Source organism: Papio anubis, chromosome 9, assembly GCF_008728515.1.
Source record: "Papio anubis isolate 15944 chromosome 9, Panubis1.0, whole genome shotgun sequence".
Lineage (NCBI taxonomy): Eukaryota > Metazoa > Chordata > Mammalia > Primates > Cercopithecidae > Papio > Papio anubis.
Window position 1 is genome coordinate 457,043 of NC_044984.1, and position 135,813 is coordinate 592,855.

Genomic DNA, 135,813 nt, shown 5'->3' on the forward strand with positions numbered 1-135,813 from the left:
GCCTGAAAGCAGAGGACTGGAATACTGATTTTTTTTATTTTTGTTTTTTATTTTTGAGACAGGGTCTTGTTCTGTGGCCCAGGCTGGAGTGCAATGAGGCAATCACGGCTCACTGCAGCCTTGACCTCCGGAGACCAAGAGATCCTCAGCCTCCCAAAGTGCTGGGACTGCAGCCGGGAGCCACGGTGCCTGGCTTATCTTGCGGATCTTTTCAACTCTAAGACTGAATACCTTTCTTTTCCTTTTAAAATTCTTTTTCGGAACCCTCAAACACCCACTCTCTTCAAACAGCCATTCCAGCCGGGTCCGGGGACAGCTGCGCGCTGGGGTTCGCCGCGGGGGCTGCACGGCCTCCCCGGGGCCTCGGAGACGTGGCTCAGGCGGGGAACAAAGGTCTGCAAACCTCACCCGGAAAACGAAGCTGTGTCTGAGATAAGCGTCCAGCGGCTCCCCACTAACATCGCCAAGTAGGAGTCGGGTCGTTGCTGTGGGCGACGAGAGGCTCTGAGCTAAAGCCTCGGGCGTGGCCCGAACCAGCCTCCCCTTCGCTTCTGCTGAAAACCGCCAGGCGTCGGGGCGGGGACCACGTCTCCCTAGGTCACCGAGTCCAGACCAGCGCTCGCCCCTGCTCATCCCACCCGTGCCCCGTCCGCGGAGGCACCGGCACCAGTTCTCCGGCACCCCCCCACCTCGCTCCCCTCGGGAAGCCACAGCGGCCTCGGCGTCCCCGGCTCTCGGGGGCGGAGCCCACCTGGGCCCGGGGCGGGGCGGGGCGGGGCGGGGCGGGGGCGGGCCAGGTGCGGCGAGCTGGAGAGTCCGGAGCCCGGGCCGGGGCGGGGGAGGCGGGGGCGGGGGCGGGGGCGGGGGCAGGGGCGGGGGCGGGCGCCGGGGAAGCCTCCTCCGGGCGGCGAGGGAGGGCGGCGCGCAGGGAGGGAGAGGGCGGGCGGCCGCGAGCCCGCGACGGGAGCGGCGTGGGGAGGAGAGCCCGGCGCGGAACACGCGCGCGGAGGAGGAGCCGGCCCCGCTCCCGGAGAGACCCCTGGCGCCCGGAGCATGAGCCCGCGCCCCGCCGCAGAGCGCCCGGGGGAGACGGCCTCGGCGCAGCCCTGAGACGCTGGGCCGGGACGCGGGGCGCGGGGCCCGGCCGGGGGGCGGCGGCCGCCTCGGTCAGCGCCATGGGGAGCCCCCGGGCCGCGCGGCTCCAGCTGCTCCTGCGCCCGGTGAGGCTGCTGCGGAGGCGCTTCCGGCTGCTGCTGGCGCTCGCCGCGGTGTCCGTGGGGCTCTGGACTCTGTATCTGGAGCTGGTGGCGTCGGCCCAGGGCGGCGGGAACCCCTTGAACCGGAGTAAGTAGCGCCGAGGGCAGGCGAGGGGCGCGGAGCGGGGCGGCTGCTGCGTCGGGGGACCCGCCTCACCCTGTCCCCGGACCCGCTTCCCGCCCCAGGTGCCCGGCGTCGCCCCGCGCGGACTCGGGGGAAGCCGCGGGGCCGAGCGCTGAATCCCCGAGCCGGGCCTGCCCGCCGGCCGTGTGGGTCCGGGGCATCCTCGGGGCATCCTCGCGGCTCCCCGCGGAGAGCGACCGGGACGGAGGCTCCCCCTCTCCGCCGAGACGCTGGCGGAGTCCGGGCCCCTCCAGCCGCTCCGGGCTTGCGGCTCCCGGGGAGGAGGTCCGTGGGGTCCACGCGCGAGCTGGGGATTCGGGTGCGGGATGCCCTCGGCCGTCCACGCCCGGGCGCGCGCTCCAGTCCGCGCAGCCCGAACTTTGCCCCCCGCCTGCTCTTTGGCTCACTGTTTCCTCTCCCGCTGCATCTTCCAGCGGGTTCTTTTTTTTCCATACCTCGGAGAGTCCCCTCTCCTCCCCGCTTCCCCTGCGTCACTCCTCTCCCGGCCCCGTCCTCGGTTCCTGAGTCTCCCACCTCCTCGCTGCGCCCTCCCGCTCCTGTTCTGGCCGCCCCTTCTGCTACTTTTCTGACCCCTGAGCGATCTAGCAAACTCCCCAGTTTAAGGAGATGATGGACAGCACCGTGGACCGGGCAGCAGGTAGATTCCTACTTCCGTTTCTAACTTAGCCAAGGCCACTTAATATTTCCGTGCCTCAGTTTCCTCCTAGGAAAACAGGAGAGCATGGTCTCTTTGCCTTTTTACATCAGTAGGTATGGCTGTGCGAGGCGGTTTTCAACGTACTGTGGATGGGCCTAACAAAGTAAAACTCAGTGTCAGGGGCTGTAAAAGATCCTGGACTAGTTGGGAAAAGAAATGGAGAAACGCCCATTACTACCAGGTGCCCAACCCAAACCGGAGGAGCTGAGGTTCAAAGTTCTGACACCTGGCCTCCCATGCCTTCACTTCCCTCCCGCCTCGGGGAAGCTCGGACAGAGTGGCTGAGCAAGTTGCGGAGAAGATACTCTGACTCTGACCTATCGTCAGCTTTCTACCCAGAGTTGGGTGTGGTGCTGTGCCTTCTCTTGTGGCCAGACAGACAGAATTACTAGGGACAGTCGCTGAGCTGGTTCAGGTTGGAAATGTGTATTTATGGCCTAACCTTTCTGTGGTGATGGAAATAATTCCGGCTGTGAGTTGGAGGAGACTGGCTCTGCTACTAACTAGCGGGGGAGTCAAGGGAAAAAGGACAGCTTCTCAGGTGAAAATGAGAACTTTGGTCTAAATGGTCTCCAAAGGTGTCTTTCAGTCTGGATACGAAGACTGATGTGCGCGCAAGCATTTGCAGGGCCAGAGAGCTCCGCACATCACCTGGAAGCCACAGCTTCCACCCCGGGGCCACGGCTCCACACAGCAGTGCTTTCCTCTGATGACCACAGCCTGCCTGCCCGTAGCGAATTCTTCCCTCCTCTGGGCCCTGTTCTTCCTTCTGAAAGACAGAGAGTGAGTCTGTTCTCCCCCCGCCATGGCCACTCAGGCCCAAATGGATGAGCTCCTTTAGAGTGTGTGTGGGTGGGGGCCTGGGAGGCGACACCTGTTCCCAATGTAGCCATCATTTTGTTTAACCGGTGGGATCTTGTGCACAAATTAAAAGCAGAGAGGAAAGCAGTTGCTTTGTGACCTTGGAATCAGTGACCTCCCTTTCTCCCTCTCCTCACTTTTCTTTTACCTCACGTGTGTTTTCTTCTCAAACCTGGATCTCGTTTGCCACAGTCATAATCTTACACTCTGGCCCTCGACCTCTGCCTCTGTCTCCTGTTGGCTGTCTCATTCCGAGCCATCAGTTCTTGAGTCTGTTGGGTTCCCCTCCCAGATGAATCTTAACTCTCTGACTGCGTTTCCTTATTTTTTGTTTTCTTTTCCAAACCAATTATCCAGAAAGCTCTTCCCAGCCTTCTATTCCAGAATCGACTGTTTCCTTACTCATGGTTTTTAACAGGAGGCTAAGCTTGCACACTGATGCACCTTGTGTCCTCTCTCCTCTTAGAACCCTGAAATTCGTCTATTGTGCAGGGTGTCTTTTTGTCCTGGGCTGTCCCCTTATATTCTACTCTCGATTTCCCTGTGGAATGAGAGTTAGACAGGAGCTGTGGTTTCTGCCTCCTTGTCTCCCATCCTTTTGTTGTTAAGAAGCCCAGACATCTTGTATCAAAGTTCCCTCTTTTCCTGTAGGTTTCATTCCCAGCTCAGAGCTTTTCCTTTGGAGGGAGAGCCGGGAGGAGGCATTAGGAAAGGAGAGGTGGAAAGGGGGTTGCTAGCATTCCCAGCTCCACACTCTTGGATACCATCAGGAACCAGGGTAGTAAAACTGCACCTCCCAGGCCTGCACCCCTGGCCTCAACCACAGCAACCAGAACCAGCTTGTTGGCTCTGCTTTCCAGCAAACCACCCTGCCTCCCCTCTCTAGCAATCCCTGCCAACTCAGTCCACCACCCACAGCTCCCTGTCAGCTGTAAGGCCAGCCCCCATTACCAGCAACCTTTCATTTGCCTGTCCCTGTGCTGGATCTGGTGCTGGAAGAAGAGTATGGAGAGATGGCAGTCACAAACTCCAGGGTTACCAGTAATGACAGGGGAGCATACTTCCTTCTTTATCTTCATGAAATAACCCAGTAGTTTAAGACGTGAAAGATGTACAATTTGGCTCCATGTGCAGAAGGAGATACAACCACAACTGGAGTGGCTTCAGAGAAAAACAAGCAAAATCCTTAACAAATAGAAAGTGGACAAAAGAATTAGGACTGTTCATTCATTCATGTACACAAATATTTACTTAGCGCATACCTTGAGCCAGGGATTGTGCCAAGCCATGTAGGTGTGATGACCAGGACGTGGTTTTTAGCATCTACAGCTTTATCTAGGGGGAAAGTTAAGGTGCCTGTATCAAAATAGTTGTAATATAAAGCAGTCATTGAGTTTTGCAAACATAGGACCCATATGTTTCTGTGACACCTCTCGAAATGGGGGCACAGCTCTCCCAACTAATATTTCGTGGAAATGGTGACATTTGGGGACATTTTGAAGAGTTGGTTAGATTTTGGTGGATACAGAAAGGCTATTCCAGACAGAAAGAGTAATGTCAACAAAGACCCAGCGTCGGGGAAAGTTTGCGTTTGAGAATATTGAGCAGCTGAGTTTGGCGAAACAGAGGGTACAAGGAGAACAGAGGATGATGCTATGTGTGGAAGGCTGAATAGAAACCTTGAAGAGTGGTATTTATTCAGTAGCTGGTAGAAAGTGGTTGAAAGTTTTAGAATACGGTAGCATCGTAGAATGGGACAGGTAAGGGTAACAATGCTTTTGGTGTGGCATGGTGGTTCTGGGACAGGGTCCTGAACCAGTTAATGTTGGGCTCCCCTTGTTGGGCCCAACATTAACTCTTTAGCTGCTGGATCATGGAGCTGTCCTGGGGAGGGGTCCAGGTGGCAGTGGGACACTCAGAGGGCCTGGGGCAGCCACTGTTCTAACACATGCATAAGGATTTCAGTGTTTTGGTAAGTGGTGCGGCTATCCTGGTATGTACTGGCTGAAAAGCAGCCCTGGGAACAAATTGTTGTTGGGAGTTAAAGATTCTCCGATTAGGCAGGTTTTAACAAGTTATATACCCATTTGTTTGTATTGGATCAGCAAAGATTCGATCTGAAGGCAGAGTTCTGGCCTAGAGGCCAGGGGTGGTGGCTCACACCTGTAATCCCAGAACTTTGGGAGGCCGAGGCGGGCGGATCATTTGAGGTCAGGAGTTCGAGACCAGCCTGGCCAACATGGCAAAACCCCATCTCTACTAAAAAAGATTTAAAAAAACACCCAGGCGTGGTGGTGCACACTGTAATCCCAGCTACTAGGGAGGCTGAGGCAGGAGAATTGCTTAATTCGGCAGGCAGAGGTTGCAGTGAGCTGAGATTGCACCACTGCACTCCAGTCTGAGTGACAGAGCGAGACTCCACTTAAAAAAAAATGGGTTTCTAGAGATGAAATATCTCAGAGCCAAGGGATGATATTTGGGCTCAAATCCAAGACAGAAGGATGGCATGTACTGGCCTCTTTTAGATCTCCCATTTAAGGGCCAGGATTACTTGCTGGATCCCAAAGTATTCTTAAGCTCAGGAAGTCACTGGTTTTCATTGCCCTGCCTCTGTCTGTACCACATCTCTCTGGCTGGCCTTTGTGACTTCTGGCTGACTTGAGTGGGCTGAGGGAGGCACATCCACAGTGAGAGGCAGTCACTGCAGCTCTGGCCACCACAGCCATTCGGATCTGGAAAGGATACAAACCCTCCAGTAACAGAGGTAATACAGGGCAGAGCAGTAATCTGAGACGCAGGCAGGGAGAGAGGGAGAAGCACATGAGACAGATGTGTGGGCAGAGGAGGGATAGTGTGGCGTGGAGTTGAAACCCAGTGAAGCAACAAGCACAACTGCCTTGTGTGCTCCTGTGGGCAGGGACTGTGTCTCATGCAGCTCTGGCTGGGCTGCCTCTCTGTCCCAGGGAACCTCTAGCTCCTTTTGACGTGTCCTGTTTTACCTCTCTCTATGCTGATATTCCAGTCACCAGGCTACTATGTGTGTCTTCAAATCAGCATTCAATTCTGGGCACACACTAGGCGCTCAGATAAGCACCTTCTGGTTATGAACGTGTCAGCTCTGAATTTCCAAGCACCTGATATTTTCCACTGGCAGATACTGTGTTTATCAGGGACTGATCCAATAATAGAACCTAGGAATTCTTGTTCCCTGTACCATAATACGTATACACAGCAATAGCCTTTGAATACAAATACAGAAGATAAGCGATAAGACATCAATGGTTTTCTTTTTTTTTTTTAATCGTAAGCGTGTTTTCTTTGGGCATCGCCTATACGAGGAATGCAGTTTTTGACAATAGGTGACCTTACCCATGTTTAGAGTCTCTCTTTTCCCTGGTCTCTCAGTCCCTGTGCTGACGTGGCCGGTGGAACCTCAGCAATGCGTCTGCCATCTTTACCCTGCCTACTACCCAGGGACCCTCAATCTGAGTTGAGTCCCATTCCCCTGCTGGGTGTGCTGGGGCCGTCTGCCACCCCCTGTCCTGGGAGTTGTTCGGATGCTGTGCATGGTGATAACTGCTTTGTAGCACAAGGTCTTCTGAAAGTGCTTCCGTGCCGGTTTCTGGTAACTGCGCTGCAGTAATTTTCCAGGCCATGGAGCCTGGTCTTGCCCTCTAGTGCTGAGCTTTATGGAGCAGAGCAGAGTAGCCGACATAGCAGAGTTTGCTTTGGAAGGGGTCCTAGAGGCTGTTCCTGGAGTTGGCCACTCACCGTGTAGTTCTCCTCTGCAGCGTTCCACCAGTCTCAAGAACTACGCTTTTATTTTCCACAAGCGCTTTTCGTGATATGTAAAGATTATGTGGTCTCAACTAGGCCAACCAGACATTGGAGTTTACAGACGATTCTTTGACCTCGCGATTCATAGAATTAAGAGATTTACATGTTAACCGATATACAAAAATGCGAGTGGAAGAGGTGAGAATAGTTGGATAGTGGTTCCAAAGGGCACTGGGCTGCATGTATTATATATTCTGAGCAAAGTATGACAGATCTTTCCATTTTTACAGACTCAAGTTAACAAGTGCTACTTTGAATGTTAGAAGTATCCATTGGATAGGCAAAAATGAATATTCTTTGTATTCTTGTAATATATATATATATATATATATATATATATATTTTTTTTTTTTTTTAGACAGAGTCTCGCTCTGTGGCCCAGGCTGGAGTGCAGTGGCCAGATCTCAGCTCACTGCAAGCTCCGCCTCCCAGGTTCACGCCATTCTCCTGCCTCAGCCTCCCGAGTAGCTGGGACTACAGGCACCCACCGCCATGCCCGGCTAGTTTTTTGTATTTTTTAGTAGAGACGGGGTTTCACCATGTTAGCCAGGATGGTCTCGATCTCCTGACCTCGTGATCAGCCCGTCTCGGCCTCCCAAAGTGCTGGGATTACAGGCTTGAGCCACCGCACCTGGCCTCTTGTAATATTTTAGTATATAAGTTATTTTTATGTTCAACATGTTCTTTATTTCATAACTACAAAAGGCCTGATACTGACCAACTTTTAAGAAAATAAACATGCAAATCGTCGCTATGGTCCCTCTTTTTATTCAAGTATGTGTACAGAAAGCTGGATGAGCGTTTTTCACAAACTGAAAATACCTGTGTTATGGGCACCGTGATGAAGAAACAGAATATCACCAGCACCCCAGTGCCCCCATGGGGGGACGGTATGAATCACTGCCGTCAGCATAGATTAATTTAGCATATTTTAATCTTTTATGTAAGTGGAATAATACAGATTGTGGTTCTCTTTTTAGTAACCATTTTTAAAATTAAATTAATGAAAGTGTTTTTTGAGACTGAGTCTTACTGTCTCTCAAGCCAGAGTGCCATGGTGTGACCTTAGCTTATTGCAGCCTGGAACTCCTGGGCTCAATTACAGGAGTGAGCCACTGTGCTCGGCCTCATTTTAAAATGACATTCTTTATGATTATAAAAATAATGCAGCCAGGTGTGGTGGCTCACACCTGTAATCCCAGCACTTTGGGAGGCCAAAGGTGGGCAGATCACTTGAGGTCAGGAGTTCGAGAGCAGCCTGGCCAACATGATGAAAGCCCATCTCTGCTACAACTGCAAAAATTAACTGGGTGTGGTGGCGGCGCCTGTAGTCCCAGCTGTTCGGGAGGCCGAGGCACAAGAATCGCTTGAACCTGGGAAGCAGAGGTTGCAGTGAGCCAAGATTGCGCCAGTGCACTCCAGCCTGGGTGACAGCAAGACGGTCTTAAATAAGTAAATAAATAAATAAAATAAGGATAAAAATAATCCGTGCTCATTATACTAGACAACAGCTGTGTATCTGGACTACATTAACCCCCGTGGAAGTACTTGTTTGCCTTTAGGCACCATAGCATCAGGAATAAAATAACCTAAGGCCAAGGAACACCAGGGGCCTCAAGGCTGTAGGATACCTAGTCTCTGAAATCCTCCAGCAGCGCTCTGCCAGGGTGGAATTGAGAACTGCTGCTCATCCACATATAAGAACCCTTTAGACATGTTTCTTCGGGTCTTGATCTTAGAAATAGCTGTGCTTCTATTGAGTGGTTTGTTTTAATTTTTATTGGTCACGCAAGTTGCATAATCACTCTGATTGTTCCCTTCGTGTTGGTTACTAGGAAGCTTTAGGATTCAGTTTTGTCTTCACCTGGGAAAAGGGGTAAAGGATTTTATGATCTGTATTTTTCTACTAATTTTATGACTGTACCTTTATTTTATTTATTTATTTATTTTCTTTTTTGAGACGGAGTCTTGCTCAGTCACCCAGGCTGGAGTGCAGTGGTGCGATCTCAGCTCACTGTGAGCTCCGCCTCCTGGGTTCACACCATTCTCCTGCCTCAGCCTCCCGAGTAGCTGGGACTACAGGCGCCCGCCACTACGCCCGGCTAGTTTTTTGTATTTTTTAGTAGAGACGAGGTTTCACCGTGTTAGCCAGGATGGTCTCGATCTCCTGACCTCGTGATCTACCCACCTTGGCCTCCCAAAGTGCTGGGATTACAGGCGTGAGCCACCGCGTCCGGCCGACTGTACCTTTGTTTTATCTCCCCACCCCCACAACCAACTACTTCCAATTTATGTCATCTTGTATTCTGTGGTCATTGTAAGCTACTTTAGTTTTTCCTGGACCAAATCAAGGCATAAAATCAATCAACAAAAGTGCTATAGTATACATACAAGTATGAAGAAGAAATGAACAATCACCTAAAATGTCACCACTCTGACCTAGACAGTGTTGAAAAAATGAAGTGTGATAAGCAGACGTTGGATTCCAGGATGCCTTAGACAAAAAGTCTGGATTTAAAAACTTAAAAAAGGCCGGGCGCGGTGGCTCACGCCTGTAATCCCAGCACTTTGGGAGGCTGAGGCGGGTGGATCACAAGGTCAGGAGATCGAGACCATGGTGAAACCCTGTCTCTACTAAAAATACAAAAAACTAGCCAGGCGTGGTGGCGGGCGCCTGTGGTCCCAGCTACTCGGGAGGCTGAGGCAGGAGAATGGCGCGAACCCGAGAAGCGGAGCTTGCAGTGAGCCGAGATCGCGCCACTGCACTCCAGCCTGGGGGACAGAGCGAGACTCCGTCTCAAAAAAATAATAATAATAAATAAATAAATGAAAATAAAAAATAAAAACTTAAAAAGCCAAAAAAAGTATTGCCCTGACCTTTTTGGGGGTCTTTATTTAGGTACTGAAAAGTTGAATCACATCCACAAATAAATTATCTTTCCGTATAAGATGACTACCAAAAGCTTAGAATTTACTGACGGGTGTTGGGGCCTGAGCCACTTTTGTTGAAAACAGTGACACCGTACAAGGCAAGTTCAATAAAACTGGGCTCATCCTTGACATTACCGAGAGAACAACTGAGAGACTGGCTAGGAAGGCCAGAAACCCGGTTTATCATGTGGGCACCCGTCCCTGCAAAGGTCTGGGAGGAAGCGTCTCGCACCAGCAAGGACACCTCAGTGTGAAGATCTGTGGCCGCTGCCAGTCTGTGGCTTTTGGATGCATAAAGTCACAAACTAGAGATCCAGCTCCTCTATTAGCAGCTGGGAATCCCTGCCCAGGGAATAGACTTGGTCTGTCTCTTCCACCCATTTCTTCTTTGAAACTGTGTTCTTGTGGTCCCTAGCAGAGGCTATGTGTGTGTCTCAGTCTGCACAGCTAACATTCCGTGACCCAGGAAGAGGGCCCAGAAATGGAAGAGAATAGAGAGAGGTGGGAGTGGAAATAGAGAAATGACATTCCAGGCCGACCAAGGATTTTAGGTATCAATGTTCAGGAAATTGAGTGTGGTGTATTTTGCAATCTTTATTTATTTTGCAAACCTTGAATGGCTGCAGAAGTGATTCATTCTAAACTTAAAGCAAAATGTTTACGGAGCATTCACTTTGTATGGCAGACTGAGTGGACTGAAAAGCGTCGATAATTCCTGGAAACTGGAGTTTGAAGACAGGGCAAGGTTCAAGTTCAAGCTCTATGACTCACCAATGGTGAGACCTTGCAGAAGGTACTTATTCCTTTCTAAGTCTCAGGAGCCTTATCTGGGTAGTGGAGCCGTAATGCTCTTCCTGTAGAGCTTTCTTTATGACTAAATGAGATTTATGAGCATAGCACACATTAGGAGCTCAGTGGATATTGGTTCTCATCTCTTCCCTCTCAGTCTGATAGGAATTAGAGAACGGCTGGGCAGGAGGGGGCAAATAGGCACATTCCTCAACTGGCCCTTTGGCCAGTGCTTCTTTTTTTTTTTTTTTTTGAGACGGAGTCTCGCTCTGTCGCCCAGGCTGGAGTGCAGTGGCGCGATCTCGGCTCACTGCAAGCTCCGCCCCCCGGGTTCACACCATTCTCCTGCCTCAGCCTCCCGAGTAGCTGGGATTACAGGCGCCGCCACCTCGCCCGGCTAGTTTTTTGTATTTTTTTTAGTAGAGACGGGGTTTCACCATGTTAGCCAGGATGGTCTCAATCTCCTGACCTCGTGATCCGCCCGTCTTGGCCTCCCAAAGTGCTGGGATTACAGGCTTGAGCCACCGCACCTGGCCCCCGCCAATACTTCTTAAACTTCCCAGCCCGTGACACAGCTGTGTCCAGTACCCCAGCATCACTGTGCCATCCATACCCAGCACCTGCCACCAAATACACATTCTTCAATCACGTTTTTCCTCCATGATGTTCAGCAATGCCTGCATCTTTCCATCCCAGGCAGAGATTTTTATTAGGGGTGGAGGCCCGGTTGGGAGTCAAGGATTTTGCTGAGAATGAGAGCTATCTGGGGGGCCGTACCAGGGCACAGAAGCACAGCAATTGGGAAGCGATAACCTCTCATTCTGCTGCGTGCCCCTGAGTACACACTGAGATTTCTGGGACTAAAAGGCAGGAACACCTGGCAGTTATCTCATTATTTCTTTATTAAAAAAATTTTTTTTTTTTTTTTAGAGATGGAGTCTCACTATGTTGCTCAGGCTGGTCCTGAACTCCTAGGCTCAAAAGATCCTCCTACCTCAGCCTCCCAAAGTGCTGAGATTACAGGCATGAGCCACCGTGCCTGGCCAGTTATCTCCTTGTACATCCTAGCTTTGTAACTGATTTGCCTGGTTTCCTGTTTCCAGGAAATCAGTTTACCTGTCACTAATTTCCTGTCCTTTTGGGGGCTTCGGTTCCATCGTCTTTGGAGTGAGATGCTTGCCTGCGGGAGTAGATTTGGAACTTGCCTGTGTCGCGAAGGGGTGAAAGGGACAGTCAGAAAGGAGTATCTTTGACATTCTGGCGCTGGCCTTTCAAGGCTCAGTTGCCTGAACCAAGAGATGGCAGCTCTCCCAGTAGTTCTGACCGCTTTGGCCTCCAAGGTCATCTCTGACACCATGGTCTCCATACAAGCAGTTGCCTCAAAGATTAAAGGCCTCCCTGCTGAGATCTTCTTACAAATCCTCTGATCCGCTCCTTTCCACCCTGCCTGCCAAGCCCAGGTTCAAACGAATGTGTGCGGCGTGTACTCACGCACACCTCCCTCACCAGCCAGCTGGTCCCGACTGCTCACCAGCACCTCTTAGCAAAGGTGGGCAGGAGGACTGCGGACGTGGAGGATCCCCTCGTGGACCAGGCACACAGTGCAGTACACTCTCTCTGTCCCGGGTCTCCTTTCTTTCCGTTTCAGCTGAGTAGAGGGCCTGGGACAGGGCGATGGAGATGGGGAGCACATCCCAGGTAAAGGCTTCCAACAGCAGAAGGCAGGGGACATTGCACAGGCACAGAAAATGGGCAGAGAAATGGGGAGAGACCCCTACCCCATTTTTTCATTTTAGTGACTGTTTTGTTTTGAGACAGAGTCTCGCTCTGTCACTCAGGCTGAAGTGCAGTGGTGTGATCTCGGCTCACTCTAACCTGTGTCCCCCAGGTTCAAGCAATTCTCCTGCCTCAGCCTCCCGAGTAGCTGGGATTACAGGCATGTGCCACCATGCCCAGCTAAGTTTTGTATTTTTAGTAGAGATGGGGTTTTGCCATGTTGGTCAGGCTGGTCTTGAACTCCTGACTTCAGGTGATGTGCCCGCCTTGGCCTCCCAAAGTGCTGGGATTACAGGCGTGAGCCACCGCACCCAGTGTAGTGACTGTATTTTTCATATCTGTAAGTTTTATTTTGTTCTGTTTCAAATTTGTTGGGTTTTTAAACACTACATTGTGGCTGGGTGAGGTGGCTCACGCCTGTAATCACAGCACTTTGGGAGGCCAAGGCGGGCAGAGTTCGAGGTCAGTAGTTCGAGACCAACCTGGCCAACATGGCAAAACCCTGTCTCTACTAAAAATACAAAAATTAGCTGGACGTGGTGGCGCATGCCTGTAATCCGAGCTACTTGGGAGGCTGAGGCAGGAGAATCGCTTGAACCAGGAGGCGGAGGTTGCAGTGAGCTGATTTTGTGCCACTGCACTCCAACCTGGGTGACAGAGTGAGACTCTGACTTAACAAATAAATAAATAAGTAAATAAGTAAATAAATGAATAAATAGGCTGGGCATGGTGGCTCATGCCTGTAATCCTGGCACTTTGGGAGGCTGAGGTGGGTGGATCACCTGAGGTCATAAGTTCAAGACCAGCTTGGCCAACATGGTGAAATCCCAACTCTACTAAAAATACAAAAATTAGCCAGGCATGGTGGCACATGCCTGTAATCTCAGCTACTTGGGAGGCTAAGGCAGGAGAATTGCTTGAACCTGGGAGGCAGAGGTTGCCATGAGCCGAGATTACACCACTACACTACAGCCTGGGCAACAGAGCAAGACTGTCTCAAAATAATAATGATAATAATAATAATAAATAAAAATAAACTCCATCGTTCTTCTGCATTTACAAATTTAAAACAAATTTATTTAATTATCTAAAATTGTTGGTTGCAAGAGGCTGCCAAGATGTTAGCATCTGCTTACTGCTCTGATTTTTACATCCTCGTATTTTGGCTGCTGGAGATTTCCCTTACCTTATGGAGGGCTTTACTATGTAAATAAAACAGCAGTTTGTCGTACTTCATCTAGCGTTTTTAATATTTTGCTGTGGGTATTTTCCAAAAGGAAGTCCTCTGGCTTGAATTTCTAATACCTCCTCCAGCGACAGCAGGCTGTTATTATGCGGGTGTGTGTGTCTAAGCAAAGGTGAATATTTCCATGTGAGGAATATAGCGTAAGCTAAGTGGAAAGTCTGGGGAATACAACTTTTGTAGGGAACACAAGTTCTGTAGTGCAGAGGCTTGAAGGAGATGAAGATGAAATGGTAGTTGCAACCTAACTGTGGACTCACCTGCGGGCCAGGTTGTTGAGTTTGGACTTGGTAGGGAGCAACGTAAATTTATTTTATTGATTAACTGATGTTTTTTAGTTTTAGAGATAATGCCTCAGTCTGTTGCCCAGTCTAGAGTTTGGTGGCATGATCAGGGCTCACTGCAGTCTCAAACTCTTGGACTCAAACAATCGCCCCACCTCAGCCTCCCACGTAGGCAGGACTGCTGGTGCATGTCACCGTGCCTGCTGATTTTATTTATTTATTTATTTATTTATTTATTATTTACTGAGACGGAGTCTCGCTGTCTTGCCCAGGCTGGAGTGCAGTGATGCATCTCGGCTCACTGCAAGCTCCGCCTCCCGGGTTCACGCCATTCTCCTGCCTTAGCCTCCCGAGTAGCTGGGACTACAGGCGCCCGCCACCATGCCCAGCTAATTTTTTGTGTTTTTTTTTTTAGTAGAGACGGAGTTTCACCATGTTAGCCAGGATGGTCTCGATCTCTTGACCTGGTGATCCGCTCACCTCGGCCTCCCAAAGTGCTGGGACTATAGGTGTGAGCCACCGCGCCCGGCCCATGCCTGCTAATTTTAACATTTTCTTTGTAGAGACAGGGTCTCACTATGTTGCCTAGGCTGGTTCAAACTCCTGCACTCAAGCAACATTTTTGCCTCTGTCTCCAAAACCACTGGGATTACAGGCACGAGCCCCTGTGACTGTGTCCAGCCAACGTAAATTGTTTAAAACCACTGGGATTACAGGCACGAGCCCCTGTGACTGTGTCCAGCCAACGTAAATTGTTTAAAGCAGGAATTTATTATGGAGGGAGTGTTTTCTGCTTTTCATCCACTGATTTGTACTTTAATTGTTCAAACACTTTTTTTTTTTTTTTTTTTATACAGGATCTTGCTTTTTCACCCAGGCTGGAGTCCAGTGGTTCACTGCAGCCTCGACTTCTTCAGCTCAAGCAATCCTCCTGCCTTGGCCTCCCACGTAGCTAGGACCACAGGCATACACCACTACGCCCAGCTAATTTTTAAACTTTTTGTACAGATGGGCCTCACTGTGTTGCCCAGACTGGTCTTGAACTCCTGGGCTCAAGCAATCCTCTTTCCTCAGCCTCCCAAAGTGCTGGGATTACAGGCGTGAGCCACCCCACTGCCTTTAAATACTTACCAGCCCCTTCTGCATCCCGGGAACTTGTGTCTGTAGGTTGATTAGGCTGTTGGAAGTTTGCAGGATGGCTGGGATGAAGTGAGGCTGCTGCAGGATGGCCAGGACGTAGTGAGGTGGTTACCGCAGTGACCCAGCGGGTGGGTGGTGAGTGCCTAGCTGGAAGGAGTGGCAGATGACAGCTGAGACCTGTCAAGGCAGGACGTGACAGAGTTTGGCAGTGGGGTTGATGGAGAAGGTGATAGAATACCAAAGTTATGGGTTTCATACATGGTTCTCTGTACTCTGCCACGATCATTTAAATAAGGGTTGTCTTGTGTACCCAGCATCTCAGAAATGGTCTCCTGAGAAAAACATGCCTTTATTTGTCCTTGTACTTTCTTCTCTGGAACCATGGTGGGCCTACAGAAGAATGCAAAGGGTGGGGAGGCAGACACTCATTCATTCAGAGGGTGTTCACTGAGCCCTTGTTATTTGCCAGGCTATGCTCTGGGTGTTAGGGAGATCATGGGGAAGAAGAAGTCGAAAGAGCTTGCCATCACAGAGCATGCGTTTCTGGTGAGGAAGAGACAGGATAATCATGTAAACAAACAGATCGGGATTTGAGATGGTGATGCTATCTGGGAAGAAAAAGAAGCAATAATCGCACTGGCTTGGAGGCTGAGGGGGATCTCCCAGACAGATAGCTCCTAAGACAGATAACTGAGGGCTGGAGGACATGACACCAAAAGGGTGTCAGGATTACAAAGACCTCAGGAATTTGGAGAATGGGAGCTGGGTAGAAGAGGAAAAAATTGTAGAGCAGAGTTGTTGCTGGTTTTCAGGATAAGCGCCTCCTTCCTAATCCTGTTGTCCTGAAAACATGTCCTCCTTCACCTCGCTGGCAGGAATAGAGTCAGCCTCAGACTTAGAGTTTTCCACCAGGAGCGCTTGAGAAAGAAGCACTGGCTAAAGACTGTCTGGGCTGGGCAGAAAATGATCGCGGCTGTTTCTTCATCACAAACCCAGATCCCAAACCAGCATGGGGGGATGGGGGATGTCCTATTGAAAGCCAGACTGGAATTAACCCCGTCCCCTCCCTCACAACATTTTTTCCACGCCTCCATTAGTGCACTTACCAAAGTCAGCCTTGCATCAGAGTTATTTTTGTCTGTGTTTGTCTTCCCCCGTGAGATTGGGAATTTCTAGAGTACTGGACCTGGGCATTTCCCCCTCTTTGTGGAGAGATTTGTAACCTTTTGTGGATCACATACATCTGTAAGAATCTGATGAAGAGGCCAGGCACGGTGGCTCACGCCTGTAATCCCAGCACTTTGAGAGATTAAGGTAGGAGGATGGCTTGAGCCCAGGAGTTTGAGACCAGCATAGGCAACATAGCAAGACCCTATCTCTACATAAAGTTTAAAAATTAGCCCCGGCCAAGCATGGTGGCACACACCTGTAATCCCAGCATTTTGGGAGGCCGAGGTGGGAGGATCACTTGAGCCCAGGAGTTTGAGGCTGCAGTGAGCTATGATCTCGCCACTGTACTCCAGCCTGGGTGACAGAGTGAGATCCTATCTAAAAAGAAAGAAAAAAGAAGGAAGAGAAGAGAGAAAAGAAAAAAAGGAATCTGATGAAGAAACGTGTACCCTGTCCTCAGAAGTCTGCCCATATCCTGTATATTTTGCATGCTATTTTGGGAGGAGGTACACAGGCCTCTGACCCCTATCCGTGGATCCCTAGTTAAGAACTCTGTCTGAAGCTTTGCCCAGTGCCTGGTATGTGGTAAGTTCTTGGAGTCTGATGACTTGGGAATATTCTCCTGATTAAATCTCCTTCCTCTAGTTGCAGGGGACAGATGTTAGGTGGGAGAAGGAGAGCCAGGAAGAGCCCCGCTGCTGGGAGATGCAGAAAAGTGTTTAAATCATCCATCTGGAAGCAGCCATCCAGAGAGCAGTAGCTTCACCTCACTTCCTGTCTGGGAGAACCGGAGGTGGGGTCTCCTCCCTGGGCTTGGTCTTCCCTTGGGCTCTGCCGTGCCTCCCCTTCGCCCTGTGCCTGCTGTTCTCCAGTCTCATGACATCCCTCTGCTTGCCTTTCAAAACTCCGCTTATCCCTTTCTCTCATCTCTTCCCTGAAGCCTTCCTCAACTATTTTAGAACCAGCTGACCTCGTTCTTTTTGGAACTTCTGTTGCACCTCACTTTTCTGAAACTTACAATTGAGCACTGACTTTCTTTCATTCCTACTTCATCTGGGTTGGTCTTGTGTGTCCCAGCTGGGTTGTTAGAGAAGCCAAAGGTGGCTCCAGAGTATCTGGTTAGGACGGTTTGCTTCACTCCCTCCACAGCGTGGATGGAATGCTTGGAAGAGGCAGGCAGTGCACTTAGAATCGAGTCGGCGCAGGCTTCGCTGTGCCCGTGTTTCCTCCATGTGAACATGGCCATCCTTGCCGCCTTAACTTCTGGCGTTGCTGTTGTGCCCTCCAGGCCATCTGCTGCTGTCTTGGCTCCTCCATTCCTTCCTTCCTTTATCGTGGCAGAGTGGTGAGAAGCTTTGAAGTCAGACTACCTGACTTTGAACCGTGGCTCCTGTCCTTGGTAAGCTGTGCCTCAGTGAGCATATTATTGAGCCTCAATATGCCCCCGTTTCTTCTCTGTAAAATGGGACTATTAATGGTACCTGTCTCATTGTGTTTTTGTTGTGACGATTAAGTGAAATAATAAAGTACTTAGAACAGTTTCTAATACATAGTGTTTGATAAGTGTTAGCTGGTGGCTGGGCACAATGGCTCACATCTGTAATCCCAGCGCTTTTAGAGGCCGAGGTAAGAGAATGCCTTGAGGCCGGAAGTTCAAGACCAGCCTGGGCAACATAGCAAGACCCCCATCTCTACCAAAAAATAAAATAAAGAAAAATTAGCTGGGCGTGGTGGTATGTGCACCTGTAATCCTAGTTATTAATACTCGGGAGGCTGAGGCAGGTGGATTGCTTGAGCATAGGAGTTGGAGGCTGTAGTGAGCTATGATCACACCACTGCACCCCAGCCTGGGTGACAGAGCAAGGCTCTGCCTCATAAAAAAAAAAAATAATAGGCCGGGCGCGGTGGCTCAAGCCTGTAATCCCAGCACTTTGGGAGGCCGAGACGGGCGGATCACGAGGTCACAAGATCAAGACCATCCTAGCTAACATGGTGAAACCCCGTCTCTACTAAAAAAATACAAAAAACTAGCCGGGCGAGGTGGCGGGCGCCTGTAGTCCCAGCTACTCGGGAGGCTGAGGCAGGAGAATGGCGTGAACCCAGGAGGCGGAGCTTGCAGTGAGCTGAGATCTGGCCACTGCACTCCAGCTCGGGCGACAGAGCAAGACTCCATCTCAAAAAAAAAAAATAAATAAATAAATAAATACATAAATAAATGCTTATCTGAGCGCCTAGTATGTGCCCAGAATTGAATGTTGATTTGAAGATGCATGCAGTACATGTTAGGTGCTATTGTTTATTATAACTTAGCTTTTAAAGACCCTTTGTCTCTGTTTTGATTGGTTTTAGCATGCTGACTTTCACATATCAAAGAATCCTAGGACAGGGTGGACCCCGTGGGTGCAGAATGGAAGAAAACCAAAAGCAAAGCAGAAGCCCAGAGATTTAAAATTCTGAGACGGATTATACCTGCGTTTCGTATTCTAGGCCCATGGCAGACATCTCCAATAGAACATGAAGTTCTTTTACTGAGCTCAGGTGCAGTCTCAGCATCATCTCAACATTGCTCACCAGGCAGTCACTACAGATTGACTTGAGCTGCCCCTTAAAATGTTATCTATGTATCCAGCTCCTGATTTTACCAGTGAAGAATTTAAAGCCTGGAGAGCTTTAATCAACCTGCTCATATAGCAGTTTGTAGGACTCCTGGTGCCTAGACGATTGTTTTCACCACACCATGCCACCCACCCTCTGCCTTCGCTCGTTCCCTTTTTGTTTGCTGAGGTTGCCTCCTTTTAACGTCTGCGTTTCACGAGGTCGGGGAAGCTCCTTTCTTTTTCTAACCGCCCTAGCAATCTGATAGTATATTATGACGCGTATAGACCAACCTCAGGTCTGTTGATCTAGTTTTTTCTTACCAGTGAGCTCGCTGAAGTTATTGCCACTCGGTTGGGGGTGGGTCATGCATGTTCCCAACTCAGCTGCCTTTAGGGGTGATCCATGCATTGACACCCTGCACTGGCATTGATGGTGGAGAGTAACCTGCAGAGAAGCTATTGCTGATGTTGAATTGAATTCTCACATTGCTAGAGAAAGGCCAAGGCTTGACATTCTTCATCCAACAGGTTCCTTTGTTGCACACTCCCATCCTGAGAAACAGAGCCCATTCCGGTGTACAGCTTCTTAAATAACAGGCAAATGGAGTCATGACTTCCTATCTCACTTTCTTGAATTGAGGGATGGGAAATAATGAATAGATGAAGTTGATTTTAAATCAAAAGAATCCTGGAACACACGAATGATGAAGCCCTTTGGTAGACAGATTCATGATGTATTTATTTATTTATTTATTTTATTTATTTATTTTTTTTGAGACTGAGTCTGGCTCTGTCGCCCAGGCTGGAGTGCAGTGGCCGGATCTCAGCTCACTGCAAGCTCCGCCTCCCGGGTTTACGCCATTCTCCTGCCTCAGCCTCCGGAGTAGCTGGGACCACAAGCGGAGTAGTTGGGACCACAGGCGCCCGCCACCTCGCCCGGCTAGTTTTTTTTTTGTATTTTTTAGTAGAGACGGGGTTTCACTGTGTTAGCCAGGATGGTCTCGATCTCCTGACCTTGTGATCCGCCCGTCTCAGCCTCCCAAAGTGCTGGGATTACAGGCTTGAGCCACCGCGCCCGGCCTCATGATGTATTTAAAACATTGTTGTCTTCTCCGTTATTCGTCTCTCTGTGTAGAAATATACAAGTTGACGAGGACAGATATTTTCGTAATCCTAGTTCTGCTTAGCAAATGGAAGTCCATTGTTGGCAATGTGAGGGTAAAAAGTGAAATGGGTGACAGATTAAAGAAAACTTGCAGAGAGGTAGCAACAAATAGGTTCAGAACATGTTTGGAAGATTACAGAGTGCGCACAGTGGTTCACGCCTGCAATCCCAGCACTTTCAGAGGCCGCTGTGGGCATATTGCTTGCACCTAGGAGTTTTAGAGCAGCCTGGGCAACATGGCAAGACCCCATCTCTACAAAAAATTTAAAAGTTACCCGGGCATGGTGGCTCAAGCTTGTGATCCCAGCTACTTGGGAGGCTGAGGTGGGAAGATTGCATGAGCCCAGGAGATCAAGGCTGCAGTGAACCGTGTTCGCACCACTGCACTCCAGCCTGGGTGGCAGAGTGACACGCTGTCTTTAAAAAAAAAAAAAAAGAAGATTACACAGAGGAGGTTAAAAAAACAATAATATTCAAGCTTGATTTAGCTTGTTGAATAGGAATTCAATTTTGCTTTGATGCATGAAAATTGAAAAAAAGATTTGCATGAAGAAAATTCTACAGTAGTAAAGCTTTAATTAGGTTGCTTAGGAAATGCCACCTGTCTGTTTTGGGGAAGTATTTATTGATTGAAGCAAGAGCTATCAAATTGGAAGTCAACATTTACCATTTTGAGAAAAAGAAATGGGTATAAACTACCCAAGGTACTTGTTTTTTTTTTTTTTTTTGAGACGGAGCCTCTCTCTGCCGCCCAGGCTGGAGTGCAGTGGCCGGATCTCGGCTCACTGCAAGCTCTGCCTCCCGGGTTCCCGCCATTCTCCTGCCTCAACCTCCCGAGTAGCTGGGACTACAGGCGCCCGCCACCTCGCCCGGCTAGTTTTTTGTATTTTTTAGTAGAGACGGGGTTTCACCGTGTTAGCCAGGATGGTCTCGATCTCCTGACCTCGTGATCTGCCCGTCTCGGCCTCCCAAAGTGCTGGGATTACAGGCGTGAGCCACCGCGCCCGGCCGTACCCAAGGTACTTGTTAATACAAAAAAGAAGAGGGAAGTTCAGTTTCTGGGATATAGACATTTATTGTGATTTTTCAGTGGTGATTCTTCTAGCAGCTTTTTCAAAGGGAAAAAAATCCTCAAGAGAGAGTTTTTCTATCTTTTTCTGATTCTTTGTATCTCTGAGAAGGTTTGGAAAGTTCCGGGGTGGTGAGCACCTTCTCCAGCTGGCAGGGTTTTCATGAACCAATCTTGCGAAGGAAGGGGTGGAAGGGCAGGTGAACAATAGCACCTTGTTTTTGCGTAGAACTTTTCTCCTGGGAAGTCACAGCTGTGGTTACCTTTAGGCTCAGAGGTTGCTACCGCTCTTCTCCTTGAAAGAAGTTTGTCCTTTTCCACCCATCCGGAAAGGTGTCCTTATGGACAACGGAAGTGGAAAATGACACCACCCAAGCATGATGAATCCTGGAATTCACTGGGAAGACAGAGGTTACAGCCTCGTTTATAAAGAGGGGAAACGAAGGCAGGAGGGAGCTGGCACGGACAAACCTATTAAGTCCTGAAGGAATCAAAGCTTCTGACTCAGCTCCAGGTCAGGGATGTCGCAGCGTTCAGAAGCTCAGCAGGTCACAGGAGACCACTTAGAGTCTCTCTGGGGTGACTTAACTGTTGCTGAAGGTGTTTTGTTTCATGGCTGTGGCTTTTTTTTTTTTTTTTTTTTTTTAAATGAAACAGGGTCTCACCATGTTGCCCAGGCTGGTGTCAAACTCCCGGGCTCAAGCCATCATCCGACCTCAGCCGCCAGAGTAGCTGGGTTACAAGCACGTGCCACCATGTTCGGTGATGGCTGTGGCTTTGATGGTGTCACCGCCCCACTCTGCCCGGATCCCTTCCCTGAACTGCTGTTCTTGGACGGCCAAACGGGGTAGGGGCAGTGGGACTTTGAATCTGGTCATCGGCAGGAAAAGGGGATATACTTAGGGGACCTTTGGTCCCCTACAGTTAGCCAAGAAGAGAAACAGTGAAGTTAGGGAAATATGGGGCAGGGGATGTTACTTCTAAGGATGCGTGATAAGGGGGAAGTTGACCAACCGTGTCAGGTGCAGGTAAAAAGTCCAGAAGAACGACACCCGGGAAGAAACCAGCACGTGTGGCCAAGGAACAGGGAGAGTCACTGGTGAACTGTGATAACTGAGACCTGTCGTAGCAGGAGGAAGGCAGAAGCCGTGTTGTAGAATCATGGAGTATTTAGGCTGGAGGGGAACACCATGTTCAGCTGAGGCCTTTCGTGGTGGGGCGATTTGTCTCTCGTGTTTGCTCATGTCCAAGTGCAGTGGATCCTGGAGTTTGTTACCAGCAGCAACCGGGATGGGGAGTTCTATTCAGAACTGACCGATTAAAAAAAGAAGTCAGTCCTTTTCCTCTTAAGCATATGGTTAGGGTAAGAATACTCTTGTGGGATTCAGGCTGTGTGGGGTTCAGTCTTGGCTCTGTGTGAACTGGCTCTGTGACTTTGAGCAGGCCAGCTCTGCCCCCCCGGACCTCAGTTTCCTTTTCCATAAACACAGAAGGCTTGACAGCATGGTTCTTGAGGTCCCTCTGACTCTGACATTATTCTCAAAGAAAATGGCATTTGCCTCAGCACTGGGGGTTCTGAGTTGGCCGTGGCTGGAGAAAGACTATGGAAAGGATCCCTGGGGAGATGCCTGGTTCCTACTGGTGACCTCTCCTTCTCGTTCAAGCAGGACGGGGAGTGGGACCCAGGCCCAGCCTTATCCCTGGGACCGCGACTCTTCCTCACCCTTCCTCCTCTCACCTGAGAATCAAAGGGTAGGCTCCATAGGTGGAGGTGCGAGGAGGGGTGCAGTTGCATGGGTCATGGATGATGGTCCTTAGACATCTCTGGGGAGCCTTTGGCTGGAGAGGCGCAGGGACTTGGGGGCCCTTCCCCAGGCCCTGGTGACCGTGGTCATCTTTGTCACAGCCGCCTCCTCTGCCCTTCCGGGCCAAGGACTGCACCAGTCCCACTCAGCCTTGCCTCGATCTCTCCCTGCCCGCTCGGCAACCAACACAGAAACCCTGCTGTGTGCTTAGCCAGGGGTGGGAGGGATTTCTGCCCAGGGATTGGCCATGGAATTGGCTGCTTATTTTGGCAGCTCCCACAAAGACCATCCGAAGCTGAGGGAAGGAGAGGTGGGAGTTAGTGAGTCACGGCCATGCCTCAGGGAGGCAGAGAGCTCACGCTAGAGGTGCCCCTCGAGGAAGCAGGCTTCCCCTCCAAAGAAGAGTGGTGGAACTCCGGGTTCTTCCTCCCAGGGTCACTGTCTTAGGTCGGCTAAGGTGACGAGCATCCCCGTGGCGTTCTGTGTAGTGGGAAGAATGGCCCTGACCTCACAATGCTGTGGCAGCAAGTTGAAAAGCACATCAAGCTGTCCGCAAAGGTTTGCTTTCCTTGGTGTGCCTTAGGGTCTGGCCGGGTGGACGCCAGGGATGCAGACATGGAGGAAAACCAGAGGCAAAGCAGAAGTCCAGCTGTCCACACCCAGTCACTCGTGCTTCTCGTGGCTTCTCCAGTGCCCAGCCGAGGATGGCTGCGGTGGGAAAGTGGGAAATGCTCTGTACTGCTTCTCCTAACCCTGTGTTGTCCTGAGGCTGGGCAGACAGGCCCCAGTCATTACCTCACCGCAGGGCCCCTGTCTGCCAGAGTGCATGATGGAGCTGCCTGGGTGGAGAGCGGAGCTAATTTTAGACCTGGAGACTCCTTGCCAACAGCTGTGGCCGGGCCCAGGCAGCTGGGCTGGATGGCTGGGGGGAGTCTCAGCCACCCTGCAGGGAGCCCTGGACACAGCCCTCCAGGTCCGCTCTTGGGGGCATATTCCTGCCTCAGCCTCAGCTGTGGGGAAGCCTGGATGAGGGTTCCTCTGCACAGAGGATGGGGCAAGGCTTCCAAAGAAAAATACAAGGCTTCCTTCCTCCCTCTTGCATCAAGATACTTCTGTCCTCCATCTCCTCTTTCTAGGTGACTTTGTAGACCAGAAAACACTGTTATGGCATCTTAGACGGTAGGTCAGTGGGCTTCTGAAATGGGGCAGGTAGAGGCAACAGGGAGAAAAGGGTGTCCACAAATTGTTGTGGGTTTATAGGCTAAATCCAGCCTCCCACTCAACCCCGAGCCAATAATCTAATTGAGTGCTTCTCAACCTCCTTCCTGTCAGTACGCAGAGAAAATGACAGGAAAAGATACTTGTAACACACATGGGGTATAAAGAGGTTTGTGGTTGGATGTAGCCAACCCTCAGATTCTGCTGCCCCAAGCACTGAGGGTTGATACTTTGGAACACATTACCATTTGGATCCCACCAGCAGCCACAGCACACCAGTGGGGAAGCTCTGATACCGTCCATCAGTGGCTTGCTACGGTCCGTGTACGCCAAGTCCAAGCTTCAGGAAACATCTTGGCTAATCGTAGACCTGTGCTGGGAGGGAACCCAGAGAGCATTGGATCTGTGCCCTCTTTTTACAGATGAGGAAACTGAGGCTGAAAAAGGCTTGTCCAAGGTTAAACAGCTAGTAAGTCAAAATCCCAGTTTTGATTCAAGTTCTGTTAGGACAGTCATTCCTTCATTTATCCAACATTTATTGAGTTCCTATAAAGATCAATCTTTGGAGGATACAATGGCGAAGAATAGCTGTGGGGATTCATCTGTATTTGGTAAAAAGAAAATCCAGGAAACTTCAGGAAGGGAATTATTTCTGGAGAGAGAGATGGGGATGGGATTGGAGAGAGGCACAAAGGGCTTCAAAACATGTCTATTTCTTAAGCGTATGCAGCCAGGCACCGTGGCACACACCTACAGTTCCAGCTACTCAGGAGGCTGAGGCGAGAGGTTCACTTGAGCCCTCGAGTTTGAGGCTGAAGTGATGTATGATAGAGCCTGTAAATTGCAACCACATTCCAGCCTGGGCAACATAGCGAGACCCCATTTCAGAAGGAAAGAAAGTGTACACAGGCGTTCTTCTTTTCTCTCTTTTTTTTTCTTCTCGAGACGGGGTCTCACTCTGTCACCCAGGCTGGAGTGCAGTGGCATGATCATAGCTCACTGCAGCCTTAACCCCCTGGCCTCAAGTGATTCTTCCACTCCAGCCTCCCGAGTAGCCAGGGCTACAGGCGGATGTCACCTCATCCAGCTAATTTTTGTTTTTCCCTTTGGAGAGATAGGGTCTTACCGTGTTGCCCAGGCTGGTCTTGAACTCCTGGGTTGAAGCAGTCTTACCGCCTCAGGCTCCCAAAGTGCTGGGATTATGGACGTAAGCCAGGATGCCCGGTTGTAGGTGTTATTCTTTAAACCATCCTATATATTCCTTTAGATGTATATTTCTTTTAAATAGCAATGGATAAATATAGAAAGAAAAGTGAGAAAACTAGAGAAAGTGCCCTGGGGAGTTAGGAGTTAGGGAAGGAGAAAGACAAGTAGCTTTGCTGTTACAAGGCAGGGTGATTAGAACCATGGCAAAGCTACTATAGTAACAGCCCAGCCTGGCTGGACACAGTGGTTCATACCTGTAATCCCAGAACTTCGGGAGGCCAAGGCAGATGAATCATTGAGCTCAGGAGTTTGACACCAGCCTGAGCAACATGGTGAAACCCCATCTCTACCAAAAATACAAAAAATGCACTGGGTGTAGTGGTGTGCGCCTGTGGTCCCAGCCACTCAGGAGGCTGAGGTGGGAGGATCGTTTGAGCCCAGGAGGCAGAGGTTGCAGTGAGCTGAGATCGCGCCACTGCACTCCAGCCTGAGCAACATAGTGAGACCCTGTCCCCCACAAAAAAATAATAGCCCAGTTAGGTGCACTTGGCACATATGATCTCATTTAATCCTCACAATGCACGCGTTCTGTTGTTTCCATTTTACAGGTGAGAAAATTGAAGTTCAGAGGTACTTACCTTGTTCAAAGTTTCATGGTGAATCTTCTTTGCAGTCAGATACAAGTGCTCACATCTTAGCCATTACACTACAATGGTAGAGGAGCGAGTTGACTTGCACAGTAAGCTGGCCTTGGGGTGGGATAGGGGAGGAAAAAACAGGACAGTTACTAAATCTCTCTAATTTGTTTCCCAGTTTATAAAATGGAACTAATTTTACTTGCTGCTCCTTCTTGTCCAAATAATTTGAATATGAAAGCACTATATCAGCATAAAAGCGGGCATTTATGAGGAACTAATCCTGTACCAGCTACTTTTCAGGTATCACCCTCTCTAATCGTTTCTTGACCCCATCAGGAGGGCACGATCCCTGTTTCACAGGCAGACTGCCTCCCTGCTCTTAGCATCCTCTAGTTACACAACTCTTTCCACCCTGCCTTCCCTGAGGTGCTGGCTTTCGCTTGTCAGTGATGGTCATTCTGAGGCTGAGATGTAAGAGATACAAAGTACCCGTCCTTACCCCACCGCTAATGCAAGCAGTGCCATCCTGTTGGCACATGGAGGTTCCACGGTTATCTCTGGGGCCATCACCCTCTGCTGAGAAGGCTGAGGCTTTGAAATCCTTGAGCTTTCACAGTGGTTCTCGGCCTGGCGTTCACACTTCTTTGTATCTCCTGAAGCCCACACACACCACAGGATGGACCTGAGCTCAGAACACACTGGAATTCACACAACACATGCCACTGGAAAGGTCTGGGACCATTATTGGGAGCAATATAGCATCCTCCAAACCAAAACTAGTGTTTTTGTTGTTTGGTTTTTGTTTTTTTATCCTCTTTCCTTTTTTTAAACTATGATTAATATATTAAAATTTTTTATGAAAAAAGTAGACAACATGCAAGAACAGATGGATAATGTAAGCAGAAAGATTGGAATTCTAAGAATGAATCAAAAGAAACCGTAGAGATCAAAACCCCTGTAACAAATGAAGAATGTCTTTGATGGACTCATCAGTAGATGGGACACAGCTAAGAAAAGGATCTCTGAGCTTGAGGATACGACAGTATAAACTTTCAAAACTGAAAAGCACAGAGAAAAAAGACAAAAAATAATAGAATATCCAAGAACTGTGGAACAATCACAAAAGGTGAAATATACATAATGGAATATCAGAAAAGAGAGAAACAGAAGCAATATTTGAAACGATAATGACAGAATTTTCCCCAAATTAATGATGAACACCAAACCACATGTCCAAGAAGCTCAGAAATCATCAAGTAGGATAAACTCCAAAATGAAACAATAAACAATACCTAGACAGACCATATTCAAACTAAGGAAAGTCAAAGATTAAAAAAAAAATCTTGCTGGGTGTGGTAGCTTACATCTGTAATCCTAGCACTTTGGGAGGCTGAGGTGGGCAGCTCACTTGAGGCCAGGAGTTCAAGACCAGCCTGGCCAACTTGGTGAAACCTGGTTTCTACTAAAAATACAAAAACTAGCCAGGTGTGGTGGTGCATGCCGGTAGTCCCAGCTACTTGGGAGGCTGAGGTAGGAGAATCACTTGAACCCAGGAGGCAGAGGTTGCAGTGAGCCGAGATCACACCACTGCACTCCAGCCTGGGCAACAGAGTGAGACTCTATCAAAAAAAAGAAAAAAGACCACCAGGCTGGGAAACATAGTAAAACTTTGTCTCTACCAAAAAAAGTTTAAAAGTTAGCCAGGCATGGTGGCATACTCCCAGCTACTTTGGGAGGCTGAGGAGGGAGGATCACTAGAGCCCAGGAGGTTGAGGTGCAGTGAGCTGTGATTACATCACTGCACTCCAGCTTGGGTGACAGAGCAAGGCCCTGTCTCCAAAACAAACAAACGAAAAACCCAAAACTTGGAAGTAGCCAGATGGGGGGAAACACCGATCGAGAAGCAAAGGTAAGAATTACATCTGACTTCTCAGAAACCATGCAAGCAAGCAGAGAGTCGAGTGAAATATTTAAACAGTTGACAGGAAAAAAAAAAAAAAAAACCCCATCAACCTAGAATTCTGAACCCTGTGAGATTATTCTTCAAAAGTGAAGTAGAAATAAATACTTTCTCAGACAAACAAAAATTGAGGGAATTTGTTGCCAGTAGACCTGCCGTGCAAGAAATGTTAAAAGTAGTTCTTTAAAGAGAAGGAAAATGATAGGTCAGAAACTTGGATCTACATAAAGAAAAGAAGAATGTTGGAGAATGAATAGCTGAAGGTAAAATAAAAATTTTAATTCTTCTTCATAGATCTAACAGATAGGTGTATTCAAAATTATAACAATGTATATAATTACATATGCTCATATATATACTGATGTATGCTTATATATAAGTGAAATGAATTGCAGCATTAATGCAAGAGATGAATAGGCAGAATTAGGAATATTTTGTTATTATAAAGTACTTGCACTTTATAATATAATATATATAATAACAATTATAATATATTTATATTTTATATTTATATTTAACATATTTATATTTAATATATTTATATTATATATTCTATTTATAATATATTATATATAATATATATAATATATTTATAATATAATATATATTATATAATATATAACTGTCTTCCACAATGGTTGAACTAGTTTAGAGTCCCACCAACAGTGTAAAAGTGTTCCTATTTCTCCACATCCTCTCCAGCACCTGTTGTTTCCTGATTTTATATTATAAAGTACTTGCACTTTATAATAGTGTGGAGTGTTGTTTGAAAGTGGATGTCCCAGCCTGGGCAACATAGCAAGACCCCATTTCTACAAAAAAAATTTAAACATTAGCTGGACATAATGGCACATGCATGTAGCTCCAGCTACTTGGGAGGCAGAGGCGGGAGGATTGCTTGAGCCCAGGAGCCCAAGGTTGCAGTGAGCTATGATTGCATGTCTTTACTCCTGACTAGGGAACAGAGTGAAACCGTGTGAAAAGAAAAGAAAAGGAAAAAAAGAAAAGAAAAAAGAAAACAGATGTGGATTATTTGTAAATGTATGTTGCAAACTCTAGGGCTCCACTGGAAAAAGTAAAAAAAAAAAAAAAAGTATAACTGATATGCTAACAAAGGAGAGAAAGAATGGAATCATTAAAATGCTCACTTAAAACCACAAAAGACTGCAACTATAAAAAAGAATGAGTTCATGTCTTTTGCAGGGACATGGATGAAGCTGGAAACCATCATTTTCAGCAAACTAACACAGGAACAGAAAACCAAATACCACATGTTCTCACTCATAAATGGGAGTTGAACAGTGAGAACACATGGACACAGGGAGGGGAACATCACACACTGGGGCCTGTCAGGGGATGAGGGGGGGCAGGGGGAGGGAGAACATTAGGACAAATACCTAATGCATGCAGGGCTTAAAACCTAGATGATGGGTTGATAAGGGAAGCAAACCATCATGGCACGTATATACCTGTGGAACAAATCTGCACATTCTGCACATGTGTCCCAGAACTTAAAAAAAAAAAAAACCCACAAAATACAAAAAAAGAAAGGAAGACAAAAATCAGAAGAGAGCATAAGGGCAATACGTAGACAATAGTAACAAATATGGTAGATATTGTTAACCCAGGTATTTTAATAATCATTTTAACTGTGAATGGTCAAAATAAACCAATTAAAAGAGATTGTCAGAGTGCATCTAAAAACAAAACCCAACTGTATATTTTCTACAAGATACCCACTTTAAATATGAAGACTCATATAGATTAAATGTAAAGGAATAGAGGAAAATACACCATGCTAACACTAATAAAAAGAAAGCAGAAGAATAGATGAATCCACTGTTAGAGTTGAAGATTTCAACATCTCTCTTTCAGAAATTGACAGATGCAGCAGCCAGAAAATTGGTAAAGATATAATTGAACTCAACAGCACCATCCATCAACTGGATGTAATTGACATCTATAAACTACTTCATCCAGCAATAGCAGATTACTAATTCTTCTCAAGCTCACATGGAACATTTACCAAGATTGACCATATTCTGGGTGGTAAAACACACCTTAACAAATATAAAAGAATAGAGTTATACAATGTCTGATCTTAGACCACAATGGAATTAAACTAGAAATCATTAACAGAAAGATAACTGGAGAGTCCTCAAATATATAGATACTTAAAAACATGCTTTTGAATAACACATATATCAAAGAAGAAATCTCAAAAGAAATATAAAAATCTTGAACTAAATGAAAATATAACCTAAAATTTGTGAGATGCAGTGATAGCAGTGCTTAGAAGGAAATTTATAACACTGAATGCTTATATTAGAAGAGAAGAAAGATGTAACATCAGTGACCTAAGCTTCTACCTTAGAAAACTATGAAAAAAGAGTGAATTAAATTTCAAAAACAGAAGAAAACAAATAATGAAAATTGGAACAGAAATCAATGAAATTGAAAATAGAAAACCAATACAGAAAGTTAATGAGACCAAAAGCTGTTTCTTTAAAAAGATAAATAAGATTGATAAGCCTCTAAGCCATGCTAACTAAGAAAAAAAAAAAAAATTACTAATACCACAAGTGAAAAAGGAGACATCACTACAGATCTCATGGACATTAAAAGGATAATAAAATAATTTTATGGGCCGGGTATGGTGACTCATGCATGTAATCCTAGCACTTGGGGAAGCAGAAGTGGGCAGATCGCTTTAAGCTCAATAGTTCAAGACCAGCCTGGGTGAAACCCCATCTCTGCAAAAAAAAAAACAAAAATTATCTGGGCATGGTGGCTTGTGCCTATATTCCCAGCTACTCAGGAGGCTGAGGCTGGAGGATCATTTGAGCTGGGAAGCAGAGGTTGCAGTGAGCCAAGATCGTGCCCTGCACTCCAGCCCGGGCGGCAGAGCGAGACACTGTCCCCCCCCCACAAAAAAAAATTATGAACAACTGTACACCCCAAAATTTGATAACCTAGATGAAATGGACCAATTCTTTGAGAGACACAATCTGCCAAAACTCACACAAGAAGAAATAAACCATCTGAATAGTCATATCTACTAAGGAATTTGAAACAGTAATTAATAACCTTTCAAAACAGAAAGCCCCAGGCCCAGATGGGTCTGCAGATGAATTCTACTAAACATTTAAGGAGGAAATTATGCCATTTCTCTGCAATCTCTTCTAGAAGATAGAAGCAGAGGGAATAGTACCTAACTCATTCTATGAGGCCAGCATTACCCTAATACCAGACCCAGACATTACAATAAAGAAAATTACAGATTAATATCTCTTATGAACATAGATGCAAAAATCTTCAACAAAATATTAGCAAATTGAATCCAACATGTGTAAAAAGATTACACATCATGGCCATTTTTTTAGGTATGTAAGAGTGGTTCAACACTTAAAAATCATGTAATCACATTTATAGGCAAAAGAAGAAAAATTACATGATCATATCAATAGATGCAGAAAAGATATTTGACAAAATCTGCCATCTATTCATGATAAAAATTCCTTTTTTTTTTTTTTTAAGACAGTTTCACTTTGTCGCCCAGGCTGGAGTGCAGCGGTGCCATCTTGGCTCACTGCAGCCTCGACCTTCTGGGATCAAGCCATCCTTGCACCTTAGCCTTCTGAGTAGCTGAGATTATAGGTGTGCACCACCATACCCAGCTAATTTTTGCATTTTTGTAGAGACAGTGTTTTGCCATGTTGCCCAGGCTAGTCTTGAACTCCTGAGCTCAAGCAATATGCCTTCCTCGGCCTCTCAAAGTGCTGGGATTATAGGCATGAGCCACCACACCCAACCTGATTCATGATACAAATTCTTAATAAACTAGGAACAGAGGGGAACTTCCTCAACTTGACAAGCAATATTGACAACCTACAACTAACATTATACTGAATAGTAAGAAACGCAAAGCTTTCCCATTGAAATCAGGAACAAGGCAACAGGCCGGGCTCGGTGGCTCACACCTGTAATCCCAGCACTCTGGGAGGCCAAGGCAGGCGGATCACAAGGTCAGGAGTTCGAGACCAGTCTGGCCAACATAGTGAAACCCCGTCTCTATTAAAAATACAAAAAAAATTAGCCAGGTGTGCTGGCAGGCGCCTGTAGTCCCAGCTGCCCGGATTGGGTGGGACCATAGCTTAAGGTGTTGAGGTCAGCACCCAGGTATAACTTGTATGGCTTCAGAGAATTTCCTGAGCGTAGGGTTTTCCCCATCTCGGAGACCCATGTGGTACTGGAAGCTGGGACATTGGAACAGGAATGTAGGAGAAGACCCACAGATTGGCCCCTTGTCACCAGTCCTGTCATTGCACACCAAACATGGGAGCAGCAGGCTCCTGAGGCAGTGATGGGGGAGTAAGCCGGAAAGGCTGCCTGGGGCGTGATGTGTGTGGGGGAATCTTTATTCTTTAGTAACAGAATCAGTGAGAGCATTGTCAGGATTTAGTCTCAGGTTTCACTTGTTAAGCTGAAAATGTGAAAAGCCCCTACCCCTTTAGCTACAAGTGAGGAAACGTGGGGTATGAAAAGGAGGTCTGGAGTGTATTACTATTAAATAATAAGAACGTGTGGAGCACCCTCTGTGTTCCTGGCACAATGGCTGCCCTTTGTGTGTGGTAGCTCGTTTTCATCTTCAGAGCTTCCTTTTCTTTTACAGATTAAATAAACAGAAGCTCAGAAAGGTTAAATAACTTGTCTCAAGTTACACAGTCACACTGTAACAGCCAGGATTTGAAACCCGGTCTATCTTAACTTCGGAACTCATGCTCCTAGTCACCTCAGGTACTGCCCCCTAAAAGGGTTTGCTTTAGGGGTTCAGTTTCCTGGGGAGGGCTTTCCAGGTGCCCTCTTTGAGATTTCTCATTTCCTCTTGAATTCTTGGGACCTTCTTTTTCCCCCTTAGTTCCCCTAACTTTCTTTGTAAACCTCAGTTCAGCTGATCAGTGTACCCTCCGCCAAATGTACCCTAAGAAACAAAAGGCTCATCTAGACCTCAGGCATGCAGTAGGTGAGATAAGATCACCTCTAAGGCCGCCTCCTATTTTCAGCACTTGGAAGTAGCTGCTGTATTTCTAGGCCTATGCTTAGGGCTGTTGTGTACAGCTGTGCAGGTTGTTCACTGCAAAGATGCTCCCTTCTTAGGGGGTGAGTGCGGACCACAATCTAGCATGAGCTGCACTTGCCAAACTGCATGCCTGGGGGGAAGGCAGAAGGACACTGGATGGGTTAGTGGTAACCCTGACTCTGCTGGGCTCAGGGGTAAGTCTGGCCCTTGGGTAACTTTCTTATCTTTATTTAGAAAAGTATCCTCATGAAGTAATGGAAGCAGGGGTCTGCAGCTGTGCCGTGTTGCAGTTAGTGTGAGGAGTGCAGCCAGTGCCCAGCTACCAAGAATTACAAGATCAGTGTTCCTGAATGATACACATTTGGAACGTTGACATTTATTAAACTTTATTGATAGTATCCTGTGTTTATATATGCACATCTATAAATAGAAAAGTTGACTCACATCATTCTCCTCCCTTGTATTCAAATACACTTTCTTGAAGGGGACATAAAAGGTTGGACTTTGTTACCTCCTTGGGAGTTGCCGAGAACCCTAAATATGCCCATATATGTGGCATGCCATGTCCCCTGTCCAGGATCATGGCAGAAAAAAGATCCAGAGCTGTGGAATTAGCGAACAAATGGTAGCAATGTAGTCCCTTGTCCATCTCTAGCTCTCGCTTTTTTATTCTGGTATCCAGCAGCCCTGTTGCCTGGGCTCCCTGGGTGTCTTCATTTACTCTTAAAAAAAAAAAAAATTGGCCGGGCGCGGTGGCTCAAGCCTGTAATCCCAGCACTTTGGGAGGCCGAGGCGGGTGGATCACGAGGTCAGGAGATCGAGACCATCCTGGCTAACATGGTGAAACCCCGTCTCTACTAAAAATACAAAAAACTAGCCGGGCGTGGTGGCGGGCGCCTGTAGTCCCAGCTACTCGGAGGCTGAGGTGGGAGAATGGCGTGAACCCGGGAGGTGGAGCTTGCAGTGAGCCGAGATCGCGCCACTGCACTCCAGCCTGGGTGACAGAGCGAGACTCCGTCTCAACAAAAAAAAAAAAAAAAAAAATTGAACTGGATTTCATGGAACATTAACCTTTTAAAGGGTGCAGTTCAGTGGTGGCTCACGCATGTAATCCCAGCACTTTGGGAGGCAAGGCAGGTGGATTGCTTGAGGTCAGGAGTTCAAGACCAGCCTGGCCAACGTGGTGAAACCCTGTATCTATTAAGAATACAAAAATTGGCCAGGCGTGGTGGCGCACACCTGTGATCCCAGCTACCTGGCAGGCTGAGGCAGGAGAATTGCTTGAACCTGGGAGGCAGAGGTTGCAGTGAGCCAATATTACACTCTGCACTCCAGCCTGGGCGACTGAGCAAGACTCCATCTCAAAAAATAAAAATAAAAATAAAAAAATAAAGAGTATAATTCAGCAGCATTTAGTGCATATACAATATTGTACCACCGTCACCTCTGCCTAGTTCCAAAATATTTCCATCACCCCCAAAGGAGACTCTGCCCATGCCCATTAAGCAGTCACTCCTTCCCCTTTCCTTAGACCCTGGCAACCTCTATTCTGCCTTCTGTGCCTGTGGATTTACCTAGTCTTACGTGTGGCTTCTTTCGCTTAGCATGGTGTTTTCGAAATTCATCCATGTGTAGCATGTTAGTACTTCATTCATTTATTCATTTTATTTATTTAGACACAGGGTCTTGCTCTGTCGCCCAGGCTGGAGTGCAGTACGGATCACGGCTCACTGCAGCCTCCAATTCCTGGGCTGAAGGGATCCTCCCAGCTCAGCCTCCCTCACTTTAAATTTTTTGTAGAGACGGGCTCTTGCTGTGTTTCTCAGGCTGGTCTCAAACTCCTGGCCTCAAGCGATCCTCCCACCTCAGCTGCTGAGAGTACTGGGATTACAGGCGTGGGCCACCACTCCTGGCTTTCATTTATTATTTTTTTTTATTTTTATTTTTTGAGACAGAGTTTCACTCTTGTTGCCCAGGCTGGAGTGCAATGCCGTGATCTCGGCTCACTGCAACCTCCGCCTCCCAGGTTCAAGCGATTCTCCCGCCTCAGCCTCCCAAGTAGCTAGGATTACAGATGTGCGCCACCACGCCCAGCTAATTTTGTATTTTTAGTAGAGACGGGGTTTCTCCATGTTCGTCAGGCTGTTCTCAAACTCCTGACCTCAGGTGATCCACCCACCTCGGCCTCCCAAAGTGCTGGGATTACAGGCGTGAGCCACCACGCCTGGCCCCTTCATATATTTTTAAGGCCGAATCATATTCCATTGTATGGATATACCACGTTTTGTTCATCCATTCGTCTGTCAATGGACATTTAGGAATTGTGAATAATGCTGCCATAAAGACTGGTGTACAAATATTTGTTTGAATATCTGTTTTCATTTCTTTTGGGTGTAGACCCAGGAGCGGAATTCCTGGGTCCTATGGTAACTCTGTTTAACTTTCTGGAACACCGGCTTTGTTCGTTGTTGCTGAGCACTGAGCCAGGTGGTCACTCTTCCTCATGCTTCACCTCCCGCTCTTCTCGTGTAAGTCAGGAGGCCGTCACTTTGTCTGTCTTGTTTTCAGCACCAGCATTGCCAAGCCCTGATCCCTGGGCTGCTTTTGCTAAGGCCTGCTGGCCGTCCCCTTGTTGCTGTCTTGTTCAGTAGCACAGACACTCTACAAAGTGTTTTGACTCTTTCACCACTTCCTAGCCTGTTTACAGCCACCGTGGCCCTAAAGTCTCCTCCTGGATGTGATACACACTGGATTTCTTAGTCTCTTCTGATGCCTCCTCACCCGCAACTTCCAAACCCACCCCCGATTTCCCATTCAGTGAGTAAACAACAAACCTTCCTCTACTCTTCTCGTTTTATACACACACACCCCTTCACTGCCCTGTCGGTTGCCAAGCTCTTCGTGCTGTCTCCTGGGCTTACTAGTGCCTTGGCAGTGCCCCACAGTGCCCCACAGTTGCCCCTGAAGAGAGACTGTTTTTCTCTTTCCATTCGATGCTGTTTCTGATTGCGTATCATGAAGCCAGCCCTGTCACTGGCTCTCCCTACCGCTGATGCTCTCCCTCCCCAGCTACCTCTCCACCGTGTCCACCCACGTCCAGTTGTCACCCAGAGCCCAGACACTTCAGAAGCAGCTCACTGAGAGGCCACTGTGTGCTGGCTTTGGATGCTCCAAACCCTCTACCGTGTGCTAGAATGATGCCCTCTGGACCATGGTTAATTTAAATAACTCCATCTGTGGCCCCATCTCTAGCTGACTTCTTGATTTTGTTTTGTTCTGATTCCTGTGTGTGTGTCCACACCCACATTGCTAGTTTTTTATTAGCTTCAGGAGACAAGGGTCCCTGCGTGTGTGAGATAATGGCCTTGGGGCAGGAGGGACAGGCACCATAGAAGGAAGAAAAGTTCCAGATTGGAATGACAAGCTGAGAAAAAGCAATATGTGGGGTTACCTTAGCTGGGAGAAGACCTGGAAAACGAAGGTGGAGGAATTTACCTTGATAAAACCGCATTTGTAACTTTGTCATTTTGGATGCTCCCGCGTCTGTCTTTAAGAGGTTCCTTCCAGCACGCTGGACAGCCAGGGTTTTACCCTGGGTCAGAGAGCACCGATTCTAGTGCATGGGAGAGGGCTGGGCACGTCCAAAGCCGGCAGGCTGTGGCCTCCCAGTTTCCACTGCCCTACCCTGGAAAGAATCTCCATGATGGTGTCAGCTGGGCAGTAGAATTGGGAAATCCAGTGATGAATGGCAAGTTGGTGGATCTGGGGACAGGACAGTGGAGCTTTGGCACACAGAGAGGACACAAAGTCTGGTGGGGTGTTCCAGAGCAGGGCCCAGAGCCCTTCATCGTGTCTAATTTCAGATGAGAGTTTTGGGGGAGGACGGGGGGCGTTTAGGGGTTGGTGCTGTCCCTTCAGGAAGTTTGAGGTGGTGAGTGGGTAGAATCGTGGAAATTGCTTGCCTGGCTGTGGCCACTCTTCTCTTTGTGTATTTAATTTAGGGCAGTCAAAAACTTAAGATCCATGCAGGCAACTTCAATAAAAGAAGCAGATATAAGTGCAAACACGTAGTCTGTGAGGTGTGAGGACTGTGGTGCAGGCGGAGCCTGTGCTGTCACTATCTAGAACAGTACTAGCCCGTGGTAGGCACTCAAAAAAAAAAAAAATTTGTTAAGTGAATGAATACAGGAGCGGTCACTTTATTGGCTCCAGCCCTTACTTTCCATTTGGTTACAGGCCCTGTTTTGCCCATTTGCCCTACTTTTCAAGAGAAACAAGAAATTGAGAGTTTTACGTGACATTTTCCAAGTTTTAAAATGTTGGCTCTAATTTATCTAAAATACAGCGAGCTAAAGTCAGGAGGTAGCCGTTTTATTTTTCTTGTTTTCACCACCAGCATTTCCCAGCCCTGCATCCCTGGGCTGTTCTTGCTGAGGCTTGCTGGCCTTTCTCTTGTTTGATAGCACAGCATCCTCTAACGTTAGGATTTTGCAACTTCTAACGTAAGGCTTTCATCTCCAGCAGATGCACAAACTCTTAGGAGAAGCAGATTTTATTTTTTTATTTCTAATTTTTTTAAGTGTTGGGGTGTTGCTCTGTCACCCAGGCTGGAGTGCCGTGGAGCAGTCATACCTCACTGCTGCCTCAAACTCCTGGGCTCAAGCGATCCTCCCGCCTTGGCCTCCCAAAGTGTTGAGATGACAGGCATGAGCCACCACGCCCAGCCAGAAGCCACTCTTTAAAATGTTATCCTTCACTTATCAACCTGAATAAAGGTCCTGAAAACAAGTTTCAATAGGAGGTTCATGAGAGGGTGAAATATAAGATTCTGATGCCTTAAATTGTGGCTGTGGCTTGGTTTCTCTAATGGCTTTCTGCTGAATCTAGTGCTGCATGTAACAAAGCTCCAGGGGCAGGTGGTGGGAGCCAGCTCACCGTTCTGAGCTGGGCAGAACGGTGTAGTGGCAGAACCTTGGCTTTACAGGATGGACATTGAGCTGGTACACACTTTCCAGTCATTCCACTCGTGCTGAAATACTGAAATATTTCTGTATTGGAAGGTAAATAGCTACTACCCTGAATCCCCTGGGTGCCCCAATCGAGGACCCTCCAGGCCTTCATACTATCCAGCAATAAGTGGGGCCATGCCTGGCTATCATGTTTCTCTAGGACTCTGCTCCAGGGCCAGGGCTGCCATCCATTCTCAATGGTCAATTCCCGTATTATGGTGCTGTAAGCATTTTGAACTCACCCCTGGATAAATCTGAATTTGAATCCTGGCTCCACTTCTTTCTTTTTATTTATTTATTTATTTTTTGCTACAGAGGCTCGCTCTGTCACCCAGGCTGGAGTGTAGTGGCGAGATCTCGGCTCACTACAACCTCCGCCTCCCGGGTTCAAGCCATTCTCCTGGCTCAGCCTCAGCCTCCTGGGTAGCTGGGATTACAGGCACACCCAGCCACGCCCAGCTAATTTTTGTACTTTTAGTAGACACGGGGTTTCACCATATTGGCCAGGCTGGTCTCGAACTCCGGACCTCAGGCGATCCACCCGCCTTGGCCTCCCAAAGTGCTGGGATTACAGGCGTGAGCCACCGTGCTGGCTCCACTTCTTACTTGGCTAAGTATTCACTGACAAATTACTTAATCACTGTCTTTCAGCTTATTTTCCTTCCTCCATAAAAGAGGGTCTTTCCTCCATGAAAGAGGAATTCTACTACTGAAACTAATCTATTTGCAGGGTTGTTGTGAAAAGTAAGTGTGTAGCTGAGATAAGGCTACTGTTATTATATTCTATGCTCTAAACAGGAAAACAGCATCCTTTGTACCTTTATACAAAGGCTTGGAGGAATAGGGATCAGATTAGCCAGGTGTGGTGGCGCACACCTGTTTTCCCAGCTACTCGGGAGGCTGAGGCAGGAAGATGACTTGAGCCCAGGAGTTCGAGGCTGCAGTGAACTATGTTTGTGCCACTGCACTCCAGCCTGGGCAATAGAGTGGGACCCTGTCTCGAAAGAAGAAAGAGAAAAAAGAAATAGGGGTCAGAGAACTAGAGGCTGAGGACTGCGCAGTGACATGACCCCTGGATCCCAAAAGTTGGTGGTGCCCAGTTGGCTACTCACCTAGGGAGGTTGTTAAATATAGAGGCCTCTACATTTAGAATTAGAAATTGTAATTCAGGAGGTCCGGGTGGAGTCCAGGAATCGTTGTTTTTACCAAGTGCCCTGCGATGATCCTGATTAAGTGCTGAATCTGGGAACTGTGCTGTTCTCTTGTTGGGCATCTCTGCCTCTGCTTCTTCACACAGAACCGTGCAGGCCGGTGCTCAGTCCACCGCGGTGACGATGGATTCACGTGAATCCGTGCGTGGGCCTGGGCCAGCTGAGGCAGGGCCTTCCCCTCGCCCTTTATTGCTGCCTCTGTCACAAACCTCATTGCATCTCCGAGGTGGGATCTAGGCCTCTCCTAAGGCTGGGAGTACAGGATAGGGGAGAACACGCCTGAGCCTCTTGCTGGGTTTCAGGATAAACCAGACACACAGAACGAGGATTGGGTTGCCTTCCCAGGAGGTGGAGATCCGAGCTAGGCAGATTAACTTGTTTTTGAGGGTGTTCTCTATTGCATCCCCCCAGGGCATGGACCCAGTTGGCTGACCTTGTGTGGGCCACCTGTTGACAGGGCTTCCTGTGTCCCAGCATCCTGCAGCCCTCGGCGTCAGGTGCTCTGACTTGCAGCAGCTGTCCTGGTTGAGTGCCTCTTCTGTCTGGCAGCTGCACTCATTGCCTCCTCTTTCTACACTCTGGGGCCTCCCTTGAAGGTAAAATACTATATCACAGCCTTAGGGGTCTGCTCCCGGTGTTGCATTAGTTCCAAATGATGAGGACAGGGAAGAGGTGTAGGGACACAGGGCTGAGAGAGATGCTGAGAGACAGATACAAAGGGATTGGAAAGAGGAGAAACAAGCAGGGGTGAGAGATGAAATGTTAGAGAAAGACTGAGGAAGAGGGAGGCCGAGAAAGACGTAAAGCAAGGGAAGTTAAAATCTGGAAGGCAGTGAGTGGTGTTAGCAGAGATTTGCAGAGGGTAGTAACCCTTGCTATTATTTCAGGAGTAGTGACATATGTGAGCACTTTTTCCTTTTTGTTTAAACACGTTCTTTCATTTTGTCTTTTTGAGAGGGTGTCTTGCTCTGCTGCCCAAGCTGGAGTGCAGTGGTGCGATCACAGCTCACTGCAGCCTTAATTCCTGGGCTCAGGTGACCCTGCCACCTCAGCCTCCAGAGTAGCTGGGACTACAGGCGTGACCCGCTACCCTGGCTAACGTTCGTATTTTTATTTTTTGTAGAGATAGATTCTTGTTGTGTTGTCCAGGCTGGTCTTGAAGTCCGAGGCTCAAGCTATTCTCCTGTCTTGGCCTCCCAAAGCGCTGGGATGACAGGCGTGAGCCACTGTGGCCTCCTAAACAAGTTCTTGAGTAGGAACTAGGAGCTGGACAAGATGCAGTGACTCAACAGAGGCAATAATAGGAAGTTTTGGGTTTGCTGCTGCTGGCTGATGTTTTCTACCCTGTTTCCCAGCAAGGAAATCCTGGGGATTGCAGGCACGTGTGCAGTGACTCACATGACCACAGCCTCCCTGGTTTCCAGTCCCAGCCTTGCATACCTGTTCTCTCACCGACACGCCTGTCCGCTCAGTGACCACACCTCACGATCTCGACTGCCCCAGCCACTAAGCCATGGCTGCCACTCACACAGCCTCTGTCTCGCTCTGTTGACAGCCACCTCCCTCCTCAAAGCCCGTGTTTCCTGGGAGCTGTGACTTCTCTGCTATCAGTTGTCAAATCCTCCGCAGGCTCTTGCACAAAGCGTTTTTCCTGTCTGCGTCTCAGATTTCTGACCTGTAAAATGAACCTCAGGCGCACCGCTCACGCCTCCTTGCTGTGTGGAGCAGTGAATTACCATCCTTAAGGAACTTGTTGCTGTTGGATGAAAGATGCCAAAGTCAGCTTTGCTCCTCCACCCCCACCTGCACTCCTAACAGCCAAGCCCTGCTCCTTTCCTACTGTTCATCATACAGATAAGCTCTTGATGACCAGAGCGAGTCATTTAAGGTCTATGAACCTGGGTGGACCTCAGTTCCCCAATGCACTGATCTCTGAACAGCCGCCTGGCAGCATTCGACACTGTTGACCACCTACTGCCTTCTTCTTAAAAGTGTAAAAGTGGCCGGACGCGGTGGGTCACACCTGTAATCCCATTATTTTGGGAGGCCAAGGCAGGTGGATCACCTGAGGTCAGGAGTTCGAGACCAGCCTGACCAACACGGTGAAATCCCGTCTCTACTAAAAATACAAAAATTAGCCAGGTGTGGTGGTGCGCGCCTGTAATCCCAGCTACTCGGGAAGCTGAGGCAGGAGAATTGCTTGAACCTCGGAGACAGAGGTTGCAGTGAGTTGAGATCATGCCAAGGTACTCCAGCCTGGGAGACAGAGTGAGACTCTGTCTCAATTAAAAAAATAAAAAAAAAGTGTAAAAGTAACACATGCTCATTGCTTAAAAAGAAAGAAGGAAAAGTGAAGGCTGACGCAGGAGGATCACTTCAGCCTGGGAAGTCGAGGCTTCAGTGAGCTGAGATTGCATCACTGCATTCCAGCCTGGGCAACAGCGAGACCCTGTCTATAAAGAAAAAAAACCCCACAATTAAAAAAAAAAAAAAGAAATCCAACACTATACACCAGAATTTAAGTAAAATATAAAACCACTAGTCCTCTCACCTCTATACAATCATGAAATGTGGCTCGAATCCAGCCTCCTCTCTCCACCCAACAACCGCCCCCCCACCCCCTTTTTTGTTTTCTGAGACGGAGTCTCACTCTGTTGCCCAGGCTGGAGTGCAGTGGCGTGATCTCAGCTCACTGCAACCTCCGCCTCCCGGGCCCAAGCCGTCCTTCCACCTCAGCCTCCCAAATAGCTGGGACTGTAAGCACCGGCTGCCATGGCTGGCTAAGTTTTAGCCCAGGAATTTGAGTCTGCAGTGAGCTTTAATCGCACCTCAGCGCTCCAGCCTGAGCAACAGAGTGAGATTCTGTCCAAAAAAAAAAAAAAAATCCACATATTGTTACTATCATCACCATGTTGTCAAATCTTCTCTTTCTTAACCCTTCTGCCTTTAATTCCCTTAACCCTTCTGTCTCTTTCTTAACCCTTCTGCCCTCCCCCACAAAAACCCTTATGTGAATATGTAGTCTTAAAAAGAGTTAACCGCAGGTTTTTTTTTTTTTTTTTTTGAGGTGGAGTTTCGCTCTTGTCGCCCAGGCTGGAGTGCAGTGGAGCGATCTCGGCTCACTGCAACCTCTGCCTCTTGGGTTCAAGCGATTCTCCTGCCTCAGCCTCCAGAATAGCTGGGATTACAGGTGCCCACCACCACGCCTAGCTAATTTTTTTTGTATTTTTAGTAGAGACAGGGTTTCACCATGTTGGCCAACATGGTCTCAATCTCCTGACCTTGTGATCCGCCCGCCTTGGCCTCCCAGAGTGCTGGGATTACAGGCGTGAGCCACCGCGCCCAGCCTCACCACAGATTTTCACAGATGTTCTATACTATGTAATGAGTGAATTAATTAGTTATTTGGTAGCTCTGTTTTGAGACAACTTGGGGCTTCACGCTCCTCCTAGAATAACTGACAGCTGGTGAAAGAGCAGAGGGACAGTGACCGCCAGGCCAACCTCGCCCAGAGGACTGACAGCAGTATCAGTGGCCCTTACAGCAGCCCACTTTCCTCTGTTCCCACTGCAGCCTCCAGCCCCGGACTCCCTAAGCCCGGCGGGGAAAGGAAGGGCCGTCTGCCCACCCATTTGAACCCTGATCCTGCTTGGACTGGAGAATTGCTTTGGAGAAACCTGAAATCAAGAATTGGCACCTGCTGAAATTTGCCGGGGGGAAAATCTGCCCCGTGCTTGAGTTTGGACTTGCATTTTCTGGCCTTTCTCATGCTTTCCTGTCCATTTTCAGAATGTTCCCACTGCATGAAGTCTTGTCTCCCTGCCACCCTTCATTGTCATGGGGGAGAGTGTCCTGAAGACCCTTGTTTCATGTTACTGGGGCCCAGGATTGCTATCTGCAGAGAGAGAGGGGTCTGAATAGGTCTGCCTCTCAAATTATCCTGCTTCTGGGGTTGATAGGAGTTGGAGGAGGAGGCCGAGGAGCTGGAGACAAAGCTCTGTGGAGCCCGCCAAGGTTTTTAAACTCTCTCCCATGAAGAGCCCTAGATCAGTGACAAGTGGGAGAGCTGCCATTTGCAACTCCATCCATCTATTTTTGTCTTCTTTCATTTGCATAGATCTGAGCCAGGTAAGCATCAGCTGATACTCTTCTTATAAATCAGAGTGTAACCCAATTTGTCTCTCTCGTGTTTTTAACCTCTTATACAGCACGGGTACAGTATATACCTATAGCTATGTCCCTGAAACATTCTATGCAGTTCAGATTTTTTTTTTTTTTAGGAACTGATATATTTTAAGTTCATTAGGAAGGCTTTATTATTTCAGGCATCCATGATGGATCTGCTAACAACAGGAAAATAGTTCTTTCATTTGTGTGTTTATTATCAAATCATAGAGTGTAACACTTACAATGGTCCCTAAATATCATCATTTTATAACTAAGAAAACCAAGGAGGTCCCTGGGATCACAAAGCTGGTGAAAGAACGTGGACCAAAACCTCAATCTCCAGACTTCTAGCCCACTGCTCTTTCAGTCACAGGAACAGTGAAATATGGCAGAATTTTAAGGTGGTTATCTTCCTATATTTTCATTTCCATCTCTTTTTTCTACTTAAAAACATTTCTATTTTTTAAAATTCAAAGGTATATAATATTAAAAGGTACTTTCCCAGAAGTAAGCACCATAAAAAATGTAATATGCTTTCTAAGTGTTTTCTATGCCTCTGTGATACTTACACAAATACACATGGAAGCCCCGATACTTATAAGTGCATTTTAAAATGAATTTTTAATTTTAGAATAGTTTTACATTTACCCAACATTGCAAAGGTAGTCTGGAGAGCTCTCACTTCGCTCACACCCAGTTTCCTCTATTAGTAGCATCTTGCATTAGCCCCGGTACCTTTGTCATGATTAATGAACCCATATCGGATGTTATTATTAACTCAAGTTCATACTGTATCCTGAATTCCTTTCCGATGTCCCTTCTCTGTTCCGGGACCTCTGTAGTCATTGGGTCTCCCTAAGTTCCTGTCGGCCGTGACAGTGTTAAGTGTTTTTTTGATAGCGTCACTTTTGTAATATATATGGCAACCTTTTTTCACATAACTATATGTTTTGAACACCTTTCTGGGTTAGTGTGTGCGGCCTTCCACACCCTTTTCACTCACCACGGTGTTCTGTTGAGTGGCTCTACCCCATCATTTCACACTGCTGTTGGCACAGAGCCCCTGTCTAGAAGTGTCACTGGGCCTGGGTGCTGTCTGGTGGATTAGACAGATGCTTCCGCTGTCTTGGAATCTGGACACTGTGGGAACACAGAACATGGATGTAAATGAACTGACAGAGCTCAGAGAAAAGGAGCCACGTGGCCTGGGGCACTGCTGTTGTGGTCTTCACCCTACATCCCTCACCCCACACCCTACACCCTGCAAGTGGCTCTGTGTCTATATACAAGAGTTTACATCTGTGGTTGAAGCACTTTCTCACAAAAGGGTGGTGCTTATTCTAGGAGGCCCTACGAAAGAAAAGCTCTAGGTAGCAACATGAGTCATCCAGCTGTAGAGCCCACGACTGTGGTATACAGAACATTCCTGTCCCTGGAGATCCAGGAGTAGCTTGGTGGACACCTGTCCCTGGAGATCCAGCAGTAGCTTGGTGGACACCTGTCCCTGGAGATCCAGCAGTAGCTTGGTGGACACCTGTCCCTGGGAATCCAGGGAGTAGCTTGGTGGACACCTGTCCCTGGGAGATCCAGGGTAACTAGTGGACACCTGTCCTGGAGATCCAGGAGTAGCTTGGTGGACACCTGTCCTAAAATCCCACAGTAGCTTGGTGGACACCTGTCCCTGGAGATCAGGAGTAGCCTTGGTGGACACCTGTCCTGGAGATCCAGCAGTAGCCAGTGGACACCTGTCCCTGGAGATCCAGGAGTAGCTTGGTGGACACCTGTCCCTAGGTCAGGAGTAGCAGTGGACACCTGTCCTGGAAATCCACAGTAGCTTGGTGGACACCTGTCCCTGGAGATCCAGGAGTAGCTTGGTGGACACCTGTCCCTCAGAGATCAGCTTGGTAGCTTGGTGGACACCTGTCCCCTGGAGATCCAGGGTAGCTGGTGGACACCTGTCCTGGAGATCCAGGAGTAGCTTGGTGGACACCTGTCCCTGGAAGTCCAGCAGTAGCTTGGTGGTGCCTGTCCCTGGAAATCCAGCAGTAGCTTGGTGGACACCTGTCCCTGGAAGTCAGCAGTAGCTTGGTGGACACCTGTCCCTGGAGATCCAGGAGTAGCTTGGTGGACACCTGTCCCTGGAGATCCAGGAGTAGCTTGGTGGACACCTGTCCCTGGAGATCCAGCAGTAGCTTGGTGGACACCTGTCCCTGGAGATCAGGAGTAGCTTGGTGGACACCTGCTGTCCCTCAGAGATCAGCTTGAGAGTAGCGAGTGGACACCTGTCAGGAGTGCTTGAGTGGGGAGTTGATATTAACCTGTGAAAGAAGTTTCTGATGATCATCCATTATAACTGGAAGAGATCTGAGAAATGACTTGGCCCAAGGTCCCACAGCCAGTGGAGACAGAATGTCTTCTCTTATTGCCTCTTCCGCTGGCCCCGCCAGCCCAGACCTGTCCCTAGGAGGACATCCAGTTCATATTTGTTAATGAGGAGAAAGCTTCCAGATCCTTCACGGTGTCGCCGTTACCTCAGAACGGCCAGTACATATTTTGAAACAATTTTTGTTTTTTTTTTAGACGGGGTCTTGCTCCGTCACCCAGGCTGGAGCGCAGTGATGCAATCGTGGCTTACTTCAGCTTCGAACTCCCAGGCTTGAGCAATGTTCCCGCCTCAGCCTCTCGAGTGGCTGGGACTGCAGGTGTGCGCCACCATGCCTGGCTAATTTTTAAACGTTTGTTATAGAGATAGGGTCTTACTGTGTTGCCCAGGCTGGTCTCAAATTCATGGTCTCAAGCAATAAAACAGCTTTTTAATGTTTAAATTATACCTAAGGTTTGGTTCTCTGCAGATGTCCCCCAGAATTGGGCACAGCCTCCGATCGGCCTTATTCCTCTCGCTTAATATTTGCCGCTATTCCAAACCCCGTGTTCAGCCCTTCGCCCATGACCTTTTCCCTCTGACCTCTCATTTGCACAGGCCCTTCCAGCAGAGCTCCAGGCTGTTCTTGCCCAAGCAGAGATTACAAACGTACTATGAGGACTGAGCCTCCCAGACTTAGGGCTTCACCCGCAGTAAGGGAGAACTAGACACCTCTCTTTGTCTCACGCTACAAAGTGCCCCAGCAGGCCTCCCATACACAATTACTTTTCACTGAGGAGCCAGGGAACCAGAGTCTTCTCCTCTCATGCAGCCTTGTGAGGTTGGCGGGACAGCGTGTGACCCGTGCCTGGGCAGAGGCACATGCCTTTAAGAGCCTTGCCGGGGAGGTGCCCCACTGGGGAGAGGTGGAGACGTAACCCTACTGGCTTTTCTTACCCAGCAGGTGTGTAAGACAGACACACTCAGACAACAGTGCTTTCCCCATCACTGCCTGTCATCCAGCACTTCAGAGATGATGGACGGCCGGGCGCGGTGGCTCACGCCTGTAATCCCAGCACTTTGGGAAGCTGAGATGGGCAGATCTCGAGGTCGGGAGATCGAGACCATCCTGGCTAACACGGTGAAACCCCGTCTCTACTAAAGATACAAAAAATTAGCCAGGTGAGGTGGCGGGCACCTGTAGTCCCAGCTACTCAGGAGGCTGAGGCAGAGCTTGCAGTGAGCTGAGATCCGGCCACTGCACTCCAGCCTGGGCGACAGCGCGAGACTCCGACTCAAAATAAATAAGTAAAGGTGATGGACAACGTGTCTGAGGCTGATGGGGTGGAGGACACCTGCACACCTGCACCTACGAACCAACTGCTGTACCTTTGCCCCACCCCCAGCCCCCTCTGAGAACTCAGATCCCACCTAGGAGGGGATGGATGGGCTTGTGAACAGCTGAGAAGTGCTTTGCAAAATGCAGCGACTTAATCATAAATGAACATTAGAAGGTGGCCTGGGGCCGCTATGCTTCAGGAAACTCCTTCATTCGGAGAGGACAGGAAAAAGGGAGAATTCCAGGGCAGGAGAAACTTGGGAAGCAACACCGAATGGAGAGAAGGAGGCTTTTGGGGGGATTCGGATGATACTGAAACCCGGATAGGGAACAGGACAAAAAACAGCAACTTGCTCTCAGGGTGTCTTTACTCTCCCAAGTGCCGATTTCATTGACCTAAATCAGGTCTCCGCTCCTGTGTGCTGGTACCTAGTTTACGAGAGTCTTATAAATACACAAAGCCGGAAATGCCTGGGTAGCGGGGTGGCAGGAGGATGTGGTTCCCCTCCAGGACAGGATCTGACTCAAATCACGCTTCCCTCCTGGATTCCAGACTCGGAGGCGGTGTTTGGAAGGAGGTGCTGAGAGGAGAGCTGGGTTATTCGAAGTGTGGCCTAGGGAAGATCTTGCCAGACTTGTGAATGTGTGTCCCCACCCAGTGCCCTCTCAGCAGGGCAGAGAAATGTGCTGTGGGGGGTGGGAGCAAGAAGGAGAGGAGACCAGGACACCTCTATTCCGCACACACCCAGTTTCATCCCTTGCTGCATTTCACCAAAATTATGCACTCACCCCTACGAGACCTACTGTGTCCTTCTTGAGTCCTTGTTTGGCATGCCTCTGTTCCCTTCCAGGGCTGAGTGAGTTCAGTCCACATTTATTGCACTGAAAACTCACAGGCCTTAGAGCCTGGAGAAATCGTCGGAACCATTCCCTTTCCTCTTCAGGCAAGATGAGCGGTGGGCCCAGGTTGCCTAACCTAGCTAGCTGCATGGCATCTCCAGAGCATCCAGCTCAAAGCAGGCATGACAGGGGCGGGGCACCCAGAGAAATGGCGCCGGTACTGCTGCAGGGGTAAGATGTGGCAGCAAAGGGCGGGCAAGAGGGCTCCCGATGATTTCTGCGATGCTGAGCTGGCTGCCTGCTGGCTTTGTGAGCAGTGGAATAAGAAGGCTATTGTGTCAACTCTTTGAGGGGTGGGTGTGGTCTTCCTTGGGGGTGAGAAAGTACAATGGGAAGGGCTAGCAGCTCCCCCTGATCCTCTTCCCACTGTGATCTGAGAAACACTCCGTGGGGGGTGGGGGGTTGGGCGCTGGGGGGCTGGTAAGGGGAGTTGGCTGGGCTGGGAGGGAAACAGGCCCTTTCAAGTGTAGGTCAGACTCTTGTGAGCTGTTTACCCGCCTCATGCCCAAGGGTGCAATGTGAGTCATTTAATTTAATTGGTTTAATAAGTAAACGGTCTGGGTACAAAGAGGAGGGGGTTGGGTATGAGAGGGAGGGGCGGTGCAAACCCTGCAGAGCTGCTTTGAAAAGAAACCTGTTGCCAGCCCTCTGGGGATGGTCATAATTAAACAGGGAGTGGAGATGCTTTGGGAAGCAGAGAGAAGGGAGAGCCCCAGATGTTGAAGTGGAAAGAGGAGTAGAGGCTGTAAGTCGGCCTCAGGTTCTCAACGCCCATCTGAGTATTCCATTTACCGGTGCTGGTGTATCCACAGGGCTGTGCAGCCGTCGCCACAACCTCATTCCAGAGCATTTTCCTGAAAGCCCCAGGCAAGACCTACATAGCAGTGCTCAGGCTCTCACCTCCGGCACCGGCAGCCACGACTCTCCTTTTGGTCTCTATGGATTTGCCTATTCTTTTTTTTTTTTTTTTGGAGACAGGGTCTTACTCTGTCGCCCAGGCTGGAGTGCCGTGGTGCACTCTTGGCTCACTGCAACTTCTGCCTGCCGGGCTCAAGCTGTTCTCCCACCTCTGCCTCCCTCGGGCCATTCGTTCCTTCCATTCCATTCCCTGTCCATTCCATTCCATTCCATTCCATTCCACCTGTCCATTCCTGTCCATTCCATTCCATTCCATTCCTCACCATTCCATGTCCATTTCACCCATTCCGCCACCATTCTGTCCGCCGTCCGCCATTGCACCATTCCACCATCCGCATTCCGCCATTCCGCGTTCATAGCGATTCGCGTTACCCCTAGACCTGAGGCGGTGTTTGGGCGAGGTGCTGAGAGGAGAGCTGGGTTATCTGAAGCAGGGCCTAGGGAAGATCTTGCTAGATTCTGTGAATGTGTGTCCCCACCCAGTGCCCTCCTCAGCAGGGCAGAGAAATGTGGCTGGGGGTGGGAGCAAAGAAGGAGAGGGAGACCAGGACACCTCTATTCAAGACACTGGACACCCAGTTTCATCCCTTGCTGCATTTCACCAAAATTATGCACCTACCCCTACTTAGACCTACTGTGTCCTTTCTTGAGTCCTTTGTTCTCTGGCATGCCCTGTTCCCTTCCAGGGCTGAGTGAGTCTGGTCCACATTTATTGCACTGAAAAACTCACAGGCCTTAGAGCCTTGGAGAAATTGGCCGGGAAATCCATTCCCTTTCTCTTCAGGCAGATGAGCTGTGCCCTGTTGCTCTAACCTAGCTAGCTGCATAGATCTCCAGTATCCAGCTCAAAAGCAGTGGGCATGACAGGGCTGTGCACCTAGAGAAATGAGGCCGGGTACTGCCGCAGGGGTAGATGTGGCAGCAAAGGGCGGCAAGAGGGCTCCCGATGATTTCGGTGATGCTGAGCTGCCTGCCTGCTGGCTTTGTGAGCAGGGAATAAGAAGGCTATTGTGCTCAATCCTTTGAGGGGTGGGTGTGGGTCTCTGGGGTGAAAGTACAATGGAGTGTCAGTAGCTCCCCCGATCCCTCCCACTGTGATCTGAGAAACACTCCTTCGTGGGGAGTGGTGTCAGCGCCAGTGGGCTGGTAAGGGGAGTTGGCTGGGCTGGGAGGGAACAGGCCCCTTCAAGTGTAGGTCAGACTCTTTCGTGAGCTGCCTACCCGCCTCACGCCCAAGGCAAATGTGAGCCATTTAATTAATGGCTTAATAAGTAAAACGGTCTGGGCCAGAGGAGGGGGCGGGCGAGAGGGAGGGCGTGGTGCAAAACCCTGGCAGAGCTGCTTTGAAAAGAAACCTGTTGCCAGCCCTGGGGGATGGTCATAATTAAACAGGGAGGAGATGTTTTGGGAAGCAGAGAGAAGGGAGAGCCCCAGGAAGTGGAGAGGAGTAGAGGCTGTGTGCCTGCCTCAGGTCTCAACGCCCATCTGAGAGTCTCCATTTACCGGGTACAGGGGGACCTCACAGGCTGTGCAGCCGCTGCCACAACCTCATTCCAGAGCATTTTCCTGCCCCAGACAGGAACCCGCACTCCATAGCAGCTACCCCGACTCCCCCATCCTCCGCCGCACCGCAGCCACGACTCCTTTTGGTCTCTATGGATTTGCCTATTCTTTTTTTTTTTTTTTTTTTTTTTTTTTTTCGAGACAGGGTCCTACTCTGTCGCCAGGCGCCGTGGGTGCAGTCTCTGGCTCACTGCACTCTGCCTGCTTGGCCTAAGTATTCTCCCACCTCTGCCTCCCGGAGTAGCTGGAACCACAGGCACGTGCCACGCAATCTGGGCTAATTTCTCTTTTTAGGTACCTTCCAATCTTCGCCAGATTTCGACGCCGATTTATTTCCTGACGCCGACGATGCCGACGTGATTTTCTGATTGACGCCGACGATTTTCGATTTCGGATGCCGATGACGTGATGCTGACGATTGACGCTGACTTCGATTTCGACGCCGATGCCGACGCTGACGATTTCGACTTCGCCGACGCCGATTTCGATGATGCCGATTTCTGATGATTTTCCGGATGACGCGGATTGATGATGCCGATTTGATGATTTGATGATGCTGATTTTGATGATTTCGCGATTGACGCGATGATGCTGATTGCTGATGATGCCGATGCTGATGATGCTGATTTTGATGATTTCGCGGATGATGCTGATTTTGATAAAGATTGATGTTGATGATTTGATGATGCTGACGCCGGGATGATGCCGACGCCGACGGATTTTTCTGATTGACGCCGGATGCTGATGACGCCGACGGACATTTCTGATGATGCTGATTTGATGATGCATTGATGATGATACTTTTCGACGGATGATGATGCCGGATGATGGATGACGCTGATTTCGCTGGATGATGCTGATTGATGATTTCGATGCTGATGCCGATTTGATGCTGATGATGCTGATTTCTGATGATGCGATGATGGATTTTGATGATGCGATGGATGATTTGATGATGCTGATTGATGATGCTGATTGATGATGTTGATGTTGATGCTGATGATGCGCGATTTTGATGATGGATGATTTTCGATTTCTTGATGATGCGATGCTGACGATTGCTGATGATGCTGATGCTGGATGATGCTGACGCCGGATGATGCTGATTTCGACTTTCGACGACGCCGACGCGGATAAAGATTTATTGATTATTTTGGATGATGCCGATTTCGCCGATTGATTTTGATGCTGATGCCGATTTCGATGCTGACGCTGATTTTGATGATGCGATGCTGACGATGCCGATTGATTGCCGATGATGCTTTTGACGCTGGGATTGATAGGGCTCGATTTCTGATTTTGATGATGCCGACGATTTTGATGACGCCGGATGATTTCGATGCCGACGCCGACGCTGATGATTTGATGATTGATGATGTCCACCACCCTCCCACTCCCACCCCACTCTCCCACCTTCCACCACCCCCACCTTCCACCCTCCACCACCTCCCCACCTCCCACCTTCCACCTTCCACCATGTTCCACTTTCCACCTTCCACCACGTTCCACCTTCCACCACCTTCCACCACCTTCCACCACCTTCCACCTTCCACCTTCCACCACCTTCCACCACCTTCCACCTTCCACCACCTTTACCACCTTCCACCACCTTCCACCACCTTCCACCACCTTCCACCATCTTCCACCTTCCACCTTCTTGGATTTTGCCAAGAAAGAATCCAGGGCGAATCTGTAGAGTAAAGTGAAAGCAAATTTATTAAGAAAGTAAAGAAGTAAAAGAATGACGACTCCATAAGCAGAGCAGCCCTGAAGGCCGCTGGTTGCCCATTTTGTGCTTATTTCTTGATTATATGCTAGACGGGGTGGATTATTCATGCCTCTCATTTTTAGACTATATAGGGTTAACTTCCTGATGTTGCCATGGCATTTGTAAACTGGCATGGTACTGGTGGGAGTGTAGCAGCCAGGGCAACCAGAGGTCACTTTTATCACCATCTTGGTTTTGGTGTGTTTTAGCCGGCTGCTTTACTGCAATCTGTTTTATCAGCAAGGTCTTTATGACCTGTATCTTATGCCGACCTCCTGTCTCATTCTGTGATTAAGAATGCCTTAACTTACTGGGAATGCAGTCCAGCAGGTCTTAGCCTTATTTTAGCCAGCCCCTATTCAAGGTGGAGCTGCTCCAACACCTCTGACAATAGCTCACAACTATTTTGTGTAGACAGGGTCTCCCTGTGTTGCCCAGGCTGATCTCTAACTCCTGGCCTCAAGCAATCCTCTGACCTCAGTTTCCCAAAGCATGGGGATTACAGGCATGAGCCACTGTGCCCGGCCCATTTCTTTTTATTGCTGAGTAATATTCTGCAGTGTGGATATACCACATTTTGCTTCTCCATTCATAGTTGATGGACATTTGCATTGTTTCTGCTTTTTGGCTATTGGGAGTAATAATGCTCTGAGGCTTTCATTTCTTTTGGGTGTATACCTGGGAATGGAATTGCTGGGTCAAATAGTAACTCTGTGTTTTGAGGGACTGTCAGATTTTTCCAAATCGGCTGCACCATTTTACTCTCTCACCAGCCATGTACAAGGGTTCCAATTTCTCTGTGTTTGTGCCAACACTTGTTATTGTCTGTTGCCAACACTTGTTATTGTCTGATTTTTTAATGACAGCTGTCCTAGTGGGTGTGAAATGGTTCTGTACTTGTTTGCAAATAATTTCTTCTTCTCTTGCCAGTTAAGGTAGATCAACATTGTCACTCCCATTTCAGCCACACATCAATTTTCCCAGGCAGGAAAGAAGCATGCACCGGGTCACAGATGAATTATATGACTCAAACAGCAAAATTTTTAAATAATTGAAAAGATGTTCGTGACATTATTGTTGAGAGGAAAAACAGCAAATTGCAGGATAATATGTAATAGTATAAGCCAATCTATATTTTAAAAATAGACCCTCCTTGGCCGGGCACGGTGGCTCACGCCTGTAATCCCAGCACTTTGGGAGTCTGAGGTGGGCGGATCACCTGAGGTCAGAAGTTTGAGACCAGCCTGGCCAACATTGTGAAACCTCGTCTCTACTAAAAATACAAAAATTAGCCAGGCATGGTGGTGGGAGCCTGTATCCCAGCTGCTCGGGAGGCTGAGGCAGGAGAATCTCTTGAACCCGGGAGGTGGAGTCGAGATCACATCGCTGCATTTGAGCCTGGGCAACAGCAAGGCTCTCTCTCAGAAAGAAATGAAAGAAACAACACAAATTCTGGAACCAAAGACCTTGAGTTCCTGGCTGCACAACTTACTAGCCATGTGGCAAGTGCTTAACCTCTCTGAAGTTCAATTTCCTCATCTGTGAAATGTAGACAATAATAGTACCTACCTCAAAGGGTTTCGGTTTTTTTTTGTTTTTTTGTTTTTTTGTTTTTTTGAGATGGAGTCTCACTGTGTCGCCAGGCTGGAGTGCAGTGGTGCAATCTCGGCTCACTGCAACCTTCACCTCCAGGGTTCAAGCGATTCTCCTGCCTCAACCTCCCAAGTACCGAGTAGCTGGGACCACAGGCGGGCACCACCACACCTGGCTAATTTTTTTTTCGTATTTTAGTGGAGACAGGGTTTTACCGTGTTAGCCAGGATGGTCTCGATCTCCTGACCTCGTGATCCGCCCGCCTTGGCCTCCCAAAGTGCTGGGATTACAAGCGTGAGCCACCGCGCCCGGCCTCAAAGGGTTTTTAATGACAATTAAAAGGGATACATTTGTAAGATGTTTAAGACACTGCCTGGCATATTATAAATGCTAAATGTGTTAGCTCTTATTATTTTTATCATCTCATATTTATCGAACATTTACCGTGTGCCACTCTCATTTGATCTTCATAACCCCATATGGGAAATACTTACAGAGATGAAAACCAAGGCCTAGAGATTAAGCTAGATGTCTTAGCACCTGACTCTAAAGTTCTTCCCCCTGCTGCCTAGATGGATACTATTATCAGTAACATTATTTGTTGAACAAGTACCTATGTGCTAGGCATAATGAAAAAAGTAGACAAAAATCCTACTTTCATGGAACATATATTCAAATATTTATGTGTGGGGAGAAGACAGATTTTATACACATGCATACATAATATGTCAAGTGGTAATAAATGCTGTTGAGAAAAATAATACAGAGTTAGAAAGATAGAGTGATAGGCTGGGGGTAGAGTGCTATTATATATAGGTTGATCAGAAAAGTCTTCTGATATTGGAGCAGAGATCTGAGTAAAAAGGGCAAGAAACTTTCTCAGGGAAGTGTGGTTTAGGTAGAGGACATGCAAAGGCCCGGGGTACAGCATGCCTGGCATATTGGAAGAACAGCAAGGAGATCAGGGTAGCTGGAATGAAATGGTGATAAAGAGATAGGAGACAAGGTCGGAGATTTAATCTGTAAGGCCTTATTAGTTGAGCAACCATATAATTGATTGTTTAAATTGGAATAGTTTTGAGAGTGAAAGCAGGTACTATTAATAATTGTCAGGGCAACCAGTGTAAACTGGGTCTTTCCCCAAGAAACTTTACTCATTGGCCATCAGAAGGATCTTGGATTGTATTTGAGTGGTTTGGGAAGTCACTGGAAGGTTCTAAGCAAGGACTGGCATGGCCTGACTTACATTTTGGTGGGGTCCCTCTTGCTTCTAGACCATAGGTGCAGGGGTGGATACAGGGGGGCTGCAAGAGCGATGATGTCTAGGACTGGAGTGGTGGAGATGGAGGAGGGAGAAGTCGTCAGATTTTGCACGGCTTTTGAAAGTATGGCCGATGAGACCTGCTGAGGGATTGGATATGGGGAGAGGAATCAAGTAGTTTGAAGATTTTTGACCTGGGTGATTGGAAGGCTGGAGTTGTCACTTACAGGATGGAGAGGTGCAGGTTAGGTTAAGTTGGACCAGGCACAGTGGCTCAAGCCTGTAATCCCAGCACTTTGGGAGGCCGAGACGGGCGGATCACGAGGTCAGGAGATCGAGACCATCCTGGCTAACACGGTGAAACCCCGTCTCTACTAAAAAATACAAAAAACTAGCCGGGCGTGGTGGCGGGCGCCTGTAGTCCCAGCTACTCGGGAGGCTGAGGCAGGAGAATGGCGTAAACCCGGGAGGCGGAGCTTGCAGTGAGCTGAGATCCGGCCACTGCACTCCAGCCTGGGCGACAGAGCGAGACTCCGTCTCAAAAAACAAAAAAGAGTTAGGTTATGTTTCAGATGCCTTTGATATCCAAGTGAGAGAGTGAGTAAGAAAATTGGCTGTATAAGCGGGGAGTGCAGGGAGTGGTCAGGCTAAGGCTGGGGAAGTCATCAGTGTACAGACGGTTTTCCAAAACACCTGCTGAGATCAGCAAGGCAGCCGTGTTGATGGCAAAGACAGTCATCGGAGACTGACCCTAAGGTGAGCAATCCAGTGTTCAAAGGTTAAAGGACAAATGAGGAACATTTAGCAAAAAGATGAGGAGTAGCCCATGGGAGAAGATCAGGGATGACAGGAGAATCATAACCTTCTGCTTCACACGCTTCTGCACTCTGCGATCTAGGGGGAGGGAGGGAAGCATATGTTACTTGTATTTTAGAAACAAAGCTTCTGGGTTTCCGTCAGGAACCCAAGACAGGTGTCTTGTGGGAGGCCAGGGGGTTGGAGATGGCCCTGTAAAATCTAGGTCTCTTCAGGGACAGTGTTTTTATTCCATTTTACTTGATTTCAGGATTTATTTATGTTCCCAGACCCAGCAATTCCACCTTCCCCAAAGTGCCTATTCATGACCTACTTCACCGTGATGTCTTCCCTGACCACCAGGATCCGCCTCTCTCGATTCCAGGAGACTTGACTCAGTGCGCAGTTATGTACTTGTCACGTTATCAAACCCCTCCTTCCTGCGTGAAGCAGGGCTGTGCCGCGGGGAAAGCACAGGAGAGGCGGCCGGGGTGTGAGCTCCAGCCCAGCCGTGCATTAGCGGCCACGCAGAACCGTCAGCCGTGACTTATCTGCCTGATCCAAATCGGCTCCTTGGCCTCCATTTCCTCACCCACCAATGGGGCTCCACAGTGCTGGCTTCACAGGGTTGGAATGAGGATTAACCAGGCAGTAGTGGGAAGAGTGTGGTCTTTCAAACCAAACAGAATTAGTTTGAATCCCAGTTTAGCCACCTGTAAGGTCTGGGACAGATCATGAGAACTCTTTAAACCTCAGTTTTATCGTTAGGAGAGTGGGGAGCATAGTACCTTACGGGGCTGTTGTGCATTGGAAATTCATCCATTCATGTACCTAATTCATCTTTCCGGCTGAATTATGGGAGTAGGGGGGTGAAGCAACTGGGCTTTAAGATATTAAGGAACTTGCCCAAGGTCACAAGCTAAAATGTGGCAGTGCGGGGATTCCATTCCAGATCTTTCTGGCTCTGCAGGTGGTTCTTACCCATCTTCGAACATCCACTCAGAGCCAGACAAGGCAGCTATGTGCAGTTGTCTCTTGGTATCCACGGGGCATTGATTCCAGGATTCCCCATGGATACTAAAATCCAAGGATACTCAGGTCCCTTTTATAAAATATGGTGCAGTATTTGCATGTAACCTACACACATCCTCCCATATAATTTTTTTTAAGACTCTGGGTCTCACTCTGTTCCCCAGGCTGGAGTGCAGTGGTGATCATAGCTCATTGCAGCCTCCAACTCAGGGACTCAAGCAATCTTCCCTCCTCAGCCTCTAGTACCACAGGCGTGTGCCACCATGCCCGGCTAATTGTTGTTGTTGTTGTGGTTGTAAAGATGAGGTCTGTTATGTTGCTCAGCCTGGTCTCCAACTCCTGGGCTCTGAGCTATCCTCCCATCTCAGCCTCTCAAAGTACTAGAATTATAGGCATGAGGCACTGTGCCCAGCCCCTCCCATATATTTAAATCATCCCTAGATTACTTCTAATACCTAATACGATACAATAGCGTTTGCATTTACATAGCATTGTAAATAGTTGTTATGCTGTATATTCTTTTTTTTTTTTTTTTTTTTTTTTGAGACGGAGTCTCGCGCTGTCGCCCAGGCTGGAGTGCAGTGGCCGGATCTCAGCTCACTGCAAGCTCCGCCTCCCGGGTTCACGCCATTCTCCGGCCTCAGCCTCCCGAGTAGCTGGGACTACAGGCGCTGCCACCTCGCCCGGCTATTTTTTGTATTTCTTAGTAGAGACGGGGTTTCACCGTGTTAGCCAGGATGGTCTCGATCTCCTGACCTCGTGATCCGCCCATCTCGGCCTCCCAAAGTGCTGGGATTACAGGCTTGAGCCACCGCGCCCGGCCTATGCTGTATATTCTTAATTTGTATTTTCTATTGTTATATTGTTTTTTATTTTTATTTTTCTGAATATTTTCAATCGCTATTGGTTGAATCCACAGATATGAAACCTATGGAACCTGTGTATGCCAAGGACTGACTATATACATAATAGATGCTTCGAAAATCTAGCTTGTTGTCTGTCCATGTGGCTTCTTCTTTCAGGTCTCTTTTAAAGCTTTCTTCCCACCGTAAGCCATTTCGTGCAACCATCAGAATGCTAATAAACTGATCCAAGAAGCCAGTTCCAAATAAATATCAGACTGTGCAGTCTTTGTGAGAAGCCTGTATCTTTTTATATGGTGGTGAACTCCAGGGAAACCTAGCTCAGTGCCTCAGCCCACTCAAGGGAATATTTGCATCTTACCCTACAAATTGCCTACAACAGGCTCTTTGAAAGATGGAAAACATATTCCCCTAAGACCTGGGAAGGCTAAACAGTTAATAGCTTCTCAAGGGTTTTATGTATTGCTAGGATACCGGCAGCTATCACAGGTCATTAAATATCAAAGTTTATGCTCAAGAAGCCAAAAGAAAAACAATGCAACTTCTCTGTGCCTCAGTTGTCTTCACAAATACCTCAACTAGGAGAACATTTCAGAAACCATTTAAGCATCTTGCAGGTAAAATGAGAGTCACACAGATCTAAAGGGTTCAAATGTTCACTGCTGGCAGAACCCGGCTCGCTGGCAATAAGGCTCCCTCGCCTTTCGTCCTGGAGCTTTCTCGGAGCATTGGCTCCTTCCCCAAAGCGTCTCTCTTTTCCTTTCTGCTTTTTTTTTTTTTTTTTTTTGGTAAGGATCAGAGTCATCCGTCCCATCCCGAGCAGCTTTTTATCAGCTCATCTTCTTAGATATCCTTGATTTTCTCTTTGATTCCCACCAGACCTTGTTGATGTGTTGGTTCACTGAAGCTCTTTCAGCCGAATCAGGGACACAAATTTAAGTTGAACGACTGCTGTTTCTTAGCAACTTAGCGACTGCAGTCTCATCAGCAAGAGGTGAGCAGAGGTGAGCTCCTCACTCAGCCCTCAGCAGCGCTTGCCATAACCCTAAGGTTCTTTCCACGGAAAGTATTCTCTCGTTGGCCAGGTTAGCCCCTTTCATGTTCTCAGCTTTCTACCCTCTGTGTGGGGGAATTTCAACATATATTTGACCTAGCATTGGTTCTACTGCTGTCTCCACTTCTGTGTATGGTTTGGGCTAGCGGTCATGTCCTGCCAGCATGGAGGTAGCCCTGGATTCATGCACTGGCTTGGGGAAAAGGGAGCGGTGGGAGAAATTGCTGGGGGTTAGGGGCAAGACACGACATGGGATATGGGGTTTTGGAGTAAACTTTTATCCTCTGAAGCTATCCATGTGTCTTTAGCAACATGTCTGTTGACCCAGCTGTACATGGGTTAGATAGAGTTGTATGGAGCAGTCCCGTCTGGTCCTCTGACCAGTGATTTTAGCGAATGTGAGAGACTAAGGACAATAGAGGTCTTTGAAACTGATAACGGTGTCAAACAGTGTAACCGGCCTGGTTTTCCAGGAGAGATGAACTATTTCAGACATTCTGTTGCGATAGCCAGATCACATATCCTGATTTTGAGTTCAGAAAATATGGTCACTAACACATCGAATAACCAGTTGATTTAGTAAGGTTCTCACTTTTCTATTGTTATACTTTTCTCTATAGACATAGAGCTGTACGGGATGTAAAAACCCTGCTCAGTAGTTTAATCAGCCGTCATAAGGGTCGATGTCTCATTGCATTGCTGAAAGGTAAGAGTGGATCAGTAGAAATTATCTTATGAGATTGTGACTAATAGTACCTGAACTAAAGTAGATATTTCAACAATGACACTGCAGTCCAGGAAACAGATTCTTATTTGTAGAGGTCGAAAGCAAACATAAATAACATCGACGACCTGCCTGTGGGGGCTCCCTCCTAGCTTCCTTTCCAGCCAGTGAGTCTCCACTCCTCTCTCTTCTCAAGTATACTTGCATTTGCTCGTTTATTTAAAAAAGTAGCTGTCCGTGCACAGAAAAGGGTGTTTTCTCCCTCCGTGTAGCATGTTACGAGAGATCACGGAGCAGTACACGCGTCGTTTTATCATGCTTTGCTTTATGCACTTCACAGATGCTGCTTTGTTTACAGATGGAAGGTCATGGCAGCCCTGTGTGCACCAAGTCTCCCAGCGCCGTGTTTCCAGCCGTGCGCGCCCCAAGTCTCCCAGCGCCGTGTTTCCAGCCGTGCGCACCCCCAGGCTGTCAGCGCCGTGTTTCCAGCCGTGCGCGCTTGCTCCATGTCTGTCACATTTGGTGATACTTACAATACTTCCGATGTTTTCATTACCATTTCATCTGGTGTGGTAATCTGTGATCTGTGACGTTACTGTTGTAATTATTTTGGGGTGCCACAGACTGCACCCAAATAAGATGGTGAACTTAATAAATGTGGTGTGTGTTCCAACTGCCCCACTCATGGACGGTTCTCCCATCTCTCTGCCTCTCCTCAGACCTCCGTCTTCCCTGAGGCACAACAATATTGAAATCAGGCCAATTAATAACCCTGCACTGGCCTCCAAGTGTTCAAGTGTCAGGGAGAGTCCCGCGCCTCTCCTTTAAGTCACTAGCTGGAAATGATTAAGCTTAGTGAGGAAGGCGTGTCCAAAGCCAAGATAGGCCGAAAGCTAGGCCTCTTGTACCCCAGTTAGCCAAGAATGCACAGTTGTGAGTGCACAGGAAGAGTTTTTAGGCTAAAGCCAAAGGAGGGCTCAGAGGTGAGTGTTACGTGGCTTATGCTTCTGAAGAGCTCAAAAGCTTGCTTTATATGATAAAAGATTCTAGGCTGGGCGGGATGGCTTACATGTGTAGTCCCAACACTTAGAGGGACCAAGATGGGAGGATCGCTTGAGGCTAGGAGTCCAAGACTGAGCTGGGTAACATAGCAAGACCCCATCTCTACAAAAAATAAAATAAAATAAAAATTACCTGGGCGTGGTGGCTCACGCCTGTAGTACCAGCTACTCAGGAGGCTAAGGTGGGAGGATCACTTGAGCCCAGGAGTTAGAAGCTGCAGTGAGCCGTGATTGCCTCCCTGAACTCCAGGCTTGGTGACAGAGCAAGACGCTGTCTCAAAAAAAGAAAAAATGATTCTAGATTTATAATTAGTCTGGACTTAAGCTTGTAGGGTCTCGGATTCTCAGAGAAGCTTGTTCTCCAGGCTGCCTCTTTAGACTTGGACTATTTCCACAAGAGGGGCTGTGTTCAGTTTTAGGATTCCAAACTATTAAATGCTTTACTACCACTCCTGACACCGCTGTGCATTCCTCATCAGGCTCAAAACCGAGAACAGCCCCACACGTTAGAGACTGGATGTGTGGTCTGAGCTGAAGATTCTCAGACCAGAGAGCGGAGACCTGGCCTCTAGTCCTGGTTCTGCCTCTGACTTGCTTTGTTACCTCAGACAATGGTCTCCGTCTTCAAAGCTTCAGTTTACTAACATGTCGAATGTTGGAGCTTGCAATGATGATTTCTCAGCTTCTCTAGACAGCAACAATTCTTAAATTTTCTTTTTTAAAAAAACTATAGTTAAAAATGAATTGGAGGCTAGGCTCAGTGGTTCATGCCTGCAATCCCAGCACTTTGGGAGGCCAAGACAGGCAGATCACCTGAGATCAGGAGTTCGAGACCAGCCTCGCGAACATGGTGAAACCCTGTCTCTACTAAAAATACAAAAATTAGCCGGGCGTGGTGGCACCTGCCTGTAATCCCAGCTACTCAGGAGGGTAGGAGATTCTCCTGAGGGAGGAGAATCTCTTGAACCCGGGAGGCGGAGGTTGCACTGAGCCAAGATTGTGCCACTGTGCTCTAGCCTGGGTGACAGAGCGAGACTCCTGTCTCCAATGTGTCTATATGAATTGGACTGTCGCTTTCAAAGGCTCTGACAGATGACTGTTTTATCTTAACTTTCCGAGAAATACTTGCGCATTGTCTGCCTGTGCAGGAACTCACTTTTCCAGAGGACATTCTGAATAGTCGGCTCTTTCATCTTCCACGTGTCCTGCAAAGTTTCTCCAGTATTGGAAAACTAACTCCATATGTTTGTACCTTTGATACCTTCAGCTGCATTTGATGTGCCTTTGCATTAAACACGTAATGACTCTCAGAGAAGTCGCACCCCTGGTTTAGGAGTAACAGTTATTCAGAGTTAGGCTGTTTTCACAGGGAAGATTCAGAAAATCGCCCGCTCCCCACCTACGATTCTAATGGAGTTAGAAGGACGTGTGGTCCTTCTACCAGCAGGGCTCTCATCATCACTCCTGCTGATGTGGCCGACCCCTCCACCACCATGGGACGTCTGGGGATTTGAATCCTGGGGTCACTTAGACCCTCTTTCCCAGGAATTTACGTCTTAAAGTCACTTAGACTGTCCTGGGAATGTGAATCCTAAGCGGAGACACACCGAGGTGTCTGGAGCCGGGTCACTGGGTAGCTACGGAGATTCTTATCACTGCTGTGGTTCCTGGCCCTTCCGGGGCCCGTAGTGTGGTTCTATCTTTGATTCTGTGATTCTGCTCTGTGGTCTTTCCCAGAATTACTCTTGTCCTGAGTTAGGAAGGAAGAGAGGGCGGGGAGGCAGGCCCGTGATGCTAACTGGAAGAAACTACCGTGAAGGACCAGTTTTTCCCGCCTTGTTTGCAGTTTCTGGTCCGTCACTGAGCGACGTGGTCCTGCTACACTAATCCCGGTATGCGGCTTGCACAACATGAGACTCACCACAGGGGTTCAAAACATCCAAAATACATGTTCAATGAGATGATTCCACCATCACACGTTGATGTTGCCGCAATGTCAAATTGCATTAATTCTACATGCTCGCTCTAAGTTCCTGTACTGGCCTTACTGAGGACAGGCAACCAGCAGTGTGCAGACCTCTATCGGCACTGAGCTGGAGCTTCCACGGGAGCAGGTAACTTAGCCTCTCTCTGAAGCTAGGATGTGTTGGAACTGCTGACTTCCACACAGGCTAGTGGACTAGGACCTCCCTGTCCCTGGGGAGAGCCCTACTCCAGGCTCACTCAGAAGTTCTTTTTTTTTTTTTTTTTAACTTGTTGGCTGGGATTACCCCAACCTGACTCGACTCACCTGCCACTCCTCCTCTTCCCACCCAAGGTTTCCTGGACTTTCTGCTTTCTCCATCAAACATAGGCTTTGCCACCAAAGAAGAGAGCAGCCTGGCCTCCCTTGGCCTGCAGCACCTGCTACTTGTGTGCAGTTTAAAAAAACGTGCCTTCCAAGAGCATGGAAAGCAGGGGCTCTGAGAGAGATTTGCACGCTCATGTTCACAGCAGCATTTGCCACAATAGCAGGAGGTGGAAACAGCCCAGGTGTATACGACAGATGAATGGATAACCGAAATGTGGTCTATCCATACAATGGGATATTCAGCCTTAAAAAAGGAAGGAAATTCTGACACATGCCACAACATGGGCGAACCTTGCGAACATGTAAAGTGAGAAAAGCCAGACACAAAGGGAAAAATGTTGTCTGATTCCACTTCTGTGAGGTCAAATCCTGTGAGGAGTCAAATTCATAGAGACAGAAGGTACAGTGGCGGTTGCCGGGCGCTGGGGGGAGGGAAAGTGGCACTTAGTGCTTAATGGGAACAGAGTTTCAGTTCGGCAAGATGGGGAGGTTCTGGAGGTGGATGGTGGTGACGGTTGCACGGCAGTGTGAACGTTCTTAATGCCATTAAACTGTACACTTTAAAATGGTTAAAATGGGCCAGGCATGGTGGCTCACGTCTGTAATCTCAGCACTTTGAGAGGCCAAGAAGGCAGGATCACTTGAGCTAGGAGTTCAAGACCAACCTGGGCAACAGAGAGACCCCCGTCTCTACCAAAAAAAAAAAAAAAAAAAAAAATTAGCCAGCCATGGTGGCACGCGCCTGTGGTCCCAGCTATCTAGGAGCTGAGGTGGGATGATTGCTTGAACCTGGGAGGTCAAGGCTGCGGTGAGCTGAGATCACACCACTGTACTCTGCACTGCAGCTGGGTGACAGAGGGAGACTCTGTTTCCAAAAAAAAAAAAAAAAAATTAAATGATAACTTTTATGTTGTAGGTATTTTACTAAATACACACTCCCCCTAAAAATTAAATTTAAAAAAGAGAGAAAGCATTCCCTAAAGAAAGCACTTCTTTCGAAGCACCTTTGGGCTGTGCCTTTGACATGCGTGCCATTGTGAGTGTCCACAGGGTGCTGGGACAGCCTTCAGCTGGTTGTTAATTTCTCAATGTCAGGGCCAGTGTCTGTCACTTCATTCGGTCCCTAGCCCAGAATCGTGACCTAATCGGTCACGATGCCTAATCGGTTCTAGCATGATCAGTACGCCAGGCCTCTCAACCCTCCTTGTCCTTCATTCGTTCGTTCGTTCACTCCATGTGCATCAAATGCCCGGTTTATATAGTGAGAATATAAAGGCCCAGGCAATTTAATCCTTTTCTGAAGCGGGGATGTGTTGAAACTACTAATTTTAACTCATTTATACAGTGAGAATCTGGTAACAAACAAGACCTAGTTTCTGCCTCTGCCTGGTGCTGATTTTCAGCCCCTGCCTAGGTTAGGTTCAGCCGGCGTCCTCCCCGGGAATGCTCTGCCTGCAGCTCACTTAACTCCAGCAGCTCCGGCCGGTGCTGTGCTGTGGTGCACAAAGTCCTGGGCCGGGGATCAACGGCCTCGTCTCCAGTCCGGTCCTTAGCACAGGCTTCCCTTTGACATTGAACAAATCAGTTAACTTTTCTGCAGTCTCTGTGTCTCCATCCACAAAATGGAAATGATTTATGGCACTGGGATAAAAATAAGAATAAGAAGATGAATCAGCTCTGATGGAAAACATCGGATAGAGGCCGGGCGCGGTGGCTCACGCCTGTCATCCCAACACTTTGGGAGACCGAGACAGGCGGCTTACGAGGTCAGGAGTTCGAGACCAGCCTGGCCAAATAGTGAAACCCCGTCTCTACTAAAAATACAAAAAAATTAGCTGAGTGTGGTGGCGGGCGCCTGTAATCCCAGCTACTCAGGAGACTGAGGGAGGAGAATTGCTTGAATCCGGGAGGTGGAGGTTGGAGTGAGCTGAGATCTTGCCAGTGCACTCTAGCCCAGGCCCCAGTGTGAGACTCCGTCTCAAAAACAAAAGCAAGAACAAAAAAATCACACACTGGATAGACCGACCGACCCGTGGTGGGAGGGCTGACAAAACAATATACAACGCACTCCTCCACCCCGCGGTGGGCTAACCTGAAGTTCCATTGAAATGACGTTTCATGGGGAGGAGGAAAGCAGATCCCCATATTCCTTTCTTGGAGAACAAAGTTACCGTCATACATGCCTTCCCCGTCCCACTTACCGCTACCAAGGACAGGTTACAACAACCTCAGTTTGACTTTGGCAAGTTATAATCTTCAGACCCCGCATACCGGCAGCTGGCAGCCCTCCAGATCAGATAACGTACCTTTTTTGTTTTCAAGCCTGATGCAGAAAAGAGAAAGGGCTTAATCAGAGTGTGTTTTCCAAAAGGAGCCATCAGGTGGGGAGAGGGTGGGGTGGCTGTGGCTCCTGGCTGCTGGTCCCAAACCCAGTCCCTGTGTGGGCCTGGAAAACTTTTTTGGCCTCAGGGCCATACCTCTTTCTGCTTTCCTTGGATTCCATTGCTTTTGTATTCAACAAACAAAAGGGTCTGTGTAAGATACTTGTTAAGAGATGTTAAAAAAAAAGAAAAAGAAAAAAGAAAAAATGAACGAGTTAAATCTCAGCTCTATTATCTAGATGTTGTGAGTTCTTGGGCAGGTATGCACCGTCCTTACCAGTCAGGACCTCAGTTTTCTCATCTGTAAAATGGGAATAATATTAATACCTATCTAAAGGATTGTTATGAAGATTAAACAAGAACATTTATGTCAAGTGCTTAGCATGATGACTGCCCTGGGCAAATGCACATTCGCTAGCTGTTGTGTTTATCCTCTGTTAAATGCATGTGGTGGGTTAAACTCGTTGTGTTAAACCTGCCACTATCCTCTGTTAAACTTGGTGGTGGGTTAAGTGGGTTAATGTATGGAGGAGGGTTTTGTAAACAGTATTGTTTCCCACCCAGGTCCCTTTTGGCATCTTACTGTAGTCAGCCTACAAGTCTAACCTCTTCATAAATAACACAATTTGACTGATTGATTGATTGATTGTTGTTGTTGTTGAGATGGTGTCTCGCTCTGTTGCCCAGGCTGGAGTGCAGTGGTGTGATCTTGGCTCACTGCAACCTCCACCTCCTGGGTCCAAGCGATTCTCCTGCCTCAGCCTCCTGAGTGGCTGGGATTACAGGCACATGCCACCATGCCTGGCTAATTTTTGTATTTTTAGTAGAGACAGGGTTTCACCATGTTAGTCAGGCTGGTCTCGAACTCCTGACCTCAGGTCATCCGCCCACCTCAACCCCCCAAAGTGCTGGGATTACAGACCTGAGCCAGTGTGCCCGGCCATAACACAGTTATCATCGACTATTCCCCATGTCTCTCAGTTGCTGGTGAGGTGATGCTCTCTTTTCTTCTTTTCAAAGCCACATTCCTGACTACATTCTTCTCCTCTCCCACTCTTTTTCCAATCGTCAGTTTTTTCATGCTGGTTCCTTCTCTTTGTTTCTATAACGCGTGTGTCCCTGTAGACCCTCCAACTATGGAAACCGCCTCCCTCCTTTTACCTGGAAAGGAACAGGAGAAAGAGCACAGGCTTTTGACTAGCTACTGGGCTACTGTCCCACTGTGGCCCCAAACCATTCAGAGCTTCCATGTTCAGTGGTAAACGTTGAGGTGAGTTCTGAAGATGTTTCTGCTGAAACTACTCCATTACCATCTTACAGAGTCAGGCTTTTCCTACATCTCTGTTGCTTTACCCGGACTCTTTAGGACATTGAAGACCAGTTTCCCAGTCCCGGAAACTGTTTGCAGAACATTCTGCCCCAGGTTCCTGCAGGCCTAAGAAATGGAAACGTAATGAGCGGCATCATGTCATTAGCATCCAGTTAGCCCTGACGTCTAATGAGGTCTGCTTGTTTGCATAATGCAGAACTGGCTTGTGTGTGCCCTGCCTGTGGGCATGAGTAAGTGTGCCAGAGCACATCCACAGGTCCGTCGACGTCCGTCATAACTGCACCTAGGGAAGGGTGCAGCTGAGTGTCTCCGTTGGCACTTTTCTGTTATCACAGCGGTTAGCAGAGGACTAAGCACAGCACACAGCAGGTACTCAGTAAATGCCTGCTGGTGGGACTAAGCACAGCACACAGCAGGTGCTCAGTAAATGCCTGCTGGTGGGACTAAGCACCGCACACAGCAGGTGCTCAGTAAATGCCTGCTGGTGGGACTAAGCACCTGACCACCCCTGCATGTCCTCTTTGAAAGACTCCAGGAAGGAAGAGCATTGCCCCACATCTTCCCTCTGCATACAGAAGCTCGTCCTCTCCCAGGACAGAAAGAAGATCGGAAAAGACCAGCCTGACGGGTTCAGAAAAGTCAGGACTGATCTGAGGGACCCTGGAAACGCCTCTGTGGGCCTTCGCTAGGTCCATGGGCTTCGGCCGGTCTTAGAAATCCCTGACTCTATTGCTTCTAGATTTTCCTAAATCATCCCATTTTATCAAGGGTCTTAAGTCAAAATTCCCCTTCACAGGACTGTGTTTATGGCTGTGATTGTCACAGCACTTACTACTAAATGGGCCCTTAAATGTTGTAGGTGTTAGTTTTATTTTTTTTGTAATGATGATGATGATGATGATGACGATATCTTAGAGGTGATCCCATGGCCTGGCGAAACCTTCTGTGGCCTCTTCTGATCAAATTCATGGCTTGGGGAATGGCTATTTACTGAGCCGGGCGGGGTCCAGACGGACTCCACATTTCCAGAGCAGCGGCAACGGAATAGAAAGGGCGTCTGCCCCCTCTTCCTACCTCCTCTCATGTGCCCCCTTGGTTTTAGACTTTGTGTTTTTGTTGTTTGTTTGTTTGTTTTTGAGATAGAATCTCCCTCTGTCACCCAGGCTGGAGTGCAGTTGTACACTTGTGGCTCACTGCAGCCTCTACCTCCTGGGCTGGATCCTCCCACCTCAGCCTCCCGAGTAGCTGGGAACACAGGTGCGTGCCATCATGCCCAGCTAGTTTTTTGTTGTTGTTGTTTAGACAGAGTTTTTGCTCTTGTTGCCCAGGCTGGAGTGCAATGGTGCAATCTCAGCTCACCGCAGCCTCCACCTCCTGGGTTCAAGTGATTCTCATGCCTCAGCTTCCCGAGTAGCTGGGACTACAGGCATACACCACCAAGCCCAGCTAATTTTGTATTTTTGTTTAGTAGCGACGGGGTTTCTCCATGTTGGTCAGGCTGGTCTCGAACTCCTGACCTCAGGTGATCCACCTGCCTCGGCCTCCCAAAGTGCTGGGATTACAGACGTGAGCCACTGTGTCCGGCCTTGTTTTGTTTTTTTAAGAAACGAGGTTTCGTCATGTTGTCCAGGCTGGTCTCGAACTCTAGAGCTCGAGCAATCTTTCACCCTCCGCCTCCCAAAGTGCTGGGATTACAGGTGTGAGCCACCACACCTGGCTGGTTTCACACTTCAGTGTGGATGTTTGGGCCAAGCAGGGACGTTTGGGTGAACAGGAAGCACTGACAGCAGGGCAGAAATACCCAGGCAAACACCTGGCGTGGGCTCAGATACCCTCTCTTGGACCCCCTTAGGTGGCACCCAGTGGGGCAGTAGGTATAGTCCCTTGTGCCTGTAGCTTGCACACCTCAGCCTGCCTGCTGCCACAGCCATTTCAGTAGCTCAGGTGCCAGCTTGGCAGGAAGCCAGGGGAAGGCACAGCTGGCTGTTCTTCAGGTTTCTGGCCCTGGCTGTGAGCATCAGCAGGCTCAGGGGAGGGTGGGGAAGAGGCTTATCATGGCCCCACCCATATCCATCTGCTCGTCTAGAGGAGCTGGGAGGCCTTAGGAGTCCACCTTTCTGCTGCTCCTCACTTGCCCCCACGTGCACACCTGTGCTGCGAGGGCGCGTGAGATGGGCCAGGGGCAGCGTCTGCTTGCAGACACACAGCTGGGTGGCTTACGTTGAGAAGGAAGAGCTTGGAAGCGGGAAGAGGGGAGCAGGCCCATGCTCAAATGCGCTCATGTCCAGTTCTCCAGCTGTTTTGGGACTATGGGACAATGGAGTTGGGTCTCCACACTCTCCCTTGCATTTGGGGGGCTTATATGGAGAGATGTTAGTGGCCAAATGAGAGAGAATATAAGAAAATGGTCTGGGGTGTGTGTGTGTGTGTGTGTGTGTGTGTGAAGTGTGGGTGGGTGGGTGAGGAGGAGGTCACTGGAGAGGGGATGGGGAACAGGGGTAGCTGGTGACTCGGTGGGTACCTGACACCAGGTGATAATGAGGGTGATAGTGGAGGCAGGCACAAATTCTCAAGCACATTCCATAGAGGGTAGTGGAATTTAGTACCCAGGCTTTTGTCCTGGGTTCAAATATTGGCTCGGTCACCTACGGCCTATGTGACTTTTAGCAAGAATTTTAACCTCTAAGGCTTCCTTTCCTGTAGGTTTTATTCTATTAATTTTTAATCTTTAAATGTTTTTAGAGACAGGGTCTCACTATGTTGCCCAGGCTGGAGTGCAGTGGCAATTCACAGGTACGGTCCTAACGCACTACAGCCCGAACTCCTGGGCTCAGGCCATCCTCCCACCTCAGCTTCCTGAGTGGCTGAGAATACAGGTGTGAGCCACTGCACCCAGCGAGGTTTATTATATGAAATAAAACACCCAACGTTTCATTTACTATAAACATAACAGGCCTATGTATGTTTACATAAATGCCTAACATCTCAGCGCTAGCTATTACTGTTGGATTACTAATAATTTTTCTTGCATCAGGCTCCCTGGGGCGTCATGGACTAGAAAGGATAGGTTTAGCCACACACCCGGACTCTGCCATTGGAGCATTGGGTTTGCCTTAGAGACTCCCTCCCAGGTGACAGGCCCCTGGCTTCACCCCTCACTCTCTGTGCCACTTCAGGTTTCCGGTGGGGTTCAGGCCCTGCCCTGCTGGCTACTGGTCCTAGCAGCTTCGCCCTGCTGAGGACGTGTGACTGGCCCCACGTGCTCTCCAAGGACAGAGCCACAGGCCCTGCTTTTCCCTCCCAGGACTCAGTGCTGGTGCCTGGCTTCGTGGAACTGTGCCTGGATGTCATGGCCTCTTGTCCTTTCCCTTGACAACCTCCTGCTCACTAGTGGGCGAAGGGCTCTGTTTCTGTTCAGTTCCTCTGGATTTCATCACCTTTTCTCATTCCAGTTTGAGTGTCCGGTGACAGTTCTCTCTACAGACCCTGGGGCTTTCTAAGCCAGTCATCTACGTTCACCCTGGATCTTCGGGTCCTTCCATGTGGTGGTGTACGTGGAACCAGCTCTCCCAGGCCTCTCCTTCTCCCTCGCTTTCCTAGGGCCCTGCTAGGGCCAGTCCTTCCCCTCTTGCATACCCTTGCCGAGGAGCAAGCCCTTTCTAATGGATCCCTGCCCCAAGGCTGGAGTCAGAGCTTCAGAAGGACTTCTCTGCGTCTCTGCCTGCAGGTGTTACCCCCACACCCACTGCTTCCACTTCTTTTTCCGGCTTACTCTCAGCTCCACCTCTCCTGTTGGCATTCATGAGTTGCTTCCAGGTTCCCTACTGATACGGAGAGCTTGCTTGTAGCTGGGGTTGGGGTTAGCCCTTTTGCTCCCCTTGTGATGGACTTGTGCCATCCACCGGGTTGAGCAGTCTACACCCAGTCACATCTGTAGGCGGCAAAGTTCATTTCCACATGAGCAAGCAATAAGATGTGGGAGTGATGGGTGAGGTGAACCCAACTCGTTTGGGGCCGATGATGTTACTCCCAGTGTAGATCACAGACGATTCGCACAGATTCGGGAGATATATGTTGGGCTCCCTTGCCATTTACCATGAAGTGACGTGTATGCACATGCGCACGTTATCTGCACCTTTACGCAGTGAAGTCAAACTCTTCGCATAGTGCCTTGCGTATAAGTGCTCGGTAAAGGTTAGCTGCTATTAATATTGCCATTATCACAACTACTTAGGAGCAAAAGCAATACCTCTTGCCACGTACATTGTAAAATGCCCTGTTGGGCATTGGTAGGAGTTTGAGCATTGCTATGTGTTAGGCTGACTTGGGGAGATTTTCCCGTCATGGGCCGTGGTTCTGGCGTGTTGTGGGTCAGCTAGTTGGTCCCGGGTCTTTATTAACATGAGAACTTAATCTGAATGTTTTGCCTGCTAAGTTGAAAGTGCTTTGAAGTGTTTTAGCCCTGGAGTGGAGTTGGGAGGCTCAGGCCTGCAGTCCCAGCACAGAATCTGTAACACCAATGCCAGCCTGGGCAGCGACAGACTCCCTTTCTCTTGGGTGTGAATCAGACCAGGCGTCAGGAGAAATAATTGTGAGTTCCAGATCTGCAGCATCATGACTAACAACGCCAATAATAAGCTGCCGTGTGTTAAGGGCTGATGACGTTCTGGGGAGTAAGTCCTTGACATGGATTATCCTGTTCACTGTGTGGCCTTGAGCTGATGACTGTTTCTGTTTCTTCATCTCGAAAATGGAGATGACGACACCTAACAGGGAGGTTGAGAAGAGCTCATGAAATAACGTCTGCGAGAGTCTTAGAAAAGAGCAAAAAGCACAAAGGGATATATGCATGCCATATTTTTACCAGCGAGAAAGATGGTAATCTTCAGGCCTTTGAAGAGTCTGCATTGCACAGAGGAGGGATGTTGGCAAAGCTCCGGCTGATGGTGAATTTGATAGCCCAGCTTTGTGAGGGCAGAATATGAGGCCCGCGGCGGTGCTTTATCTGTCACCTGAGATTGGGGTGTCTGTCTCCTGGCACAAATGTGTCACCTGTTGTAGCAGAAACAGGCCCTGGCAGCTGGTGCTCTGGGAGGAGAGGTCTGGCCGGGAGCAGGAGGAGTTCGCTTCCCAGAGGGCAAGTGACAAATGTCAGTAGTTAAATCAGCACATTTTTCAGCTCCACGTTCCCCCAGGGGGGCTAAGCAATGCCTGGTTATTCATCGGCAGGATTAACAGAGGCAAGGATACGGGAAGAGGAGATATCCCAATGCACAGCACGGCTCCTGACACCTGAGACGCACTTAGTGAATATTTGTGGGGGATGAGGGAGGGTGGGGGGCAAAGAGCAACACTGCGAAACAAAGAGGGGGGTGTTACCTATTTCCCTGCTGCCACTCCTGGCCCACTGCTTACTACTCTGGTCAATAAGCATGGAGAAAGCTGAGCGCGGTGGCTCACACCTGTAATCCCAGCACTTTGGGAGGCTGAAGTGGGAGGATCACTTGATCCAGGAGTTCAAGACCAACCTGGACAACATAAAAAGACCCCATCTCTAAAATTTTTTTTTAAACAAGTATGGTGGCATGCACCTGTAGTCCTTCCTACTCAGGAGGCTGAGGTGGGAGGATTACTTGAGCTTAGGAGGTCGAGGCTGCAGTAAGCTATGATTGTACCACTGCATTCCAGCCTGGGTAATCCTGTCTCTTAAAAAAAGAAAAATAAGAAAAAAAGAAGCATAGAGAGAAAAGAGTCAGAGAAATATTGAATATTTTTAAAGCAGTTGAAACTCATATCTTCTGACTCCTAAATCCAAAACCTCAAACTCGGAAATTTTTAGGAAGAAAACGTTTATTGGGTCTAGACCCCATGCTAGGTCTGGCCCACATAATTTAATCTCCATAGCAGTCGCTGTGGGGCAAGTGTTTTTATTTCCACCATTCAGATGAAGAAACCAGGGCCAGAGAAGTTAAATTACTTGTTCAAGCAGTCACAGTTTATGAGTGGTAGATATACAATTAGATCTTTTTTAAATTTTATTTATTTTATTTTATTTTATTTATTTATTTAATTTATTTTTTGAGACGGAGTCTCGCTCTGTCGCCCAGGCTGGAGTGCAGTGGCCAGATCTCAGCTCACTGCAAGCTCCGCCTCCTGGGTTCCCGCCATTCTCCTGCCTCAGCCTCCCGAGTAGCTGGGACTACAGGCGCCCGCCATCTCGCCCTGCTAGTTTTTTGTATTTTTTAGTAGAGACGGGGTTTCACTGTGTTAGCCAGGATGGTCTCGATCTCCTGACCTCGTGATCCGCCCGTCTCGGCCTCCCAAAGTGCTGGGATTACAGGCGTGAGCCACCGTGCCCGGCCTTTTTTTAATTTTATTTTTGTTTTAAAAAAGGGAGTGTCTTGTTATGTTGCCCATATGTTGCTAGTCTCAATCTCCTGGGCTCAAGTGATCCTGATGCCTCAGCCTCCCAAAGTGCTGGGATTCCAGGCATGAGCCACCGCGCCAGGCCACGATTAGATCTTTCTGACTCAGAAGGCTTTGCTTGTCTTCCTGCTACATCATGAGGCCTGCAGAGGAATTTTCCTGCTCCTTAAATTAGTGAAGGTTGGGCCGTTGACTATCCCAAGTTTTAGGTATCTCACAGCCATCTAGACTCACCTGTTACCCAGGGGCAAGACCTGACTGGGTTTAACTTCACCGAATTTCCTACCTGGAATCCACTCACCTCCCTAAATGGATTTGTCTTTGGTCACTGAGAGAGCCGCCTCTTACCTTCTGTTAAAGAGAAGATAGAACCGCACACTAGTTACCGGTCGTGAAGATGGGTTTTATTTAGTACCGCTGCAACACGGGAGAGAGGCTTCAGGACAGAACTGAGCTCAGCTCTGAATACAGCAGCAGTGACTGGGGATTTACTGCCAGCCAGCGGAGTTGAGGGGTCAGTGGTTGGAAAGCGACTGAGACGTCAAGAATGGAGGGATTCTTGCAGAATTGACCTAATGGGACGCTCGCTCACGGCAAGGGTGGGAGATGAGAAGCTTGGTCAGATGTCGGGGTGGGGGTTCTGCTAAACTGACCTAGCAGAATTCTTGCTGGAAACTGGACTAGGCAGGCCCAGGACAGGGCTCAAGGATGAGGTCACATAGAAGAGAGTGCTCAGAGGAGCATCTACGGTTTGGTCAAGGAGAGAGTCTTTGTCACTCCCCAGCAGATGCCAGGACAAAGGCCGCTGAAGACCCACAGTGCTAGTTGATTGTAAGGGTAAGTCATCTCCCCTCGGTGTGACTTCCAACAGTCAAGGACTTTGGCTGAGTTGAAGGCTGCCTTGGAGAAGGAACGTGCCCCTGAGATGCGCTGTAACTCCCACTGACCTGGCAGGCAGCATTTCGTGGGTATTTCCCCACAAGCTTCTCTTGAGTAAGAAGCTTTTAGTCATAAGAGTGAAGATGACCCAGTCATTCAGATGCAGGAGCGAGGCAGAGCCCGTCCTCCCCCTCCCCACAGTGTGATTCATGTGTCACCCAGGCACACCTGAACCCACAACTGCTATGTCACCCAGGCACACCTGAACCCACAACTGCTAGCCAGCAGCCCCCCGGGGCTGGGAAGGGATGAGCTCTTGCTTTAGCTCATGTGTTTGGGTTGGGATTAGCAGATGAACAAGCAGTTTTCTCCTGAGCTCATCCGGAAATGGAGGGTAGAGTCTGGGAGCGTTCTTTCTCTTTCTCCCTCACTCGTCGTATTTTCACATCACTTCGGTGGCCCCGGCATCCTGCTTCCCCAGAACACACCCCTGCCCTGAACTCGCCAGACCTCATTCTGCCAGCTGGACCAGCCTGGAAACAGGAGAGACCTTGATGACGGAGGGACAAAGCTGCAGAAGTCCCTGTAACCATAGCATGAGTGGAGGGTTAACATCTGCAGAAACCCAGAGGCAGATCCCCCGCGGAGGCCCCTGCGCCGGCACTCCTCAAAGTCTATGCCAGAAAGTGCCCACAGGAGAAAATGTGGGCAGAACGAGAAAACCTGGGCCTGGGAGACAGAGGAGCTCTCAGTTCTAATCCTGGCGGCAGAACAACGAGCTCTGTGACTTTAAGCTCAGAGCGCTCTGTCCCCATCTGTAAAATGGGGTGATGGAGCTGGCCTCTCAGGAGATTCTTAGAAGGTTCAGACGCAGTCACGCCTGTGAGACACTCAGTAAGCACGAAAGGGCCCACACAAAGCATAACCATGTAAGAAAAGCACTCACCCCACACCTGCCTGCCAGCGTGCGGCCCCCGTTCCCACCCCCTCCCCAGGCCTGTTACGTAAACACTCGTGCACAGCGTGGGTGGCCCCCTTCGGTGAGGCCTGTGTTCGTGGGCGGTGCTCTGTGTCTCTGTCCGCGTGGCTGTCTGTGTCTGTGTCCGCCTGGCTGTCTGTGTCCGCGTGGCTGTCTGTGTCCATGTGGCTGTCTGTGTCTGTGTCCGCGTGGCTGTCTGTGTCTGCGTGGTTGTCTGTGTGTCTGCGTGGCTGTCTGTGTCCGTGTCCACGTGGCTGTCTGTGGTCTGTGTCCGCGTGGCTGTCTGTGTCCGTGTCCGCGTGGCTGTGTCCGTGTCCGCGTGGCTGTCTGTGTCCGTGTCTGTGTGGCTGTCTGTGTCTGTGTCTGCGTGGCTGTCTGTGCCCCTGCTGGTGCTCACATAGGGGTTCCTGTGACACTTCTGCCTACTGTCGACTCTTGGCTCCCAGGGGTCAGGGACTGTCAGGCTAATTCCTTCCAAGCAGTGCTCACCACAGCATCCTGGGGACATCGTGGTGAAGCTGTTGGAGGGAAAGGGGAGGCTCGGTGGAAATCCACCTGCACACTGGGGTCCTCGTCTCAGCCTTGCCACTACTTGCTGAGTGAGCCTTGATCAGCCATTTGACCAGTCTGGGTCCCATTTTCCTCACTCAAAGAGAGGACGAGGTGATCTCGAAAGCCTCTTCTAGCTTTCAGTGGTCTGTGGTTCTGGTTTGTGACTAACAATAGTTTGGTTCTGCTTATTCAAAGCCCAGCAATCTCCTTTCAGACGGGAGTCCCAGCCTTTGGGAGTGTCAGCGGCGGCCAGCTGCCGGACTGATGCTCCCCGGCCCTCACCCTGGTGCAGCCCTTGCCTCCTGACTTGGTGTGAATGTGTGTGCACCCCCCACTTTCCTGTTCCCTCCTTCCCTCTCGCCGTGGTTTGACTTTTCGCCTTCCCAGATGTGTGTAAGCCGACCTGGCCCAGAGCCTTCAGGGCAGACAGCATCAGCCCCACGCAGCCTCCTGATGACGCCAGTAGTAGCAGGGCCTCTAATTTTGTACCTCCAGTGGTTTATAAATTTGTTTGACAGACACCATATCCCAGGCCCACCCCTTCCTGCCTCTCTCAGGTCTGGCTCCATCCAGCAACCCAGTGATCAATGGAAGGGCTCCCCACCCGTTAGTAACCCCCTGCTGTTCCCTGGGCTCAGGGCACAGGAGCTGAGCAGGAAGGGAAGGGTGTACCGCCTGTCGCAACCATCTCTCCACAGCAGCTCTTGGGAGAAATTGGCCTCCAGAGGCAACCGGGGGAGAACGAGCTGCTAATGGGAGTCCCGTGGTCCATGCTCACCGGGACTGGCTCCTTCTCTGGTTTCTGGGAGGCGGTGACGGCTGATGGGATGTAAGCTCATCTCCTCTCTCTGCCCTCTGGACCTTGGCCAATCTGCAGCTATCTCCTGCTCCCAGCCCCGCCCTCTTCCCACCCACCCTCTGAAGAGAGGTGAGAAGCACAAGGGAAGACGAATCCCTCCATTAACCTTCCAAATCTTTTAGATGTGTGAGGTTTCCAGATTACACTGACCTGAGGGTTCCTCTCTTCCCCTTCCACAGGATATGGCAGCTGGAGAGAACTGGCCAAGGCTCTGGCCAGCAGGAACATTCCAGCTGTGGATCCGCACCTCCAGTTCTACCATCCCCAGAGGCTGAACCTCGAGGTAGGTGGCCGGCCAGTCCACTGTCCCTGCTGGGGCCTCAACAAGGGTCCTCAGGTACTCTGCCCAGCTGCCTTAAAGGTAACCCCCGCTACTCTGGGAGGAGAGGCAGAGGAGAAACAGCCCCCAGAATCCTAGTCTGGCCTCGGGACCTCCTAGCTGAGCCATAGAGATGTCCATCCAGCCTCCTCCAGCCTGGGGTGCCACTGGGCCTGGCTTTCTGGAGTCTGCCCTTTTGCCCTAGTTCAGTCTGCCCATGCCAGAACCACTCCGGGCCTGTGACCTCCATCACCAGTGTCATGTGGTGCCTCTCACTCGGGTGAGGGCTGGGCTGTGCTGTGCTTGCTGCTGAGATCAGAGGCGACGAGGTGGATGGACACCCCTCCCTGCCCTTAGCTGGGATATGTAGAGACTTGTAGTGAAACATTTCCCTGTAGTGTTTCTTGAGCCGACGGTCCCTAAGGAGGCAGATGAGAGAAACTGGGGTGTAATTCAGCCAGGAGCCCCAAGGCTGAGCCTAGAACAGACATGTATCCCAGAGCTGGACCGCAGCCAAACTGAGCCTGTGGACCTGCACGATAGGGAGGGTTTGGGGGTGTCCCCGAGGGGCTCCCCCTTGTTGGAACCCAAATCTAGAGAGCTGGGGTTTAAGGAGGAAGAGGGAGCCAAGGTCCCTGCCCTCAAGAGGTCCTGACCGTATGAGGGTAAAGTTTTTTCCCATATGGGGAAGACAGAAAATTCAGAAAAGTGAAGGAACCTGAGGAGCATGCATTGATGAAACTACGGAGACGCATTCCCAGGGACACGGTGTGAATGGCAGATGGCAGCATGCTCTGAGCCGTCACCCCTGGGAACAGGCACTGTGCCTCCTGGCCCTCTGCTTCCCCACGGGCACTTCCAAGGGGCCTGAACCCTGTCCTGCCCGCGGTTTCTCATCCTAATATTCCTACCAAGTTCGTTCTTCATTCTTCCACTAGGACCATGAAATGGACCAAGATGGGAGCAGTAACAGCAGCTACTTGAAGTGGAACAAGCCGGTCCCCTGGCTCTCGGAGGTAAGGGCATTTCTACTGCACCTGCTCTTTGAGAGAGCTAAAAATAGTTTTTACAGATAATTCCAGAGATCACGGAAAACTTTCTACTAGTGAATTTAAAATTTTTTAAAATTATTTATGTAGTTAGTTTTTTGTTGCTGTTGTTTTTAGAGAAAGGGTTTCACTATGTTGGCCAGGCTAGTCTCCAACTCCTGGGCTCAAGCAATCCTCCAGCTTCAGCCTCCTGACGAGCTGGGATTACAGGTGGGCGTGACTGCATCCAGTTTAGCGGTTTCATGCAAATTTTTCACTCCAAGCATTCCAGGTTGATTCGATTTCTCTCTTTAGAGAAGGAACACTTACATTTGCCGAAGGCTACTGCGCAGCAGGCTTTGCGGATCATCTCATCTCAGCTTTGCGACCCTGTGAAACAGTGTCATTGTCCTCATTTTATAGGTGGGAAAACAAGGCTCATGAAAGCTAAAAGACTTTCATGTCCACGCCAATCCCCAGTCTTCAAGATAAGCATCCCAAACTGTCTGTCTTGGGCCACTATCTTAAATCCCATAAGATATTCCATGAAGAAAAGAGTCCATTGTTAAATACGTTTTTAAAACGGTAATATACTACCTTGCCTTCCTGGAAATGTACATTAGCATATGAAAGAGTATGGGAAGTTCTGCAGCCGTCTGTTTAACTTGGTTTAGCTCAGCATGTCTCAAATTGAATTGCTTTTTTCCATGAAATGCCTGCTGTACTCTCTGAAACTAGTGCTCTAGGTTTTCATAGAAATGCTCTGAGGAACATGCACTGGGAAACTCTGCTTTGGAAAACTTGTACAGGAAGCAGTTCCATGTGAATAAAAGTTATCAGAACCATCATAATACTTTTCATTTTTATAGGCTTTGATAGATGGTGTTTCTTCTTTTAGTTTTTTATTTTTTAGAGACAGGGTCTTGCTCTAGCGTTTCCCAGGCTGGAGTGTACAATCACAGTGGCACAATCATAGTTCACTGCACCTTGAACTCCTGAGTAGCTAGGACTACAGGGGTGTACCACCATTGCCTGGCTAATTTTTAAAAATATTTTTTGTAGAGACAGGGTCCCACTATATTGCCCAGGCTGATCTCAAACTCATGGCCTCAAGCGATCCTCCTGCCTTGGCCTCCCATAGTGCTGAGATTACAGGCATGAGCTACCAGGCTTGGCCCCAGATTCTTTTTCTTTTGGTGAAGAAACTGAGGCTCGGAAGTTAATTAACATACACGAGATTACCTTGAGTAAATAAATCCTTATGCCAAGATTTCCAAGTAGCACGGCGCTTTGGGGGTGAAAATTTTAAATTTGAGTTTCCTATTTTACAACTTGTTTAGAACCCAGTGTCTTTAGTCTCGAGGCCCTGCGGACACAGGTGACTTTTCTTGGCTGGGTGGTGCTGGCTAGTATTGTCTTTATCCACACCTCATAGACTGAGCTCTTCAGCCTGGGCGGTTTCATTTCCAGTCCACCCACTTGCTCTGGGGCAAGAGTGAAGGAGGTGGTATTGTACTGAATGTGATGTTAGTTGTCCACACGGTGAAACTGCCTCCTTTTAAAGTCCTGGGAGAGGATGGAGTACAATGCTGGCACCTGCTCTAGATGACATCACCAGGTAATTATGCCCCGCCCTACCTGGAGATAGTACTTTGAAAAGAACTTGCCTTACAGATCATTTGGTCTGGTGATCCAGCCTACATGGAGTCTTGCTTTGTCGCCCAGGCTGGATGCAGTGGTGCCATCTCGGCCGGCTCACTGCAAGCTCCGCCTCCCGGGTTCACGCCATTCTCCTGCCTCAGCCTCCCGAGTAGCTGGGACTACAGGCGCCCGCCACCTCGCCCGGCTAGTTTTTTTTGTAGTTTTAGTAGAGACGGGGTTTCACCGTGTTAGCCAGGATGGTCTCGATCTCCTGACCTCGTGATCCGCCCGCCTGAATAACTAATTTCTCCACTTGTTTTTGCTAATCGAGAACATATATATAAACATATAATAAAACAAAAACAGCGAACAAATAGTAAATAGTGACCAAAATTGGGCTGGGCTTGGTGGCTCAAGCCTGGAATCCTAGAACTTTGGGAAGCCAAGGTGGGAGGATTGCTTGAGCCCAGGAGTTCCAGATCAGCCTGGGCGACATGGTGAGACCTTGTCTCTACAAATAATAATAAAAAAAATAGCTAGCCGTGGTGATGCACGCCTGTGGTCCCAGCTACTTGGGGGTGCTGAGGTGGGAGGATTGCTTGAGTGTAGGCAGTTAAGGCTGCAATGAGCCGAGATTGTGCCACTGCACTCCAGCCTGAGTGACAGCGTGAGACCCCCATCCCCCCCCCAAAAAAAAAAGAAGAAGAAGAAATATTGGCTATTTTAGTAAGTGTGTATGGCCTTTTGGTGGCAAATGACTGATTTCCATTTTTAAATATTAAAAATAGCTTACCAAATCATCATTACAGTCTTCATGGATGTTCAGGGATTCACTGATCCAATCCTTTTATTTTATCAATGAGGAGAATAAGGAAGGAAGGCCCTGGAGAGGCCAAACAACACAGCAGTCACACAGCTGCATAATGGTGCCAACTGGCTTCCAGCCCAGCCTCGCGGTCTCTCCACATCGTGGGGACTTCTGTTCCCATCCCCTTGCCCGTCCTTGGCCAGCAGGAGGTTCCCAGGTTAATAATACAGGTCATTTATTGAGCATCTACTGGTGTCCAGGAGCTGTCAGGCTGTTCTGATGTCCCTCTTCCAGATAATGGCCCAGAGAGGTCAGCTCAGGGTCACAGAGTTAGTGCAGGGCCCTGCTGTAAAGGTGAGGAAGGGCAGGAGATGAGGAAGATGACAATGGCTTCCTCTTTCACTGCTTCCCTGCCCCGGGCTTTGGCTGGCAGCCCAGGGTCTCTGGGGCCAGAAGTCACTCTGGAGACTCAGCGGCCTCAGACGTTTGACTTGGTGCATCAGAGGCCGACTGATCAGACTGGATGGCTAGGGGCCTGGGCTTCATGGATTGACTGTTTCAAAACTTCTCACACCGACACGGATCCCAAGACACTCATTAACACACCCCGGTGACAATCTGTTCATGTTTTGGTAAATACACTGCTCCATTCACCAAAATGCTGTGTCTGCCAGCCAGGCCACTCCCAAAACCCAAAATAGTTACAAGAAAGAAATTTGGTGCGTACAAAGTCAGATCAAAGCAAGTGAGATCAGAGTTTTCATGGGTTGTTCACACAGGCTTTGAGAAGGCAACGTCTGTCTTTTGTGGACAGAGCTGTGACACAGGCTCCTTCCTGTTCTCAACCTTTCCTTTTATTTATTTATTTATTTTTTTAAACAGCTTTATGGAACTGTAATTCACATACCGTACATTTCACCCATTTAAAGTGTACAATTCAAGGCTGGGTGTGGTGGCTCACACCTGTAATGCCAGCACTTTGGGAGGCCAAGACGAGAGGATCGCTTGAGGCCAGAAGTTTGAGACCACCCTGGACAACATAGGGAGACCCCATTTCTACTAAATAAAAAAATTAGCCAGGTGTAGTGCCTTGCACCTGTAGTTACAGCTACTTGGGCAACTGAGGAGAAAGGATTGCTTGAGGCCAGGAGTTTGAGGCTGCAGAGAGCCATGATTGTGCCACTACACTCCAGCCTGGGCAGTGGAGTGAGGCCCTGACCTTAAAAATAAAGGGATGGGACGGGATGGGACGGGACGGGACGGGACGATGAAAAATTAAAATAAAATAATATAAAATGAAATATAAAATAAAATAAAATAAAATAGATGGAGTCCTCGAAACTCTGAACAGGACATAGGAGTTCCTGGTGAGCAGGAACCGGTGACCTAATCACCCTGCTATGTTCCTCCGGGGGAGGCCCCACTGCCCGGTGAGTTAAAACTGAACCACTAGCCAGGTACGCGTGGTCTTGCGAGTTTGCTGGTTGAGTAGCAGAGGGTAGAGTGGAAGCAGAGGGTCAGTCAGAGCCCACGTCCTGTGAGGGGCTTCCGAGTGCTCCTGGAGGAGGCTGACGGCTCCTGCCTTCGTGCCCCTCTGAACCTCATACCTCTGCCAGAGCCCCTGGCGCAGGTGACACCCTTTTGTTACGTGTCTGCCTCCTTTGAGGACCACCTGTCTTTCATCTTGAAGGGGTACAGAGCAGACACTCAGTGCTTGTAGAATGGAGGAACATACTGTTCTGGGCTTAGCTCCTCCAAGTGTTTGTTCATTTAAATAATTAGGATGTGCAGGGAACACCCGGGAGGGAGCTGTTCATAGCAGGCCTCAGAGAGAACTGTTTGAGAAGAACTTTGAAGGATGAGCAGGAGTTTGCCACGTAAGGAAGAAATGAATGGGCCTTCCAATCAGGAAATCGCATTTGTAAAAGCATGGAGAAGTGAAACAGCAGGACGATTTTGGCAAAGACAGGGGTTTGGTGTGGGTGGAGCAAAGGTGTGTGACAGGGAGTGGTGTGAGGTGAGGCGGAAAAGGTAGGTCAGACTCCGTGTGCTGGGCGAGGCTCTGTTCTGAAGCCTGGGAAGCTTCGGAGGTTTCAAACAGCAGAGTGACTTGGTCAGATCCGAGCTTCAGGACGACTGTTTTGGAGGCAGTGAGGGCTCCGTGTGGGGGAGAAGCCGAGATCCAGGTGGAGGCTCTGCTGCGGCTGAGTGAGGGCCCAGCAGGGGCAGTGGATATTCCTGTGTGGCCCACACCCCTGCATGATGCCCTCCCCTTCCCCAAGGGTTACTTGCTATGTGTCCTTGGGGAGTCATTTTACCTCTCTGAGCTTCAGTGTCCTCACCCTTAAAATGACACGGTTCCAACAGATACCTCCTCCTGTACTTGGAACTTTGGAAGTTTCAAAACCACCATTGGCCATAGACATGCTCTGGCACTTGGAGTGACCAGTGCTCCTCCCTGGGCCTTAGTCACTGCTGGACAGTGGAGCGAGTGGGCAGAGGGCAGGGCTGGTGTGCTGGAGTCCCACGTCCCCGCCAGATACAAAGCCTCCAAAACTCAGAGGGACACAAATCTTTGGGGAGCGGGGGGGTTCTCATCCCAGGCCCAGGGAGGAAGAGGGTGCCCACTGGCCCCTCAGAGACCCCCACCTACAGCCTGAGAGTGGGTGCAGCATGGTTTGAGGGCTAGCCTAATGCTGCGTAAGGGCCTGGGCTTAGCGCAGGTAGCTCCTCTTCCCACACTCCCACCCTGTCTGCCTGGGGCCGCCTGTGGCATCTGATGATCTCATTGCTCAGGCAAGAAAGACCCTGAGGGTGAGGCAGGAGCGGCCAGCCAGTGCCTCCAGTGCCTCCCTCTGCCCCTCCTCTCCCTGCCCGGTCCCCGTGGCCTCTGGCCTCTGGCCTCCAGGCTGAACACAACAGGCTTCTCTGGTGGCGTGCCCTCCCCAGCTGCCCTCCCTCCTGGGATCCGTATCTCCCAGGGAGGGGGCAGAAGGAGGCCTTTGGAGGAGACAGCTGAGTCTTATAAACTGGACTTGAAGATTTTCCCCTGAAGTCGCACAATGTCCCCATTCTTTCCTTCCCTGAAGCTTTAACCCACCACCCACCTACCCAGCCCACATTCCCGCTCCCACCCGTTCCAGTCCCCTACTTCAGTTTCTGTGAGTGATGGCTGCTTCCCAAGGCCCACATTCCTAGCATTGAGCAGGCCAGTGTGCCCCGTTAGCGCCACACTGCTGGAGGACAGGGAGAGACAGGTTCCCCTGTGTCTCTGGATCCAGCGCTGGGGCAGTGTTCCCCGGAGGCTGCGCCCACCCTCCCAGCCACACCTGGGACCGTGGGCACTCCTGTTGAGGAGTTATCCCCTGCCCCACTCCTCTCCCCGCCTGCCCATCCTCCCTCCTACAGATCTCTTGCTGAACTTGCACCACTTCTTCTTATCTGGGTGTCCCCTCATAGTTCCTAAGGGCAGTCCAGATTTTGCTATCTGGTGGACATGGCAAGGAGGCCAGGGCAGGCTACCGGTAGGGAGTCATCAGGCCCCACCTCCCACAGCCTGGACAGAAGCCTTGGGGGAGGGGAGGACATGGGATGATCCGAGGCCCACTGTCTGGATGATTGGCACAAAGTCCCCACGCTTCCCCTCTCCTCTCAAATTTCCAGCCCCGCCACCCACTCAAAGAGTGCTGGATCCTGCCTTAGCCCTTTCTGGAGAAGGGGGCCTTCTGCTCTGGGCCTTCAAGCCCAGTCCTACAGAGGAGAGAGGGGATCCGACCCGACTGGCACTGTCCCGAGGCTGTCCCAGGAACGGCTTGCTCAGAATGAGTCTTGGAGGCCTCCGAGAGCTGTGGGAGACCGAGATGCTGGCAAGCCCAGATGGGCCCCAGCTCCCTCCTGCGGTGCCTCCCAGCTGCTTCCCAAGGGGAGCCAGAAGCGTGGAGACCCCTGGGTAGATAAGGTTTCACAGGCAGACAGCTGTGGAGCTTTCCTCTCCTCAGGCATCAGGGACGGGGAGGGGAGGAGAGCAAGTCTTCCCTGAGACCCTAGCAGGCTCCTCCTAGTTCCCTGTCCTCTCAGCTATTCTCTCACAACCGTTGCCCCCCCTTGCCTGAGGCATGAAAACCAGCCCCCTTCCTGCATGGGAGGACCAGGGAGAGTATGTGCGTGTGCGTGCACGGCCAGAGCAGACCTTGTCCTCGAGGCCAGGCCATGGGGTGAACATCAGCACCAGGTTCCTGAAATAAGTGCCAGGTGCTGGGCTAGGAATGGGATAGAGTGGGCCGGACCCGCACAGTGAGAGGAGCACTGGCCCCTCTCTGCCCAGCCTCCCGGAGCTGAGGAGCTGGGGCGGGCATGGGGTGCTCACACTCACCACTGTGCCTCCACCCTGCAGTTCCGGGGCCGTGCCAACCTGCACGTGTTTGAGGACTGGTGTGGCAGCTCTATCCAGCAGCTCAGGAGGAACCTGCATTTCCCGCTGTACCCCCACGTGAGTGCCTGAGGGCTGCCGTGCCCACCTCCCTCCACACCTGCCTCCTCTGCCCACTTCTGTCTCGCGTCTTTCCTTGCTTCTTTTCTGGTCCGTATTTTCTCCTTTATCTTTTGAGCTCTCTTTTTGTCTGCCCATAATAGTTCCCTTGTTTCCTTCCTAGGGATTCTTTCAATTTCATTTTCTGCATCATTTCCGTTTCAGACTCTCTGGCTCACAATATAGTATACCCAGGGCCACCATGTACAGTTGTGCTGGTTGTGCACTGTACAAGTCTCCTGGACAAAGAGGCATATGGGAGCTGAAATTGAACCTGCACTCCACTCAAGAAGCCACAGCCCTGGTCCCTCCTGTCATAGTCCCCTCCTAGTCTTCCCACCAACCCTGGGTGGACCGACTTCCTCTTCCCTCTTCCGGGTAACTGTTTCCTTCCCCTTTCTTGGCATAGATTCGCACAACCGTGAGGAAGCTGGCCGTGTCCCCCAGATGGACCAACTATGGCCTCCGCATCTTTGGCTACCTGCACCCTTTCACTGACGGTGAGGCCAGCCCAAAACCCATCCTTCTTCCCGCTCTAGAGTGCTGCACGGGACCCAGAGAACACCACACAAGGCTACGGGTAGACGGGACTAACTTCCTGTTAGTCCACCCTCAGGGAGAGAGGGGAAATCGAGTCACACTGAGGTCTCGTCCAACTCCCACAGGCTGCTGCTTCGCTCCCTGGTTTGTAGCCTGGAACCAGCTCCTCTCTCTCTATAAGTCTTTTCCATCTTCACACTGTCTCCCAGGATGTAGAGACCCCCACTTAACAGAGAGGGAAGCCACAGCATCCAGCCCTGAAGGGAATTTAATTGCTAAGACACTCGAAAAAGCCTCCAGCTTTTTATGCTGATGCCCTCCTTGCCCTCATCTGGAAACTCTCCCCGCTGCCCAGGGAAAATCCAGTTTGCCATTGCTGCAGATGACAACGCGGAGTTCTGGCTGAGCCTCGATGACCAGGTCTCAGGCCTCCAGCTGCTGGCCAGTGTGGGCAAGGTAGGGCCAGCTCAGCCCCGGGCCCTCCCATCTGTTCCTGGGGCCTGTTCATTGAGTCCGCCAGCAGCCGCTCATTACTGTAGCATCTCTGGTGTGACAGCAGGGAAGAAGGGGTGGAAAGGAAGTCTCCTCCCTCACCCCTACCCCTCTACGAAGGGATAAACTGAGGATGGGGAGGAGTGAGGAGTGGGGAGGTGAGTGGAATGAGGAGGAGCGAGGAGTGGGGAAGAGTGAGGAGTGGGGAGGAGCGTGGAGTGGGGGAGGAGTGGGGAAGTGAGAGGAGTGGGGAGGAGTGAGAAGTGGGGAGGTGAGGAGTGGGGAGGAGTGGGGAGGTGAGAGGAGTGGGGAGGAGTGGGGAGGTGAGAGGAATGGGGAGGAGTGGGGAGGAGGGAGGAGTGGGGAGGAGTGAGGAGTGGGGAGGTGAGAGGAATGAGGAGGAGTGAGAAGTGGGGAGGAGTGCGGAGGTGAGAGGAGTGGGGAGGAGTTGGGAGTTAGGTGTGGGGAGTTGTGGGAAAGTGGGGAGTGAGGAGGGAAAGGTGGGAAGGAGTGGGGAGGAGGGAGGAGAACGGGGGTGTAGGGAGGAGGGGAGTTGGGGGGGAGAGGAGTAAGGAGGGGGAGGAGTGGGAAAAGGGAGGAGTTGGGAGTAACGAGTAAGGAGGAGTGGGGCAGGGAGTGCGGACGGGGAGGAGCGGGGAGCGAGTCTGAGGCTGGGGAAAGGCCCCGGCGATCCGGCTGTGGGGGCCCAGCCGCAGCATCTTTGGGGCCCTCCGGCTGCTCTGCTCCGGCCTCGTAGCAAGGCGGGCGCCTCTTGCGTGGGCAACACTCACCCTCCTCCACTCTTTTCTGTTTTCTCTCCTACCACTCTCCTCTTGCTCCTCTTCCTCCCTCTTTTTCTCACTTTTCTCCTTTCTTCTCCCTCCTGGTCTCTGCACTTTACCGCCTCGGGCCTCCTGTTTGCTCTGTGCGTCCCTCCTTCCCTCCGCTTCTCCCTTCCACGCCTCCAGACTGGGAAGGAATGGACGGCCCCTGGAGAGTTTGGGAAATTTCGGAGCCAGATTTCCAAGCCGGTGAGGTGAGTGAGGGTCAGGGCAGGCCTCAGGCTGGCCCGCTGGGACTAAGGCCTCGGGCTTCATGCCACGCTGCCTGAGGGGCCAACCGGGTCTCTGGCTCAGCACCCACTGGCCCACCTTCCTCGTGTCACAGATGGGGAAACTGAGGCCCGGAAGGGACTCATTGCAGGTCACACAGCTTTATTATTTTTATTTTTTAATTTTTTGAGATCTGAGTCTCGCTCTTCTGTCGCTTCCCAGGCTGGGAGTGCAGTGGGCTGGATCTCAGCTCACTGCAGGCCCGGCCTCCCCGGTTCATTTCATTCTCCTGCCTCAGCTCCCGAGAAGGACTACAGGCTGCCTCGCCACCTCGGCCCGCTAGTTTTTTTTGTATTTTTAGTAGAGACGGGGTTTTCACCTGCAGTTAGCCAGGATGGTCTCATCTCCCTGACCCCGCGGATCTCACTTCGCCTCGCCTCCTCCCAAAGTGCTGGGATTGAGCAGGCGGAGCCACCGCCGGCCTCGGCCCGCAGACCGCTGTTCAGTGACCCCGACTGAAAACGAGCCCTTGCTCCCAGTCCTCGCCTTTTCTCCACACCGACGGCAGCCTGACGGCTCTGCCCCCGGCTGGTGGGAGCTGCCTGGCAGGACTCCTGGCTGGCCCCGGCTGGGAGAGGAATCGCTTGCTGGCGGGGAAGGGCGCGTGGCCCGGCCTCAGAGCGCTCCCTGCCCCAGCTGACGCAGGCGGAGGGGATGTGCTGGCTGACGCTGGGAAGGATGTGGCCTGGGGGGGGGAGAGGCCGGGAGGGGGAGAGCGGGGGAGAGGCGGGGGAGGGGGGAGAGGTGGGGAGAGGTGGGCAGTGGAGAGGTGGTGGACATGGAAGGAAGGAATACGAATAAAAATGGAAGAATAGGGAAGGAATAACGGAGGAACAACGGAGAAAAGGCCCCAAACATAGAATGCCAGTGGCCGGAGGGGTGGGTGATGGGATCCTAAATGCCCTGACCTGATCCTTACTCATCCTATGCATGCAACAAAACACCGTGTGTCAATATGCACAAGCATTACGTGTCAATAAAAATGCATTTAAACATTGTAAGGAGACAGTCTCGCTTGCAAAGGGCGCTCGCATGCCGGCTGCGTGTGGAGCTCCGCACCTAGTGCGCGGCCCTGGGGCAGGTCTGCCGTGGAATCCCACCTCTGCCACTCATCACCTGGTGACTCTGGCAAACTAGCCAAGCCGTCTGTGCCTCTGTTCTCCTCTACGAACAAGGATTACGTGAGGTCACATACAGAAAGCATTTAGAACAGCATCTGCCACAGTCTCTGCGCTCTGAAGGCTTCTGTTACCGTTCTTTGGGTTCTTCCTGTCATCCTGTGGAGTGGTTACTCTGATTATGCTCATGTCACCAAGAGAAAACAGCTCACTCTGTTAGCAAGTGGTAGAGTGGGGGCTCGAACCTAGGCGGTGAACTCCTGGGGTTCTAAGAGCAAGGAGAAGGGATGAGGAAGTTTAAGGTGCTGGGAGGGGATGGGACAGAGCCGTGACCCCGGGGCCCATGGAGACGGCGCTCTGCTTTCCTGCCCTCTCTCCTGCCAGCCTGTCAGCCTCCCACAGGTACTACTTCGAGGTGCTGCACAAGCAGAATGAGGAGGGCACCGACCACGTGGAAGTTGCGGTGAGTTTCCTGCTGCTCCTGCCTCTCCCAGCTCAGTTCCTGGCACTCATCTCCCCTTGTCCCTTGACCCCTGTTGGAAATCCAGCTACCTCCCACCTTCTGCATCTACCCTCTCTCTTCTCTTCCAGTGGCGACGGAATGACCCTGGAGCCAAGTTCACCATCATTGACTCCCTCTCCCTGTCCCTCTTCACAAGTGAGTAGGCTCTGGCCCTGCCCTGGAGATGGAGGCCAGGTGGGGCCAGCCTACCCTGGGGGATTTGGCAGGGGTGGAGGGGAGGAGGGAAGCTTGAGATGCTTGGGACATGGGTATGAAGGGGTCCAGAAAAGAGTGGGACCTTATGACCAGGAGTCCTTAACTCCCCAGGGTCAGTGACCCCTTTGAGAACCTGCTAGAAGCTCTCTGAGCCCTTGCCTCAGAAAAATGCCTTTGTCTACCCACCCACACACAACATTTTGAATACAGCTTCAAGGGAGTCCAGAGACTGTCAGGCTCACACCAGATTCAAAAACTCTGAGGCTGAGTGTGGTGGCTCACACCTGTAATCCCAGCACTTTGGGAGGCCAAGGTAGGAGGAATTCGAGACCAGCCCAGACAACATAGCGAGATCTCATCTCTACAAAAAATTAAAAAATTAACTGGGTGTAGTGGCTCATGCCTGTAGTCACAGCTACTGGGAAGGATCAACTGAGCCCAGGAGTTTGAATCTGAAGCTGCAGTGAGCTGTTATTGGATCACTGCACTCCAGCCTGGACAACAGAGCAAGACCCTGTCTCAAAAGCAAAACAAAACAAAACCCTGTTTTACAGATAAGGTAACCATGGTTCTTGCAGAGCCATAGCCAGGGCAGAGGAAACCTTTTCACCTGCCTTCAGTGTGCAGGAAGTGACCTCTTTCTTCAGTGGCATTTTCCATTTCATATCATTTCACCAGTGAGACTCCCAGCCAGAGGTCCCACTGAAAAACATGCCATCCATAGGCCTCCGTGGCAGGTGTAGACAGATGCATGAACCCGGAAGACAGAGAGCAAAGAAGCAGCCAGCCCCTCACCCCCCTTCTCTGTGGCTTGCTTTAACCTGGACACTGAAACTAGATCACCTGGTTTCAAACTCAGCTTGGCCACCCATCCATTGTATGATGTTGGGCAAATGACTTAGATTCTCTGTGCCAAAGTTCCTCATCTGTAAACTAGGAATAGTAGTAGTACGGAAGGCATGTGGTGCTTTTAGAGATTAGATGGGTTAATATTTGGGATATTCTTAGAGCAGGGCCTGGCTTATTATTAAGTGCTCTGTAAGTGTTCAATAAACTAGGCGTACATAATGACAAATTTTTAGCAGTCCGCAGTAACACATTTTCAAAAAGAGGTGTCTTTTTCCAAGTACACGACACAGTCATGTGGGTCAGCCATGGGACTGGCAGAGGGGGCCGAAGGGAGATGAATCGTGAAGCCACCGCTGTGGCGGGAGCCAGAGAGAGGCCGCTGGTGTCAGGAGCCCCGTCTGCATCTCTTCCCTCCCCTTCAAGGGCAGTGGGGCTGCTGTGCTCCAGGCCCCATAGCCTCCTGCTGTTCTTTCCTCCCTGCGCCCAGATGAGACGTTCCTACAGATGGATGAGGTGGGCCACATCCCACAGACAGCAGCCAGCCACGTGGGCTCCTCCAACGCTCTTCCCAGGGATGAGCAACCGCCCGCAGACATGCTTCGGCCTGACCCCCGGGACACCCTCTACCGAGGTAAGGCCTCAGCCAGCGCTTGGCATCCTGTGTGGGGACGCCGCACTGCCAGGTCCGCTGCTGATGGTGGAGAAGACTTAAGAGACCTGTCACAGTGTCCCAAACACCGTAGTACCTTTTATTTTCCTCATGAAATAGAACATGCATACGGAAAAGAGAGTATGTAAATACATGTGAAAATATTTACGTGTAATTTTACAATTCTGCCTGTGATGACAGAGCGAACATTTGTGGAACCACCACCCACGAGAAGAGATAGAATTAGAACCCGGAAGGTCCCCCGCACATCCCTTCCCAATCGCACGGTCCTTGCCTCTTACTGGATTCCAGCTCTTGTCCCTTCCCAATCTCACGTGTCCTTGCCTCTTACTGGATTCCAGCTCTTGTCATCCAAGGAGAGAAATAATGTTGACACCACAGTGTTAGAGTCTCATGCGTTTTTCCTCTTGGGAGTGTTTACATTTTAAAAGATGGCAAAGATGGCCAGGCATGGTGGCTCATTCCTGTCATCCTGGCACTTTGGGAGGCTGAGGCAGGAGGATCGCTTGAGCCCAGGAGGTTGAGGCTGCAGTGAGCTGTGATTGAACCATTGCACTCCGGCCTGGGCGACAGAGTGAGATCCTGTCTCAAAAAAAAAAAAAAAGAAAAAGAAAAAGAAAAGAAAAGGCAAAGTTTCTTTACTCCTCACCCCTCTCAAAAAAAATGACAACTGGCGCGAAGGGGATGTTCAGCCCGTGGGAGGAAATCTGGTTATTGGTGCTGCATGAGGGAGGAGCCTATCTGGCGTCTTAGAAGTTTCTAGACCTTATTGAGGCTATCCCTGCAGTGACTCTAAAGTCAAACTGTGCCTTGGACCTGGGGCTGTGTCCTGAGTCCTCTGCTGCCAGGGTGCTCCTCAACGGCCCTGCTCCAGGTCCGTGGGGCAGCCTCAGCCACAGACATCGGCAGACCACAGCTGCCCCTTGCGGATACAGAAAGGGCCCTACTCAGGGCAGAAGCTTCAGCCCCAGTTTCCGGGCCCACCCTCATCCTCATTCCTCTTCCTCCACTGTCCTCAGTGCCTCTGATCCCCAAGTCGCGTCTCCGCCACGTCCTGCCTGACTGTCCCTACAAACCCAGCTACCTGGTGGATGGGCTCCCTCTGCAGCGCTACCAGGGACTCCGGTTTGTAAGTCTTGCCTGGGTCGTGGCGAGCGGGGCCGGCAGAGGGATCACTGCCTGTGACTGGGAGGGGAGGTGGTGAGGCTGCCTGTCCCGTCTTCCTGACATCCCATCCCACCAGATAGGACAGCCTCACAGGTCCCTGGGCTGGGAAGAACTTGCACTCCCATCCGGATGGACTGGCCCGAATAGTCTATCCGTCAGAGCCTGCTCGTGGGTGCTCTGCCTCAGGCCCCCCCAACACATACCACCTCTGCCCCAGTGATGATATCAGGCGGCCTGGCTGAGGCTTCTTACGCTTCCTGCTCCGAGGACCACACAACCCTACCCTGCCTGCAGTCCCGCCAGCCAGTCAGCCAGCAGGACCTTCCTAAACCCAGAGACCAGGCACGGGGGGGAAAAGAACTATGGAGGGAAAGTTAGCTTTAAAGAACCCGGAATCCATGTGGAAGCCAGACGGGCAGGGTGGCCACTCTCCTGTCCATCCAGATTTAGAGACGATTGTAAGGAAGAGCTGGAGGGCAGAAGAAAGAGGTCAGGAGGCATCGCCAGGTCAGAGAATGGCTGGGGTGTAATTGAGAAGTTCTTTGGTGGTGGTGACCACAAGCTATGCTTAAGGGGGGCAAAGGAAGCAGTGAAGTAAATAAGAAGAGGGGTTGTTCTAGGACTGCGGGAGGTTACAGGTAAAGGCTCAGAGGTTTCAGGAGAGGATCAGGTGTCAGAGGGAGGAAGGAATGGTTTTGGCTGAAGCTGAGGGATGGGAGCTGGTTCAGGACAGATGTGGACCAGGGGCTTGACTCGGGTTGCATTTGGTCCACAGAGCCCAGGAGAGCTGGCATAACGAGTGGCATGAAAGCCCCATCTGCATCGCATTCAGCGCTCAGAGCAGCCCTTCTCTCCCTGGCAAGGGCGGGTCCCCCGCGGCCCTGTGTGATCCCAGGCGGGGCAGCCTTCCCAGGATCTCACTCTCTGACTCCTGCTGCTGCTTTTTCCGCTTCCAGGTTCATCTGTCTTTTGTTTACCCCAATGACTATACCCGCCTGAGCCACATGGAGACCCACAATAGATGCTTCTACCAGGAAAACGCCTACTACCAAGACAGGTGAGACACACTGAGTGGGGAAGGAGGTGGCTTTGCAGGAGGCTCTGCAGGAGCCAGGGGAGCGCCTGGACCAGAGTGGCCGTGGTGGCCCAGCCCAACGAGTCTTGGCTCTTGTTCTTCTGAGTACTACACACACACACACACACACACACCGCTCACCCAGCCTCCTTCCTACACACACACACATAACAACAAATAAAAGATGATCTTATTTCCCTCTTCCTCTCTCTTGTGTTTGTGTTTCTCTGGTCTTGCCACCTTCTAGGGAAGGATGGGTATGGGGTCTCACCAGATAATGTGCAATGCTCTTGACTCTCAGTCTCCAGAGCCAAGGAGCCAACAAACTTCTATTGTTTATAACTACCTAGTTCTGCCATATTCTGTTACATAACAAACAACCAAGGCATATCCTGCAAATAGTATTAAAATAAACTTATTAAAACAAAACCGAATTTATGACTTCATCTCACCCAGACCCTAGCTGGTCCTTCTCTGAAGTGGGAATAATATCTGCCCTGTCTAGCACAAAGGCTGCTAGAAAGATCAATAGGATAATCTGGGTGAATGTGCTTTGAAAACTGTGAAGTATTAAACAAATATGACGAGAGGGAAATCTATCCACACAGGATTATAATTCTAATGCAGGGCCTAGAGGTGAATAAATAGGACTCAGGGCCCGTCCCAGCCCCAATTTCGAAGTAGTCACCATTTATGGTCCTAACAACTTCCACTGTGTTTGTAGTGCCTCCTGTACCCATTGTACTATCTTCTCGAATTCTGCTGGCTTTCTTTCCTGGTTTGAGCTGCAGAAGAGAAATGCTCACACAAGCCTGCCTGCATTGGGTCTCCAGGGTCATTGTTACTCAAGTGTAGTCCTCTCCAGTCTCCCACCCACCTCTTCTCTTTCTAGGCCTGGTCCCCAGCTCCTCCTCCCACCCCTGGAGAGTGAACCCTGTGCCAGACTTCAGATGCCTGTGACGCAGGGCTACACCAGGATTACTTCACTGTTCCCTGAACACACCCCACCCTTCCCAGCTGCTCCTGCTCTGCTCCGGGACTAAAGGCCTTTCTTTCTTCTCGCTTATGTTCCCTAGGAGAGCCTTTCTCCTCCTTAGAGACCCTGTCCCTAGTGGACCCAGCAAGGCCCTTGTTTGAAAGAAGTCGCTGCCCCTGGCCTGTGCTGGCTCCTATGCTGCTGAGACCTCTTGAGAGGGCTCCTTCTGCTGCCTCCCATCACTCTTAGCACACATGGCCTCCACAGGGGCCTGAGTCCCCATGGAGCCTAGCTCAGCACCTTGTCCACAATGGGTGCACAATGAATGATGATTGCACAATTTACGAGATGCTTCAGAAAAGGCAAGCTGTTTTGGAAGGGTGGGCTTCATGCACAATGGTATTTTGAGAGAATTTCATGTGGGCGAACCTTTGTCAAAATAAACGCCCCCACTGCAGGCAGAGCTCTTTTTCCCCTAGATCCTGCCTGCCTGTAGCAGTCCTGGAGGGAGCCTCCCAGGAATGTGAATGACTGGGGCTGGAAGCTGCAGCTGGTCTCAGCCAAAGCTGTGTGCCTGCACCCCTGAGGCTCTGCCCGCAAGTGCACGCAGTCTCCCCTGGACGCAGCTCTTCCGCCAAGAGCCGTGATCTCATTTCTTTAAAATCAATGCACAGTCTCTCAATCCACGTCGGGTGTCTTTGCAAGTTATTCAAGCAATAGTGACTGGTCCAGAGACCTCCTCCGGGCCCTGGGCACAGTCTCACTGCGAGGCTCCAGCCGCCCCTGCCTGGCCACACTGAGTTCAGCTGCAGCGTGCCGCCGAGGATGCGGGAGCGGCGTCCCGGAAGCACCCGCGGCGCCATGTTGCCCGCCAGGGGGCGCCGGGAAACAGCGTCCGCCAGCGCGGGCGTCCCCCGGGCGTTGACCCTTTGCGCGGAGTGCACGCTTTTCCCTGCAACAAAGGCTAAGCAGCTTGCAAACAGAAGCAGGGCGTGTAGGGAAGAACAGGAAAGCACGTGCATTGAAACGGGAGCGCAGAGGGGCCTGCTTGCTTTTTTTATTTTAGTTGTTACTGGTTTTTTGAGACAGGGTCTGCTCTGTGGTCTGGCTGTGCAAATACCCAAAGGCCATAGCTCAACACCGCAGCCTCACCTCCCAGGGCTCCAGCTTATCCTCCTGCTTCAGCCTTCCAAAGTGCTGCCAGCTGGAATTGAGCACTTCTCTGCTTTGTTTCACTTTGTCAGGAGCTTTTAAAAAAAGACTTTACCTTCGTCTGAGCACCGATTTCACTCTCTAAAGACCGATCTGTTCTCTCATTCACTCCTACATTGCACTTTCCCCATCCATGCCTTTGTTCCGCCTTCCATTACACTTTCTCTCTCTGGTTTTTATTTTGAGCTCACTTCATTTATTTTTAGAGGAATTTTGAGATCCCTGTTTTCCTCCTATTGTCCATAAGTTAGATTTCTAATTTGCTTCATCCTCTCATATATAATAATAAATTAAATTTGAACGTAATTTAACACGATAATAAAAGCAGTGCATGACTCCACAAAGTAGGAAATACGGATGGTCCCCTGTTACTCATCGTAAGCTTATAACTTTAAGTAACTGTAATTTTGTGTATCCTTCACTTTCATGCAGTATATTCAATAGTCATGAAGAGACTGCATTTGTTTGTAAGTGAGAGTGAGATGGAGTCTGCTCCTAAGCTTTCACTCAGGCTGGAGGGGCCGGATCTCAGCTCACTGCAGCTCTGCCTCCGGGTTCACGCATTCTCCCTGGCAGCTCCCAGCCTCCTATTGGGATCAGGCTCACCACTGCTCGGGCTAGTTTTTGTATTTTATAGAGACAGGGTTTCACTGTTAGCCAGGATGGTCTCTGGCCCCGACTTGATCGCCTCGGCCTCCCAAAGTGCTGGGATTACCGGCGTGAGCCACCGCGCCCGGCCTCGGTACTCTGTTACAAAGGAGGGTTTGTGTTAGACGATCTGGCCCAGCAGGAGGCTGGTGTAAGTGGGCAGAGCACACTGAAGTTAAGCTGGGCTAAACTATGAAGTTCAGTAGGCTAAGGGTATTAAATGCATTTTGACTTACGATATTTTCAACTATGGGTTTATCAGAATGTAGCTCTATCATAAGTTGAGAAGCAACTGTACTCCCATGTGTATATATATATTTTTTTTGAGACACAGTCTCACTGTGTTGCCCAGACTAGAGTGCAGTGGCATGAGCTTGGCTCACTGCAACCTCCACCTCCTGGGTTCAAGCGATTCTCCTGCCTCAGCCTGCCAAGTAGCTGGGATGTAGTTCCATTCTACAAGTGAAGAAACTGAGGCTCAAAGACATCAAATGCCCGAAGTCACCAGATACTAAGGGATGGCCCCACTGTCTAAATCCTAAGCCTGCATTTTTTTCTCCTATATACCAGTGGTTCCCCACATGTGGTCCTTGAAGTAGCAGTAGCAACATCGCCTGAAAACTTACTAGAAATGAAAAATTGTAAAATTTTTATAGAGATGGGGTCTCACCATGTTGGCCAGGCTAGTCTTGAACTCCTGAGTTCAAGCGATTCTCTTGCCTCAGCCTCCCAAAATGTTGGGATTACAGGCGTGAGCCACTGCACCAGGCCCCGAGATCACCCTTTTTTATTTTTATTATATATCTATTTATTTATCATTTATTTATTTATTTTGAGATGGAGTCTCGCTCTGCCGCCCAGGCTGGAATGCAGTAGCGCGATCTCGGCTCACTGCAAGTTCTGCCTCCCACGTTCACGCCATTCTCCTGCCTCAGCCTACCGAGTAGCTGGGACTACAGGAACCTGCCACCACGCCTGGCTAATTTTTTGTATTTTTAGTAGAGACGGGGTTTACCGTGTTAGCCAGGATGGTCTCGATCTCCTGACCCCATGATCCGCCTGCCTCGGCCTCCCAAAGTGCTGGGATTATAGGCATGAGCCACCGCGCCCGCCTATTTTTATGTTTTTTTAAGACAGGGTCTCCCTCTGTCACCTAGGCTAGAATGCAGTGGTGTAATCATGGCTCCCTGTAGCCTCAAACTCCTGGACTCAAGGGATCTTCTTGCCATAGCCTCCTGGGTAGCTGGGACTGCAAGTGCACACCACTACACTACATGTTTACAACATTTTTTGTAGGAATGTGGTCTCACTATGTTGCCCAGGCTGGTTTTGAACTCCTGGCCTCAAGGGATCCTCTCATCTTGCACCCTCAAAGTGCTGGGATTACAGGCAGGAACCACTGCACCAGGCCGAGATCATCCATTTTTTAAGTATTAGAGCTGGACTTTGAACCCAGGCAGGCTCTGGATTCTGTGTCCTTAACTGCTACAGCCCTGGAAACATAGGCTGTGTAAACCCCTCAACGATGGGGACCAGTCTAAAATATTCACAGATAGCATATCTAGATCATTCCAGAGAGTGAATGGATCAAAACCGTCTTTCGAACCAGTGGCCAGAAGCCCCAGCAGCTCCTATCTCCCCCACTGGTGCTGCCGGCTGCTGTTCCTCACGGATCTGTTAGGGTCTAGTGCTTTTATTCACAGATCCTTTTCGTGTCCTCCCTCAGAAGCACTTAGAGCCTCTCTTGTTTTTGCTGAATCTTAGATTTTGTGGTGGAGCCTAATTCTAGACAGGAACCTAAACACGGGTAAGTGGAAAGGACTTTCAGAACAATTATCATGAAGCAAAATATCAACATTCCACATAAGGGTGTCTATGAGTTTTGTACGTCCCCACTAGATTATACATTTCCAAAAGGTAAGAGTTATTTCCTCGGGATTCAAGGCAATTAGAATAAGAAGCAATGACAGCTGAGCCTACCGTCTCTGGCTGTCGTCCAGGTGAGACCTCATGAAGTAGCTCAGATCTGACAGTGAGATGGGAAAAGGGAAGGTGGTGAATTTCCCACCCCACCCAGCCCTGCAGACAGCCTGCCAAGATTCCTGTTGAGTTCAGGTCAGCAAACCTGTTTCCAGCTCCTAGCCTGAGCTAGGCACCTAGCAGACAAAGATCTCCGCCTTCCCAAAGGCCTTGTGAAGGAAAACTAGAATCTTGGGACCCCGAATTCACTACGCCGAAGAGGAAGTTCAGCTTGGACATGGAGTCACACAAAACAAACCAAAACCAAAAGACGAAACTGCCTTCCCTGTGTTCCCAAACCGCAGTCATTTCACAGGCTTACTTTACCTTACATAAAACGCGGATTCACTGAGCCCAGGACAAATTCATAACTGAGCCGTCCCCACTCCCTCTTTTCACACGTAAAATGCAGATTCGTGGAGCACTATCCCAGCCTCACAGGAAGGCAACCGTAGCCTTGCAGCCTACCCACCCTCCTTTTAAAACATCTTCCCCTGTTGCTTTGCTCTTTCCCTTTAAATAGTGAAATTCCCAAAATCCTCATTGGAAAAAGCACAGGTCACAGATCTTACGGTGTTTCTTTTTTCTGAGTTCACCTTCAACCTTGGCAAAATAAATCTCTCGTTTCGGTTTACATCCTATTCTCCTAATACCCTACAATGACAAAGCTTAGCAGAGAATAAGAGTATAAAGGGGGAAGCCAGGAGATAAAGAGAACTTATCCATCCCTTCCCAATGGAAAAGCTGCATGGGAACAAGGGGGCACCTAGCCTGGAGTGCTGAATGAATGAAGGAGTGAATTAATGATGCACTTGTCAGCATGCGCAGTGGCTCACACCTGTAATCCCAGCACTTTGGGAGGCCGAGGCGAGTGGATCACTTGCGGTCAGGAGTTTGAGACGTGCCTGGGCAAAATGGTGAAACCCCGTCTCTACTAAAAATACAAAAATTAGCCAGATGTGGTGGTGGGCGCCTGTAATTCCAGCTACTCAGGAGGCTGAGGCGAGAGAATCACTTGAACCTGGGAGGCAAAGGTTGCAGGAAGACACGATCACGCCGCTGCACTCCAGCCTGCATGAGAGAGCGAGACCCTGTCTCAAAAAAAAAAAAAAAAAAAAAGAAAAAAAGGATCCATTTGTCATTCACTGTATTCATTCCGAAGAGACTTCAAAGGCAGGACCAGGGCGAGCTGAACCCGGTGAACCTCTTCTATGGTGCCTTCTGGGGCTGCCCGCCAATGGCTGTAGAACACAAACACCTCGACTGCACTGCTGACCCCCTCATACACCAGGGCAGTCACAGTGTTTTCTGTGTGTGTGTGTGTGTGTGTGTGTCTGTGTGAATGTGTGTGTGCCATGTCTGTGTGTCTGTGTACCTCTGTATGTGTCTGTGTGTGTGTGTGCATGTGTGTATTCATGTGTGTGTCCGTGTCTCTGTGCGTATGTGTGAATGTGTGTGTGTGTCTTGTGTATGTGTCTGTGTGTATATGTGTGTGTCTGTGTGGATGTCTGTGTCCATGTGTCTGTGTGTCTGTGTGTGCATGAGCATCTGTGTGTGTGCATGTGTCTGTGTGTCTGTATGTGTCTCTGTGTGTGCATGTGTGCCTGTGTGTATTCATGTGTGTTTGTGTGTGTCCGTGTCTCTGTGCGTATGTCTGTGTGAACGTGTGTGTGCGTCTTGTGTATGTGTCTGCGTCTGTGTGTGTGTGTCTGCATGTGTCTGTGTGTCTCTGTGTACATGTGTCTGTGTGTGTCTCTGTGTACATGTGTGTCTGTGTGTGTACATGTATCTGTGTGTATGTCTGTCTCTGTGTGTGTACATGTGTCTGTGTCTGTCTCTGTGTGTGTACGTGTCTGTGTCTCTGTGTGTGTACACGTGTCTGTGTGCAGGTGTGTATCTATTGTTCCTGAGCTCAGCAGTCTCCTGGGTCCTGGCCATAGACCCACAGGTGAGACAGACAAGGCAGGGTTACTGATGCACTATCTGGAGGGAGCTCAGGGGGCCAAGGAGATCACGACAGAGAAGTCCCTGAGCAGAGCCCGGGGATCAAAGCCCCTCCTGACTGGTGGGCCAGCCTGAATCAGCTGCCCCTGCCAGCTTCAGCCAATCCAAGGAGGCCTGGGCCTGGAGCCAGCCTGTCTGGATTGCCCTGGCCTGAGGACTCAAGCCTTTTCCCTGCCAGCAAAGCAGGCCCAGCCTGGGTCCTCACACCGCGGCTCTCCTGTTCTCCCTCATAATTCGAAGGTGGCCACTCACACATCCTCCCAGCCCCCACACCCGCACCTGAGCAGCAGCTCTGTGAAGTGGGCCAGGGTCTGGTCTGGGGAGAAGGTGAGCGGGGGAGGGCCGGCAGGCGGGTGCAGGGACCCGATTGTGCTGCGGACTGTCCAACTCACGCAGCTTCGGTGCTCCCCAGCTCACTTGTCTATAAAAAGAGGAGACGCTCCTCTCCTTCTCATGGTGAGAAGCTTGTATCTGGTGAAATAGGTGAGCTGCTGCCGAACTCAGCAAAACCCTCAGCAAATCCCAGGCGTTGTCTGACTCAGCCCCAAGGTGTCCTGAGAACCAGGTTCTCTGTAGAGGCTGAACTCACAAACAGCCCAGCCCCAGAGGGCTTCCAATCCACAGCCTCTCCCTGGCTCCCTGCACTGACCCCACGCGCTGCCAGGCTCCCTGTGCATCCCTCTTCACTTCTTGCAGAGGCCCTGTGAGGGGAAACAGGCTCCAGAGAGGACAGAACTTACCCAAGGTCACATGGCTAGGAGATCAGAGGTAAGATTTGAACCCGAGTCCGTCTGAGGCCAGCGTTCAAACTCCTCACCACTGTGTTCCTCCTCCCACAGCTCTTAGGCCAGGGCCCCGGGGAAACCTCTCCTCCAGTGCCTAACACAGAATTCGGCTGGGAGTGTGTGCTCAGGAGTGACTGAATGGACGGATGCAGGCAGGCAGGCAGGCTAGTCCTGCCCTTGGCGCTGGCCCAGATCCAGGCTGGAAGCGCCCTTTCCACAGAACAGGGTGATGCCCCAGGGCAGCCGGGCAAGTGTCAGGTCCCTGCTGGGCCCTCACCCTCTTTCTAAAAATACTAATGAGTGGGAGACCTCCAAGGCCACCAAACAGATACCCAGTCGCTCTCTGGGGTCAGTCCTTCACAGCCCGAGGCTGCCACCTGGCATCTGCTGCCTCTGGGCCTCCCGCCTGACAGCTGACCCCTGTCATCCCTGTGACTTCACTGCAAGGCAAAGTCCAGTTTGGCAGAGGTGGGGACTTCTGGGCGGCCAGGAGGCTTGGCCCAGCCTCGCCCATGCTGAACGGTGGGATGCCAGGACAACTTGGGGGTCTCTAACCCCGAGTCCAATCAAAGCAAACCCTTCTTTTTTGCTGGAGCTCCATTTCCACGGCCATGAAATGGAGGCAGTCAACTCCTGCAAAACCTCGAAGTGTGAGTGGCAGCCTGGCTTGGGGATGTGGACACTTAGAGCCAGGACAAGGAGTTGAGACCTGGCACTGCCCCTTCATAGCTGCATGGCTTGGGACTTCTCTCAGTCACCGACTAAAAATGGGGATCATAAGATTACAGAACAGTGATAGTATTAACCTATTTTTAAAGATCCATATTTATATACTTAGATCAATCTGATAGGATACGGACTAAAATATTAAGCATCATCTCAAGGCAATAGGATATCAGATATTATTTTCTTTTTTTGCTTTATCTGTATTTTCTAATTTTTCTTCAATGAACATTTGGAGTAAAAAAAAAACCCAGAATGTTAAAGCAACAATCATATAATTAGTACTTAAGTATTTGTCTTGACTTACAGGAGAGTTTGAGAATCATGTTTGTGATTGGTTTACAAACTGTAAAGTTCTTTGCAAATGTAAATAGTTATAATTTTCTCCAAGGGCATTTTGGAACTACAGGGATAAGGAGAGAATCGTTTCCTGGCCAGGTGCGGTGGCTCACACCTTTAATCCCAGCACTTAGGGAGGCTGAGGTGGGCAAATCACTTGAGCCAGAAGTTCCAGACCAGCCTGGGAAACATCGCAAGACCCTGTCTCCATAAAAAACTTTTTTTGGCTGGACACGGTGGCTCATGCCTGCAATCCCAGCACTATGGGAAGCTGAGGTGGGCTGATCACCTGAGGTCAGGAGTTCGAGACCAGCCTGGTCAACATAGTGAAACCCCGTCTCTATAAAAATAAAACAATCAGCCGAGCATGGTGGCACCCGCCTGTAATCCCAGCACTTTGGGAGGCAGAGGCAGGTGGATCATCTGAGGTGAGGAGTTCGAGACCAGCCTGGCCAACATGATGAAACCCCGTATCTACTAAAAATACAAAAATTAGCCGAGGGTGGTGGCGGGCACCTGTAATCGCAGCTACTCAGGAGGCTGAGGCAGGAGAATCACTTGAACCCGGGAGGCGGATGTTGCAATGAGCCGAGATTGTGCCACTGCACTTCAAACTAGGGGATGGAGCGAGACTTCTCTCAAAACAAAAAAAACAAAAACAAAAATTTAATTAAAAATAAAAGCAGGCCAGGGGTGTGCTCACACCTGTAATCCCAGCACTTTGGGAGGCGGAGGCGGGTGGATCACGAGGTCAAGAGTTCGAGACCAGCCTGGCCAATATGGTGAAACCCTGTCTCTACTAAAAATAAAAAACAATTAGCCAGGCGTGGTGGCGGGCCCCTGTAGTCCCACCTACTTGGGAGGCTGAGGCAGGAGAATCGCTTGAACCGGAGGCGGAGGTTGAAGTGAGCTGAGATTGCACCATCACACTCCAGCCTGGATGACAGAGCGAGACTCCACCTCAATAAACACATAAATAAAAGTAAATCTTTCTTTTTGCTAAGGCTCCATTTCCACCGCCATGAAATGGAGGCTCTCTCTGCAGCGACCTTCATCTGCAGAAGCCTGCTCACACGAGAGAATGGCTGCCGCCAGTGATTCTCTCCCCGCCGTGCACTGGGCTCTGGTGCTGTGTGTCCTGGGCTCTGGGGCTCTGGGCTCCCCTGCTGCACGCTCTTAACCCTTAGCATGAGCAGATGGTAGAACTGCCCATGCCAAGAGGGTCCACACCAACTTCTGGAATAAACAAGGCCAAAGGGAAAGAGTAGGTTTGCCAGGGACAATCTCACACCAGGAAGCCCCATAATTCAACAGCGGCGCCCAGGATTTCAAGGTCAGTTCTGTGCTCATCAGGTAGGCAATGGTTGGAGGAAGGCAATGGTTGGAGGAAGGGAATGGCTGGAGGGAGATGTGAAGCCTGGGCTTAGCACAGGCACGGCCACACTGTGTAGCACCCTGGCCTGCTCCGCAGATGAGTCAGCAGTGTCGATTAAGTACCCACTGTGTGCAATGCCCTGAACTCTGTGCTGAGATGATAGCTCTGTTTGCTTTCCAGCCAATCAGCAAATATTTACTGAGCATCTGTCTATTTGGGGCAAGTCAGAGTACAGAGGGCATGGCTCAGAGAGGAAGAGCTCAGACGGAGTTTGTGATTGATTACAGGAATGGGTGTCAAGTGAGAGATACGACGGGTGGAAGAGCAGAAGCGCCTCCATCCAGAGGCGTGGAGGAGGTTCTGTGGATCTCAGGGCCATCTCAGCTGGCTCCAGACAGACAAGAAGCCTCCTTCAGAGTGTTCTTCTGGTAATCACCGAAGCTCTGCCTAATAGAGGAGACTGGTAACAGGTTTCCAAATGAGTATTAATGTAACTCACAACAATTTGCATGGCCCAGTAAAAATGAACATATGGGGCCCCTCCTTCAAACTGATAAGAGTGAGCCTCAGGAATGAAGTCTAAAACAGGGGAGAAAAAAAAAAAAGATTCAGAATTTCAAGATGGCAAAAGCAGAGCATTAGACCAAGTGCAGGACGCTTCTCAGCACAGGGCCCTCCTAAGCAGGCCCTGGGAAGCCAGCCCAGCCTGCCTGGAGGAGCAGGAGATAAGGATTTGGGATTTCTGGTTATCGAGAGGATCGCAGGCCTTGGGAAAGCCAGTGACCACTTCATTGTTTCCATCCTGGATCAAGGTCGGCCTCCAGGTGAGATGGCCCAGCCAGATCTGGCTCGGTCCTTAGCCCTTCCCTCTGGTGTCTCACATGATGGTGTCAACAAGGCCAGAGGCTGCTGGCTCTTCTCTCAAAAGCCAGGGCCAGGGAGCCACGCAAAATGCAAACGCCAAAGCCTTCACTGGTGGAAGGGGTGGGAACTGCTCCTCCCCGGGCAGCGCACACCCACTCAAAGGCCTTCACTGGTGGAAGGGGTGGGAACTGCTTCTCCCCGGGCAGCACACACCCGCTCGAAGGCATCCAACCTCAAAGTGCACAAGCTCCCATCCGCCGACAGGGCATGCGTTTCAGCCCTGTGTCCAACCTTCCCGTCTTATAAGTCAGGACACAGAACCATCGGGGCAAGGACCTCTCCAAGGCAAGAGAACTGGGCAGTGCTGAAACTGGACAAAGGCTTCTGTGACTCCCACCAGGGTCCTCTCCCCAGCAGCCAGGTGCCCTCCCGTGCCCTCTGACTGGATGGTAGGGACCCAGGGGTGCGACGCCTCTGCAGTGGCCTTCGCCTTCGGCGCCCTGCTCGCGTGAGAATCACTGCCGTCCACGGGGGACGCCACTCACGGGGCTCTGGTGTCGTGGACGGAGCTGAAGTTTGGGTGGAAGAGCTCACTGTCCCCGCTGCAGGCCTTTAACCCTTAGTGTGAGGAGACGGTAGAAGCCCTGCCCGTGCCAAGAGGGGTTCATACCAACATCGGGGATGAACAAGGCCAACGGGAACGAGTAGGTTCCCCAAGCGCAGTTTCTCTTCCTGCTACTGAACACCCGTGGGAGGAGGAGACTCAGCCCTTCCTGAGGAGCGTCTCTGCCGGGGTTCAACAGTAATGGACTAGAGTCTGGACCTGGGTCAACAAAAAGACTAGGGGAGCAGGAGGCAAGAGCCAGCTTACCAGGACGGGCTGCAAACGGGGAGGTCTGGATCCAGGGTGAGGCTGCCCCTCCAGAGGAAGCAGGCCCAGGAGCCCCTGGGAACACAGACAGGCTGAACCCACAGCACAGTCCCCATGGCGGGAGCAACTCCCAGTCGAGCGGCGGCAGAAAGAGCCCCCAGGTGTCCACGGTTTGTTGTGCGGGACAGAATGTCCGCACTTGCCTCTTACAGAATCGGCACAGCTGCCTAACGACAGAAGCTGAGGCTGCATTGTAAGGATATGCAAAGGGAGCCCCAGAGGAATGAAGTCCCTTTCTTAGGGCTCTGAGGCTCTCTGTGAAGTTCTAGAGCTGGGACGGGAGCTGGGCTTTCCTAGTCTTGGTCTGATGCTGGTGGTCTGGCCTCTGACCACTCTCCATCTCACCCTGCCCAGCGCTGGGACATTCTTCCCTGTCCCGGGGCCTCTGTGCAGGTGGGGGCGGGGGTGGCCAGGGATCCCGCACATCACAGGCAGGTCACCAGGATTTGTAGAGCGGATTGAACGCCTCATCCCCCGTGTTTGAAATGCCCTCTGGGCCCCTCCTGCCATCCACCCAGGAAGCTCTTCCTTCCACTAAGCTGGTTATTTCCACCACAGGGCCTTGAGGACACCTCCCACCTGTCACTATCTGTCCTCTCACTGGACGGTGAACTCCATCAGGGTAGGAGCCGTAGCGTGAGGCTGGCACTTACTGACAACTAGCAGTTGTTTTATCCATGAAGGGAGGGGATGACCTAGCAGGCTACACTTTAGACATGAAACGACAGCCACCACAGTCCCCAGACCCGTGTGTCGTCCTTCCACTATGTACACTTAGATAGGTTTCCCCTTAAAAAAAATTCCCAGGATGTGAAAAGCCAAATCAATTTACAAGACGGCAAAATGGCGGAAGGAAGGGAAGGGAGGGAAGGAAAGGAGGAGGAGCTGTGTTGCAAATGGACTCCCCGCAGTCCCCTTCAAATAGTTCCCTTTGTGAATATCTTTCTAATCTTAGAATGAGGAAAACCTTTATAAGCATGACATCAAATCCAGAAGCCATAAAGGATCCACACATTTGACTGCATAAAATTAAAATCAGTTGAATGCAAAATAATAACAGCGTATCCCCTTATAGCGCTTATTTCATGTCAAACGCTGCACAGAACACTTTACATATCTGAAGTCATGTCATTCTCGTGACAATCCCATGGGATAAGTACTGTCCTTATCTGAGGGACTCTGAGGTTAAGTAACTGAACTATGGTCATTCAGCTAGTACGTCACGGACAAAACCAGGGTGACCAAGTAGCCTGCCTTCAGAGCGTGTACTCCAGCCACTCCCTCGACCGCCACACACCACACAAAATCAGGAGACAAAGACAAACGGGGGAAACACTGCTGCACAGAGCACAAAGGACTGATTTTCCTGAAGTCTGTGGAGGCCTTAAAAGTGAGCCAACAGAAAAATAGAGTGCAAACAAGCAAGCCCCTGAAGAAACATCACAAATGTGTATAAGACATATGCGTAGCCTACACGATTGGTGAAGACTCAAGAGACTGATAACACTCAGTGTTGGTGAAGACGTGGCTAAAAAGCACTTTCACAGACTTGGTAGAAATGTAAATTACTACCAAATGTACCAAAATTGTTACAATCATTTTTTTGGAGGACAATTTGACAATTATCTCTTAAAATTTAAAATAGTCTTACCTAGGAAGCCCACTTCTAGGAGCCTCCCCCAGAATAAGTCTCCCACAGAAAATGCTCTCCAAAGCTCAGAAAGACAAGCTATTCAACGCATCATTATCGACAATGTCAAAACCTGGGAATGAGCCAAACTGTAATCAATGGCGTGTGGGCTAAATAAACTGGCCTACACCCACACAATTAAATACTACGTACGTCTTTGAAAAGCAAGAGGTGTTCTTGTTCGATCAGTAAAAAACAATGAACAAAATGAAACAAAACAAAAAGAATGAAGTAGATCCCCAAGTACAGGTACAGAAAATATCTAAAATGTATTTCGTGGGGAGCGAGTCGGTAAGAACATGATATGATTCTATATTGGTAAAAACGAAACAAAATATTCAGAGGATCTGCTTTATATTTCTATGCATTAGCATAAGCATAGGAAAAAAAGTGGGAGGAATTTATATCACACTAAGGACTTTCCCTTTCTTTCTAGGTTATATGTTTTCCCAATTGTAGGTCTTTTTCTCATGGGAGTTTGGTTTCAGTAAAAATCAGGAAACCTGCTAGACAAATCCTAAAAGAGCTGTAATCCTTCCAACTCTAATTTTTCACAACTAAGACATCATCCTTTTATAATCAGGAAAAATATAATGATGATGAAATTAAATATATGAGAAATAGCAAAAAACTACCCTTCCCTGTTTACTTCTTTGTTCTACAAGCATGTGCTGGGTATGCTCCTGAGTCCTAGGCACTGATGTCTCAGGCTGGGCATGCGGAGACGAATCCATATGGCACATGCTCTCAAGAAACTTCTGGAATGGGGGAAACAGATGGTAAGTTTGGGGGAGGATTGTCTCCTGGGCTCAGTTTTCCTCCGTGGGATAAGGTGGATGGGCTGCTGTGGCGGCCGTCTCAGAGAGGGCGGGGGCTCACTGTCAGGACCCAAGGGGCCCTCGGGTACGGGTAGAAGGCAGAGGTGGAGCAGTGTGGGGCAACGGATCAGGCTGGGGCTGGTGAGGGACTTAGGCTTTGCCCTGAGGGTGGCAGGGAGCAGTAGGAAGGTTTTCCTCAGCTAGTGGCATCCTTAGAGCAGCACTTTATTTCTGATTTTTGTTATTTTTTGTAGAGACGGTGTCTTGCTATGTTGCACAGGCTGGTCTCGAACTCCTGGTCTCCAACAAGTGGCCTCAGCTTTGCAATGTGCTGCAGCAGCATTTTAGCAGGAACATGATGGAAGCAGCTCGAAGGATGGGCTGGAGCGGAGAGCCATGTGCGGGGAGCCCTGCTGGGGGTCTGCAGCACAGCATGGGCAGTGGGTATAAAAATGGGACTGCCCCAAGACAGGGTGAGGAAATAGAACTGGCAGGGCTGGGTGAGCGATTTGACGCTGAGGGTGTGGGAAAGGGAGGGGTGGAGGACGACACCCTGGGCTTCTGGCCGGTGGCAACATTGTGCCTTCACAGTCTGAAAACGTACCCTCAGCGTTGCAGCCCTAGTAGGACTCAGTTGATGAACAACTTTCCAGGAATGTGGCTCTTGTGTAAAAGGGGCACCTCGGTAATCTGCACAGACACAGTTGCCTGGTGTGGAGTACAGCAGGCTGCCCAGCCACTGCCCAGGGCACTCAGAAGCCTGTCAAGGGCATAGTCCTTTGAGGCTGATGCTTACTGCTGATCGGAGCCCAGGACACCACCCCTTACTGTCAAGGTTATAGGGAGGTAGCAGAGAAAAGAAGTTCAGTGAGAGCGGTGCCTCTTTTCAAAACGGTGTGACAGTCCCTAGGTTCTCCGGCTCCTGTTTCTGGATTCAGTGTTGTTAGGGCCTCTCACCTTCACGTGGTTTGTGTGAACCAACCGTCAGGGCAGTTTAGGTACTACCGCGTGTTGGGTCCTCAGCAGGGTTCAAGCAGCCGGTGCCAGGCCTAGATCTTACAACTCCTGGCAGCATCTTCCCTCACCTTCTGCTTGCTGACAGCACTTAGCTGGGCAGAAATAGCCCTGCCACGCATGCCCACATCAACAACCTGGGGCTGTGCGCTCTCCTGATGCAAGGTCCTTTCTCCTAGTCATGACTACCACCACCTGCTGCCGAGGACTGAGTGCTGACTCGCCTGCTATGTTGGTCCGAGGGTTGGGGGCAATTCTGAGTGCAGAAGCCCTCCGGATGGGCAGTGCTAGAGGAGTTCCACAGAGCTGGTCTTAAAACCAGAGGCCTTTTGACTGAGCTCCGGGTGCCTGGAGGGACAGTGTCTGCTGTGTGCCTGGAGGGACAGTGTCTGCTGTGAACAGATGTCACGGAGGGAGCAGCGCAGTGTCACCAGCCTGGCTTCTCTCCCCAGGTCCCTTGGGCACGTCTTATCTTATCGTGCAGCTGGGCTGGGGGTGCTGCCAGGCTTCGTGGGAGTTGGCTGCGAGGGCCAAGGGTGTTTCTTCAGAGATATTTCCCAGGTTCTGGGCCTCGTTTGCACAGGAAAACCTTCTGAAAGAGCAAAGTGGCCAGTGGCAGGTATGGTATGTGACTTAACTAGTCAATTTTGAGCAAACAGAGGGCCCCCCCCGGCATTTTTTCCAGGTCACCCCCTTGCCCCTCCTGCTCTGCTCATCCTTCCAACTGTTCCTTTAGCCTGCAGGCCTGGAGCCCCAGCCACCAGGCTGTAGCCAAATGCATATCTTGTTTGCATTCTTGGTGAACTTTCCATTAATCGGTGACAGATGAAAAATGGGAACTTTGAAGTCGAATGGGGTCAAATCTGGCTTTTCTACCTGCTAGCTAGGTGACCTCGGACAAGTTAAGTTGTCTGAGCCATTGTGTCCCCAAGTGCAAAATGGGGTAAAAGATAGTTCCTACCTCGCTGGGTCGCTGGGACAACCGTAGGAAACGTTATTTAAAATAGTTCAGTGTCTGCTAGATAACACAAGGGAGTTATCATTGCTGGAGGGGTCCAGAGTGGACCTGTCATGGTACATTCTTGTGAATATCCAACAAAAAGGTGTTGAACAAAAGAAGAAAGATATTGGACACAGATTATGAAGAAACAGAATAACTAGCTTCTCTGGCCGGGCACAGTGGCTCACTCCTGTAATCCCAGCACTTTGGGAAGTCAAGGCGGGGGGATCACGTGAGGTCAGGAGTTCAAGACCAGCCTGGCCAACATGGTGAAACCCTGTCTCTACCGAAAATATAAAATTAACTGGGCGAGGTGGCGCATGCCTGCAATCCCAGCTACTTGGGAGGCTGAGGCAGGAGAATCGCTTGAACCCAGGAGGTGGAGGTTGCAGTGAGCCAAGATCATGCCATTGCACTCCAGCCTGGGCATCAAGAGCGAAACTCCATCTCAAAAAAGATAATAATAATATTCAACTATGGATTATTTGGTTAGTTGTAAGAACCAGAGCATACTAAGGAATGTAGTCCAAGTTCAAGCTCTGTTCAGGGATAAATACTGTCATTATAAAAAATAGTGAAAATAAGCAAACTGAAATTCGTCTCAGAAAAGTTATGAAAAGAACAATTAAACACACCTTAGGAAAATAGCAAAGAAGAACAAAATTAAGATAATTACAGAAATTTGTGAGTTACAAGGATATCAGTAGATTGAGTAAACAAAACTATGGAATGGATTTTTTTTTAAAGAAAAGTAAAATAAATCCTTTCCCTAAAAATGCAATCAAGAAAAAAAAAAAGGGAAAAAAATGAATGGACAAAAGTAGAGTTGATACAGATGTTATAAATATAGTAGGAAAGAAGATATTTTTAATGGAAAAAAAATCCAGAAATCTATGTTAAATATAGGAACCATTCTCAATGTATTAGGTTTACTGCCATACTGACTTGGTGTAATGACTATATTGTTTATTTGGTAAAATATTAAGGCACAATTACTAAGAACTCTTAGGGGCAGAAAAGAATAAGAAGGCCAAGAATTTCCCTGAGATACGTCAACATTTACTACCCAGTCAACTTTGAAACAGATCTTAAAACCCAATGAGTGTTAAAGAAGCATCACAGGCAGGGCGCAGTGGCTCATGCCACTGTAAGCTTCATCACAGCTTCCCAGCACTGTGGGAAGCTGAGGTAGGAGGATCGCTTAAGCCCAGGAGTTTGAGACTAGCCTGGGCAATAGGGCAAAACCCTGTCTCAACAAAAAGTAAAATTGGCCAGGCGTGGTGGTGCACACCTGCAGTCCTAGCTACTCAAGAGGCTGAGGTGGGAGGAGCGCTTGAGCCCAGGAGGTTGAGGCTGCAGTGAACCGTGATTGTGCCACTGCCTCCAGCCTAGATGACAGAGTGAGACCCTGTCTCAAAAAGAAGGAGGAGGAGCAGAAGGAGGAGGAGGAAGAGGACGAGGAGGAGGAGGAAGAGGAAGTGGAAGCATAAGAGGAAGAAAGAAAAGAGGAGGAGGAAGAAGAAAGAAGAAGAAAGAAGAAGAAAGAAGAAGAAGAAGAAGAAGGAGGAGGAGGAGGAGGAGGAGGAGGAGGAGGAAGAAGAAGAAGAAAGAAGAAAGAAGAAAGAAGAAAGAAGAATCACAAACTTATCAGGGAAGGGGGCAAATTAGTTATCAAATAAATTTCAAATAGCTTAAATAAAAGTAAAAAAGAAACAATAGAGGGAAACTTCCTCAACTTCGTAAAGAATGTCTACAAAAAAACCTATAGCTAACATCACACTTAATGGTGAGAAACTAAGAGCTTTAACACTAAGACGGGGAACAAGGCAAGATCTCCCCTCTCACCACTTCCTTTCAACATCATACGGGAACTCCTAGCTCATGCAATAAGATGAGGAAAAAATGTATACAGATTGGGAAGAAAGAAACAAAATTGTCTTTGTTCACAGATGACAAGATCATCTATGTAGAAAATCTAAAATAATACAGAAAATCTAAAATAATAAAGAAAATCCCTGAAACTAATAAGCAATTATTACAAGGTTGCAGGATACAAGGTTAATATACAAAAGTCAATTGTTTTCCTATATATCATCAATGAATAAGTGGAATCTGAAATTAAAAACACAATGCCATTTACATTAGTGCTCAAAAAATCAACTACTCATGTACTCCATAAATAGGTACAGATGTTATATATCAATAAAAATGAACTACTTACATATAAATCTAACAAAATATTTACAAGATCTATATGAGGAAAACTACAAAACTCTGATGAAAGAAATCAAAGAACTGGGCTGGGTGCTGCGGTTCACAACTATAATTCCAACACTTTGGGAGGCCAAGGTAGGTGGATCACTTAAGTCCAGGAGTTCATGACCGCCCTGGGCAACATAGCAAGATCCTGTCTCAATTTAAAAAAAAATAAAATAAAAACAAAAAGAAGAAAAAGAAAGAAAGAAAACAATGGAATAAACAGAGAGATATTCCATGTTCATGAATAGAAAGACTCAATACTGTCAAGACATCACTTCTTCCTAACTTGATCTACAGATTCAGTGCAATCCCAATCAAAATCCCAGCACGTTATTTTGTAGGTATCAACAAACCAATTCTAAAGTTTACACGGAGAGGCAAAAGATGCAGAATAGTCAACTCAATATTAAAGGAAAAACATAAAGTCAGAGGACTGACACTCCCCAACTTCAAGACTTACTTAATACAAAGCTACAGTAATCAACACAGTGTGATATTATCAAAAGGGTAGACAAGTAGATCAATGGAGCAGAATATAGAGTCCAGAAATAGACCCACATAAATAGAGTCAACTGACCTTTGACAAAAGAGCAAAGATAACAAAATAGAGCAAAGATACTCTTTCCAACTAACTGTGCTGCAATAACTGGACATCCACACGCAAAAAGAAAAAAAAGAATCTGGACACAGACCTACACTCTTCACAAAAGTTACCTCAAAATGAATCATAGACCTACATGTAAAACACAAAGCTATAAAATTCCGAGACAGTAACAGGAGAAAATCTAGATGATATAACATAACATAGGATAGGATGACATAGGATTTCCATCCTAGGTTGTTACGTCATGACAATGACTTTTTATATACAACACTAAATGCACAATTCATGAAAGAAATAATTGATAAACTGGACTTTATTAAATCAAAAGCCTCCCCTCGGTAAAAGACAATGTCAAGAGAATCAGAAGATAAGCCACAGACTGGGAGAAAATATTTGCAAAAAATACTGGCCAGGCGTGGTGGCTCACACCTGTAATCCCAGCACTTTGGAAGGCCAAGGCAGGTGGATCACCCAAGGTTGGGAGTTCGAGAGCAGCCTTGGTCAACATGGAGAAACCCTGTCTCTACTAAAAATACAAAATTAGCCAGGCGAGGTGGTGCATACCTGTAATCCCAGCTACACGGGAGGCTGAGGCAGGAGAATCGCTTGAACCCGGGAGGCAGAGGTTGCGGTGAGCCGAGATTGTGCCACTGCACTCCAGCCTCGGGGACAAGAGCAAGACTCCGTCTCGGGAAAACAAAACAAAACAAAACTTCTGATAAAGGACAGTTATCTAAAATATGTAAATTCTTAAACTTTTAAAATTCAACAATCAGAATATGAACCTGATTTGAAAAAATGGGCCAAAGACCTCTTCACAGACACCTCATCAATGAAGACGTAAAATGGCAAGTAAGTATATAAAAAGATGTCCACATGATATGTCATCAGGAAAGTGCATATTAAAACAACAATTTGATGAGAATGGCCAAAATCCAGAACACCGACGATACCAAATGCTGACAAGGATGTGGAATGACATCCTTGTTCATTGCCGGTGGGAATGCGAAATGCTACAGCCACGTTGGAACACAGTTTGGCAATTTCTTTCAAAATTCAACATACTCTTCCATACGATCCAGCAACCACGCTCCTTGGGATTTTCCCAAATGAACTGAAAACTTATGTTCACACAAAAATCTGCACATGGATGTTTATGGAAGCTTTATACATAATTGCCAAAACTTGGAAGCCACCAAAATGAAAATACTCTGTAGAATAGCATGACGGTGGAAACATGCCGTTATGCGTTTGTCCAAAACTGTAGAATGCACAACATACCAGGAGTGAACTCTAACGTAAACTATAGATGTTGCGTGGTAATGATGTGCCGATGCAGCCACATTAGCTGCAACAAGTGGACCCCTCTGCTGGGGACATTGATAATGGGGGCGGTTGTGCATATGTAGGACAGGAGGCATATGGGGGTCTCTCTACCTTCCTCCTAATTTTGCTGTGAGTTTTGCTGTGAATCTAAAACTACTCTAAAAAAAATAAAGTTTAAAAAGAAAGAAACAAACAATAAAACCAAAGACAAGAGAGTGACTCAATGGAGAAATATTTTCCAAATATAAAAAAGTGGCAAGCTGGGTGCAGTAGCTCACACCTATAATCCCAGCACTTTGGGAGGTTGAAGCAGGGGCATCCCTGGAGGCCAGGAGTTGGAGACCGGCCTGGGGAACATGGCAAAATCCTATCTCTACCAAAAATACAAAACATTAGCCGGGCGTGATGGCGTGTGCCTGTAGTCCCAGCTATGGGAGGCTGAGGTGGGAGGATCACTTGAGCCCAGGAAGTCAAGGTTGCAGTGAACTGTTATTGTACCACTGCACTCCAGACTGGACGATGAGAGTGAGACCCCGTCTCAAAAAACAAAAAGGCAGAATTCACAGTGGAAAAGATTAATGAACATAAAAAAAAGTTAAACTTCTGTCACATGAAAAACTTTTTTTTTTTTTTTTTTTTTTTGAGACGGAGTCTTGCTCTGTCGCCCAGGCTGGAGTGCTGTGGCCGGATCTCAGCTCACTGCAAGCTCCGCCTCCCGGGTTCACGCCATTCTCCTGCCTCAGCCTCCCGAGTAGCTGGGACTACAGGCGCCTGCCACCTCGCCCGGCTAAGTTTTTGTATTTTTAGTAGAGACGGGGTTTCACTGTGTTAGCCAGGATGGTCTCGATCTCCTGACCTCGTGATCCGCCCGTCTCGGCCTCCCAAAGTGCTGGGATTACAGGCTTGAGCCACCGCGCCCGGCCGAAAAACTTTTTAAAAGTCATGTCACAACTATTACAAATTTACACCCTAAACCGAATAACACACCTATTAAGTACAATTATGATCCCAGTTTTCTAAAATAAAACAAAATGCCTTGATATACAAAGGGGAAAAATAGAAGGCGAGACACTAAATGGTCAGCGGTTGTAGGTTGTGGGTTTCTGGGTGATGTCTGGTTCCACCATCTGTGTGACCTTGTGCAAGTCAGTTCACCTTTCTGTGCCTCAGTTTCCTCACGTGTAGCATGAAAATGATAACGGTACCTTCCTGACAGGGTGGCTCTGAGCACGACATGGGTTAACGCACGTAAAGTACTTATAAGAGTGTGTGGTACTCAATAAATCTTAGTGTAGCTATTATTATAAGTTTCTTATAGACGGGCTTGTGAGATTTCCACTGTTTGCCCAGGATACTAAGGGTTGTACTAAGAGCATGGGGACACAGGAGAACATAGTCTGACATGGACAGACTTAAAGATTATAAGGAACACATAAGTGAAAATAGATCAGACAAATCAAAGAATAAAGGCAGCACATATTATTCAGGTGACATAAAACCAAGGAGCTGTTCCTTGTATATGACGAATTGAAGAAGCCTTGAAGACATTGTACCTTGAGGCAAAGTAAAGTCAAGTGAAATTTCTACTTCTCTTGCCACTGGCCAAGAACATTTCATGGAGGAGATAGAATCTTAGAAGCCGAAGAGGCGAATGTATTAGTGGGAGTTACCACTAACAATGAACACCAAGAAGTGTCGTGGGAGGCTGCACCTTTGCAGGACAACCAACTCTGCATTAAAGATGTGGAGGGTCCTGGGGCATTGTTGCTTTCGGGGAATGCCGGGCTATTAAAGGCCAGGGGGGCCAGAGGCCTTTGCCTTGTTGAAGCCCTCTAGTATAATGCCGGACCCTTCTGGTATAAAGGACCATTTATTATCTCTAGTAGGATTTTTCTTTGTAACTCTGGGCTCATTTGTGTAGGTAGGAGGTCCCCTGAGGAGAAAGCTTGGTCTCTCATATATAAACATAAGCATCTGCGGATAAGTTTCCTCTAAGGAGATGAGCTTGTTAACAGGTGGGAAAGGGAAGAGCTGTTCACACACACATCGTGTATAATCTGTGTGTGTGTGTGTGTATAGATATGTACAGACAGTACTTTGCCAACACCCTGTTTCTGGTATGTGCGAGGATGTTTCCATGCTTGGCTCCTTCACAGGTGTTTTCACTCACTTCCCCAGGGGCTAAGTGCGGATCTACTTTGAGCAGGTAGCTGTGTCCACAGCTCCGTTCCGCCTCCACCCTCCTCCTTGCCCTTCCTCTGCCCAGAGGGAGGAAACTGGCAGTGGATTCCAGAGAGGACTGGAGAGGGCTGCCCGAGCTTGCCTATCTTACCAGACAGGGCTATGTCTAAGGTGTGAGTGCTGTGGACCTGGCCACAGGCCACTTTCGAAGGAGCTCACCCATGACTCAGCTTGGGCTGTGAGAAATGAGGAGAAAGGGAGGGAGACATTTAAAACACGGTCGTCAACTGAACCTAATTAGAGTCATTTGAGGTACACCTGATAGACATCAAACTGTTAATAGCAATTATCTTTGGCCGATAGAATTAAGGAAAATTTAAAATCCTGTTTATTATTATTTTCTACAACATTTTAGTTTTAACTTTTTTTTTGAGACAGGGTCTTTGTTTGTCACCCAGGCTGCAGTACAGTGGCACAGTCACGGTTCACTGCAGCCTCGACTTCCCGGGCTCTAGCCATCCTCCCACCTCAGCTTCCCAAGTACCTGGGAACACAGGTGTGCACCACCACACCTGGCTAATTTTCACATTTTTGGTAAAGACGGAGTTTCACCATGTTGGCCAGGCTGGTCTCCAACTCCTGGGCTCCAGTGATCCACCCACCTTGGCTTCCCAAAGTGCTGGGATTACAGGTGTGAGCCACCACGCCTGGCCCACAATGCTTGTTATTTTTGTTACAAGGATGTATTTCTTGTACCAGCCGAAAAAGAGAGAAATACTGAAATAAATAAAGCACAAATTTAGAAAGTATTCCACGCCAGTATGGTGAAACCCCATCTCTATTAAAAATACCAAAAAACTAGCCAGGTGTGGTGGCGGGCGCCTGTAATCTCAGCTACTCGGCGGGGCCTGAGGCAGGAGAATCACTCGAACCTGGGAGGCGGAGGTTGCAGTGAGCCGAGATTGCACCACTGCACTCCAGCCTGGGGGACACGAGCAAGACTCCGTCTCAAAAAAAAAAAAAAAAGTATTCCTCCCCCTGCTCCAGTTAATTTGTTAGTGGATAAGAAATGAGAATAACAAAGCTAAATCTTAGACATTTAGTGGGGGTCATAGCCCCCGAGAAAAGGGGAGTGTCCTAGCTACAGTGCAAACCATCACGCATTGGGCAGCGGAGCCGTGTGAGACTTCACGACATGATGTCTGCAAACGTCCTGCAAGGGGGGATTAGCCCCCCATTTACTGGGAGAAAACAACTCAGAGAGGTTAAGAGACTTGTCGGGATACCATGCATGTTGATGGCTTCATTGGGATTTGAACCCTGACTTGCCTCAGTAGAGCTGGGAGATCAGGACCACTCGGTCCCAGCAAGTCTGGAAGTGTGGGGGCCCTTCCAGCCCCACCACTGCACTTGGCCTACCGCCTCTCCTCCTCAGCTTGGTCAGACCTGCACCCCAGCATGCCCAGGGGGGCCCACATTCCTCCCCGAGATGCCCCCACTGACTCACCATGGCGCCAGTGTTCACATTGTCCGTCTCTGGGCACAGGAGCAGCCGTGCTCTCAGGATAGCTCTGATACCAAGGTTTGCGCAGTTCTGGGCCAGTCCACCTCCTTCTGCCCAGCTGCCAGGGTCCTGATACTCAGCCCTCCCCTGCCTGGTTTCTGAGTCTGAGGAATGTGCCCAGAAGCAAATTGGCACTGAGATTCACATTTCCTCCTTTACTCCTTCCGAATGCCGGAGCCACTGGGGGGGTCTTGGCTACCTCCAAGCTTCGATTCCTCAGGCCTGAATTTCTCAGCGATCTTGGGAGGTCCTTGCAGCTGGGTCCTTCTGGGAGACATGCAGTGAAGGTGATCAAGGCTATGAGGGGAAAAGGTGGTCAAGATAACGAGGGAAATGGAGCTAGAGGCTTTACAAAATGGGTGGAGGCCAGGTGTAGTGGCTTAGGCCTGTAATCCCAGCACTTTGGGAGGCCAAGGTGGGCAGATCGCCTGAGCTCAGGAGTTCGAGACCAGCCTGGGCAACATGGTGAAACCCCATCTCTGCTAAAATACAAAAAAAGTTAGCCGGGCATGGGTGATGCAGGCCTGTAGTCCCAGCTACTCAGGAGGCTGAGGCGGGAGAATCACTTGAACCCGAGGGGTGGAGGTTGTAGTAAGCTGAGATTGTGCCACTGCACTCCAGCCTGGGCAACAGAGGGAGACTCCATCTCAAAAAATAAAGAAAGAATAAAACAAAATTAAATTAAAAATGGGTGGAGTGGAGAAACAATTTGAAATTAGATAGAAGGCAAGGTGAGTGGCAAATTTTTTTGGGGGTGTGTGTGTGTGTGTGTGTGTGTATGTGTGTGTGTTTTGAGATAGTCTCCCTCTGCTGCCCAGGCTGGAGTGCATGGCGTGATCATAGCTCACTGCAGCGCTGACCTCCCGAGCTCAGGCTATCCTCCCACCTCGGCCTCCCACAGTGCTGAGATTACAAGCATAAGCCACCATGCCTGGCCCAGAATTGTTGTAAATTTCTTTTTTTCTATTTGTTAGGGTTGTTCTAGTATTTACATAATTTTAAAAAATCAATTTTAAGGTTTCAAAGGGTGAAAACGAGATATGTAGAAATTTATCTGAACTCTCAGTAGTTAAAACATTCCCAATTCCTTTGGTAGGGAGATCTCTGTCCGTCCTTTGAAAGGTAGGTCCACCTTGACCAGAAGACTTATTATTTAGCTCTCTCCTCCCTGTGATTTGCTCTCTGCTGCATTTGCAGAATCTGGCAGAGAAGCCAGCGTATTGAGAATGCTCAGTATTTGTTGAATAAATGCATGAACTGGGTTTGCATCCTCATTTAGAATGCATGGAACTAAGTAGGTGCTTTTTGTATTATTTACCATGAATTTAAAAATATATCTTTTTAAAAATTAACTTAAAAAAAAACCAAATAGCCAAGTGCAGTGGCTTATGCCTGTATCCTAGCGCTTTGGGAGGCTGAGGTGGGCAGATCATTTGAGACCAGGAGTTCATTCTAGACCAGCCTGGCCAACATGGCGAAACCCCATCTCTACTAAAAATACAAAAAAATCATCTGGGTGTGGTGGCAGGTGCCTGTAATCTCAGCTACTTGGGAGGCTGAGGCAGGAGAATCACTTGAACCTGGGAGGCAGAGGTTGCAGGGAGCCAAGATCACGCCAGGGTTGCAGTGAGCCAAGATCAGCGTGAGCAATAGAGTGCAATTCTGTGTCAAAAAAATAAATAAATGAAATAAAATGATCTCCGTGGGAATAAGGGAGTAGAGTCTGACCCAGTTTATTTATCTGTCTGACTTGATAAACACCGTTGTAAGGTACTGACATCCCCAGATGAAGCCAGTAGCAGTCCCTTAATTAATAACCATTCAATTAAGAACAGATGTGTCACTTCAGATGTGATGTCCTATCTGGTTTTGATGAGGAGCCCATGCATACGGTACACTGGAGGCTTCCACACTCAGCAGTGATGACACTGGAGAACTGCAGTCAGACCTGGAGGGTTGACCAGAAACTCCACCAGAGCAGCTTTACTGAGCCATAATTCACACGCCACACAGTTCACCTATTTAAACCGTACCGTTCAGTGGCTTTTAGTACTCACAGAGTTGTGCAAGCATCATCACAATCAATTCTAGAACATTTTCATCATCCCCAAAAGAAACCCAGTGCCCATCCCTGCCTTCTCCCCAGCCCCCGCCTAGGCAACCACCAATCTACTTTCTGTCTGTATAGATTCGGGGGAGCTCCTATCAGTGGGATCACATGCTATGTGGTCCTTTGTGATGTTCATTTAGCGTAATGTTTTCAAAGTTCATGCTGTAGCATGTTTCAGTACTTCCTTTCTTTTTATCACTGAATAAATATTTCATTGGATATACATTTTGCTTATAGGAATCTGAGTTGTTTCCATTTTTTTACTTTTATAAATAATGCTGCTGCACATTCATCCGTCGTGTGAATGGATATACCTAGGAGTGGAGTTAATTGCTGGGTCATACAGTACCTCTGCGATCGGCTTTTTGAGGAACGGCCAGACTGTTTTCCAAAGTGGCGGCATCATTTTGCATTCCAGCCAGTAACGTAGAAGATTCCAGCTTCTCCGCATCCGTACCACTACTTGTTATTATCTGGTTTCTTAAAATAACAGTCTCCTAATAAGCGTCGAGTGCTGTCTTGTTGTGGGTTTTGTTTTGTTTTTTGAGACGGGGTCTCACTCTGTTGCCCAGGCTGGAGTGCAGTGGTACAATCATGGCTCGCTGAAGCCTGGACCTCCTGGGCTCAAGTGATCCTCCCACCTCAACCTCTTGACTAGTTAGAGCTACAGGCACATGCCACCACGCCCAGCTAATTTTTAACTTTTTTGTAGAGATGAGATCTCACTATGTCACCCAGGCTGGTCTTGAACAACTGGGCTCAAGTAATCCTTCTGCCTCCACCTCCCCAAGTGCTAGGATTTCAGGCACGAGCCACCACACTGGGCCTCACTGCGGTTTTGAGTTTATATTTTCTTGCTGGCTGATGATGTTCAACACCTTTTCATGTGCTTATTGGCCATTTGTGTATTTTCTTTGGAAAAATGTTTATTCAGTTCATTTGCCCATTTTAAAATGTGATTATTTGTCTTTTTATTATAAAGTTGTAAGAGTGCTTTATGTATTCTGTATACAAGTCCCTTATAAGATACATGATTTGTAAATATTTCTCCCATTATCTGGATTCTCTTTTCACTTCCTTGATGGTGTCATTTGAAACACAAAATTTTTTAATATTCATGAAGCCCAATTTATTTTTCCTTTGTTACTGTGCTTTTGGTGTCATGGCTAAGATGGCTTTGCTGCATGAAGGTTTACTTATATTTTCCTCTAAGAATTTTAGATTTTAGCTTTTACGTTTAAGTCTGTGATCCATTTTGAATTAATTTTTGCACATGGTATGAGGTAGGAGTCCAACTTTATTCTTTTCCATGTGGACATCCAGTTGTTCTGGCACCACTTGTTGAAAAGACTATTCTTTTTTTTTTTTCAGACTTTTTTTTTTTTTTTTTGAGACGGAGTCTCATTCTGTCACCCAGGCTGGAGTGTAGTGGTGTGATCTCGGCTCACTGCAACCTCTGCCTCCCAGGTTCAAGCGATTCTCCTGCCTCAATCCTCCTGCCTCAGCCCCCTGAGTAGCTGGGACTATAGGCATGCACCACCACACCTGGCTAATTTTTGTATTTTTCATAGAGTCGGGGTTTTGCCATCTTGGCCAGTCTGGTCTTGAACTCCTGACCTCAGGTGATCTGCCTGCCTCAGCCTCCCAAAGTGCTGGGACTCCAGGCATGAGTCACTACGCCTGGCCAAAAAGACTTCTTTCCCCCACTGAATCGTCATAGATTTGATCTATACGTCTGTCCTTACACCAGCATCACACTGTCTTGATGACTGTAGCTTCATAGTAAGTTTTCCAGTTGGGACATGTGAGTCCTGCAGCCTTCTTTTTCAAGATCATTTGAGCCATTCTGGGTTCCTTGAAATTCTGTACAGTTTTAGGATCAGCTCTGCAAAGTCTGCTGGGGTTTTGATGGGAACTGCGTTAAATCTGTGGACCAATTTGGGAAGTATTGCTATTTTAACAATAGTAAAGGGATTTTTTAAAGTATAAGCTGCGAGGACAAAAAGGACTGGAAGAGGAAATAAGTGGAACAAGGATTAGTAAATGAATGTCTTGGCCGAGCAATAGAGGCCACAGCCTGGCTGGGCGCGGTGGCTCACACCTGTAATCCCAGCACTCTGGGAGGCTGAGGTGGGCGGATCACTTGAGGTCAGGAGTTTGAAACCAGCCTGGCCAACATGGTGAACCCCCATCTCTACTAAAAATACAAAAATTAGCCGGGTGTGGTGGTGGGTACCTGTAATCCCAGCTACTCAGGAGGCTGAGGCACAAAAATCACTTGAACCTGGGAGGCGGAGGTTGCAGTGAGCTGAGATGGCTCCATTGCACTCCAGCCTGGGCGATAGAGTAAGACTCAGTGTCAACAACAACAGCAGCAAAAAAAGCCACAGCCTGATGCTTGCGGGAGGGAACCAACAGGATATGAGGAATCCAGGAAGGCACTGGAGGTGGAGACACAGGTGCAAGGGAGGTAGGAGCGAGGTATAGACCTGAGATGGAGGACAGGCTGAAAGTCTATTTACAGAGCAGTTCGACCCTCACGATTCCTTCACCACCTCCTCAAAGCCTGTTGACAGACCCTCCCCAAGGCAAGGGACCAGAGGTTTGTTCTTTTCCAGAGCAGTGCTCTTGCAGTGTGGTCCAGGAACTGGTTTAGGTCCACAAACTGTTACTAGCGCCAGTAAGTACAGGAAGCAAGAATATGTGTTTAGGATTTTCACAGAAATCTGACATTGCCTCAGCACTCAGGTGTGTGATCAGTGGGTTCTCCTCACTGAAGCATACAGGCCAGTTTGGATGTCTGAACTCCCAGAGCGAGACACGTGCCGTGTGAAATGTGGACTACTAATGCACAGCAGGACCATGTACATGTCCCTGAGAGAACGGAAGTTTGAAAACTGCTCCTTCCCCATAGATACGCTACTCTAGAGGCTCAGCTGTGTGTAATGGGGAGAGGGCTGAGGCACCTGCTGAAAATCTGCATTCAGAACACTGGGTGGGATACCCAGCTGTCCTCCCACTTTCATTCCCGAAACCTGGCAGCTAGGCTTATACCCTCCCCCAACACCTATCCCCAGGCAGAAGTCTAGACGATGACTATCAGCAAAGACTACCTTGGGGCTGGGAATAGTGGATGTGCCTGTAGTCCCAGCTATTTGGGAGGCTGAGGCTGGAGGATTGCTTGAGCCCAGGAGTTCAAAGCTGCAGTGAGCTATGACTGCACCACTGCACTCCAGCCAGAGAGACAGAGCAAGACAAAAATAAAAAATTAGAAAGATGACATAACCTAGAGAGGCAACATTAAAACACTGACATCTGGAGTCCACTCAGCAAAGAAGCTAACACCCACTCTACCTTTCTGCAGTGAAGTTCCCCAGCGGACGAGCCCTCCCCAGGCACGTAAAGCTTAACATCACCTTGAAGATGAGGGGTTTTGGGTTTTGTTTTTTGAATGGGTTTTATATTAATACGGTTCAGAACTCAAAAGATTCAACAGGTGAAATGAAAAGGTGCACTCTGTCCTTCACAACTTAGTTCCCCTTCCAGTAAGCTTTTTGGTGCCTCACTCTTTAATATACACAGAAAGCCTACACGAAAGATGGAAACCAAAATAAAGAAATAAGAGAGGAGAGAGAGAGAGAATGTAGGGAGCAGAAGAAAAGTACAAAAATGGAAAAGAATAATAATATCTCCAGAGAAAAAAGAGACGCTATTCCATCAATGAAATAATAATTGGGTCCTATTTTAGTTTATTATTTTTAAAAATTATTAATAGAGATGGGGGCTTGCTATGTTGCCCAGGCTTGTCTAGAACTCCTGGCCTCAAGCAATCTGCCTGTCTAAGCCTCCCAAAGTGCTGGGATTACAGGCATGAGCCACCTTGCCCAGCCAATGTTCTATTTCAAAAAGGAATATTCAGAGATCAAAGAAAAGATAACTCTCGGAAACTAAAAATATGAAATTAAAAATATAGAAATTCAAAATTCAACTTAAGCTAGAAAAACGTTTATAAAATCTCATAGCAAGTAAAACAAAAAGATAAAGAGATAAAAAATTAGATACAAGGGCCGGGCGCGGTGGCTCAAGCCTGTAATCCCAGCACTTTGGGAGGCCGAGACGGGTGGATCACGAGGTCAGAAGATCGAGACCATCCTGGCAAAACACGGTGAAACCCCGTCTCTACTAAAAAATACAAAAAACTAGCCGGGCGAGATGGTGGGCGCCTGTAGTCCCAGTTACTTGGGAGGCTGAGGCAGGAGAATGGCGTAAACCCGGGAGGCGGAGCTTGCAGTGAGCTGAGATCCAGCCACTGCACTCCAGCCCGGGCGACAGAGCGAGACTCCGTCTCAAAAAAAAAAAAAAAAAAATTAGATACAAAAGACAAAATTAAATGATCACATCAAAGATCCAATGTCCTAACACTGAGAGTTCAAGATGGGTTGAACGAAGAAAAGAGAAAGGATAAAATTATTAAATAAACAATTCAGATTTTTTTCCTAGAGCAGAAAGCATTAATTTAGGGGTCTAAAGGACTCACCAAGTTTCCTGTATAATGAATGAGGAACAACTCACCCCAAGCCACATCATTGTCAACTTTTGGAACTGGAGGTCAGAGAGAATCTAACAACTTCCAGACATGAGCTCCAGAGGACAGAGGAGTGAAATGGCCCTGGCTGTCACAGCAGCCACACTAGAAGCTGCAATTCTATACTCAACCCACTAGCAACTGAGGGAAGACAGTTTAGGTAAGTTAGTTCACAACAGTTTTCCTTCCTTTGCTCACTTTCTTAGGGAGTCACTGGAAGATGTGCACCCCCAAAATCAAGGAAGAAGACATGGAACTCACAGGACTGTGGGCCAAGTTGCTTTGGCACTAAGCAGAACAGAGGGGAAAGGAAGAAAGAGTGGAGCAAAGGAAGGGAGGGAGAGGGGACGACACTTTGAATTGAGCGCATGGAGAAAGCAGTCGGGAAACCAAGAGGCTCCTCCTGGCATTTGAATCCCTGGCCCCAACTCTTCCTGAGGCCCAGCTGCAATCCTGTCCTTTGGCTTTGTGAGACACCAGATACCCTTGTAATAAATTCCGCTTCTTGCTTAACGAGTTCGCATTGCATTTCAGTCACTTGCAACCAAAAAATTTCTCCTGATATGTTGCTACTCAAGGTATTAAAACCTGGGAGCTTGTTGGAAATGCAGAACCTCAGGCCTCCCCCAGATCTACTCAACCAGCATCTGCATTTTAGCAGGATTCCCAGGTGACGTACAGGCACATCCAAGTCTGAGACGCACTGTCCTGATAGATCCACCCTGCAAGGTAGCGTAGGGAGCATATTAGGGAAAATAGGTAAAATATTTGACTACGTAGTAGGCATTCTGTAAGGGATGACGAGGAGGAGGATGACTGGAGTAGAAACACTTTGGAATTACAATCTCAAAAAGAGTTCCCGGGACCATGGCAAATGGTGGCTTTGCACCAGGTTACAAAAACAAGCACACAACCGAAACGACAGAAAGCACAATATCCCAAGAGACAGGTTCAGCTCTGCTCCGGGAGCCTGGCAGGTGACTCAGCCCAGGTGTTGACATAGGAAAGCCATTGAGAAAACCCTTCTCAGGTGTGGCCACTGGGCTGTGAGTGAGTGATTGACAGTCAGCTCCGGTATGATGCTTGGCTGGGGGAGTGCTGAGCTAATGCCGCCTTTCTCAGCAGAGCAGGCACTCTGCCCCAGCACTCAGGAAGTAGGTCAGGAGGAGATATCCTGCGTGAGCAGCTCCAAATTGCTTTTTCAGGCAAACACCTGCGGCCCATAGGACTGGGGGTAGAAGGGGAATGGGGATGAGAGGAGGCTGGGGGCCTGCTGCGGGGTGGAGATAGGAAATCACATCCTCATTCTTGGCAGGAGCCCCTGTCACATAGTTTTCCTGGCTCCAGTCCTAGGGCAGTCAGCCACCGTCTTTGTGCTGGGGGTTCCGTTGACTTTCCAATGCAAGCAAATTTGAATGGAAGCTGGGGCTTAACAGGAAATGTGCTTGTAGGAGAGGGTGTCCCTTCTGGGCCCTCGGTGTGCTGTGGATGGATGGAGGATGAGTATCCAAGGTCTGGATCTTCCCTAGGAGCTAGCAGTCATTGTTTGCCAATTGTCCACCAATTGCATGGCGCTGTACTCAACCCTTAAGAGTCTTTACCAAGCACACCCGCCCTCCAAGAATTTATACACTAGAGTCCCCGGTCCTTTAGACTGTCTTTAGGAATCCTATCCTATTCAGCAACAACAAACTCTACCATCATCCAACAGCTGTCCTTGTGAAGGCTGACCACAGTCGTCAACTCTGCAGCCACCACTACCGCAATAAAAGCCAAACGTTCCCCTTGAATAATAGCAAACACTTAATAATGTGCTTACCACCTGCCTGGCACTTTTCTAAGTACATATTTTAATTCATCTGATTCTCACAGCGACTTCATGAGGTCAAATACAATTGCAGTCCTCACTTTACAGATGAGAAAACTGAGACATAAATGAAGCATTACATGAGATGACACAACTAGCAAATGGCAGAACTGGGAGCGAAACCCAGGTGACCTGGCTCCAGAGCTCCTGCCTTTTAGCCACAGTACCCAAGCCGTGGCACGGTGGCAGCTTGGTGGACAGGGTGTCAGCAACAGTCCTCTTGCTAGCTAATCCCATCGCCGCCCTCACTAGCTAGCTGACTTCAGCTAACTATGAATAACTCAGCAATGCGGTGAGGTGCAAGAGCTGAGGCGTCAGAGGAAAAGATCTGGGTTCTACGTCCTGATGCTGCCACCGGGAAAAGAAGGACACTGATGCTGACTGAATGCAGAGTACGTATCAGGTCCAGGTTTAATCTTCCCGGCTAGCCTGTGTGACCTTAAGCAAGTCACTGTCCCTCCCTGGGTCTCTGTTTTCTAACATGGAAAGCGGACCAGGTGCTTTCTGGGTTATTGTTTAATTCAATCTGGGCAACACTCGCTCAGGGAAGAATGACCGCAGGCGCACAGTGCTACACCGGGTGCCCAAGCAGCCACAGAGATGAGCAAAACGCAGAGCTGGCCTCTGCAAGGCTCACAGCCCAATTCTCTTTTCCATTTTGTACATCCTTGTGAGCTGAGCAAGGCATTATCATCCCTTTTTTTTAAACAATAGAGGAAAATGCCAGGCGCGGTGGCTCACGCCTGGAATCCCAGCACTTTGGGAGGCCGAGGCAGGCGAATCACGAGGTCAGGAGATCGAGACCATCCTGGCTAACACGGTGAAACCCCATCTCTACTAAAAATACAAAAAATTAGCCGGGCGAGGTGGCGGGCACCTGTAGTCCCAGCTACTCAGGGAGGCTGAGGCAGGAGAATGGCGTAAACCCGGGAGGCAAAGCTTGCAGTGAGCCAAGATCGTGCCACTGCACTCCAGCCTGGGCGACAGAGTGAGACTCTATCTCAAAAAAAAAAAAAAAAAATAGGAGAAAACAACAACAATAGGGGAATTGTCCCAGCTACTCAGGAGGCTCAGGCAGGAGGATTGTTTGAGCCTAGGAAGTCTAGGCTGCAGTGAGTCATGATGGCACCACTGCACTCCAGCCTGGGCAACAGAGTGGCAAGACCCTGTCTTAAAAAAAAAAAAAAAAAAATGAAGGGGAGAAATAACGTTTGACCATGGAAGGTCACACATTTTAGTTGTAGCCAGAGTGTGATCCCAAGTTGACTCCGAGTCGGGGCCTCTTTCTGCTCCCAGCTGTCCTACTAGCCTACTTCATCTTGGCATCACTGGGGCCAAAAGCTACAAAGAACATTTTGAGCTCTAACTTTGCAGAGTCGTTTCCAACCTTCTGCCTTCCGCATCCTGACAAGTGCACATGCACACACATTGCCGGACACCCAGCAGACACAGAATCAATGCTTTTGCATGAGTAAGAATCAGCCCCTCTGGCAGCCCTCCTCACCTGCCCAGTCCCCAGCGCCCAGCACCCAGTGTTGATCTGGTGAAGGTACCGAGGGCAGAGGCACACTTACCATATACATCATGACTCAGATCCCATTTGCTGACTTGGAACTGAAGCCTCTTGCCCCACCAAGCAATTACTGGAGAACAGGAAGTCTCAACGGAAAATGAGGTCAGCCTGGTGGCTGAGAGGAAGAGGGTCAGCGAGCACAGCCTTCTGCCCCCGTGGGTCCCCACAGCAGCCAGCCCAGGGCCCTGCATGCAGCAGATGCCCACCACAGCTTCACTAGTGGGTTAGCTGCTCTGAGCAACTCTGTTCAGCTCAGCCACAGGAGGGGGTTACCAGGCAGGGACTTAATATGCGGCTCTAGAATCTGAAGGAGACAACTTCAACTCACCCTTGTTTAGCAGAGCTGGGCTATGACAAGGACAATCACAGCACTGGAAATCTATTCTATTCTTTTTTTTTTTTTTTTTTTGAGACGGAGTTTCGTTCTTGTTGCCCAGGCTGGAGTGCAATCGCGCGATCTCGGCTCACTGCAACCTCTGCCCCACCCGGTTCAAGTGATTCTCCTGCCTCAGCCTCCCGAGTAGCTGGGATTACTGGCACCCGCCACCACACCCGGCTAATTTTTTGTCTTTTTAGTAGAGACGGGGTTTCACCATGTTGGCCAGGCTGGTCTCAAACTCCTGAACTCAGGTGATCCACCTGCCTTGACCTCCCAAAATGCTGGGATTACGGGCGTGAGCCACTGCACCCGGCCTGGAAATCTATTCTTTAAATAACTCTGAGTTACCAAATTCACTTCTGCAATCTGTCCCAAGAACTTCCTTCTCTGTGCCCTAAGTTACGATAGAGGAAGAGGCACATCATCCCCAGGTCTTCCTTTCTTTTTTTTTGTCTTTTGAGAAGGAGTCTTGCTCTGTCACCCAGGCTGGGGTGCAGTGGCATGATCTCAGCTCATTGCAACCTCCGCCTCCTGGGTTCAAACGATTCTCCTGCTTCAGCCTTCTGCATAGCTCAGATTACAAGTGTATGCCACCACACCCAGCTAATTTTTGTATTTTTAGTAGAGACGGGCTTTCACCATGTTGGCCAGGCTGGTCTCGAACTCCTGACCTCAAGTGATCTGCCCATCTCAGCCTCCAAAGTGCTGGGATTACAGGCATGAGCCATTGCGCCCGGCTCCCAGGCCCTTCCTGAAGTGGCATAAAAATAAAAATGGATTTTAGAAATCATTTAGTCTAAACTCCTCCTGGTCACACCTTTGGAAGCATTTCCGTGTAGATATTCTTCCCATGCCCACCGTACCTCTCTCTCGGCAGTAAATAACCTGCTCCCAAGGCTAGAAGTCAGAAGAGACAAAAACTTTCGGAGTTTCCAGGAGGCGAGGCCATTATTACTTGTTGTAGGAGGTTACCCCCCAATATCTATTTGACCATCTTGTGGGATAGTAGAATTTTTGACTGGATGCTTGACCACTTAGCTAAAGTCAGCACTTCCCAATCTCTCTCTTGCAGCAAGGCTGTATGACCAAGGTCTGGCTAATGAGGACTTAGCAAGAAGAACTGTGCCCCCAAACGGAAGGCACGTGTCTTCTCTATCCCCTCCCTCCCTCTTTCCCAGGCTGGAATGTGGAGATTGTGGTGAGCATCTTCAGTCATGTGTAAAAGGTACCTATCCCAGGAGCAGAGCAACAAGCTGGAAGGAGCCTGGGTCCCAAACACTGTGGAGCTGCTGTATTATCCCTGGACTGTCTGCACGCAGACGATTACACACAGGCGAGAGATAAACTTCCATCTGGTCTAAGCTGTTAGTATTTGGAGTCTGGTGTCAGTCAAACCTGCATCCTAACACAACACTCTGTGGGGTGTCAAGTCAGTTGCAACCTCCCGTTCTCCGAGATACCCCCGATTCCACGCACCTAGGAGGTGGCCTAGTGACATTATATCCAGTCCAGGGATATCTGGCTCAGGCTGGGTAGAGTAGGGGCAGGAGCCCTGTCCAAGCAGGGGAATCAGATTTTCCTTTCCATTAATCTGGAACCGAGATTCACTGTTGCTAGTCAACCCCTACGGAGTACATGAATCAAGATGCACCAGGAGAAGCAGAAATGAGAGGCCAGGCAGCCCTAGAGAAGCAGAGGGAAGGAACTGTCTAGGTTGGTAGGGCTCGAGGTTCTGGCCCAGGCACTTGGATGACCTCCCGGATCTCCCTGCCGTGTGGTTCTTGGGAGAGATCCTGACACTTTATGATAAACTCCCTCTTCTGGTCTCAGATGCTTCAGGTTCCTTTCTATCACCTGTAACCCAAAGTGCCTGAGTCTCTTCTGATCCTTGTAAAGATCTGTGTATCCTCCGAAGCCAGGGGACCCATGCGTCTGCAGCACACCCTTGGCACACCAGGTCCTCTCTGTCACTGCAATCGTAGAAGGTCCTGAGGTGAACTAGGTGGACTGGCAGAATGATCGCCTGAAGGCCTGGTTGGTAAATCAATCCATGGGTCTTCCAAGGGATGCTAAACAGGCCTCACGGAAGCACAGAATCAGGGTGAAAGGGACAAAAGGCATCAGGCAAGGTGTGACCAGAAAGGCTTAGTGACATGTCCAAAGCATGCAATTCAGTGGCAGAGTTTCAACTGGACCCCAACCCAGCACCCCCAGGTTCACTCCTCCTCCCCCGCCATCCCTGGCTGGCCCAATTTGAGGGTGCTCTGACACACCAGGAGTAGTTTCCCCATGCTAAAGAGCAAACTCCCTGTGACAGCTATGTCAAATCTAGCATATCCGTGGCTCCTAAGAAAAATGAAAATGTATCCTTTTCTCCTTTTTCTGGGTCTTTCTCTCGAATTCTAAATCTCATCACGCATTTTAAAGAATAAACGGGCTGGGTGCAGTGGCTCATGCCTATAATCTCAGCACTTTTGTAGGCCGAGGCGGGTGGATCACCTGAGGTCAGGAGTTCGAGACCAGCCTGGCCAATATGGTGAAACCCCGTCTCTACTAAAAGTACAAAAAATTAGCTGGGCGTGGTGGCAGGTGCCTGTAATCCCAGCTACTTGGGAGGCTGAGGCAGGAGAATTGCTTGAACTTAGGAGGCGGAGGTTGCAGTGAGCCAAGATTGTGCCATTACACTCCAGCCTAGGAGACAGAGCAAGACGTGGTCTCAAAAATAAATAAATAAATAAGTAAATAAAGGCCTTTCTTCTCTGAAAGGAGCAATGACTGTATTTCCATCGTGTGCCAGGCCCCACACTGGCATTTTCTTTCCAGGTGCTATTCATTTAAACCCTTCCAGAAGCCACAGGTATGTGGGATGGAGAAAGGCCAAGTTCCTTGTCCACAGCACATGGCTAGTAAGAACGGTCCTAGGGAAGGAGCCCTGGCTACTCTGGCTGGAAACCCCGTGTCCTACACGATGTCCTACTGCCTCCTAAAGACCATCCTTAGCGATGGTTGCTGCCTTGACTTTCCAGCCTTCTCCACAGGCACCTGCTCAGCAGGGCTTGGTTCGGGTCCACGGGTATTGGGAAGTTACTAATCCCACTGTGGTTTACACCTCATGATGTCTTGCATTCTGCTGAATATTCTAGACTGCATGAGAGAGAGGAGTGTGTGTAGGTCCAGGGGGTTGGTCTTGGGAGAACATAAGTCTGGGTCGTTGGGTGGTGGCAGAACAAAACGTTTGGAGATGGAATCTAGACGGTCAGCTGTGTGTGAGCTTCATGCCCATGGTGGGGTGGGGTGGGGGGGCGGTGTGCCTGTGTGCCCACGGGGGGCTCAGCAGATGGCACTACTCTTCCCTCACAGTCCTACCGGGCCTGGCTCCCTCCCTCTGTCTTCTTCCCCTTGCATTCACTACTTGCCTCTAAACACGTCTTTCTCCTCCATCCCTAGATGTTCTTTAGTACCTGTGCTCTAAGAGGATTCCTGCTTCTCTCTTATCCAGAGAAGTCACTTAGTTAGCTCATTTTTCCCCCAGAGAAGGGAACAAAGGCCTGACACCTCAGGGCTCAGCTTGCCTGTTTTTTGAGCTGTGTTTGCACCCAGAGCTGAGTGTCTGTCTAGCTCAGGTTCCCAGAGGCCTAGGGCCAGGACCATGTCTTCACACGCCAGGCAGTGTGCATTGTCAGCGCTCTATGAAAAACAAATCGCAGTTATGCAAAGACAAGGAAACTGCTGGCTCGCGGAGGCTGTGGTCCCGAGCTCAAAAGATGCAGGCTTGAGGTCTTGACTGCTTCCATTTAGCGCACAAGCCCATGTCCCTGACGCCAGCCACAGAGGCCCTGCAGGTCTCTCTGAGGAGTCGGGAGAACGGTTTGTGTGAACGTGTAAGGCAGGGGAGGACCCGCTCTGATTGCATTATGGATTATAGAAATGATAATCTGCGCGGTTTGTGTGAACGTGTAAGGCAGGGGAGACCCGCTCTGATTGCATTATGGATTATCGAAACAATAATCTGCCGTCGTCTTTCAGCTCCGATAAATGAGTGGCTCTCGAAGGAGATATGCAGGCCGCATTAGGAAGCTCCATCTGAATCTCGGCGATCAGGCTGCTAAATGAGAACACCTTATATTTACCAAGAGGAGCAGGATGTTTTTAAATGACGGACAGCCCTTCCAAAGGCTAGATCTGCTTCTCATTCTTTTCTCTACTAAGAAACTCTGGCTCATGCCTGTAATCCCAGCACTTTGGGAGGCCGAGGCAGGCGGATCACCTGAGGTCAGGAGTTCGAGACCAGCCTGACTAACACAGAGAAATCCCGTCTCCACCAAAAATACGAAATTAGCTGGGTGTGGTGGCGCATGCCTGTAGTCCCAGTTACTCGGGAGGCTGAGGCAGGAGAATCGCTTGAACCTGGGAGCCAGAAGTTGCAGTGAGCCAAGATCGCGCCATTGCACTCCAGCCTGGGTAACAAGAGTGAAACTTTATCCCAAAAAAAAAGAAAAAAGAAACTCTGCTTACCCTTCAAAGTCCAGCTCCACTGTCACAGCCTTGGGAAGCCTTCCTCAGCTCCCATCGGCTACATTTATCCCTCTTTCTCAGTTCTCCCAGAGCGTTTGCTTCACTCCGCTACTGCAGCACGTACCACGGGCGATTAGAGGGCTACGTGTGGGACTGTCATCCCGTGGGCTGCATGCTTCCCAAGCACAGGAAATGTGCCTCGCACGACTTCACATGCCCTTTTCCGGGTCATCTGACAAGCAAGGGGAAATCCCGCAATTGGCAGAGCGGTTGTATTGATGTAGGAAGTGTGTGAGAGGAAAGGGCTGAAAGGAAAAGTGAGGCAGAGTCTCTGAGAGTTGGAGTGTCATTCCAGCGGGGTTAGCTGGGGTGAGGGGCTACAGAAAGGAGTACTTGTAATGGGCCAGAGGTATAGTGGTTAGAGAAAGCTGATACGAATTTGTTGCCAGCAGGGCCAGGCGCAGTGGCTCATGCCTGTAATCCCAGCACTTTGGGAGGCCGAGGCGGGCAGCTCACGAGGTCAGGAGTTCAAGACCAACTTGGCCAACATGGCAAAACCCCATCTCTACTAAAAATACAAAAATTAGCCGGGCGTGGTGGCACACGCCTGTAATCCCAGCTGCTCACGAGGCTGAGGCAGAACTGCTTGAACCAGGACCCGGGAGGTGGAGGTTGCGGTGAGCCAAGATCACGCCATTGCACTCCAGCCTGGGCAACAAGAGTGAAATTCTGTCTCAAAAACAAACAAAAAAAGAATTTGTTGGGGTTAAGGAAGTTCTCAGGAAGGTAAAGGACCAGTTCAAGGAAATTTCTGAGTATAAAAAACCAGGACTGCATTGCCATTTCAAAGGGTTGCCTGGACCAGATTTTGAAGCAAAGTCCTGCAGTCAGGAAAATTCCAGGAGCAGAGACTTGGACTTCTCCAGGAACAGAGGCAGGAGGAGGAAAGAAGGAAGCAAAGGCCACGGTAATGACCTGACCATTGGGATAAACTGTGTCAAGCTGCACTGAGGAACCAGGCTGTGTCCTGTAAGTCCTGTAAGTCACTAATCCCACTACGGTTTACACCTCATGACTTCTGACATTCTGCCGAATATTCTAGACTGCATGAGAGAGAGGAGTGTGTGTAGGTCCAGGGGACTGGTCTTGGGAGAACATAAGACTGGGTCGTTAGGTGGTGGCAGAACAAAACGTTTGTTGGAATCTAGACAATCACCTGTGCGTGAGCTTCGTTACAGTGAAAAACGGGATTGCTCCGGTCCCGGGGTAATGACAGTGACAGTGCTACAGGTCGTACAGCAGCACCAGGAAACCCACCCCATTCCCTCTCCAAGTAGGAAAGAGGCCACGATGCCAAGAAAAGGGACTTCTTCACTACAAAATGGGCTAGCGATCAACTTATAAATTAGAAGCAAGACTTCTGAGTGGTGTCAGGAAACTGCTAGTGTTCTCCTCTCTTGTGCCTTTAAGATTTATCCAAAATGAGACACCTTTCTACACAGTCGCATCTTATGTGACCTAAGTCTGGAGACAAGAATCCCTAGTTGAACCAATGAAGGATCCAAAGACCCTAAAAGCTTAGCTTGGCATCTCAGGCACTTGCAAAGCTAACATTGCCTCCAGTTCTTTAAAAAAGCGTGTTCAGCCGGGCGCAGTGGCTCACGCCTGTAATCCCAGCACTTTGGGAGGCCAAGGCAGGTGGATCACCTGAGGTCAGGACTTCGAGACCAGCCTGGCCAACACAGTGAAACCCCGCCTCTACTAAAAATACAAAAATTAGCCAGACATGGCGGCAGGTGCCTGTAATCCCCACTACTCGGGAGGCTGAGGCAGGAGAATGGCTTGAACCTGGGAGGCGGAGGTTGCAGTGAGCTGAGATGGCGCCACTGCACTCCAGCCTGGGCGACAGAGCAAGACTCCATCTCAAAAAAAAAAACTGTGTTCACCCCCTATTCTTGTCCTAGGTCCCTAACCTAAGCAAAGTTGTCGTAGTAAAGCCTGGGACGTGCTAAGAGGACAACAGAGGAAAGACACTGGGGGAAGAGCCCACAGTAGTCAGAGCATGTCCTCCCCTCACACAGGCTTGCCAGGCTTCTCCCTAAAGCCTTGGCCGCGTGCTGAGGAACCTTCTTTCTAATCCTGCCCCTGCATATCCATGGCCCAAGCATTCCTTCTGCCTCCAGACCCGTCTCCAAGACAGCTGATGAGGCAAGTGTCCTGGCCAAAGCATAGCAGTTCACATCCCCTTTCTTCCTGGCCGTGTCATTAGGGGCTGCCTGTGCGGCTCTCAAGCTCCCGAGGATGAAAGGCTCAGGCTGCTGTGCTTCTTCTCACAGGTCCCTGAGCTCCCCCAGGGGCTTCCTACGCAGCAGGCCGGCTGGCTGAGCACTCCCAGCTGCAGCCCCGCTGGCATCCGCGTGTTCTCTGTGCTCTGTGCTCGCTCCCCAGGATGTTCTGGCTTCCTCATCTCAGCTTTCTTTGTTTAGCCACAGAGATTGGGCAACTTCTGCTGGGCAGTGAGGTCGGGACCCTGCCTCCGAAGAAAGGGCCTCTCCCTCACAGGTCAGCCTGAAGTCACTTGTTCTTCAGAGGCCGTGCTCACCCCAGGGCCCTGACACTCAAGTCCATCCAACACCAGGTGCCTGTTTCTCTGGGCACTGTCCCATCCACACAGCTCTCACGTGGAGGCAGTGCTGTGCCCTGGTCAGGACTGTGGGCTCTGGGGTCACCTCCCTGACCTGCCACCTGCTAGCTGTGTGACGTTGACCTTGACATCCCAGGAAAATGAAGTTCAGAATAGTTCCTATCTTACAGAGAGGAGGACTAAATGTAATCATTTGTTTAAAGTGCTGGCATCCGGTAAGCGAGAGCAAAGTGGTTTTATCTTCTGAGATGGCCTCACAGCTGCCCTGTGGATTCAGAGCAGAAAGTCACCACTGGAGAGCCGGGAAAAAAAAAACAAAACCGCTTCTCATGCCTCATCCAGTGCCTTTCCTGCCTCAGGACTGCCACGCTTTCTGACTGGCCTACCGGATGGTACATAAAGTCACAGGAGAGGGGCCCGGAGCTCACCTGGTCGGCTTCTCCGGGTAGGACCATGTTGTGTGTATGAAGGTCTTGCTTCACTTTCTTTTGTTTGGTTGGGTTTTGTTTTGTTTTGTTTTTTTGAGACAAGGTCTCTCTCTGTCACCCAGGCTGGAGTACAGTGATGCGATCTCGGCTCACTATAGCCTCTCCCTTCTGGAGGCTCAACTGGACCTCCCTCCTCAGCCTCCCAAGTAGCTGGGACTACAGGCCTGTGCCACCATGCCTGGCTAATTTTTTGTGAGATGGAGTTTCACCATGTTGCCCAGGCTGGTCTCAAACTCCTGAGCTCAAGCAATCCGTCTACCTCGGCCTCCCACAGTGCCGGGATTACAGGCATGAGCCACCATGCCAGCTTTGCTTCACTTTTCATTTATTTTTTATTTTTAATTTTTTTTGAGACAGAGTCTCCCTCTGTTGCCCAGGCTGGAGTGCCCAGCTAATTTTTATATTTTTAGTAGAGTCGGGGTTTCACCATGTTGGCCAGGCTGGTCTCGAAGTCCTGACCTCAGGTGATCCACCTGCCTTGGCCTCCCAAAGTGCTGGGATTATAGGCCTGAGCCACCACGCCCAGCCCTGCTTCACTTCCTTAAGGATCACCTCATTTTCCTTCACTGGAGTTAAGGTGGTTACATAGTTTACCTTGGTAGCCATTTTCAGTGTTTTCCTTTCTAGAGAGAATAGCTCTGCCACTTTCTCACAGGGAGCCTCCTCTGGGGCAGGAATCAGAGACCTGGGCCTGTGGAGAGACCGCAGAGAGACCGAACCCCTCCTCTGCCCCAGGTGTGTACTGACGTCCCCACCACGCCCAAGGGCACGGGGCTTCATGAGGGAAATCCATAGCTTCAGTTCTCCAGGGGGCTCCCGTATCCTGCCTCACTCCAGACAAGAGCCACAGGCCAAGAAGAGGAAGGGAATGGCGCCAAACACAGGCAGCTCTTTTCTGTCTTCCCAGGCCCCGACTGACCAAAGGCCTCCCTCTCCCTCCCACAGATGTTATCAGAAGAAAGAACAGGCCAGGCATGGTGGCTCACACCTGTAATTCCAGCACTTTGGGAGG

The 135,813-nt window shown here is 49.3% G+C and overlaps 1 protein-coding gene and 1 non-coding gene across 2 annotated transcripts; one reads left to right on the forward strand and one right to left on the reverse strand.

Annotated features, from left to right (window-relative positions):
- The first annotated feature begins 1,175 nt into the window (after positions 1–1,175).
- On the forward strand, positions 1,176–93,351 carry B4GALNT3 (beta-1,4-N-acetyl-galactosaminyltransferase 3). The gene is made up of 13 exons (XM_031650985.1): positions 1,176–1,344; positions 76,423–76,526; positions 77,501–77,578; positions 84,433–84,528; positions 84,977–85,067; positions 85,463–85,563; positions 86,568–86,635; positions 88,214–88,292; positions 88,421–88,487; positions 89,884–90,027; positions 91,086–91,195; positions 92,190–92,290; positions 93,201–93,351. Exons 1-13 carry the CDS (start codon positions 1,176–1,178, stop codon positions 93,349–93,351), a joined length of 1,359 nt encoding a protein of 452 aa, XP_031506845.1.
- Positions 93,352–106,351: 13,000 nt separating this feature from the next.
- Positions 106,352–106,411, reverse strand: LOC116269032. The gene has a single exon (XR_004176352.1). It is a non-coding gene; the product is annotated as a U7 small nuclear RNA (small nuclear RNA).
- Positions 106,412–135,813: the final 29,402 nt, after the last annotated feature.

Excerpts from the sequence above, each read along its gene's own strand:
- B4GALNT3 (XM_031650985.1), top strand. The coding sequence starts at position 1,176 with ATGGGGAGCCCCCGGGCCGCGCGGCTCCAGCTGCTCCTGCGCCCGGTG. Across the intron at positions 77,579-84,432 it reads CGGTCCCCTGGCTCTCGGAG|TTCCGGGGCCGTGCCAACCT; the intron begins GTAAGGGCATTT and ends TCCACCCTGCAG. Across the intron at positions 85,068-85,462 it reads CCTGCACCCTTTCACTGACG|GGAAAATCCAGTTTGCCATT; the intron begins GTGAGGCCAGCC and ends CCCGCTGCCCAG.